The 135033-nt window shown below is 37.8% G+C and overlaps 12 protein-coding genes across 31 annotated transcripts; 4 read left to right on the forward strand and 8 right to left on the reverse strand.

Annotated features, from left to right (window-relative positions):
- Positions 1-3100: 3100 nt before the first annotated feature.
- LOC103715188 (molybdopterin biosynthesis protein CNX1-like) lies at positions 3101-9208 on the reverse strand. Of its 7 annotated transcripts, none has more exons than XM_039128352.1 (4): positions 8835-9193; positions 4884-5026; positions 4683-4789; positions 3101-3589 (listed from the first exon to the last, which is right to left on the reverse strand). In XM_039128352.1, exons 2-4 carry the CDS (start codon positions 4981-4983, stop codon positions 3491-3493), a joined length of 306 nt encoding a protein of 101 aa, XP_038984280.1. In that variant the 5' UTR covers positions 4984-5026; positions 8835-9193; the 3' UTR covers positions 3101-3490. The 7 variants fall into 7 exon arrangements, 3 of the variants coding, with proteins under 3 accessions (XP_038984280.1, XP_038984282.1, XP_038984281.1); XM_039128354.1 differs by having other exon boundaries at positions 3101-3782; positions 8835-9192; XR_005512590.1 differs by having other exon boundaries at positions 3101-4767; positions 8835-9204.
- A 1997-nt stretch (positions 9209-11205) lies between these two features.
- Positions 11206-47474, forward strand: LOC103715187 (mRNA-capping enzyme-like). 3 transcript variants are annotated; one of them, XM_008802734.4, is made up of 18 exons: positions 11209-11422; positions 12858-13035; positions 13413-13554; positions 15706-15857; positions 20759-20842; positions 20948-21010; positions 28180-28311; positions 28410-28613; positions 29898-30014; positions 30876-30925; positions 33410-33572; positions 33684-33806; positions 43042-43170; positions 43284-43382; positions 45387-45476; positions 45617-45701; positions 46729-46859; positions 46933-47474. In XM_008802734.4, exons 2-18 carry the CDS (start codon positions 12907-12909, stop codon positions 47065-47067), a joined length of 2028 nt encoding a protein of 675 aa, XP_008800956.1. In that variant the 5' UTR covers positions 11209-11422; positions 12858-12906; the 3' UTR covers positions 47068-47474. The 3 variants fall into 3 exon arrangements, with proteins under 3 accessions (XP_026663529.1, XP_008800956.1, XP_008800957.1); XM_008802735.4 differs by having other exon boundaries at positions 12884-13035; XM_026807728.2 differs by lacking the exons at positions 43284-43382; positions 45387-45476; positions 45617-45701; positions 46729-46859; positions 46933-47474 and adding an exon at positions 41126-41213 and having other exon boundaries at positions 11206-11422; positions 43042-43128.
- Positions 47475-48715: 1241 nt separating this feature from the next.
- Positions 48716-58838, reverse strand: LOC103715186. Of its 4 annotated transcripts, XR_003387179.2 has the most exons (6): positions 58642-58838; positions 57023-57249; positions 53182-53262; positions 51151-51501; positions 48961-49108; positions 48716-48876 (listed from the first exon to the last, which is right to left on the reverse strand). XR_003387179.2 is itself a non-coding variant. In XM_026807729.2 (5 exons), the coding sequence occupies exons 1-5, from the start codon at positions 58808-58810 to the stop codon at positions 49085-49087; spliced, it is 852 nt and encodes a 283-aa protein (XP_026663530.1). In that variant the 5' UTR covers positions 58811-58838; the 3' UTR covers positions 48716-49084. The 4 variants fall into 4 exon arrangements, 3 of the variants coding, with proteins under 3 accessions (XP_026663530.1, XP_008800955.1, XP_008800954.1); XM_026807729.2 differs by having other exon boundaries at positions 48716-49108; XM_008802733.4 differs by lacking the exons at positions 48716-48876; positions 48961-49108 and adding an exon at positions 49593-49793 and having other exon boundaries at positions 51151-51492.
- A 2177-nt stretch (positions 58839-61015) lies between these two features.
- On the reverse strand, positions 61016-73117 carry LOC103715190 (basic leucine zipper and W2 domain-containing protein 2). The gene is made up of 8 exons (XM_008802740.3): positions 72976-73117; positions 72250-72273; positions 71169-71274; positions 70674-70742; positions 66355-66848; positions 65610-65871; positions 64529-64737; positions 61016-61353 (listed from the first exon to the last, which is right to left on the reverse strand). Exons 1-8 carry the CDS (start codon positions 72978-72980, stop codon positions 61287-61289), a joined length of 1236 nt encoding a protein of 411 aa, XP_008800962.1. The 5' UTR covers positions 72981-73117; the 3' UTR covers positions 61016-61286.
- A 4096-nt stretch (positions 73118-77213) lies between these two features.
- On the forward strand, positions 77214-78609 carry LOC103715191 (uncharacterized protein At1g05835). The gene is made up of 2 exons (XM_008802741.4): positions 77214-78001; positions 78097-78609. Exons 1-2 carry the CDS (start codon positions 77938-77940, stop codon positions 78402-78404), a joined length of 372 nt encoding a protein of 123 aa, XP_008800963.1. The 5' UTR covers positions 77214-77937; the 3' UTR covers positions 78405-78609.
- Positions 78610-80270: 1661 nt separating this feature from the next.
- LOC103715192 (thioredoxin F-type, chloroplastic-like) lies at positions 80271-83512 on the reverse strand. Its single transcript, XM_008802742.3, has 3 exons — positions 83180-83512; positions 80921-81020; positions 80271-80841 (listed from the first exon to the last, which is right to left on the reverse strand). The coding sequence occupies exons 1-3, from the start codon at positions 83344-83346 to the stop codon at positions 80707-80709; spliced, it is 402 nt and encodes a 133-aa protein (XP_008800964.1). The 5' UTR covers positions 83347-83512; the 3' UTR covers positions 80271-80706.
- A 4956-nt stretch (positions 83513-88468) lies between these two features.
- LOC103715193 lies at positions 88469-89984 on the reverse strand. Its single transcript, XM_008802743.4, has 2 exons — positions 89133-89984; positions 88469-89062 (listed from the first exon to the last, which is right to left on the reverse strand). Exons 1-2 carry the CDS (start codon positions 89631-89633, stop codon positions 89000-89002), a joined length of 564 nt encoding a protein of 187 aa, XP_008800965.1. The 5' UTR covers positions 89634-89984; the 3' UTR covers positions 88469-88999.
- Positions 89985-95966: 5982 nt separating this feature from the next.
- LOC103715219 (pentatricopeptide repeat-containing protein At5g66500, mitochondrial) lies at positions 95967-103460 on the reverse strand. Of its 4 annotated transcripts, XM_026807730.2 has the most exons (5): positions 101886-103460; positions 98866-98954; positions 98679-98764; positions 96689-97051; positions 95967-96428 (listed from the first exon to the last, which is right to left on the reverse strand). In XM_026807730.2, exon 1 carries the CDS (start codon positions 103438-103440, stop codon positions 101908-101910), a length of 1533 nt encoding a protein of 510 aa, XP_026663531.2. In that variant the 5' UTR covers positions 103441-103460; the 3' UTR covers positions 95967-96428; positions 96689-97051; positions 98679-98764; positions 98866-98954; positions 101886-101907. The 4 variants fall into 4 exon arrangements, with proteins under 4 accessions (XP_026663531.2, XP_026663532.2, XP_038984283.1 ...); XM_026807731.2 differs by lacking the exon at positions 96689-97051; XM_039128355.1 differs by having other exon boundaries at positions 95967-97051.
- On the forward strand, positions 103446-106170 carry LOC103715194 (glycine-rich RNA-binding protein 4, mitochondrial). Its single transcript, XM_008802744.4, has 4 exons — positions 103446-103740; positions 103822-103890; positions 105623-105729; positions 105835-106170. The coding sequence occupies exons 1-4, from the start codon at positions 103620-103622 to the stop codon at positions 105937-105939; spliced, it is 402 nt and encodes a 133-aa protein (XP_008800966.1). The 5' UTR covers positions 103446-103619; the 3' UTR covers positions 105940-106170.
- A 2422-nt stretch (positions 106171-108592) lies between these two features.
- Positions 108593-114921, reverse strand: LOC103715197 (probable inactive UDP-arabinopyranose mutase 2). The gene is made up of 3 exons (XM_017844734.3): positions 114639-114921; positions 110119-110248; positions 108593-110036 (listed from the first exon to the last, which is right to left on the reverse strand). The coding sequence occupies exon 3, from the start codon at positions 109943-109945 to the stop codon at positions 108893-108895; it is 1053 nt and encodes a 350-aa protein (XP_017700223.1). The 5' UTR covers positions 109946-110036; positions 110119-110248; positions 114639-114921; the 3' UTR covers positions 108593-108892.
- Positions 109566-114921, reverse strand: LOC103715195. Its single transcript, XM_008802745.3, has 3 exons — positions 114639-114921; positions 110119-110248; positions 109566-110036 (listed from the first exon to the last, which is right to left on the reverse strand). Exons 1-3 carry the CDS (start codon positions 114747-114749, stop codon positions 110017-110019), a joined length of 261 nt encoding a protein of 86 aa, XP_008800967.1. The 5' UTR covers positions 114750-114921; the 3' UTR covers positions 109566-110016.
- A 3550-nt stretch (positions 114922-118471) lies between these two features.
- LOC103715198 (uncharacterized aarF domain-containing protein kinase 2) lies at positions 118472-129158 on the forward strand. 6 transcript variants are annotated; one of them, XM_008802748.3, is made up of 7 exons: positions 118483-118964; positions 119179-119271; positions 123283-124615; positions 125196-125465; positions 127532-127687; positions 128304-128420; positions 128784-128896. In XM_008802748.3, the coding sequence occupies exons 2-6, from the start codon at positions 119264-119266 to the stop codon at positions 128328-128330; spliced, it is 1794 nt and encodes a 597-aa protein (XP_008800970.1). In that variant the 5' UTR covers positions 118483-118964; positions 119179-119263; the 3' UTR covers positions 128331-128420; positions 128784-128896. The 6 variants fall into 6 exon arrangements, with proteins under 6 accessions (XP_026663535.2, XP_008800971.1, XP_026663536.1 ...); XM_008802749.4 differs by lacking the exons at positions 128304-128420; positions 128784-128896 and adding an exon at positions 126324-126535 and having other exon boundaries at positions 118476-118964; XM_026807735.2 differs by lacking the exons at positions 128304-128420; positions 128784-128896 and adding an exon at positions 126327-126535 and having other exon boundaries at positions 118476-118964.
- Positions 129159-135033: the final 5875 nt, after the last annotated feature.

A 135033-nucleotide genomic window follows, 5' to 3' on the forward strand; every position in this document is an offset into this window, starting at 1 on the left:
ATCTCTTTATTGTTGTGCCTGACATCCAGGTTTTTGATTCGATTCTGTTATCAGGATGGGAGAGGTTTGTGGTAATGAACTGGGCTATATTTTTACCAACAAATAAAAAACCTATATTCTTTAGCCTGTGGCCTAGGTCATATTCATTCAAAAACAGAAAACATAGCACCTAGTTCAGTTTTGTGGATTAGCTACTTTGTCTCAAAGAAGCTTTATGGTCATTTACAATTTCTTTACAATGATAAATAGATTCTTCTCAGTCGTTGCTTTGTCTTCTGGGTGCTAGCTCTCAGGTCTCACTGAGATCAAGCAGCTTATGAGCTGCAAGCGAGTTCAGTCAGGTCGAATTCCACCGTGACCCAAACCAGTGAAATCTAGCTTTCCACTGGGTTGGATTTAGGTTTCTCCATGTGGCTAGATTAACCTTTTTGAATTAGTTTTTGTTAACTTAAATTGGAGATCTAATGCAGTGAGATTCATATTTGGTCCAATTGGAGTGCAGGTCGTAATTTGTGACCCTATTTCTATGGACTTATAGCTCAAAAGTTCAAGATGTTGGAAAGAGAACCTGTCCGGGCTAATAAACTTATATGGCATCTTTTTTAGTCAACGTGGGATTATGACAATCTCTCCTATCCTACTCAAGAGAGGGGATCGACCTGTGGCTCAACTTCGACTTACCCTTGTATCTCCGGTGAGGGATTTATATAACCAGTAAAGGCTCATAAAAATTGTGACATATAATGGACTAGGTTTTGATATCACTTGTCATGATCTTATAACTCAAAAACTTAAACAGTTAGGATGAGGAATGCCCCAAGCTAATAAACCAATATAGTATCTTTTATCAGTTAATGTGGGGCTATGACACCTGCCACCTTTGCTGCCTCCGTTGCCATCTCTTCATTTTGATTTTTTTTTTCCCTTTTCCACCATCATGCGCATAATATAAGCTCTTTTTGCTTGTCCCCATTAAATAGTCCTGAAGCCAAGTTTTATGCACATAACTTGGATGCCACCTTCTCAAAGAACTAATAGAGCAACCTTCGTGGTTAAATGATGCGATCTCCAGCGGCTGGCCTGATCGATTATGGATTTATGGTACATAGAAATGGGCCTCCTTCGGTCCAGGTCGAACTGGCCCGGAAAGAGACTCCCGATAACGCCACTCGGCAATTTGCACCCACGTTTCACCCAAAGTTTCGGCAGCCGGACCTCATCCGCCGGAAACGACTTCCCCGCTTCTCCCGCCAACCAACCAACCACAAAACAAAAGACAACAAAAAAACATTGCTTCCTATTCCTAAAAACCTAGAGAAAAAATCTCTTCCATCTAGAGTCAAAATAAGGGGGCAAAAAACCATTTTTAATTCCATACACTGCTCTGAGTTCTAATCTCACGGTTATGGCTACTCCTCTCATTCTGGATATCGATGATTTTAAGGTAATCCGATCCACATTTTCTCACTTGCTTCGATTTAATGTGAAATGGACAAATTTTGCATTTCTTCTTCTTCTTTTCTGATTTGTTTTTATGCATGGGGATTTCTCTTTCGATGAGTTGTTTGGGAATTTGTTGAAGGAGCACTTCCCTTCGTTCCAAGAGCAGGATGGGGATTTGCCGGACGCCACGTTGGATGCCGCGACTTGTTTTATTAGAAATCATTTAAGAATCTATGAATTCATATATTGTAGCAATTTCTATGGGTCAAGAGATCAATAAAAAGGAAGATGCTAACTCTAGATGTGAAACTTAGATGTCTGGATCTTCTTAAAATGATCCATCTTCTTGGCTTTTCTCCCTTTTTTTTCATATATACTTATAAAATAGTATGTGAGACACATAGAAATAAAGAAATTAATATTCGTCATAGAAATATCAAGAGGTGTTAAATGAAAACAATTATACAATTTTTTGCACACTACAGGAAAAGGTAGGATTATTCTTTTAATGGCATAAATTACATGGAACCAAGATCAAAAAAATTTTGCCTCATCTTGGTACATTCCTTTTATGTTGGAGAGTCGTGGAATGCTTCCAATTAGGAGACACAATCCCAGTTGGATTACTAGATTAGAAGTTATCATCAAAGAGGCTGCCATGGAGATTAGTCTTATGAGCAGAATGAAATGATTGGCGGCGTGCACGGCCATGTAGTGCACACAGTGCAAAAAATAGTTTATTCACATTTTGGTTTTGCTCGTCTATTAAAGAGAGAGCCCACAAATTTGGTGCTACATGTCAACCAATGGGTGATGCCAATAGATCCCGTATCATGGCTCCCAATCCCTTGTTTGCTTCTCCACGAACCCTTTCACAGCTTAGAATGCCCTTTTTTCTTTCCAGGTCTGAATCTAAGTTGGTTAAACCCGATTGTTGTGAGGTGAGGTTGGTTACAACGCCAAGCCAACACCTTATAATTGTATCCTACATTCGAGTAATAAAACATTTAAGGCATGCTTGGTTCATAATTGCAATCGAAATGGATTGAAATAAAAATCGGAATAGTTATATCCTCCGACACATTTGGTTCATGACCGAAATCATAATACAAATTGAATACTAGAAAGGAATAGATATTGAATTTTGGGGAATTGGGACATTTCCATTCTCCTCTGAATCAGAATGCGAATGGAACCTCCTCCAACCAAATGGCTGGATCGAGAGTCACAATCTTCTCCAACTAAATATCGCCCCCGATGAGTGACATGCATCCGAGTCATATTTTTCCTGTACTTTAGCAACTATATGTCAAAAATTCACAGACCACAAAATCTTGAAAAATAATTCTCTGCAAAGTGATTTCCAGTATGTTAATTTTTTTGGGTACTCTCCGGACCAAATTTTCCCAGATTGGAAAAACATCCTCTCTCCCATGTTGTCTTCCTACTTGCTTCACCCCCCCCCCCCCCACCCCCCCCCCCACCAAAAAAACCAACATATCCATGGAAAAACAGGCCCTAAAAGACCTAGTTATTCCATTATTCAGAAGAGCAAGCAGGAAAGGAGAGGCAACAAAGAAAAAAATGAAAAATGACCGTAAAAATTTGAATAAATTGCCCAGCATACAAGAGATCAAACAACAGGAAAGCCCCCCCGGAAGGGTCAACCAACAAGAAATCATTTTCCATTCCATTAACGACGAGTGGTCCTCCAAAAAATGTCACAAGTACACGTCCTTTGTACATGCCTCTGTGCAAATAGTGATTACAGGGCCTACACATCAACGCTCTGTGCAAATAGTAATTAAGATGGTAGTTGCAATCCATTCCATCAACGTTTTGCTCCAAGTGAACAATCATCCTTGATTTACCTCTTCTACAGCAGCCTTCAACATGAAATGGCAAAATTCTACGCAGTCCATCTGCTTGTAAGTGTCTTTGAGAGCATGAGCATTCTGAACGAGCAGCCGCGATCTTCAAGCTACATTCCCATTGGTCCACTGGCTGTGCTTCAGCATGCGGAAAATGGCGAGGATGCTTCTCTCCTTCATCCCCTTTTTATCTGCCTCAAAGCATGTTTACATGCCGGCATCAAGGCCTCCATGCACTCAGCAACAGTATTTGGATTACCAGGCATGTTGATGATCTGACAATTGCAAAGAAAACTGAGTCTTAAGATGGTAGTTGCAACAGTTAAAAAAAAAACTGGGCCTAGAAAGCGATAGAAGTGGAAAAAAGTGCAAATGGAAGAATAATTATGAGGATCAGATAAATGTCATCACAAATGTCGATCCTCTGATCCCAGTTGCAGCCCGAGAGAGCATTGCAGATGGTGTTACCTGTTCTCACAGAAATCAATGCATTTTCGCTTGGATCAGTGATCAGATTATAAACTTAGCAAAATAAAGGGATGATGCAAAGAATGAAAATATGCATCTTCTATATATTTCTAATCAAGGTTTTACATCCAAACACTGGGTCTCGCATTGGTACCTTGCTGGTACAATACGGCACGATATGGTACGGCACCACTTTTTCATGAAATACCCCATCAAGCCCTTTCACCATACCAGTACAATATGCTATGCCCAGTATGGACAAGTATGGCTTGGTACGTCAAACTTTGACTTTAATCAACAAATTCAAGATTTTTATAGTCAACTACCTATGGTCCTCAACATTCATTCATATAAAAAAAAAAATTATGTGATTGCAGGCAAACAATACAAGAGAAGCATGAATCCTAAAAACTTCTCCAAAGTGAATGTGTACAAAAAGCTGCAATTTAGTTATGTGTTCCATCATCGGCCATACATATTTTTCTATGGTAACCAAGAACATGCGCATTCACCAAGTATGTATGCATGTAAAATATTATATAAAACAGAGTAACAAATTCAGCATAAGAGGTCATGCATCATTTGCAGATATATGTGATTCTGCAAAAATTTGGAACCATTTAGATTACGCAAGCAAATAAAAGGAACAGATTAAATATTCCCAACATTGGAAACGTTTCAATATAATTTGTGAGAGAAAAAAAAAAGAAAATATCACAAAAATCATCATTTGTCAACTGTGACTCTTTTTTTATTAAGTTGAAATTGATTGGGTGAAAAATCAAATGTTTGGGAATAGTAGTAGTATTTTATTATTGGAATTTAGGGAGCATGAATGCATTGCAGAATATGCTCTTTTGAGACTTCCACTGACAAAATTATCATGAAACATGATCATACCTTGAGACTCTCTTGGAGCATCACAAGCACAAGACCAAATGTTCCTGTCTCTATTGGAGCCTTTGTAGCTTCAGCCATAACATCTCTTCGTGAAAAGACAGTTCCACCTGTTAGACAAAAATATAATAAAAGGCAACTATGCAAAATGAAAAGCATGAATAAGGACAGACATTTATTTCAACTTTAGAAGTATTACGTCACCTAAAGTTAGAATGATGTCAACTTTATCAAGATCACTCCATTTTTGTAGCACATCCCTGATTTTATCTACTTCATCAGGAACTACAGCTGTAGCAACCATATGTGCTGAAGAAGAATTCACAATAGAAATCGTTCTTGGACCACTGTAGGGAAGAAAGAGCCAATGTACATGAAACAGCCGCAACCTAATGAGTCTCCAAAAGCAGCATTTACTACCTATAAGTGTATTATTTTGATGGGAGAAGCTTGTTGAGGAACAAAATAAAAGTGGGACTACATTTCCAGTATTGTGTATGTCATAATAATGTTAAACAACCATATATAATTACAACTAGATTGACTCCAGGAGGATACTGTGACAGCACAAGGAAATTTGCAGAGTATTCACTGTTGCTCTGTTGCCATCTTCTGCAAAAGAGCAACAGTAACTCAGCCGTACTCCATTTTGCATCATGTATGTGACCACTTTGCAATAACAATCCAAAGAGGCGTATCTAGATGCATATTTTATACAAGCGAAGAAACTTCTCCCTGAAAATAGGGAAAAAAAGGAAAGAAAAAATACATAATCGGTTACTAAGTATAATAAGATATTATGCCTCAGAATGAACAAAAGCTTCCAATCAAAAAAAGACAACCATGCCAACTATTCCACAGCAATGTAGTCCTCCAGCTCAATGGAATCCGGAGCATTAGAGAAAATGCCAGCAACATCAGTGGTATCTCTTAGTTTTTAAAAGGTCTATGTCAATTTCCAAGGAGATCTGTCACCTTCTTAAATCCCCAAACTTCAATGGCCAGCTTCTTGGATCCAATATTCCTGCATGAGCTTTCAAAATCGAATCTTCCAACATCTTAGAAAAGGAGTACATACTATTAATACTTCTTGTTGCGAAGTCTGAAAACACAACACAAAAGGAAGGAGGAAGGAGCAATGAGGTTAGGGAGAGGGTGAAGAGGAGCTTGCTAAGACTGGCTAGTCATCGTTCTACAGCTCCTACTGAGTAGGGAAACCACTATTTGGGCATCAATTTATCATATTGGCCCCTATGGTGGCTGTTTTTTTTTAGAGAGAGAGAAGATGGCTAATTAATTATAAGGCCTTATTTACTTGGGTCAGACTGTGGGCCCAAATAATGCCCGATAACCAAATTTTCAACTTTGGGCATCTTTATAAATGAGCGAACCACCACAATCAATGATCTGACCATCTCATCATCAACTCTCCATGAAGCAAGCTAGAAGGCCTAGCACGAGCTTTAGAGCTATCCAAATAAAAGTAAACTAAACCTAGAATTTTGAATGTAATTATGAGTTTAAAATCTAAGGCAAAGGTAACTAGAAGCTAAGTAATTAGGAAGGATAACTAGCAGCTTTACTGCCTTGCTACCAAAAGACCTGTGTTGTCGCCAAAGAATCCCTGACTTATACCTTTGAAGTGCTCGCCGATTCTCAAATCTACTAGAGCTCGTGTAGAATTTATTGTGCAAAAGGATATGGACGGCAACCACAAACTAATGTGTACTCAAAAGAAAGTAAATTTTATTAGTAAAACTGAGTACATAATGGGGTATATTGTAGGTTCTAGAGCCCTTGCATGAAGGCAAGGTTTGCAACTTCGGATCGTATAGCCCGATATGGGCGTACCATACCATACCAACAAGATACCAAGACTTGGTATGCCTCTCTTGTCGAGCATTAACAAGGTATATATCGTACTGGCACTTGATACGTGGTGTAATGGTTGGGCACCGGCATAGGGTCTGGTGTCGAGATTGCAAAACATGATTGAGTGTAAGTTGAGGTCCTTCAAAACTCAATTCAAACTCGACTAACTTATGAAGAAAGCCTTCTAGAATAAATCTTGTCTAAAGGGCATCAACTAGGATTCTAACAAATGTTTAGAAAAGAAAGAAACAGGAAAAAATGATTAAAAATATTAGAAAATCATCCTTAAATTAATAAACCATGGAATGGCATTTCTGTAATTATATAGAACTTTGTTGGCAATGTGCCTGCATGATAGGGCTTCAACAAAATAGCCATAACTTTCTCGTTTGAGCTCCGATTAAGGTGATTCGAGATGCATTAGAAAGCTAACTCAATATGATTTGATCTTAGAATTCAATCTATGCTGAATGGGATGAAGTTATTTTTCAGACTGATGTGCATAGGATTGCACCTAACACTGCAACTTGATCTAATTTTACAAAATGTTAAGTCCTTTGGACACTTGTGAGTGAAGTGCCACTTGTATTCTCCTTGTAACTTGTCTAAGGGTGGTCTAGAGGCCACCCGCTAGTCTTGTGACGACGAGGGTGCAGTTTCAACCTACAACATTCCACCACAAGTAAAAACTTAGATACCAAACCAAAGTGTTTCAGTCTCTTGAATAATTTTAAGAACTTCACTGGTCCAAGCAGTGAAAAGGTCAGCCACTTGATTCAAAGATACTATATCACATGCGCAGACTTCTATAATTTCAAAATTATCTCAAGTAAGACAAGGTGTGCATGCTTGCTTCTCCTATGAAACACAAGTTCATAAACCATAGCCCAGTTATCATGAAACAATTCTATTGGTAGTGTGACTTGAAGATGCATATTCAATCAACAAAGCTTTCAACTGCCGTAACTAATGTACTAAAATGAGCCATACTTGGCCAGTCGTTCTACCATGTTATTAGGTAACCTCCAAAACAGTATTAAAGGCACACCTAAGGCACAAGATGCAGCAAGTTATCAACCTTTAGTACAAAAAGCAGGTGTGGATGTGAGTACAAAAAGGGCAAGTACGAGTAAGTGGCTCTCATAAAAAAAAGAAAGAAACACTTGTGAAGTGAGTTAGAACGAGTTTCGAAGGAGTTTTTGACATGGGTGCACCATTCTAAGTAGAAGATTCCTGATACTAAGGGCCAATCTAGCACCTCACAGCCATTAGGGGGAGGCATCTCCAAATAGGCACTCAAACGGTGCATGAGACAAGCAGTAAGAGCCATTTTGTCCAATGTTTTTGCACGGTCATGGCCTCTGACACAATCTATACATGCTATATTTAGAAAATGTCCGTAAGCAGCTAACATTGTTGGATTATCGGGTGAGGAAGGGAGCAATTTTTACCTTTGGACCTCTAGGGCAGCCAAGGAGTGGATTATCCATTAGAAAAGCACCTAGGTATACGAGCTCCACTAAGTGGGCTGGCTTCCTCATGGAGTCTTGGCTAGTCACTTTTGCCTATGGGGCTGCTAATCCATCTGACAAATCTACGTGCCATAATTCTGAAAATTTCATCCATGTAGGTTGTGTTTAGACATCTTAAATTTCGAAATCATGATCTTATCTGTTTCTTTGATTTACAACTTTTCAATTTTGAAACATGATTTATTTTTTAAGTAGAAGCTTGGTTGTTAAAAAGGAGAAAAATTCAAACTTGAAAAGTTCAAAGGCTATAGAGGAACAAATCATGAACTTAGAAAGTATTGCTTAGAGTAGAAATTTCTAATTCCATGATTTGAGAGATTTTATGAAATTTCAGTGTACTACCAAACACCAAATTGTCTCAAATCATAAGCTGTAATTTTAAGAAAAAAATCATAAAATATTATAATTTTTACAGTACACCCACAAATACCATAAGCATCAGCATTCCTTTCAATATGGTTCGAATCCTCCTAAACTTTCATAACTGCATTCAAGGTGCTCGACCACTTGTATCAATCAAAAATAGAACTTTTTCATCGAATGCTCAAAAATCCCGTCGATGTTCTTGTTCATCGCACCCAATCTTCCAATCAGACTAGTTAAAAAGTAAACTGAAACCTACAGTTCCAGCATCAATCCCCAGCAAAGTAATAAAAGCAGTATCCAATCTTTATAATTTAATCCAAGAATTACTGAAACCAGCAAGCCATGAGATTCAAGAATTGAAGAGGAGGGAAGAGGATCGTCAAACCTTGATGGAGGCCCGATAGGGTGGTAAAGGATCGGGAGCGCGGACGTCCTTAGGGCTTCGTGGAGCGGTGATCGACGGCAGGCCTTGGGCTATGCTCGAGACGACGCGGAGCGCCTCCTCAGCCGAGACCATGACGGGGGAGGATGACGGCGACCACGGCGGCGGGCTCATCGCGATGTCGTGGTGGTGGCGACGCTGCCTCCACGGACAAAAGGCTACGCCTTTGCCTTCGCCACGCGCGATGCGGCGGGTCGTCTTGCAACTCCTTTGGTAGCGTTTGGCGACTAAAATGAGATCAGCGGTGATCCACATCTCGGATAACCTAAACCTCAATAATCTAAGAACGTCACGTTTAGTATGCTGCGTTCTCTGATTAAATATTCTTGAAGGATCCTTTATAAAATATAATTTTTACTTATTTATACTAACAAATAGTAACTGCACACTCTATGGATGCTTCCATATCTAGTCTCTACTTCTAGTAGTTTTGATAACTAACGCTAGTTATCATTAACTATGCACGTTCATCAGTAAGATTTCTTTGCAATTTTTAGGCCTATAATCATATCTTTTCATTCTTAGTCAATTTAGACGTCTTACACTGTCATCTTTCTTTACTTCGGTCTATAATATAATCTTCTACATTTTAGGAATATTCTGAAAATCGATTCAATCATCTTAGTATACTCTTGCCAATTATTCATCTTATATGTTGGCTATGTCTTGAGCTTTCAGTTTGCTTATCAATGCCATAATCGAACCTTCTTCCTTCAAACTATGCCTTCTCACTAGGTGCAATTTAGCATAGTTGGAACTCTATCTGGTCCCCCATCTACTTGATTCATATGGTGCTTACTCTCAGCTGCTAGCTAAATTACTAAGATGGCGTATAAATAGATATGATATGATATAATATAAGATGTATTTATGAGGTTTGTTTCTAGGTGTTTGGGTCAATATGAAAATTTTATTAGATAAAAAAACAACTTCTCGACACCCATCAAAAAGTATTTTTGCAAGGAAGTTTCAAAATAGAGCTTCTTCCATACAACCTTTTTAACTTTCTCGTAAAGTCAAAACAATTTTTAGATTTTTCACCAAAGCCCCTGATACTATCCAAAAGTAGTTTTGGACTCGAAAAGCTTTGAAGCTTTGCTCGATAGAGCTTAAAGCCTCAAGACATGGATAGAGCAAGCACTAACTTGTCTTGATAATTCCTTTTTGATGGTTACTAGCAATTTTTTATATAAATAACTTACTTTCGGATAGTTGTTCTCCCAAGTAATTGCCCTATATTTGGATCACTTCCTTTAGGAAATTAGTTTCATCGGCAAGCCACCTATTTATAGCCTCTCATTGATTAATAACAGGCCAAGTACAAGCATAGCAACTGTCATAGCAGAAATAATTAACCAAATCTTAATCGACCTAATTTTTTTGATCATTTAATGTAGTTGGTCAACGGTTAACTAATTTTCGGGTATCAACACAATGTATTTACGAAAAGAAAATACAAATGTTATGTAATAAGAAGATACGATGGTAAGATAGAAAAGAAGATAACTTATATCATATTCTTGTAGATGCTTTAGCTTCGAATACAAATTTTTTCTCAGATGTTGCAACGTTTTTTTTTTTTTTTTATGTTGCAGCATTCTCTAATTTCATGGTAATTCTCTCCTTTTCGTACTGGAGGGTCACCTTAAAAAGGTTAGGATAAAGATTAGAGATTTGGCCTAATCTACTTTAAAAGATCACTTCAACGGATTAAACTTTTCTTATCAAAATACATAAAATTTTATCTCAAGCGATACTATTTTTTTTTTTTTGTTAGGACCCAATAAAATTAGAAAACTAAATATCTTAGAGTGCCTGGAGCAACTTCCTATCCTCAGTCCACAAGGCGCTATCCGTATGATTGACTACATAGGCAACCACCTAATCCGCAGCCCTATTGATTTCACGAAATATATACTTGGCCTGAAAGGCTTCTCCATCCCTCATCATTGTCCAAATGTTTCGAAGCAACGGATGGTTGCCGCCGGCACCCCTCCGATCCAACTAATGACCGTGGCCGAGTCACTCTCCAGGATGTTGAGCTGGCCCTTCGGCTCCGCGCACCTAGGCACAAAGATGTCGAAGAAGGTAACAATGTTTAGTACCATAAGAATTAGAGGACATACATTTCAATTTCAATTACAGTGGATCTTTCGTAGATCCAAGGGACTCGATCTTCCAAAGTTATATTTTTATATTTCCATCGCCGTGCTGCCCGGGCCGTGGACCGGACGTCAGGCCCGCTTCAGGCGCGTCGGGCACGGGGGTAGGTATAAAAGGTGGACCCGGCGCAGGACCCTATATAAGGCGGGTCGGGCGCTGGTTTTTATGATGCCTTCCTCACCCGTGTCCCCAGCCCGGCTTGATCTGTCCGTGTGCCCTAGACCCCAATTCTTGAGAGCGAGGTAAAGCAAGAAGAAGAGAGCGAAGCAGAGGAAAGAAGAGGCCGAGAACACGAGAAAAAGGGGCGAACCGGAGGGCGGTAACACTCGACGGCAGACACAGCCGCCGGCCGCAGCACGCGGTGGCCGGTAGGTCTCGCTAATTCTATTTTTATCATCTTCTCCCCCTATTCCTCTTCTTTGCTTCCCCCTTTCGATCGTTTGCAGCGGATAGTAGGTAACAGCAGGCGGCCGTTGCGGTGGCGGGTGCTGCTGCCTTCTTCCGCTGCTGCCTTTTCCGTATTTGTTTTCCTTTTCGCGCCTTGATCTTTTCTCGAAACGTGCACGCGAACTGCTATCCATGTGCTCCTCTTTAATCGTTAGAGGGAATTGGCGAAAATTTAAAAACAATTCTTGACTCTTCTTTTTGGTAACGTGTGATGGAAGTGGGAATTAAGACGATCTTGTGCAATTCTTCTGGTGTCTTGGATTTTTCTGGGACCTTGATCTCTGGTGCTTCTTTGGATAATAGGTCAGTATGTCATTGGAGTATGTTGCACATTCGTATGGGACCTCTAGAGGGAATCAGCTTGCTGTGTTGAAATTTCAACAGTAATTCGCAGTTCTTCTTCCAGTTCTTGAAAAAATCCTGAACTTTTCAGATTTTTTTGGGACTACCTTCTTCTGTCTACTGTATTCATGGAGAAGTCTTTGCATTGTCACGACCAACTTAACCTATTTGATCTGAGAGTAACTTTCTTCATCTTTAATTCTCCAGTTACTTATACAGTCTTCACTTGCAACACCTTTATTGGCTACTCCAATTTATTAACATATTGTTCTATGTTAGGGATTATCCAAATTTCTGATCCTATATAATTAGGAAACTAATGACAGCTTGAGTTAATATCTCACTGTGGGGTTTAGAATTACATAATGATCGTGCTAGATAAATTATGAGATCTTTGATTCTCCGATTTCATGCAAACTGCATCGTACTTTTCGAAAGTTTCCATTGCCTCATTAGCACATTGTGAGGATAATCTTTTTTTTTTTTAAGTTTGTAATAAGAAGTGCACCATCTGAAAAATGTTTGTGAGAGGGGGAAATCAAAGAGAGTGCGACAATAATACAAGGTAGTGCATGCTTGATCACTTAACTCAGCGATCAGCCTTTTCATCTCTTAAATCGATGTACTATGAATTTGACAATTATCCTAATCACTTGAACTTTTGTGGTCTGGTGCCTTCGCCAACTAATCTCTTGTTTTATATTTAGAACTGATGAAGTTAGTTTTTTTCTTTTTTTTTAATGACAACCTTTTATACTTTGATATTCCACTGCAGACCATCCTTGTTGAGAGTTTTGATGATGCATTTTTGTTGTACTATGGATTTGTAATTACTTCTTTTGCATAAATACCTGTCATTACCTTGCTGGTTTTATGCTGTTGTTTTTTTATTTGTACACTTCTAAATATTAATGATTGTACCATTAGACTTGTATTCAGTATTTCTTTTTGTTAATTCTTAGTTGGTATAATTTGTTTTAAAGTTTTTAGTTGAAATGTATTCTTTATCTTCAGCTGTGAATTCACTAAGGAACCACTAGGTTTATGCGCTGGTGGATGTTGAATGATCCTCTCCATGGACTTGAATGCGTCTCCTTTACCTGAAGAGGATGACGCACCTTATGAAGAACAGGTTGAGGGTGAAATCATACATGAAGAGCATGCGGAGTCTGCTGTTACAACCATGCGCAGGGTATGTAATGCTCGTTATGCACGATAACTGGCCGCATGTTTACATCATCTATAACACGTTATTAAGTCGGCGGCCCTTTTAGAGAAAGGGCTTATTTCTGATACAGTCCTTAATGTCTTTATCGTCAAGCATATATCCTCATGTGTTTTATTAACTCTTGTATTCTTGGGTATATTTTAACTCTTTAGAATATGGTGAACAATTGTTGCCTCATCGTTCCTATGTTCATCTCATTTTACTTTTCTTGTCATTTGTAATTTGTCTTATGATGCTTTTTAGTCATGTTGGTTTTTAGTTGCATTAGTGGTAGACTTCTTATAATACTTACCTAGTTATATGTGTGAATGTACGCATTTCTTTCTGCTTTGTCTTAATAGGAACGAGAAGAAAGGAAGCGTAGGTTGAAAAGAGAAAACCAAGACGAAGGCGCAAAGCGGTTCTCACAACCAATGAGAAATGATTTCATGTCTCAAAATAGAAGTGGTAGATCCTACGGAAGAGTTAAGGAAGTCCCTCAAGGTATGCATTCCATCCTTCTAATTTCTTAAGGTTGGATCTACACTAATATTGCTTACTTTTCTTTTTGCTATCGTCTTGACCTTGAAGGAATTCTTAGGAAATGGTACTCGTAATTATTATAGCTGCTGTTCATTTATTTGATACAAATACAATCAATGGAATGAAGAAGAATGTTTATTATGCATATTCATATTCTTTGTGGTGAATTGGTGATGGTGTAAAAGACAAGTTCTGTTCCTTTCTAGAAGTTAGGGTTAGAAAATCACATTTAGGCAAGTTGTACTCCGAGCAAAATTAATGAATTGGTTCAAGGGGAACAAAATTTGATTCCAATATCAAATCCAATAGTGTTTTCCAGGAAGACAAAATTTGATTCCAATTGTGCGTAAATGAATCGTATGTCTTTGCAAAGACTATAACCATGGAGTAATCTAAAAAGTGCCTTAAAGAAATTTCAATCTAGCCGTCAGCTCAAACATTGTGTGTAACTTAGATGTGGATTGTAGAACCAATGATTCATAAATCTGATGCGAAATTATGTTAATAAACATGATACAAAGAACTGATGCACACTGAGACACTTTAACTATATACTAAACAACCCAACTAGCTAATTTCTTCAAAACGTTGAGACTTATTGCAGAGTTTTTACTCTTAAGGAAAACACAGAATTAAGTGCCTAAAAAAAACCAAAAGCTCAAACCTGGTTGATTGAAACCTGTAAATGCGTAGGAGGTTGCCTCTTGGATCATTGTATATACACATACTTCTGGATGTGTATATGCGGGCAATATTTTCATATATGCATACGGATATGCTTCATGTATTATATACATGGATGCAAATCTAATACATATAGATATGTATTCATATATACACATGGATATGCTTTCATATGTTCTATCATTGCCAATGGATATAGATTTTTTTGTATGCATGCATAACAAGTATTCTTTACATTTTTTAAAATGAGCAGCACATGGGTGCAAGTGAAGAAATATTAGACTGTATAATGAAAAACAACCTGTCTCAAGTTTAGAAAAGATTTTAGGCTATATTAATTGCATGTGTGCTCATACAGTTGTTCAGCATATTTATGTTGGGGTGTTCTAAAATATTATTGTTTTGAAAATAGTACAAAATTTGAATATTATAGAAGATAGATGAATCAAAGGATGATTGAATGGTAGCTGGATGGTAGCTTGCATGATAGGCTTGTCCAATCACTGAAGTTCACTTGAGCTATCTCAAACCATTTGTTTTCCACGTTAAATTTTTTTACTTATTTTTCCTTTTTTTTCTTATTTTATTTTGTTTTCAACATTAAAAATTGACTTTTCAGTTTGATCCTATTTCCACTTGAACAAGTCTGAAACTGAACTAATCATTTAAATATTTTGGCCCAAGGTTGTCCTAAAACATGTTTAAAAACTAAAATTCTAACCTGAAATATTGTGGGTACATGCTTCAGATGTGAATTTTTTTGAAGTCTTCTTTTTAAATCTAAAATACCACTTCTGTATGTAGCTGAACTTCTGTTGAGCAAACTTGTGTAATGAAACATCAAAAAACAACATTACCATGAGATGACTCTCTCCTGCAGTATTGAATGTTGAAAATTTTTTGGCATTGCTTGCCACGGCTTACTATTGATTGCAAAAAGCTTTTGGAACTCATAGGTTATAGAATGTTTGCATTTTTTTGGGCAATAAATTTATGAAACTTGATTTGTTTGTTTTATCTGATGGTTTTTATTAAGATGTTTCTCTTCCTCCTAGCTTCCACTTTTTCTACTTTTTTTTTTAACCGCATATTGTTCCTTTCTAGATTTTGTTAATTGGATGCTTTCTTTCTTTTTGTTGTTTCATTTGAGTCTTGACGCTTATTCACTCTATTTTTTTTTTACATTCCTAGTTTATATCATCCTATCTTGGGAACAGCCTCTTGACACTCGGGGGTAAGGCTGCATATATCCTTCCCAAACCCTGCAATGCTAGGGGCCTCTTGCACCTGGAGGCCCCTTTCTTTTAGTTTATATCATCCAATGCTTCCTTATTGATTAGAAAGTTACTACATTACTCATATGCACCTTTGTGCAGAACCTGTTAGTGCATGCTGTTTGACAAGATTTCATTCATGTTGATATTACAGGTTGGTTGGATTGCCCTGCATATGGTCAGTGCATTGGTTATATTATTCCTTCTAAAGTTCCTCTAGATGAGACATATAACGAGTCTGTGGTGCCTGGCAAAAGATATTCTTCAAGACAAGTGATTAATAAGCAAAGAAGAGGGGGGCGGGAAGTAAGTATACCATATAAGTGAGAAAATGCTGTCTATATAACTTCTATGTTTATCCCGACAATTTTTGGCAACCAGGACGTTTATAAATTGTTTTTGCATCCTCAATTTGTACTTGGGTTTGTTGAGCCTACGCATTTTGACTTTCCACACAAGATCATGATATGAATTGACAATTTAAAATATTGTTTTAATCTGTCATCTCAGAACACAACCTATTTGCTCATCTTGTTAATTATCTTGTAAATCTCTATGTCTGTGTTCATCTTGATAGATGTTTTTCAGAGAGTAGCTTACTTTGTATGATTTGAGAAATAAGTTGGGTTGGATCGGATTAAGAATGAGTAGGTTATTGCCAAATTAGATCCTGGTCTAAATCTTATCTGTAGAGTAGTCTACCATGAATTAGGGTTGCATGAGGTTGTGTGTCTTGTGAACTGAAAGTTGAATGTTGGAGCATTTGGGTTACATTGGCTTGGACTAGATCTAGACAAGATTTGATTTTAATTATTGATTACAGTTTAGGTACTTTGGAGTTGGCTAGAGCCATGTGTGTTAATTATAATAAGGGAGGGATCATACAAGTATATGTCTGTATAAGGCATGTGAGTGTGGATGGGTGGGGATTTTTGAGACACTAGAACTTTGGTTGAAGGTGAAGGAAGTTTGGCTTTGGACTATTAGATGGGAAGGGTTTGAGATCTTTGAATCACTGATGCATAAGATCGAGACATCAAGCATAGTTATAATATTAACTGACAACCCTAATCCTAATTAGGTTATGATGGGGACACTAGATCTTTGGTTGATGATTGCAAATATTTTGATGGGAAGTGTTGGATTATCGACATCACCCATTCATAATATTTAGATATGATGCATATATATTATTACTAGCAAAGAACACGGATCCCAACTATGTTGATTATGGATGTCATTATTCTTTTAATTTAAGATTTATACGATTTTTAATTTTGCAGCAGACTTTTTGAGATCCTTTTTCAAATTCTATATCCATGCCCACTTCTTTATTTTCTTGACCCTCCAGCAATTTGAGCTCCTCTCCCACTAAGGCTTAGATGTTTAATCCACATGCCCATCCTAAATTAGTTCTCTTCCATATTTTCTGCAATTATTGCAATTAACCCAGACGAGTTCGCTCTTCGAGCGATCGTAGTGGGTGGGTGCTTTAATCTTCGTGGGTGTTTGGGTGATTTCGTCAAATAGAAGGTGGGCATTGAACGATGGGTGATCACAAGGCGAGGCCGACGAAGGGGTCCTCATGGTGTAGGGGATCCCCTGGCAACCTGGTTGGACGGGCCGCCGGATTTTAGAGGAGCTTGAGAAGTTCTAGAGGTACTTTATTGATGTTTTGGAGTTGCCGGAGGACCACATGGAAGCGTTGCGACAGGCTTGGGAGAAGACGACAGTCATAACCTGAAGTTTGGGTCGAAGAGTCCTCGCCGAATGGGTCTCCCGGGACCTTAAAACTCGAGGAAAGCTCGATTATGATGTGGAGATGTTTTGGTTGGCGGGGGACCACTATGTCTTCTGATTTAGAAGCGGGGGCGATCGGGATGCGGCCCTGGTCGGCGGTTTGTGGCGGGTGGCCGAACAACTGCTGGCGATGGAACTGTGGGTTTTTCAGACTTCATTCCTGGAGTGGATAGGGTGAAGACGACAGTGGTTTGGGTCCGGCTTCTTTGCCTGCCGCTGGAGTACTGGGAGAGGGTGTCGATCTTGGAGATCACAGCGGCGGTGGGCCAGCCACTGGCTCTAGATGATTTTACTGATCAGCTGCAGAAGCTGGGTTATGCTCGGGTGAAACTGGAGATCAATGCCCTAGACCCTCTCAAACTTGGGATCCTAAGCCAGGGGCGAACTAAGGTGTTTTGGCAGAGCTTTGTCGATGAAAATGTGCTGTCGTTTTACTACCGGTGCGGCAGAGAATCGGCCATAAGGATGAGGAGTGCCGGTTCCCCTTGCCGATGCCATTAGTGGAGGACCATGGGTGAGGTAGGGTGTCCCCGGCTCCCATGGTGGTGGAGATCGACCCAGAGACGACAACTTTGATGGAGGAGGGGCCGGAACCGGCGTGGGGTCCTGTGTTTGGGCCGTGGCTTGTGATGGCCAAGATTCGACAACCTAGAGGCACCAGGAGTGGGGAGTTGAGGAAGACGACCGAGTCAACCCTGGAGCCTACCTCTAGTTTGGGCTCGTCCCAGTGTGGGCCGAGTTCGCCACAAAACAGGCTGAGTTCTCCAGGCTTGTCACCGGATTTTGATGGCTGGCAGAAGCCGACGTAGGTGGCTCGTCGGCGGTCATCGGAGGTGTATCTCGTCCCAGACTCGGCTCAGAATGGTGGGGGAGCGAGTCAACTCGGCTCTGAACTGGAGTCAAGGACTGAGTTGCGGAGGGCGCGGTGGGCTAGGCCAAAGGTAAGGGCGCAGTGGGCCAGGCTAGTGGGCTCGGGTGTGTGGACGTAGCGATGTCGGAGGCTGCCTTTGGCATGAGCCAACTTAAGCGGGCCAGAAGCCCACCTATGGAACGGAGGCTTGTGGATCGAAGGATTGCAAACCCCGGGGTAGCCGGCCCGTCGCAGGCCCAGCCTGAGGCGAGCCCCCAAAAGCTCAAGCCATCGCCCTCTTCCTCGAGGGATCGCACTGAACCACACTGGCATATCTCGTCGCCCTCGGCAACGATGGCCATGGCGGGGCCGCCCCCTGCCCCTAATGGTGGTTGATTTGGAGGTGGAGCAGGTCGTAGGGGCTGAATGGTCTGGATCGGACTGGCCAGGAGGTGCCACCAGCTACTGTCCACATCAGCCAATGAGGCCGACGGTGGATGGCGAGGAGGTCGGGGATACTGGATTGGGAGGGTCAGCAACGGTGGCGAAGGATGTCGATTATGGGCGTGTTGTTTGGAAAATCAAGGCAGCCTTAGTGGGGGAGCCATATGACTTGGGTAACCGTGGGCTGGCCGTGGGAGATGCTGTGGGTGGTGTGGGCCCGGTAGAAGCCAGTGAGGGGACCGAGGGTGCTCGTCCAGGGGACGGTTCAGCTCCATTAAGATGAAGTTGCTAATCTAGAATTGCATCGGGGCTGGGAAGCCCTCCTTTCCTACCACCTTTTGGAGGTTAGTGCATCTAAATGGACCGGATGTTTGTGTTCTACTAGAGATAAGATTGTCAGAAAGGAGTCTATAGCGGGCTAGGTGTCGATTCCCTCCTTGGGGCTTCTTTGCTATTGAATGCTAGGGCTTATCTGGGGGCATTGTGGTGTTGTGGAGGTTGGGCTTTGGCAATTTCGACATATTCAATAGATGCAATCAGCAAGCAATCATGGTGATTACTGAAAGCAATGGTGACCCTTGGTGCTTTTCTGCTGTGTATGCTAGTATGGAGTACAGGGTGTGGCGCGAATTGTGGAGTGAGGTATTTTGCACGATTTAGTAGGGCATCCGCACTCTGGTGGCTGGTGATTTCAATTGCATTGGTGGGCCCCTGGAGAAGCAGGGGGCAAAGTTTTCTCGGGCAAGATAATATTGGGCTGGGTCAAGCTATACTTGGTTGGACCTAGCTTGGTCGCAGGTCTCAAGTATTGCTTTTATTGGTAGGTATTAATGTATTTTTTTCCTTTGTACACCCTAAACTTTTTAAAATTAGGGTGCTAGCAACACTAAAGAGATGACTTCATTTTCTTGAAGTATTTAATAAAAAACACATTGTATTAGGACCCTTTAGATTCTTCTAATATTTTTAAATTTAAATCAACATTTAATATTAGTTTTTTTGTGTAGGATTTATCTTGTGGATCTTGTCTATGTCTACATTAGGTTAGGCAATCTGTCATCCCTTATTATGCTTGAGCTGGCTTATTCATCTTTTTTGTCTTGATATCCATGTATATGTTTGCTGCACGCTCCATGGTTTCTTCATGTGATAAGCATGTGAGAAAGAGAATGCACTCTCTTTTATTGTAGATTTTTAATCCATTTCTTAGAGTCCTAGTGCTAGTTCATCTCTCAACCAATTTCTTTCTTAGAGTCCCAATGCGGAAGCCTGATATTTTAACTTATCTCTTTCTTCAGTTGCCAACACGGAAGTCACTATGTATTCTTAAACCTGCTACTTAAATCTCCCAAATCCTTGCACCAGTTTGGAAGTAGTCAAATCTCAACCCTCTCTCTCTTTTTCTCAGCCTGTTGAACAATCTAAATTTTAAAGGATAAACAAAAAAATAAGTCATGGCCATCCACATGCAGTGCATGCCTCAGCATCCAGTTTTTATTTAATTACAACAATGGATTTTAGAATAGATAGAAGATTAAGGTATAAAATCTAGTTAGCTTGGATGTATCCTGATATTCAGGAAAATGCTTCCTGAAAAATGCTCCCCCTTGCGAAAGAAAAAGGAAAAAGGAAGAAACAACATAACCTCAGGCATGCATAGCTCACATATGCAATGAATTTGTCCCCAAGTTAGGCTCAAAAGTTGAAACTGCTACCAGTCCCGGATCGGTTTCAAAAAATGTTTTGGTTTTAGAATTACACGTAAAAATTAAAAGGTGGAACTACTCAAAGCATTGAAGTTCACAAGACGCTATAGGAAAACATGTTTTTTATACCGGAGAACTTAAATTTCCAACTAGGATGGATCTTTTTTAACTAAATTTGGTAAATGTCCATTCATTTTTAAGCACCATCCATTAAGCTATCCTTGACAATCTTTGGAACACAATTCAATACTTCTGAATATGTGGCAGCATTATGAGTTGCAATTTATGGTTGAATATTATTATGATGCCATCCTGATTGATACCTAATGCTCTCTCGCTCTCTCTCTGTTTTTTTTTTTTAAATCTATGATACTTCTATTTAACTTCATGTCTGGTTCTTTGTTCAGCTTGGGTTGGTGATCGATTTGACAAATACTACTCGCTATTATTCACCATCAGAGTGGACAAAGCAAGGTATAAAGCATGTTAAGGTAAGAAACTTTGTCTTTTTATTATTTTTATTTTTATTGTTGTTGTTTTTGTTGTCTACGTATCTGTCAGGTCTTATACAATTTGATCTCCTCCTACTGTTTTAGATACCATGTAAGGGACGTGATGCTGTGCCAGATAATGAGTCTGTAAACACATTTGTTTATGAGGTAATTTACTGTAATATTCCTTCCTAATTTCTTGGACATGTTTTTATACACCCCACCCCCCAAAAAACATCATGTTATGTTATTATTTAATCTTTGTTATCAATTTAGGTAGAAAAATTGACAACTTGTTCAGATATTCTGTGACAAATGAAATCATCTTTTGTCTTGTATTATGGCTAGATATACGTTTCTTTGTTTTCTATCACTGTCAATTTAAGTAGCAACCAATTATTTGTGAGTTGGTGATCTACTTGGTGCCATAACGCGTGTAAGATGATTATTGGACTATTTAATGACCAAAGTGTTTTGAGGCTTTTATTGATTTCAAAACTGAGAACACAAACTTATGATATAAGTCCATGTAAAAGATTAACTTCTTTTTTCTCTTATTCATGCAATTATCATGATCAGTCATAGTAAGCTGGAAGGTCAAGTGACTCATGATGATAAAGATGGCTACCATCAAGCCCTTAAGATAATGGATATTGCTTTTATTGCTTGTATTCACACATTCATTGCTTCGAAGTCATATGATGGTTGTTTGCTGCTTACTTTCATGGTCTGTGAAATTATAGTGCTGATCTTATTTTGGAAGTATGCTTCCAATTCCTTTTCTTACTATCATTCCCTGTGCCACTCAGAAATTTTGAGCAACATTTTTTTAACATTCTCTTTTTGTGGAATCTCATATCTGGTGCTTGATGTACGTCAAGCTGTTGAAACCAAAACACACTTAAGAAAATTTAGAGGCGTCATGTGTGATATATTGGTTATTTGGTTTAAATTTGCATGGAAACCTAAACCTAGCCAAAAATTGTTATTTATTGAAATAAAAATAATTTATGTGCTTGAAAAAATAAATAAAATTACGTAAAATTTTTAAAATTTTATACATGCCTATGTTCTATAGCACCATAGAAGAAAGGGGCGAGATAGCTGTGAAATTGGGATCTTGGATAAGGAAGAATGGCGGTCAATTTGGAGCAAGGTTCGCTTTAGCGGTACCGGACCCCGTACCGTTGCCACACTGCATAATATTGGTACAGTACGGAGTTTTTTTGGCGTTACTTCGGTACGCCACTAGTATTGGTACCGAACCGGTATGGTACGGTACGTCCGGTATTGTCCGATTTGGTACGGTACGACATACCATGATTTGGAGTAGTCCATAGTATGTAAGATTTTGGAGATATTGGGATGTGGAACTCATGGCAGTAGCAGACTGGAATATGTGAGGAGCAATGGGGCTTGGAGATGGAAAGGTATTTTTTTTTTTAATTTTTAAGATAAGTTATCAAAAATGCATTTGTTGGATAGTGTAAATGCTATAAATTTCAAATAAGGGTAATTTAATATTAAGATATTTGAAAGATAGTTATATTATTGGACTGGAAGTGTAAAAAATCTTGAAAAATTGAGGCTTTTATATAGTGTTGGATTATCAACTATCTATCTACTAGCACATTAAGATAACAATATTTTTTATTTTTTTAACCAGAGTCTGATTTTAATTGCTTTATACATGTCTAGAGATATGTGTAAATGAACATGATTTTAACTATTTCATAGACATCTAAAATCATTTTCCATCTTAGATATTTCTTCAAATTGCTGTTTATTATGTACGATATTCAAGTAATTTGCCATTAAAAAATAATAATATAAAACTCTATTTGAATGTTGACATTGTCTCAACATTCGTGATGTTGAATAATAGGGGGGGGACCTTTGCTGTGATTTAGAATTATGCTTTTAATCATTGTTGTGCTCTACCGTGGATCTGGTCTTCAATTCTTAGTAGAAAAGTCAAGGAAAAAGAAAAGATTAATGCAAAATATTTCCAATCAGTGTCAAGGTGAGAGGCGACCCACCTTGGGATGCCATAGTTTACCAAAGAGGTTGCATGTAGTCGATGAATGACTGTCACCTAAACCACCGATGACTCCATGCCAACCACTTTATGCTACCACATTTGGTTGAGATGTTGTAGACAAACTAGAAGCATGACAACTGGCGAGGGAAGCCTTCGGTGCATTATGTGCTGCTTGCTGGGCATCCGCAAGGCTAGAGCTAGTGGTAGTCGGTTGCGCAATAGTAGTGTCTAGCAGCAGACCACTAGGGTCCTGATCGACTTTAGCCTCGTGACATGGGAGCGGGTGGCAGACATTGCCATTTGCTTCATTAGCAGAGGGCCAGAAGACCTATCAATAAGCACTGGTTGTCCCCCTCAATTATTGGAGTTCTATCTACATGGTTGCTCGGACCCAAAACGAAAGAGACCAGTTGTTGGCATTGGTGCGACCTAGTCAACATTAGCCTTCTCCTTACCCTTGCCATCTATTGATGTGGCATGAGATGGGCCTGCCCCTTTGATTTGGGAATCAGCTATGATAGGTGGGTCAAAACTTGAAGAAGAGCCTCTCGATGCCACTTTTTCTTCCATTTGCTCTTACCTTCTTCGTGGACCCCGCGATGAAAGGACCCATGTTCATGGGCGGAACCCTAGACCAGTCCTTAGAAGGGAGACTCGGGAAACGTGACCTTGAGGCATCAATCATTGATTTTTGCATGGCTATGGGGCTAGCTCTATTGGTGCAGTGTTGAGCAACTTTTTTCGAGTATTGCCACCCATACACCCACCTTCGAACAATTCCTAGTATAGGATGGCACGATATTGCCCCGAGTAGGTGGTTCTGCTGCACGAGTCATCGAGTGACTGGATCCTGAATTTTGTGAAGTTGATTTGGCCTTCAACTTGAAAGCACCCATTTGCACCACCTTCCCTTATGGTCAGGGATGCGATGGGCCACCAACCATGACCCATAGAGTGTCTTCGCTGGGGAGGCCGAAGTAGCCATAGACCTTGCTGAGGAGGCTGCTGCTGACAGTAGACCTTGTTGTCATGGGCAACAACCTTTTTTAGTTGGCACTATGGGAAGGTGCACTCTTTATGGTCGTGCCTGAGGCAACCACAACCGAAGCACAACCCCCACGCTCTCATATACAAACTATTGCCACACTCCCATCTTCAATGTGTCCACCTGGATGCTAGGCACAATCAGACTAGTGATGTCTAGCCGCACCACCACTCGGGTGAAATTCATCAGCATGGTAGGCTCTTTTGGCATCAACTCTATGCATAGATCTATCCTAAAGGGAACATTAGCAGCAAAAGCAATGTTAAGAGTGCTGTTGCTTTGATAGTTGTGGAGATAATGTCGGTTGTTGGGACAAAGTTTGGTCACTAGGCCTTTGCAAGCATACTGCTGGCGAGCAATCAAGGTCCCAATGCTCATACCCTCATCATTCATGCTCTGAAACAAATCGAAAGCCAACTATATCCCCCACAGCAAGTTGCAATTGGACATGGTTGAGGTTCCATTTAGCTTCGCCTTAATCAAGTAAGCTCGGCCACTTTGAAAATAATAGCCTTGTTGAACCTTGCCCCAAACCACTTGGCGTTGTCCGAAGCAAGGGGTTGAGTCTCCCATTATCATCGTTGAGCACCCTTTGCCACTGTAACCACGAATGTGGAACCTTGCCATGCCCTTCCCGCAGCTTCTCAAAGCCTAGTGGAGATGATAGTCATAGTTTGCTTGGGTATCATGTCCCTCCCCCATTCAACCTGTGCTTTGGCTCACTTGCCATTCAAATAGGTTTTAGGACTCAAGCAAATTATTAATCATCATGATATGGTTGCAACCCCACAGAAAAGCTAATCATCATTAAAACCACTATAGGATCTCCATAATTTAAAACCATGAACGAGTAAATGAACACTCATGTACTAATAGAGTCATGGGAAGACAACAATCTTTATTGGTCCAGGAACAAACTGGGTTATTGGCTAGAGATTTTGGCGACTCTTTGTATTACAATAACTAAGGCATACCTTATTGGCCTCCGAAATTTGTTTGTAGCCAATATTCATGCTTCGAAATGTTTCCCAAACATTTCAAGTTCAAATTTGATCTTGCAAAGATGCTTCCTGAAATTGACTGTGTACTATATTTGGTCTATAAACTAGTTTTTCTGAAACTCGAAAATGGCCCCCACTTTGAATCAGTTCAGAGCCAAACTGAGAAGTTCTAGTTTTGGTTTTAGTGTTCTGGTCTATACATTGGATAATGATATGGATATATTTTTAGTTGCCTTTAAGGTGGGTCATCATAGTTTGTTGATTGGTCCTTTTGGCTGGAAAATGGGGATGCAAATTAATTATATTCTGTATTAATTCATGCATGAAAATTTTGTAAATCTCAAGGTCCAGATCAAGAAACCCTGTAATATAAGGCATGTGTGAAAAACCAAAATATGAAAACTACAGCATTCTTGATTTAATAAGTTGATCAGATTAAATATGAACCTTGTAGCACCATGTTGATACCAAAGAAACAAGTCAAATTAAGTATGGACTTTGTTTCATCATGTTTTAACTCAAAGAAACAATCCTGCAATGGGAAGGCCGTTTCTCTCTTCTATGAAGAGCACCTCACTATATCAACTGCCTATCTCTAAAATATCATTTTGAAGACAGGCCTCTTAATGTTTCCATATGAAAATTGCCTTTTCATATACTAAGTGATCAGTGTTCACTATTAGTTATTTTGTTTGACATTTATCTTCCTTTTGTTAGGCAATAAAAATTTCCGTTATTTGGTGCTTTGCAGTCTTCTCTTGGATGGTTCCACTGTAGTGCAATTATCATGTTATTGGTGTTTTGTTCTGTCTGGTAAATGTTGCTTGGTCTGGATTTTCCAAATTCAGTTTATGATTTATCTACCCTTCTCAATTATGCTGTGCATATGTTGTGCATGTAAAAAACAATGACCTCAGCAAAATTTTTCTTAAAGAAACATTAAAACAGCTGATAACGTCTTGAGAATTTGAGATAGACGATCACTAAAATATGTTTAGTGAGTGTTCAATGAAAACTAAATTGATCCCAGCATCTTAGGATGGTAGTAGCAAATGTTCCAACAAATGACATTTCCAATCTAGTTCTTGTTAAGAATAAACAAAAGCAACCAAGCTGCCAAAAAAAAAAAATCTCTAAGTTGCTGCTGTGAATGCTAATGAAACATGACTTCTACAGATATGTCAAGGTTCCAAAGACAAGAGACTTTTTTGTTTTTTTGTTTTAGGGCTTTGACGTTCCCAATGTTCAAATCCTCAGTTGCTGCAGCCACACCATATTCATTTTTGAAGAATGTGTTGCCAACAGTACTGTAGGAAATCTGGAAGTCCTTTCATTCAAAGTTTAGTGAATAAAATTTAGCGTGTGTTGGTGCAATGTACAGTCTTGAGTCTCAAGCATTGGAGGTACTGTATTACGGCAGATTGCAAGAGAAATTCAGACCCTGTTACCATATACTTGATTTTTGTGTCTAATTTGTAGTGTTCTGATGTGCCAATAACAAATACACAAGATTATGAAAGTTTGATGGAAAATCTCAATTGATTACTGAATTTGAATTTTGTTTAGGCTATCTTTGTAATTTTTGCAGAATGGTGTGCAAACTCCCCCAGCCTCCTTGCAACTCCATGTTTTTCCAAACAAGTCCTTACAAACATCTGTTCACGAAAGAGTGATATTACATCAGCTGGATGCTATTTAATAATCATAACAGAGCTTTTAATCCAATCAAACTTCCAATGTAGTTTTTGGTAATTTCACAAACTAAAAGGCCTTGCATTATTTGGGAATAAATTATCCTAAACATAAATAGGTCTAAACTAAAAATCTTAAGATTTGCGCAATGATCAAATGGTTTTGTCTGCTTATGTTTTCAGACAATGAGATCTGTCCATCAAAACCTGCAGCTTACAGCGCAACGTGGGTCATGTGAGATAATTTCCCAAGCAATAGAAGAAAAAGCAAGTATTGGAAGAAAGGAGAATGGCCTGATAGAACTCACTGAGAGATTATATAGTTTGGCTAATAAAGCAAGACATCTGCCCTTAACCAAGATCCATGATGAGGGCCTTGCCTCTCATATATCTTAAAAGAGTGAGGTCGAATAAGCTGGATACCTATTTAACATCTTATGAGGACTGCTTAAACAGCTTTTAATCCAATTAGATAGCCATTGAAATTATCTGGTAGTTTCATGAATTATAAACTTTGCATTTGAGAACTAAATAACACAATGGAAACAGAATAAGTCTACACAATAGAATCATAAAATTTGCAAAAAAAAGGACAAATGGTATGTTTATGTATTCAGATGCTAACTGCTTCCAACAGAACATTAGGAAAATGGAATCAGGTATTGGAAGGAAGAAGAAAGGCCAGACAAACCTAATAACTGACTATAGATTTTGGCTAATACAGCAAGCCATCTCAAGATCTGAAGTGCCCATAACCAAGATCTATGATAATTAATAAGAGATCCACCACCCATATATCTACTGACAGAAGCTTGCAAGCAGAAGTAATGGAGAAAGATCAATTCAGAGGTAGGCAGCAGCTGTTGGTGCCAACGGCAACCTTCAACATCATTATTGGAGAGCCTGGTGCCTTCCTTTGTACCCCAGAAGTCTTGGTTTAATGAAGGGGTTTTCCTTGGAGTTTTTAAATGATCGTTCTTGAATATTACCTGTCTTTAAGATTCTGGGCATGCACACAGGTTTCATGGTTCATTCTAATTGGTTGTTTGACTTGGATGATATAACTAAATTCAACAATTATCAAAGCTTATGAACAGAAGCTGTAATTGTTTATCTAAATTTAGTATGGATGTATGCAAGGTCCGCCGTATTGGTACCGGTCGGCATACCGGTGGCGTCCCGTACCTGTCCCGTACCGGTTCGAACCGGTTCCATACCGGTTCTCCCACAATAAAATACCGGTACCGGATTCCACGCTGATCCGGTACCGGTCCCAGGCCGGACCGGTACGTACCAGCCCGTACGGCCGGTGCGGACCGGTACGGCAGACCATGGATGTATGCTTTTCAGTTCTTGGATGTGCTTTCCAAAGCTGTGTATATCCAAATTGTTGCTCTTTTTGTTATCTTAAGTTTTGTTATTTATTGGATAATAGTATAATTGCTTCTTTTTTGGAGCTTATATATGTTCTCTAATTTGGCTAAATTTTCTCTTGAAGATCTTATCTGGAAGAATTTATTACATGGTTATGTAATTTTTCCATCATGCTTTCGTTTCAGGTTATGCAGTTTCTCTCCCGCCAAAAGCATTCAAAGAAGTATATTCTTGTTCACTGTACTCATGGGCATAATCGTACAGGGTTTATGATTATCCATTTCCTCATGCGCTCACAGCTGTGGCATGTCTCTGATGTATGCTGTGTTCATATATTCCAAACCTTCCTCTTGGTTTACCTCTTGTTAGCTTCTTATTTTTCCTCAACACCATGTTTGATTTTGCTACTGGCCAGGCATTACATAAATTTGCTCAAGCACGTCCTCCAGGGATATATAAGCAGGATTATATTGAGTCACTTTATATGTTTTACCATGAAAGTCCTGAAAATTTGTTCTGCCCTCCCACTCCGGAGTGGAAAAGGTCTTCTGATCTTGATCTGAATGGTGTAGCTGTGCAGGATGATGATGATGATGGCGATACTGCAACTCTTTCACATGTGGGTGTTCCATGGAAAGTTAATTGTCTTATTAAAATTAATTTTTTTCCCTCCTTTTTGCCTGTATTTATTAGCTTGAGCTTCTAAATTTTTGTTGTAGCTCCCTGATTCCTGTGGCACAGGATTGCACCAGATCTCGTGAATCATATCATTTATTGGAAGCAAATTAGCTTTGCTAACCATCTTAAAGTTTGAGATTTTAATAGGGCTAAATTTGTGATGCAATAATAAATCTCTTCATGATTATTTCCTCTTTTCCCTGTTATCTGGTTTGCAGAGAGTTCCTAGACATGATTCCCTGATTCAATAATCTGAAGCTACATACTTTCAAATGATGAACATGTGCCTATGTTGTGAAGGAAATTAGAGATTGCTGAAGTAGAACTGTGACATTGGTTAATGTGCTTAGAACAGCTATTACAATTTGTTAATGTTCTTAGATCAGATATTGCAATTTTGAAGTGAAAGAAAGGCGAGGGAATAGAGTTTAGTAATGTTCGAGCAACTTTTCTGATTACTCATTAGCTTCTTTTATTTGAAGTGTGTGTTCTTTGATGCTATATTTCTTTCGCTTCAGAAAGTAACACTTGGTCTCATTTGTTCTTATCTTCCTTAATTTAGTCCAGAATCTAGAATAAAATGCTGTACCTTATAAAAAATTGATGCCTGCTTTAATATTTTCAGGTTGTGGTAGGATTTGTTTTGCTAATCGTCATGGATTATTTCAGAGTCTTTTGTCTGTCAATATGGGCTGCAATTAGGCACCCAATGTGTGCCAATTTAATTAGTTTTAAGAGTCCTAGTAGGAGCCAAACTTGGGGGAACTAAAACAGCCTGTTGGTCCTCCTAAAATTGAAATGATTTGGCTATCTTCTGTTTTAGGAGTCCTGACTGGGTTCCAAGGGAGGGGTTCAACTAGAATTAGCTGGGTGTGATCATATGTTCTTTTAATTATTTTGGAAGGTGGTCTGGCTATTAAAAGAGACTTGTATGTTGCTGGAAAATCAGTACATGAATTTATTTCGGGATAGAAGTAGCTGCAAGCCTCTTTTTTCTTCTTTTCCTCTTCTTATATTCTGTCCTGTTTAATTCTTCACTCTCTTCGATCTTTCTTGCTTAAAGCACTTCTTAATCAGGTGCGATCCCTAACGTCAATTGTCATGAGCTCCATTTCTTTTATCCTGATTCTCTGACTTGTGTTAACATTTATCTAATTGCAGCTCTAATTATTATTAGTTATCTTGGGTAAGTTGTCTGACTTTGGGAATCCTATGATACTGGCAGGAGCATATGGAAAACAAAATTATAACAAATGATGATGTCTTGGGGGATGCAATACCATACGACCAGCAAGACTCTCTGCGTCTGATTTGTTACCAGTTGCTTGATTTAACTCCTTCAGTATGGAATCTATTACCTCTCTTCTATCTCTCAAATACTACACTTAATTAATTGTCCATTTGAAGTTGCTACATTTGTATATCATGTTCACCATTTAACATACCATAGTGTGATAACTGTCTGAAATCTGAATCTGTGAATAATACTGCAAGTTTTATGAAGTCTTCATTTACAGTTTTCTAGAAAGCATTTCTTTTGGAGTTTTTATTGTTAATTTTTTAGAATAGTTTGAGAGTTTTTGTGAATATATTCTGGGTTTATTCTGAACTTTTTCATTCTTGTCTTTTCCATCAAGAAAGGTTCGCGGTACCGGTGCGTATCATCTCATACCAAGTATAATATATTGTACCGTTTCCAAACCAAGACTTCATATGGGGGGCACACTGAGTCTCAGTATTGCTGAACTAATCCCTATATCCAGCGTATCGACACTTTATCATCACGGTATTGGTATAGGGTCTGATAACGAGATTGCGAACCTTCATCAAGGTGTTTGCAATATTTGTTAAACACCATTTCTCGTATCTCCAATTTCTCCCAAATTGTTTTGTAAATTCTTAAGTTTTGAACTGTTGCAAATGCTAGCTTAATCCTATAGCATGACTTTGACATTATGATACACACATAATATGTTGTTTACCTAAAATAATTGTACTTTACAATTCATTCACTTAGAAGGTAGTGCAATCCATTAAATTTAATGCAATGTTATGCAATATTAAGTATTTTTTACAATATGGTTTAAGTATTTTTATTTCACACTTCTAACCAGTGCATATTAGTTAAATTTTTCTAGGAGTTTGCGTTTTACTATCAATCTTGATGGATTATCTCTTACACTTATATATATTTGGTCTATAGGTAAGGGGAAATGCACGATTTCCAGGATCACACCCTGTTTCTCTCAACAGGTATATTTCTTCTTTCAAATCAAAATCCTCTCACTAATATTGAATACATAGCCAAGAGTAGTTGTGGTTTATGTATTTTTGATGACCATATAATCCTTTTTGTAGTCATTTTAAAATCGATACCTTGTTCTATTCTTGGTTTGTATCTTTGTATTCATGTTTATAATTTTCATGAACTTTACAAACCTTGCTAAAACCAATGTAATAGGTTATCTTCAGAAGGTATCACCTCTGAGACCTTGGGCATCTCCTGATCTTTTCCTCACTTGGATCTTTCCTAGCTTAATGTTTATGCAAGAAGCCATCTTAATTTGCATGTATATGATTCATTGTTGCAGCTATTTTTCTTGACGCCTGTGTATTAAGGTGCCAAGGGCTGCCAAGACCCCTATTTTGAAAATCGGCTGTTTAGGTTTGTAGTCGAAAAAAAAAATTTGCCCGATCATTTGATTTATCAATAAAAGCACAGGCTATGGCAAACTAGTTGATAAATTGAAGATCGTACTTAGTTTTGAAAATTTATAAGAGTGTTATGATTTATCTAAGGACAATAATAAATTCATTAGAATCTAATAGACAATACAAGTAGTAAGCTTTCAGACTAAGATAAGAGAGTATATAAATTGAAATATTGAATATTGTGATAACTATGGTACGCTATACCGGTCGGTACTGGGCTTACCATACTATGCCAGTACTTAGTAGGGAGTGTACCGCATATCAATATGCCGAGCCGGCACATGTATTGGGCATATCAACGCTGTACCAAGATGGTATTGTTACGGGGTCCAGTATTGAGATGGAAAACCTTGGTTATAAGTAATAAAGATATAAAGGATAAATAATTATTGTCTAAGCCAGAGGAGCTGCTCTAATTGGGCATAAACAATGTAGTTTTCTTACACATTTAGTTTTCCCCTGATATATTTTTAAAGACTTTTCTTCTTTTGGAAGCTCCATCTGAATAGCATGTGGTAGCTTTATGTGCCTAGGGTTTGTAGATGGAGTTTTTCAGTTGAATTCTATTAGACTTGGATCAGACATTGACCTGATCTAGGGTTTGGTCAGGTCACCAGGTTTGCAGTTCAACTGTTGGGTCATCCAATCAAATTATGGATGTTAAAATGGAATAAATATGGAGAAATAAATATTATGTTAAAAATAGAAAATCTAATGAAAACGGGGGAGGCTTGCAGAGTATTGGGGGCATGATGATGATGATGGTGCATAGGCTGTAGGCTGGTGGGTGAGGGGAAGTGGCTTAGGACCCTGGATTGTGAATGGTAGAAGGGGAAAGCTGCTGGTGGTGGGGGCTGTTGGAGAGGTCATGGATGCACGGTATAGGCCATCGGGTGGTGAGGGTGTGCATGATGTAGAGTGCTTTGGTGGACAGCAAACTTTGTCGAAATGATTTTAGAAGTGTTTGCCACTTTTAATTCCCTATGGGAAATAGCCTGGGAATCTTTGCTTATGATATTGCAGACATGTGATTTTTAACACTGGATAATTTAAAGCCAATATCTGTTTTTCTGTCTATTTTGCTCAAGAGAAATTAAGAAATGATGTCTTAGTTCAAACACATTTTGCATACTGCACTAGTTACCATCCAGGAAGGTAATATGAGGTATAAAGGCGAGCACAGAAGAGTCATTGCATGGGACTTTTTTTTTTCAAAGAAGGGGTGGGGTGTGTGTGTGTGGAGGGGGACTGTACTTTGAGCAAAACAGAATGTGTTCTGGGGTTGAGTTTAGTTCTGGTTTCCTGTGAAGTAGCATCTACCTGCCAGTCAAATGTTGGTTCATTATATTCCTCTTCAGAAGGTCACAAATCTTCTTAACTCTTGATTAGAGTGTCCAACTTTTTTTTCTCTCTCTCTCTATTTTCTTCTTTAAATTTTGTTTCTGATTTTCTGCTTGCTTTGTGGCTTATTATTGCCTTTGTTACCTTCACTTGGAGCTGATTATCTCTCTCCTTAAGTTTGGATGGTAAGTAAATTTGAATTTGATTTTACTCATCTATAAGAATCACGATTTTACTCATCTATAAGAAACACGATTTTACTCATCTATAAGAAACACGACATGTCATCCCTTATGAATTCTGAATAGATTTTTTGGATTTCTTATATATTTACTTCTGAAAACCCTAAACATTTTCTCACCTAAAACTCATTGCTGCACAGTTGGAAAACTTGGCTTCTAAAATCACCTGTGAAATTTCAAAGGGTGACAACTTCTCAAGACAGATGATTAAGCTGAATTTGCATAAAGTGCTGCAAATTCATGCTGTTCGTCTGAGGTCTTCACTGCATATCAGTCAGTCCAAGAGGCATCTGCATCAGTTAGAACAATGAACGCATTAATATAAAATACTATATATATTAAATTTGGTTGGCTGAATTGATTATTTATTGTGCATTCATTGCTCTATGCTTAATCATGATTTTTATTTTCAGTTCATACTTAATCAACATTATCTTTGCAGGGACAATCTGCAATTATTAAGACAGCGGTATTATTATGCTACGTGGAAAGCTGATGGGACCCGGTATATGATGCTTATTACCACACATGGCTGTTACTTAATTGACCGAAATTTTTGCTTTCGAAGGGTTCAAATGCGTTTTCCTCTGAAGAATGTGAATGAGGTTAGTATGTACAAAATGTCGATTCTAGAATAAGTTATGCCGTACTTTTTAGTAGCATACTTGTTCTGACTTGTTTGCACAATGTAACCTGCTTTTATTATCATGTGCAAGGGTTTTCATAACCTGACTTTGATTGATGGGGAAATGATTATCGACACACTACCTGATACAGGACTGAAGAGAAGATATTTATTATATGATTTGGTGGCACTTAATTCAAATTCTGTTATAAAGGTAAAGATTCAAAACCAGAAATTGAAAGTTGAAACATTCACAATTTAATTTTGTTTTATTTTCCTTCTCTTCAACCAGTCATTTCCTTTTCCAATTTGTATGCCATAACTAGCTAAAAGTTAATACTCTTGTTATTAGAAAGGGTTATTTAGCCTTGGAGATGCTTTCTTTCTAGTTATAAGTTATTTTGGGGTAGGGGTATATGGTTGTAAAATGATTCAGTCCGAGTTTAGCTGAAATTCTTGTCTTGATATGGTGGTATTTTGCTAAGTCACTTTGCCAAAAGCTTAATGTGGGCCTAAAACCTAAATCTCATGAATAATTTATTGTTACCACACATTGCTTTTCTCACATGAGCTGCATGTTTAAGGGTGCGCTAGGTGTTTTTAGTCCTTTGCTTGCTATCTTGCCACCAAGATTTCTCTTGAGATGCAACTTCAGTGGGGGAGTACTGCAAAAAGGTGATTCTGCCCTATCATGCACACCCTAGGTGTGCCAAAGTAGAGAGGCTGTTCTTGAACAGCTTGTGCTTGACTCAGAATTTTGCGAGAATGGCTCACTTGATTAGTAGACAAGCCATGCTTGAGCTTTGCCTACCTTGTTTGCTTGGATTAAGCTCAAATTTTGAATAGACAAATAATTAATATCACATATTATTCAGTTATTATTTATTAAATAATAACATAATTTTAAGAAAGTATGTTCGTGGATTCAAAAATCTTCAGAACTGGATGCTACTATCAGTACATACCGTTCCGATGTGGGATTGGCATTGGTACTGGGGCTGGGATGTTAAACTATATGTATCGGTACCATGCAGACTGTACTGGTCAGTACCAATGGCTTTTCACTCTTTTTAGTGCTGTTAGTTTTTGTATATACCATCAATACTGACACTATACTAATATCATACTGTTCCACTAGGAAAATGGTATAGAGTTCAGTACTAGTATTGAAAACCTTGAGTATGTCTTAATCATGTCCTTGAGATCTAACTGTGGAATAAGCTAAAAGCTTACACATGTGAAGCCTTGTGGGATCTTTTGCTCTTGCAGAATTCTTTAAACAAGATGTTCAGAACAACTCGAGTTTGGCTTGAAAGCAACTTGGTCTCTTGAGCTTTACTTATTTATAGAACGAGCTGAGCTTGACTGTTATCTCAAGCCTGAGTTTTTGCATTCCTAGTTTGTAGAAAAGCACGGTGCTCTTGCTTAAGGCATGTCACTTTGAATCACAATTTAACTAAGTTGGTATTAAATGCTTTTAATCATGTCTCATGGGTTGTATATGAGAGTACCTTGCTCAGGAAACAATTGGAATGCTTTTGGGCTATATATTGCAGCTAGAAAGCATGGATACTTCAAATTCTACATTGTGTCCAAAATAAATACATTTTATATACCAATACTTCATGGATGCATGTTGAATACTTATTTTGAGTATCCTTTTTTAAAATTCAAAGAAGGTTCAGGATGCGACTTGGATACCCCTAGGATACTTCTTGGATATGCCTAAATGATTACCTCAGGGCCTCAAAAGGATGAGGTGGAGGGTTTACTTTTGTTTTTTTCTTTATAAATATTGGCCTTTTAATGATGAACAATTATTTTGATGTTTGTAATGTTCATATTATTATATGGAATATGGATTATAGTTCATTAATTTGAATGATGACTAAATGATAGAGTTTGAGGATGTCAATGCTATCATGTAAAGCATGGACAGTTATTTTAATAATATATATTTATTTATTAGCCCATCTTAACCATATTGTATCATACTTTACAATGATTTGTCTTCTTGGCGAGATCCATATCATGTCGTATCTGTACTTGTATTGTTGTTCGTGGTTTACACTACTGTGGTTGTGCATGTGAATATTGTTTGAGTGAATGCAAAAGGTCCATAGTGGTTGTGCATGTGAACATTGTTTGAGTGAATGCAAATGGGCGCATAGTTTGACTGCACCTGTCCTTGGTTGCATACTTTCTTAGGCTTGAGTTCCTTTTGAATGCAAATGCCCGTAGTGGTTATCCAGCCTTTCTGGTTTTAACCAGATAGTGAAGATTGAAGCAAATGATATTAACTTGTTCCTATATGAGCTCGCTTAAACTTTATCTTCTCATAACTTCTAAGTAAATGAAACTGTCTTTCATCCTTTTGGTGAGTAGTACAACAATAGTTACCATCATCTTTCATCCTTATTGTTCAACACTTAAAAGCTTAATTTCATCTTTGGCTTCTTATTGACCACCAATGATTTTTTTTTTTTTTTAAAAAAAAATAGATTTGGCGGTCTCGAAAGTCTTGATTCTAGTTTCAGCTGTATTATTCCCAACAATTTTTAACTGTCAGAAACTTGTTCAAATTGAGCAAAATGGAACAATAAAACCAGCCAAGAAGATAAACAAATATCATTTTGAACGACCTTTGAAAAGTCAGTTTCGATTTTAGTTTAGAAAAAAATGAGATTTACTTATGTGGTTTTGGCTCCAATTGGTAAATTCAATTGAAGATTAGATAAAATCAAAAAAAAAATAATTTAAATTTGCCAAAAAGGAAATAAAAATAAGTCAAGATATGTGCATTGGATTCGAGCCTTTGGATGTATTTTCATCTGATTTTTCACTAAGACAATCAAAATATTATGTTTCTAAAAAATATAACATTCAAATAGTAATATCTGATGAGTAAAATTTCAATTTACTAATCAATGTCAATTTAACTTTACACAATCTAAATACCTTTCAAACCTAATGTATTGAAATCTAATCTTGCAACTCCAAATCCTGTCAAAACCATAAAATCTACGTTTAATTTGGAGGAAATACTTCCATGTAGAAAGAAATACGTGATGATACAAAATTAGTGTAGATAGTTCACATACATGAAGTTATTAAATGCCCCGGGCGGCTCCAAGGTCTTTTTGTACCTAGGCACAAGGCACAAATCTAGGCAATATGTATGTGATACAGGACAGGAGAAGGAGAGAGGAGAAAACAAAGAAGAAGAGGAGGGAAGGGAAGAGAAGAAGGCAAAGGGAGAGGGCAACTCAATATTTTGTTTTCTCAAATCTCAATAATGCAAATTGTGTTCTCAATTACATATCAATGGGTTTATATAGACCCAAAACCCTAACAAGAGTCTGCATAGAAATAAAAAACTGGAGTCTTTAGAAAATTCTAGTCCTTAGAGTCCATATAAAAATAAAATTTCCTAATTTCCAAATAAAATAAAATTTTCTAATTTCTAATTTGTGCCTACTGAACTGTGTCTAAATTTCTTATTAGATGGTCCTTTGTCAGTATGTATATATGTACATATACATATTTATACACATTATTATAACTTAATATATGTATATATGTATTCATAATTTATCCTTAAGATGACAATAAAATCTTCACATTTCTTCCATGTGAAGATTTCCACATTTCTAAAATAGCTTTATGTAATTATGTTGTTCTAATATTCAGAACTCTAATATATGACACCCTATTCGACCAAAACCTAATGACTCTCAACCTTGAATTTGTTTGTTTATAAATTGGTTTGCTTCAATCATTTTATGACTTAAATAAGTATCTATATCTCTATATATGTATGTATTTTACAATATGAATTTATGATGCTAAACACATTTGACAATAGAAAAAAAAACACCGTACACGAAATCTACATACAAAAATAATCTGTCATGCCCTCAAGTAATCACACAAACATAGATGCACACAAAATACATTTACACAAAATGACAATCATCATGGCTCATGACACACTTGCGGTCATCCACCATGGCATACACACAAACGAGACAAAGTCATCAACGTGTTCCTTTTGATGCCTTGGCGCTCAAATGAGCCATGTCCTTTTTGAGTGCCTCAATGACATGAGGGACCAAGGATGGAATTGGAAGTCCCTTGCACCTTAGGCAGAATGGTACTATACTGTACCAAAACTTGGTATGCCTGTTGGTGTGCTGAAACTGCCAAATTGAGACATAATATCGTGTGTCAGCATGTGATGGTACTTAGGAGTGTATTCATACCAATACCTTGACAGAGTGATTTTATACTTCAATCCATGCTGCATTTACATAATTTAGTTTAAGCTGAAACTGCGTCACTGATCCACCCTAATTTTTGTTTGGCTCTAGGTAAAACTAAGGTTGTCAATTGGTCTGAGAATCTTGAGTTCAGCTTATACTAAGCTTGAATCAAGCTTGGGCCTGGTTCCCAGACTCAAATTGATTTCTAAGCCTGAAATGTACTCAACTGATCAGTCAGCTTGATAAGGCTTGTACATACAGTATAATACAATACAATACAGTATAAGTAATATGATATTTATGTATGTGATTATATATTCTGTGTATCTACTGCTAATATTTCAGCAGCTTCATCCAACTTTTTTACGTTCCTGTTTTGCCCTTAATTTTTCCGCAAATTTCTTTTCCTGTTTAAATGAAATCCATGAGATCTATCAATGAACCTGGTTAGACTTGTAAAAGATGGGAATGGGGAGGAATAGGATAATTTTAGAAGGTTAAAAAAGTCGGTTAGAATACGCTCTCTCTCACACCCTCCTCCTTCGCCCTCCTTATCCCTTCTCCGATCACTGCCCTGCCCCATTGTATCAACAACCTCCTCCAATCTCATCTCGAATCTAATGCCGCTGCCGCCTTTGTTTCTGCCCTTGGCCTCTTGTTTACCTTACCCCTTGGACACCCTTTGGTCTCCGCTATTAACCTCATCCTGTCTGAGGGCTCGTGGCATAGGGTGACGTGGGACTCCCAACTGGGCTTAGATGACGGACTTGAGATAGCGGATGGTGGTACGATGGCCCATTGTGATGCAGTCGCTGTAAGCGAAGGTGACGATGGCCATTCGGATGATGGAGGATCGGGCTTCCCGTCATTCTCTTTGCTTCTTTTTTTTTAGTTCCCTGTAGCAACCTATGACAACTCGCGCTGCTCAATTTAATCTCGCCGGATGCTTCATTGGTCTAGAGGCTGCCTTTTTCCCATTAAGCACCTTGACAACCACACAGCCATTGCATCGCCTTTCTCCTCCACAGCCCTTCAGACACCCTTACTACCCTTTCCCCTTCGCCATCTATGACTGGCATAAATCGGCATGTCCCCCACAGACTACCGATGGTTTAAGGGTTGGTTTGTGTTCTACGCCAGCATAAGGTCTCTTTATCTGTCTTATTAATTTTTAAGAACCACAACATGCCTTGTGACTGTTTGAAGGAATTATTATCCTCTATTTCTATAGATGGTTTGTTTTTGTGATCAAACCTTATGTCCGGTATCTGTACCTGGTTACTTTATTGCCAAAAATTTTAAATACTTATTTGAAGAAATGCATACTCAAAATAGCCTTTTTTTTTCATACGTTTAGATTGCGATCCTTTTTTATTTTTGAAACATTTTTTGGTTACTAAAGTGAATTACATCCTTCTCATAAAGCAGCGCTGTCACCTAATTGGTAGCATTTTTAAAAATATATGAAAACAGAGTTTCACAAGCAGAATAAGCTCTTAAGTACTGGCCTTGTATTTAAGAATATATGCCATTCTCTTTTTATACAAGGTTGTTGGCAAGGATGAATGCTTTTGGATGATGTTTGGCAGGTGGATTCTGTTGGTAGTGCTGCGAAAATGTTTAGTATTGCTTCTTGTTTGTAGAGGTATTAAATGTTATGATAACATTTCAGGGAATTTGTGTCACTTGTTGAATGTTGTAGTTAATAATCCGTACTGTTCCCTGTGATGCAAACAAGATTTAACCTATGAATAATTATCATAAGAGTCTCCTTATCCACCTCCTTTTTTCCTTCTCTGTTCTCTTTCCCTGTATGTGGTTGTTGTGCATTGTCCTCTTATTTTTCTCCTTCCCATCCTTCCCTGCTTTTTTTCCTTCAAGATATCTTGCTCATTGATGTGAAAGTTTCTTTCCCCCATAGTATGGTATTCTAGGACACCAGATTATCATGTAAGATTCTGTATGATTCTCTAGCTCTGAATGTTTGTGAGTTTGAAATGCATGATTTGGTTCCTGCTGCAATAATGCTCTCAGACAATATGTGTCAATTACTTGAGATTAACTGTGTTCTTAATTAATATTTATGATGATGTGCAAACAGCTTGTGGAATTTATAGTCTATAATTTACAATCTATTATGATTAATGAAGAATGATTAGAAACACTTGAAAATGCTAGAAGAATGATAAGCGGTGGAATTTCATATCAAACTTTTGGCATAGATCTTGAATCCGGATCTTTTGATTTTCTGTAACTGATATGGAAATCAACTTCAAATTGGAATGGAGATACTGAGTAAACGGTTAGATGAGGTTTGAATGAATCGAAACAAAATATCTTGAAAGCATCGGTGAAAGTAGTTCATCTTTATTTTAAAGACAAGTCCAAGAGCTTTTCTATATTATGATTAATTTCATTGTTCAATTCTTGCCAGATGCTTAAGAAAGATCAACCAGGAAGTTTGCATGGAGATGCCTTTATTTAAGATTCACTGTGTAGGATATCCAATGGTTGCAATGTCATATGTTGTTGTTTGATTTTTGTTTAGAAGACTAATGTACTTACCAAAACCCAGGAATTATAAATGTCATTTTCTGGCTTTGATATGTGATGAGAATTTATTCCATCAAGGATTCCTTATTTAATGGAATCCATACCCAAAAGATATTGTGACCCGTAACAATATTTGGGGAGGCATTCATATGTGAAGTATTTTTGCATTAGTTTCCTATATACAATATGTTAGATCTTAGATGTGTCTTGGGAATGCTTGTCTAGTGTTTATATTATGAATCTAATGTCCTTGTGAGTTTGGATATAAAATATGCAAATATTGTGGATCAAGAATATAATAAGACACATGCCAAGGTATTTATTATGTACCATGACTTCTTATAGAAAAATTATGTGTTTTTTCCTCCTTATTCTGTTGCATTTTCACAATTTTAGTAAATCAACTTGTAACACTAAAGTTTTCCTGCTATCCTGAATTCCAGCAATGCATGTGCAGCATATGTCAGAAAAGTAGTATAAATATATACACTATCATACAAAAATTGCCATTGATGGCTTAGTTACAAAATACTATGTTTTATGGCATGATAATATATTTCATAACATATTTAATAATTTTCTAAATTTAAGTTTTGTGATAAAATGTTATTTGTCTTCTAAGCTTGATTCTTTGAGTCAATTAAATGTTAGTTCAAGCTGGAGAAAGCTTCAATTCAAGTTTGAACCGACCTTGATTCCACGCTTGAATTACTTTCAGCGTGATTGGCTTGTGAGTCAGGATATAAAATATGTCAATATTGGGATCGAGAATAAAATAACACGCATGCCAAAAACACTATGACAAGGTATTCATTTATGTAATGGCTTCTTATAGAAAAATCATGTTTCTTTCTCTCCTTGCTCTTTATTGCATTTTCACAATTATAGTAAATTTAACTTACAACAATTACTGTTTTCTGCTATCCTCAGTTCCAGTAATGCATGTGCAAAAAAATTTTAATTGATGCTTAGTTACAAAATTATCATGTTTTATGTCATGATAATTTATTTCATAATATATTCAATAATTTTCTAGCTTCACGTTTTGCTATAAAATGTTAATTGTCTTCTAACCTTGATTATTTGAGTCAGTTAAATGTTAGTTCAAGCTGGAGAAAGCTTCAATTCAAGTTTGAACCGAGCTTGATTCTAAGCTTGAATTAGTTTCAGGTTGATTGTAACTATCAAGCTCATCGGCTAGGCTTGTATTTAGCTCCATTCAAGAATAAACTCAAATTAGGCTCAATAAATAGTAAACTAATGATGCTCGATCCTAAAATTCAGGCTTGAAAATAGGATCAATGCTGACTTGATCAGATCTAGACTCAATAAATATAAGCTCAGTTGCAGCCCAAGGTGAAACTCAAAGGTTTTGGTTTCAATTTCAAAGTTTTGGGCAAAACGTTGAAACCATAAAACTTGTTACTGGTTAGGGCATTCGACTGCATTGTTTTCAGCAATTTTTCATGCTGAAATGATCTAAATAATAATTTTTATTTAAATTGAAGAAAATGCCGATTGTGTTTCATGCTATGTTAGAGTATAATATTCTGTTCTTTTTTTTAGTGACAATCTGATGCATCGCTATCTGAATATCTATGTTGCTGTAGGGTAGGAAAATATGGAAACAAATGTATTTCTATAGGCTTCTCTTAAATCTAAATTCAAGATGGTTCCAAAAATCTTCTGTTGCAAATCTTTTGCTTAATTTTGACATGATGCTTAATAGATCTCAAAGAAATGAGAAAATGATAAAGTAGTTTTACAAGATGCCATATATGTAATCGCTGCTACTGTTGGTCCTATCTTTGGATGAAGAAGGTGGAGGGTTAATGTTATATTAGCAAGCAAGATGTAAAACAAAGGTCCGCAGTTTCAGTATCGTGTATCTTGCTAGTACATCACCAGTTCGATATGGTATGTTCGGTATGGTACAGTATGCATCTTGTACCGAGATAGCTCTCAGACCTTTTTTTCTCATTTTTTATCATGATATGGCTTGAAATCGGGTGGTATGGGTTGATAACGGGCGAACCAAACCGGTATGGACTGGTTCCCTTATCAAACTTGTGCAAAACTTGGTTTTGCTTGGTTCAGACCTGGTTCTGTACTGGGTGAACTGGGTGAGCGGTTTGGGTTGTTGGAGTCCTTGTGTTAAACTCAATAAAAATAAAGGACATGTTTTAAAGTTCTTCTTGAAAGAACATCAAAGAAAGGCTTGAATAGGAATGCTTGGCAAATAAGGATCCCATGCCAGATAGTTGGGACAAGAATTTGATGGTTTAGTTGCATATATCTCTATAACGAAAATGACATTTATTTCCCAAATTCATGGGCCTTCTTCATTCAAAATTCTGAAGTCAACCTCTGTTTTGGTTTGGGGTTTCTGCTGAGACTGTGAAAACCATGTTTTTCTCAGTATAGTTGTATTAATATTACTATTTAGTCATCACTTTTGTGCGGTAAAATTTTTGACTACATGAATGCATTCTTGATTTTGGTTGCCAGTTGAAGAATTATTATTTTGTATTTTTCTTCTTTAGAATTATTATTTTATTTTTTTTCTGTTTCCTAACTGTTATAAAATTGTTGCATAACCAAATCATGATGCTATATCATCATTTCATGGTGCAGTTGCCCTTTGCTGAAAGGTGGAAGTTACTTGAGGAGGAAGTGGTTCGGCCTCGGAATTATGAGAGAAAACAGTTCGAGTGTGAAGGCAAATGTAACCCAATTTACAGATATGACATGGAACCGTTTAGCGTAAGTAGATCTAAAATGATGCAATTATTTTGTAATTTCTTTCAGTATCTGTATATAACTGCATGTCTTGTTCATATTTTTGACATTTATTATTATTTTTAAAAAATAACCAGGTTAGAAGGAAGGACTTTTGGTTGTTATCTACAGTTGTTAAGCTTCTAAAGGAGTTCATTCCAAAGCTTTCACATGCAGCTGATGGCCTTGTATTTCAGGTGCTTGGTCATAAAAGTTTGTTTTCAAATTTTTAGTTTCTTGAAGAAGTCAAACCATGCTGTCTCACCAAATGCTTTGCCTTTACTACTACAGTCCTACATTTCATGCAACCCTAATGTAATGGGGACGTCAGCTAGCATTTTCAAGGTCCTTTAAAAGCTTAAGTGTGTTCTATGAAAAATCTTGATTACTGTCGTGAATATCTGGCCATGGAAATATATGATTTTTGATGAAGAACAGCTACTTAAAAGAGTTTAGGAATGTGAAAGCCGTGAAAAATGTTTTTGAACTTACTCTTATTTGCTAAAAAAGATCTAATATGCATGCAATAACTAAAATTCATAGGCAATCTCAAAATTGATGTGGACAGAATTAGAAGAAATGTGAATGCATAAGAAAGCTTGTAAAGAAACTGATATAAATATGAGCGATAATAAAAAATTCAGTCAAAGTTGTAGAAAAAAGATTGAAGCAGGTAAATAGATTTCTAGCAATTAAATTACCCATGATAAAAATAAATAAATTGGGCGATCCTGTCTAGAGAAAGATTAATGAGAGGAGTTGGGCAGAGGAGCGGGTGTATCCCGAGGAAGAAAACGGCCATTTTCTTTATTCAACTTTTTTTTGGTAACCAATGTCTTTATTCAATTTTCAAAATAAAGGACTTTACATCTCATGGGCTCCCATAAATAAAACCCTAAAGCAACCATTTTGAAAGGTGGTGGTCGCTTTTAACAGAAGAGAAGAGGAGCGTGCAGTGCTGGCATACATATACCTAAACTGAAGAGTCAGATGCTTTTTCCATTTACTCTTTTCTTTTGGCTATTCTAGTATCCTCATACCCATATCTTGGTGTCCCTCACCTTGAACATATCCCCTCTCTTATTTATTGTCTCTAGAACATAATCAAGTACACTTTTATGTAACCATCCCTTCATTTTAGAATACCACCAGTTTAGTGAAGAGATGTCTTTAAGTGTTTTGTCTCGTCAAAAGCAAATGCATCCTTCGTTGCCAATGTTACCTTGTCATCAGGTTGAACTAAACTCTATGACAGCCGAAAAATAGCAGAATCAAAAGGTAGAACTGAAAAATAACCTTTAGCAATGCTAACTATATTCCTGATCACTTTCATGCAAAAAATTCCAAAAATACTCGCTTTGTGAGTTCTCAAAAATCTGGAAAGTCGAGTGAAGTTGAGTAGTCATGATCTTTCAATAGCCAAGTATGGTCTGCAACTTCTGTCACAAACTTGTTTATGTAAAAGAAGGAAAACTTATGAAAATCTTGAAAAATATATTACGTACTGCTTATTTAATAATTCAAAGTGGTAAAAGTTCAGGAAGTCTTGGTAACCTCATCAAGTATGTTTTTCCCTTGAAGGATCTCGGAAGCAATCAGGTTGAACTGTGAGTGGAATGTCTCAGTTGTTTCAATATGCTAAGATATCTTGCTTCTTACTCAAATTTTAGTGAAGACAATAAGAAAAAGTAACGTGTAACTTGACTTTATATGTTTGGCAAACTAATGTGCTTTGCTGAAAATTGCAGTGTCAGTTACAAATAAAATGTTGGGCTCAAGAATAAACATAAAAAATGTTAAACTGTTGTAAAGCTTGTGTAGGTGTTTATATCTTGTATCACAACAGTAATCCAACATGCAGTTGCGTCAGTGGAGTTTTGTCTCCAATAACGTTTTAATGCAACATGTGTGCAAGATATTAGTCACAATGTCTTGGGGAGAACTCTCATTTCCGTGCAAGTAGTTGTTCGATATCGTTTTGTTTCATCATTATTGTGGTCCTTTTTTTTGAGAAATCAATATGATGCAAGTACACTGTATATGCCAATATTATCCTTCACAGTGCGTATTTCAAAAGCTCTCCATTTGATCTCTAAAAAGCTTGATGCTTTTTTTTTGTTGGACAAACTTTTATGATGACGTAATTGTACTGAACATATAATGTAATGACTTCTGTTGGTTATTTCATTTTCTTATGCTAGGGTTGGGATGATCCTTATGTGCCTCGTACGCATGAAGGTCTTCTAAAGTGGAAGTATCCAGAGATGAACTCAGTCGACTTTTTGTTTGAGGTTTGTTCATGACCTCATCTATGAAATATGGATATTATGATTTTATCTTAGGTTTAAATCTTAGATTGATGGCAGACTAGTCTCCTAAATTCATGTTTGTGCATAGTAGAGAACTTAATATATTTGTTTCATGTCTGCAGGTGGGAAGTGAGAGTCGCGAGTTGCTTTTTCTTTTTGAGAGAGGTAAAAAGAAACTCATGGATGGGGTACGGGTTATATTTAGAGGTGGGTAATTATTTTGGTTATTCACCTTTTTCTCTTGTACGATAGTTTCTATGATGTTCACTTATCTTTGTTCCATTTTCTCCCCACTGTGTCCAATTGCTTGATGTTGATTTAGGTTCTTAACTATTCTATTAGTGTATCTAATATACTGTTCAATGTTACTTATATAGATACTGTTTTGTGATGAATCTGTGGTTCTGATTGTTTAATGGAATGCTTGAGAGCTGTTTATCTAGATCAAGAATCAATAAGAAACATATCTAAGCTTGTTCCATTCACCCCTATTCACTACTATATTTACATTAGGAGCTTGTATGGTGGACGATAACTTCTGGTACCCTGGACTGAGCCATAAGTGACATTTTTTTTTAGTACTGGCAATAAAATTGATCCTCCAACAGTGAGTTAATTTGAATAGAGACATCTACGTGGAAAGCACTTTCTAAATCCTTGCTAGGATCTCATGTTGGAAATGATGATCACCAATTTGGGCCCCATGCTCGGAACCTAGTGAACCTCTGAAGGCAGTTTGTAGTTGTTCTATATTCGTGAGCATACGAAGAACAAGAATTTAACATTTCATTGCATAGAATTTTTTGAAGGCAAGCTAAGATCTTTGCGGGCAGTTAATTCATAGTTTGAGGTGGCAGTGATCTATTATTGGTATCTTGAAAATCTTTGTTTGGATGCCAGTGGGGAAATGGAAATGTAGTTTTAGATATGGGCTGTCCAGGCATAATTATCTCTTAATCTAACTGTTAGTACCTCATTTTCTTGTTTCCATTTACCTTGATCTTGCTGCATCCAGTTGGATCCCTGAAGAAAAGCTCCTCCATCAGCCTGGCTGGAGTAGCGTACTGGTTTATATTATTTGGGCTTTGAATCATCCACTGCTGATATACCTTTTTATAAGTTTTTTGTCGTTAATGTTGTCCCCATCTCGTTTGACTCTCATTGTCATTGACAAATTAGCAGAGTTTAGACATTGTAATTTCTTTAAATTCCAATGAGATCTTTATCTGTGTAGGCGAAGTGGATGTCTCATCCCTTTCAGGAAAGATCGTTGAGTGCTCGTGGGATCCTGACGGAGGCTGTTGGGTGTGCATGCGAATGAGAGCAGATAAAACAACACCAAATGATATTAACACTTACCTGAAGGTACTCACCTTGGCCTGGCTTTGCTGCACGAGTCTTGTAGCAGGGTCTTGTAATACTTCTGGTTTCTTAACAGGTGATGCGGAGTATTAATGACAATATCACCGAAGAAGTGCTCCTAGATGAGATTTCGGAGATTGTTCGCCTCCCAATGTATGCAGATAGAATAGCACGAGCGCATCAACATCAGCATCAGCATCGACGAAGGTGAGAATGATTCTATGGTGGTTTAGGACCTGATGATACTTCAGCCTTCTTATGAAGTGGTATTATTGCCCGAGCCTTGCTAGTGTCTGGTTTCCAGTAGTTCATGTGTAATTATTAGTGGTAGATAGGATTCTGTGAGGCTCGGACGGTGCTAATTGTTGGTGTCCAGTCAAACCTTGTACAAGAGCCTCTTCCCCGTATAAAATTTTAGGCTTCATGTAAATCAGTTTCTTGTATTTTTTCATTCATGGTTAGTCAAGAACAAAGAAGAGCATCAACAAGGCATAAGGGGAAGATAACCAGCAGGAGCATGGGTTTACCGTGCCGTGCCCATCCAACCTTAGCATTTCATTTATTGTTAATATGTGCAGAAATAATTAATAGTAGATGTTTGTGTTGGTTTATTGTCTATGCTTCTGTGTCCATCTTCTCGTGCCTCCGGCGAAGCGGATCGATGTTGGAGCCAGGTTTTCCGAGAGTTACCATTCCCTTGGTTATCATGGGTGGTTTTCCCAGCCACTATACGTCTAATTAGTGGCTGCAAATACCATTAATTTTATGTGAAATGAATGAGCTGTCAGTGAGCAGCTTCTGTTCAGCTTTGATTAGACGTAATTTTTTTTTAAAAAACAAAACATTATTAAATTTATGTGAACAATATTATACATTTATAAAATTGATATTTAGTTGATATTTATGCAACTTGGGTGAATTGGCTGCTCGTGACGCCTTTCACTCGTCCTCTGTTTGCCATGTATGCGGTCTGCATGGACGTAACGTTTCATGTCCATGGGGAAAATGTCATGGTTTGCAACGACTTGGTAGTCGCCAGGCTGAGTGAGATGGAAGGCCTCTTCTAAGTTGCAGTCTGATGTGGATCACTTGCCAGATGGTGGTGCAATTCATAAATAAGATATCGTTTGGCAGCAAAGAAGGTGGGAGAATGGTTTACCGTAGAAAGAAGTTCGATCACATTGGCCATTAAATCAGGGATCCACTGTTGATGTGAGCCATCTTCACCGATTTCCGCAAAGATCTGTGAAGAAAGCAATCTACGCCTCACCAATTGCGAGGCAAAAAAGACTCCGGGACCTGATGGATTTCCCAGTCTCTTCTTCAAATCCTTCTGGAACGCTATCAGGCGGCAAGGACGTCAGGATCTTCTCTGAACTGCAAAGCGACAGAACAAGAAAGACCTCCTTCGCATTCTAGACCGTCATTCCCTAGAAGGAAGATTCGAAGCATGCCTCTGCTTTTGACGCCTATTATAATGCCATTTCTTCAACTGATTGGCCAAGGAAAATTAGATACACCTAATAAAATCTTGGAGTGCTCTAAGCAACTCTGCCTCTCCAGCCCACATAGTACCTCCAAAATGACAGGCCACATAAGAAACCATTCAGTCCACAGTCTCATTAGTCTCTCTAAACATATACTTAGCTTAAAAGGTCACACCGCTGCTCACCATCGTCCAAATATTTCGAAGCAGGCGGTTTGACAGTTGGCTTCAATACAGTCTTTTCTTTTGCCCTTCCAATATTCGGGGTAGCAAGTCAAGCAAGTAGGGGTTCCCCGTTCCGTCACCCACGCTTTAGCTTCTCTTGAATTGACTCGGTTTAGCGGCTCTGAAATGGCACCTTTTTTAGTACTCCTTGAGCTAATCCCTCATTGTTTTCGTGCATTAAGCTCAGGAATACGTTTATTTGCTAATATGATGGCCGGTCATAGTTCAGTAAAGATTTTAATGCTCCCTCTCCACCGCCGCTCAGCACAAGTAACCTTCATCAAGGGACTACGCATTCTGGATTGCTATCTGCGTGTGCGTGTGATCATTTCATAGTGCCATAGAGCGAAGAAAGAAAGCATCATCACATGTAAGCTGGACTCTGAAAAATACCTTGACAGGATTAGCCGGGATCTTCTCCAGTTCCAAAACGAGGTTTCGGCACTAAAGTGGATTGGGTGGACCTATCTATTGCTCTCTTTTGCCAAGAAATAATACAAGGACGCGTGCATGAATATTAAAAGCCATGTTGTGGAATGACCTGTTACGAAACAACGCCGTCAAATGTGCCTCTCTTGCAAAGAAATGCTTTGCCTAACAAGCTTTCAGTGGTTTTCAGCAAAAAAATAAAATAAAAAAAAAGCTTTCAGTGGAAACCTGTGCTCCACTATGCTACACCAAAAGAAAGGCATGCCATGCAAAAAAGAGAGAATTTTGCTGAGCAAACAAGGTGGACCCTGACCACAGGAGAGCCCCAGAAGTTCCTAAAGATCTGTTGCAGTACCCCTTGTTCCAGTGAAGTCAGTATATGAAGCAAACCATGATTCGTATTTTACATTTTCCCTTCAGCGCATCTTCTGTTTAAGGTTGGGAAACATATTTATGAATTGAAGGTTCAAAAGTACCTCAGGTTCTTCTGCGTTCTGACTTCTGTTTGAAGGAAAAAATGAACAAATCTCTTCCCAAGAAATTCCTTGGAGAATTAAAAAATGTCCTTGGCAGATTATGCAGCATGAATAAATTAATGAATTCAATATGGAAGGGGGTTTAGAATATTAGATCAAATATACAATATGGACAATGAGATATAAAAGTTTGAAATGCTGTGGTTTGAAGTTATACATTCATAGGGTTGTTCTCAAAAACTGTACAACAAAATAGATTACAGCCAAGAAAAGTGCAATCTGATAGACGTCTCTCTGTAAGCTGTCGTCTCTTTGGAAAAACTGAATCAGAAAAACCAGAAAATCATGTTATTTGCAGCATCTTTTTTTTTTGTTGTTGTTGCTAGTGAACATTACAATAGTTATTTACAGGCTAAACAATAAAACTGAGTATTAGCTGTTTCAAAATACAAAGGCCAAAACAAGACATTGCCTTTGAAAATCTAGGTCATCCGATTACTTTAATGTAAAAGTTCTAAATTTTGAAGAATATCAAGCTAAATGACTGGAAATGGAAAGCAATTTGCATACTCTGCTTTCTGAAGTGAAATTATGGATCACATATTCTGCTAGATCCTTAGAACACAGTTTCCATGATCTGCAATGTACAAGGATCTAAAATAATTTAGACCTCTTCCTTTTCAATTCAACAATTTTCTAACCTGTAAACCGCCATCCAGGATTGCATCCAGAATAATTTGTTCTTTGTATAGCTTCCATGGATTTTTCTTGTCCGACATGTCTAGATAGACATGTTAGGGTGTTTCTGAGGACAGTTGAGGCTATGGAAAGTCAAATCAGCAATACAGAAGAGCTAAGGGTGCAGGCACTGCACTTGCAGGTAGTCTAGGATCAACTGTACTTTGATCCTTAAAGTATTGGTCCTGCTTAATTTTCTATTGATGCACTCTAGATAGTATTGGTTTTTGTTGTATCCAAAAGTCTTCATTTATCACCTATTTTGTTAATTAATAAAATCACAATTGTGTTACACAAAATCTCCTATAACTGAACAGAAGCAGACCTGCAAAACATTTGATAAGTCACCTCTCTGGAATACATCCTCTATGCACTGAAGATGGAGTCCCAAACCTCAGAACATTAGCAGATGTGCCATAAAACTAAAACATAAATTTTTTCATTACTAATTATTATGCATCACGTCAACAATACTACGACAAGGCTTGATTGTTATGTTTATGGTTAAGCATCAGGCGTGCAATCCTAAATAATTTAATACGGAATTTAATAACTTTTAACCAAATGCCTGCTTTGGCAAGAAAAGCACCGAGAGTTGATATATGACTTATTTCTACATAGATACCCTTTTGCGGCGTTTGTGTATGCGGACATTGTCAGGAAAGATCGGTTAGTGCGAGTTTCTCACAAGCTAGGTTTTGTATTTCTATTTATTACCAAACCACAATTCGTTTGTTTCTAGTTCTACCCTTCACAAGCAAAACTCTTGTCATAGAGAGTAGTAACTTCAGTCAAGTCAGTAGTTGATATAAAGCATGCCACCATGCTCGTCTCCAGATATCTCCAGCTTTATTATTGCATAGTTAAAAACCAATTACTTGCTAGGTTACCATCATAGTTCTGATAACACCAAGGAATATATTGCAGCAAAGAAATTTACCTTTGTAGGATCCCCAGAAGGGTCTGGATAGATCTCCAAGTTCTCCTTTTCTTTTGAGAAACGAGAAGGAGTGTTCTTAATGGAATCAATTGTATCTTTGCCAGCCTCAATGGCAGAGAAAAGCGTCCTTGAAACCCAGAAATACCCCCGAGCAATTGCAGACGATGCAGACAAATCCCATGATTCCTCATGTTCAGTCACTTGGCCACTTATTTGGTTTAATGTGAATCGGGAGTTCACACGAAGTATCAAGTCTCCTCCTATGCTTGCGAACAGACTTTTAGGTTTCCCTCTTAGCGTCCATTTGATGTTCAGTATACTGGTTGACAGCATTGCCATCTCCTGCACTGTCTGGCACGTGTCACAGTCTTTAATCAGTAGGATATGCAAATGCCAGAATTTACAATGATAGCTGCAAATCAGGTTGACATATAGAATTGAATACTACAATTATTAAAATTTGAATTACAAAGATGGCAGTAGCTTGAGCCAACTATGGAGAAGGAAGTAATTTGAGACCATGTCAAGTTGATATTAATCTCATAAGACAAACCAAAGCATAATAATAATTCTGTTTGCATAATGTCTGATTTTACAAGATCTGGGCATTATAAAAATTTTAATTTACAGAATTCTATCATGGATGAACCATATTGAATGATAACTCATTTTTAAGGGAAAGGGAGGGAGATCTACCCACACTATAACTACTCAAGTCCCAATACTTAGGGATGCACCACCTAAGATTCGAACCTAGAACCTCTGGCTGCTAAGAAGAGGGGTCCACCACAAGGGCAAGGCTCAATTCACAGAATGATAATTGACAAATAACCAAGACCCAATATCAGTGTTCAAATGCCACTAAGGGGATCCACTTAAAAGGGCATTTTTGATACTTTAATTACTTGTCACAACCCTCGGAGATGTGAATCTTAGATCTATCAAATTTTGGGGAACAGATTTAAAAAGATGCAAGAGAAAACTTTATCATCGAATAATTTATGTAATATTTCAATGAAAATTGTAAGGAATGCAGTTGTTTTCAGAGGCTTCACCTTTGTTTTTTTTCTTGTATCTTTCACATTGTCCGCTACAAGAACCTATTTCTCCAAAAGAATTCATCAAACTCCATTTTTAATCTCACTATATTTTGCCTTCTTCCATAGAAATTATTGTTTAATTAATAATTATGCATCAAAATATATACCCTTTCCATTCCAAATCTCTACTTGGATTGTTTTCAATATCATAAGCTTGTTCATGTGACAAACAGAAGGAAAATGCATAATCTTTTTATACTTAGGAAATGCGTCATGGATTAGACAAGTCAAAATAAAATACCAAAGTTCTTATCCACCATATTACAAGACAAAGCCTGATCAAAATCAGTCCTATAAAGGGTGGAATTTTGTACTTGGTGTCTGCTTGTCAAGCTGGTAAAATCTTGGCAGTTGTATTAGAGATCTAGGTTCAACTCCTGCAATTCCCACCTTCAAGGTTTGGGGGGTCAGGCGTATTTTAGGAAGGGCCATCCCTTGTTGTGTAGACCTTTGCCTATGGGCCTCTTCCATGTGTGGATGCACATGCATGCAAGCACGCATACGCATAAAGAAGATAGAGAGAGAGAGAGAGAGAGAGAGAGAGAGAGAGAGAGAGAAAAAGGAAAAGGGCGTAATAATTCTTGCTTTCAAGTTTTGTAAACATTACTTTTTCTATTTGCATCTCATAAGAGTTTTTACAGCAGATACATTTTAGCTTATGAGCTATGAATCCTCGTAAATTAGCCACTTAATCATATCTGGGATTTTCTGTTTTTCTTTCCTTTCTTTCTCAACTTTAAAATTGACATATGTCAACCTTTGCTTAGAAATGCAGTTCTCATTGCTTGTCAGCAAGCAGTTCTTTGCTATGCAAACATTGTAACTTCAAAATTCCACAATTTTTCGCAATAAAAGCAGGATTGCAGACCAGGAGAGAATATGATGCAAAATACCAGAAAAGTAATAAAGAAAAGGCAGTGTTGACTCTCACCACTGAGGGTTTGTCCAATGCATCAGTTGCCCATAGAGGTCTCCTGTATTTTTCACGTCCAACAAAGGTCCTAACTGGATCCTGCAATTAACAAGAACTCTACACTACATTATTTAAGCATTTATTTTATTTGAAAAATGAAAAAAACAAATTTCTCTGCAGAAATCAACAACTAAGCAGACAATCAAACAGCAATAGGATAGAATAACTTTCATAAACAAAGAATCATTTTATTTAGGCTTCTGTACTTATCTATTTGTTCATAGAGGAATGACCTGAGCAGTTCTGAACAAGATCATTTGTTTCTACTATATAGTTGATGAATTGCAATCATTAGAAATGTGCCACCCTGAATGTTACTTGTAAACAGTCAAGCAAATTTATCATGGCTAAATCTCAGAGATAAAATTACTTTAGTCCACTTCTTCACATATATATATTTCAAAATATAGTTCAAAAATTACACTATTAGAATATAATTCAGAAGATGTTGGAGTAATAGGAAAGTTCATTCGTCAACCAGCATAACATACAACAAACAGACAAGAATAATATATTCATGCATCAGAAGAGCAACCTACTACAGTGAGTGAAAGCCATGCATGGCAGAATGTAGGCTATCAAATTTCACTCATCCTGGGACCAAAAGATTATTCCTAAGTTTACAGATTTCACTTATATGTTTTATTCGACCAAAAGATTATTCCTAAGTTTCCAGATTTCAGTTATATGTTTTCTCGAATAAAACAGGTTTCAGTTATACACATCCGTATTGCATTGTCAATCTACAGAACAGAGTCAAAGTTTGCATCACTTAATTGTACTGCAATGGGCAAGAAGTACCAGAATTTCTAGAAGCAGACTGGTGTAATAACATGCATAGTTATGCACATCAACCTTGAATTATTGCTTTGTAATTGTTTAGAGAGAATATTTTCCAAACTAAACTTCAGTTAAGCACACAGAGAGAGAGAGGTCAACTCCTCTTCTTCTTATAACTATGTCATTGGAAACAGTGTTAAGTGCTGAGGGTACAAGATTCTAAATGGCCAAATTAACAGTCAAGACAAGTCTAAGTGGGATTAATCGTGGACTAGACAGGTCTTGGCAGTTGCAGCAGTCAGGGCCAATCTGAATTGAAGGTCAAACTGAAGCAACAAACCAAAACAAAAAGTGTAGTTGAAACTTGAAACAAATATCCAAAATAATTGATGGGCAGACTAGCTGCAAAACTGTCACTGTGGCAAATCACGTTGGCTTCTACTAAGTTGAGAATGGTGGACTTGATTACACTGATTAGTTATGAACTGGTAACTTACTAAAAAGCTCATGGAAAAAGCTCAGGAAACTAACTGAAATGCACATGTTAATGAAACTAATATCCAAATAAATGAGAGACAGACTAGCTGCAGAACTAAAGTAGTAGTAAAACAGGTTGACCTCTAAGAAACAATAAAATGAGCTTGATTGCGTTAACTAGCTATGCAAAGACTTGGCCACGTACAGGTTCAGGAAGTGATCTTTTTGTCATATCATTCTCTACGGACTAGTATTTGGCGTGGGTTGCACGTGAGAGGAATGAATAATGCCTGTGATACATATTAGGAAAGAGAAAGTTGTTCAGTTGCCAATTTTTTGGGATTGGGACTTGAGATCCAGTGTAGAAAATTTCTCAAGATTTCCACAGGTAAACATTAATGTAGAAAGAGACGGTTTTAAGAAGCCAATTTTTGGGGATTTAAGAGTCCCAGTTCTCGGGGAATGATTTATTTAAGATTTTCTATCCCAAGAAACCAAGAGATATTCATCAAGAAACCAGAGTCCGCTTCAACTCTTCTCCATGGTTTTCTTTTTTACGTGAATCATGCATGATATAGTGCATTCATTGTCCGATGGACATGTGGAGTTCTCTTTATATATTAATATAGATAATGTGTTGCGCCATTATTTGACCTCTGATTGAATTTATGCTTATTTCTATTGGCAGTGGATCAGTCCTATTGTTAAGTTCGTGTATCAACTGGATCCTCTTATTATATTTTTACAAGTTGGATATATGCTCTTTCAGTCTTACATAGACCCATTATCTAACATTTAGCTGGTAAAATGGGAAGTTGTCAACTTGCCTGCTTCTGTGAGAAGTCTGGTGTCAACCATCATAAACTCTAGAATGCATGTCATTGTCATTAAAACAAAGTAAAAGACCCTTTTTTCTACAAAAGTAAGAAAGCTTTAAAGCAGTCCTTGCTAAGTTAAGAACTAAGATTCTTTCCTCGGGGGCAGGAAGGATGCTGCAGACCACATTGCAAGAGGATCACATGGAGATTGTTAACTATAACAGGTAAGGTACTTGCTGCTTTCAACTTAAAACTTACATATTGAAAGGGCTTCTCAAGGAAAACAAAGTATATAATTTGCAAAGTTCTCTTCTTAAATGCTATTTACAAATGGAAGCAGCACCAGATTTGTTGAAATAGCAGCAGTTTGCATACGAAGCTCTTCTGTTTTCTCCAAGTTGACAATCCAACAGGAAGCTCCTTGCATAAATATATGCATTATGCATGCATGCATGTCTATATGTATATCACGAGGGGAGGGGCTCAGAGTGCAGGATGAGGGCATAGAGAGGGGGAGAGGGGGAGAGAGAGAGAGAGAGAGAGAGAGAGAGAGAGATGAGATGGCAAATGATTTCCTGATTACAAGACAAAAGGAGAAATTTAGGGTGTGGAATAAGATTACAGTATCAGCATGTATAGCACCATTTATTGTGATACATACCATGCTGGCAGGTTATTGGCATTACAGACGGATATACATCTTGTATGGATGTTCACAATAGTATGTTTTTTATAGTCTATTGACAAGTTGTCGTTTTTTTTTGTAAATAAAGACAAGCACCCTTTCTTAGGATATAGCATGCCAAAATTTTGAGAGAATCATACAAAAATTTGTTTAGTCTTCCAAAATTTACTATCTTTAATAAATTAATATGTCCTTCCAACTCAAAAATAGAGTTTCATCACCAAGAATAAGAGTTTGTCCAAATCTCAGCAACATGTGATTACTGTGATTTTTGGATAGGAAAGCACTAGGAAATCTTAATATTCCCAAAAGAACAAAATCAAATCTCTCTTTATAATTTCGAGTTTTCGACAAATTAGATAGAACCTTAAAAAATATTATAATTCACAGCAGGAATCTTAGTTGGGACCTCAATAATCTCAAATGGAACTTTAAAGAAAACAAAGAAAACGGATGAAGCTGACTTCCACTGCAAGTCTTATTGGAATTTTTATTCTCTTTCAGATGTTATATTCCAGTTTATGCCACATATATAACCTTTTTTTCAAACAAATCATTTAGCATGTTTTCAATTTCAACAGGCACACTAAGGTATGGGCTTTTTTTTGCCTATTTTGAACTTTTCAACAGGCACACTAAAAGATTCATGTTTCTGAAACATGTCATGTTATATATGATACTTAATAGTTTACTTGCAAATCCTGAAGTAATTAGGTTGCTATCCACATCCATGCAAATTACACATGAAAAGGTTCTAATCATTTACTTTTTATTGTCGAAGAAGATTATAAAAAACCGCCAGTCATTCATCAACTTACAACATGTGTCTCCTGGGAAAATATGATGAGAATGTTATATCTATAAAGACTGAAAATTAAGAAAAGAAGAAATCTTTCTAATTATTAAATTACAAAATGAGAATAAAAACAAAAGAAATAGACAGATTTCGGCATCTTCCATTAGCAACCAGTGTAATCAAATTTAATCTTCAACTAGCAAAATAGAGAAATCTAAGAAGTCAAAGGAAAAGGATAATTACTTTATATTTGACAGAAATTGAATAAGATCCTAATGCACGATTTCCATCTCGCAACTCTAAAATATCCCGTGCAAGTTGTCTTGCCGTTGATTCCACAAAGGGGCTACTGATACATTCAAAGTCATTGCAAAGTTCACCAAAATCCATACTGTCAACTAACTTATCAGATTCAGATCTTTCATTTGAACGATCAGGAGATGTCTCTGTCTCTTTGGAGTCATCCACAACTGCACAGGCATGCGTGAGTTCACTAAAATATGGATTCCTAATGAAACAAAAGCAACCTAAAAGGAAATGATGCAGTGAGGCATAAATTCATGTACTAGCTACTTGGAGAAAACTGAGGGATGTTGAACATAAAGCATGCAATTGTCTTCCACCCAGAGAAACAGTGCATTTTACATACATGCATATGATGCGAGGCATGAGCACTTAGGTAGTGAGCATACTATAAAGCTACAAAAAGAATAGTTTATTATCAAGCAAATATTAGGTATGATATTCATGTTTTGATGCCCCCCCTCAATTACATTAAGTCATTTATTGAGGAAGGAGAGACTTTCAGTAGTATGAGACTTTATTTAGAGGTTAGCAAGCTAGTGTGTGGAAGAAACATGAGGCATGGAGTGCGCCCAGCAGAGTAACTATAATGAATGATATGGCAGTCAGTCTTAATATGCTTGCTATACCGATGGAATATCAAACTGCCGGCAATTGGAATGATACTTTATTGTCATACTGAAGGTAGACAGGTGCATTTAGGAAGCAAAGCATTAAATGTTGCATGCTGATAATCATACCAGCATGCATGAACATGATATTACCAGCATGCACAAACATGATATGCATTGTGTCATGCCAGTGCTTGCACACAATCAGACACATGCCACAGCATGCCAGTCGTTGTCGACCAGCACAACCATGTCAGGAATAAGGCACCAAAACCAGACAGAAGTATATTCTGATTTAACAATCAAGAAAGAAAAATGAGATGTTTTTTTGGCCCTCTAGAAGGTATACCTCCAAGGAAGACAGACAAATAGTAACAAAACAGCCATTGGTCACATCATCAGCTCAATTGGCATCGAATTCAAAACAGTTTTGGAAGCAGGGAAGACAGAAAAGGGTAGTCACATGATGTTGGTCCAAGTATGACAAAGAATTTGAAGGAAAACAGTATCTTAATTAAGTAACCCACGGCACAGAACTAATTGATGGCATGAATAATAGGCGTTTTCAGTTGAAAGATAGCCAATAGATGAGGCTCCTAACCATTCCGTTGGTTTGGTTGAGATCATGACATTACTGGACTCATCAAATATTAACACCTAGGTGTCATGTCACGTAGGGAAGAAAACCCTCGACCTCCGTACCAGGCAAGCCAACAAACTCGATCTTGGATACACAATTTTATTCCTTGCTCAATAGAATGCAAATCTAGAATCACCATCAATAAGCACAAACTTCCCATCAGTTCAACTCATACGAAACTCCCAACCATCCATGTTATGTGTTCATCTATATTCCCCAGACATCCAGGGTCACGCTGGAAAGGCGAAGGAGCATCCATCCAAACAAGAGAACGGAAAGGAAGGGAAGGGAGGGGCAGGGAAGAATACCGCGCAACGGGAGGAAGCACCGACGACCGGAGCTGCTGGAGGAGCTAAAGACGCGACAGCAGCAACGGTGGTGGTGGCGGCGGCGGCGGCGGAGGGGGAGGGGGCCGCCGGGAGGGGCCCGCCGGGCGAAGGCGGAGGGGGGCCAGGCGACAGCAGTGCTCATGGTCATCGCCCATCCTGCCGAGAGCGCAGGATAAGTGGGGCCCCCTTTTAAGCGGGCGGCGGGTGGGTGTGAGCCAGGCGTTTCGAACGATTCGGATAAGGCGACCCCCAAATGGGGGTCGGCTGGGTACGGTCTTCCCGGTCCCAATTACGGACTTAATTGGCTGAGTTTGTCTAATTAACTAATTAGACTCGAGTAGAATCAAATATTACTACCGCCAAGGACACGTTTGATTGCAGGGGAAAATATATTAAAAAAATTAATTATTTATTTATTTTAAATCTACTTTTTTCCCCTTAATTTGTTTTATTAAGATGATTATTATTATTATTATTATTATTATTATTATTATTATTATTTGCTTTTTTATGGATTTTCTTAGAATCAAATATATCCTAAGCAAAGTGTATTTCATTTTCAAGCATCTTTTCTTCTCCTCCAACTTCTTCGTTAGAGAAAATTCTATATCACCTCCTACCTTTTGATTTAGTATATTTGAATTGCTTTTTTAATGCTCACCATCTATCAGCCGTCATCCTAAAGTAATTGTAAATTTTTGCAACATGATTTGGGTTGTACTTTTCGCACGCGAAAGAATAACTGATCTTCTTTCATGATGACAAACATTGGATAGCATTTCATACAAATCTCAAAGTACTTTCAAGCTCTTCCATTTATCAATCTGTAGAGATCTTAAGATGGTAGATGGACGATCCAATGGTGGATTCGTGCAAAGAAAGATGAATGCTTCTTTTGCCCTAAAGACACAAAATTATATGCTTTAGCCCTTTTAAAGTAAAAACATATTCTATAACATTTCTTTAAAAAAATTATGTAAAAAAATCATTGTTTTTGGTACAATGTAAAATATTCACATTCATTCTTGTCTTCTGTTCCGCCTTTCTTCTCCATCAACTAAACCAATTGCAAATAATTTTTTTTCTTGCTGCCAGTACCATGCATGGCTTTTCTCTCATTCCTATGACATTAATCCAACTTTTCATCATCCATGACTTTTTTCCTTGATCGTGAAAACCAATTGGAAAAGACCAAGAGAAACCATGTCTTGAATTTAAAAAAAAAAAAGGATTGATCTCAATTTTCCGTTCTTGGTCATGAGTCCAAAAGCATGGGAAGGACATTAAAGGTACCAAATGTTGACACTGTTCTGAATTATGGCATTGAGCCGACACTAGATTGACCTAAACTAGAGAAGCATGATAATATGCCCCTGCTTTTAGGGTGAGCCTTCATAGACTTGCGCATGGTTCTTTTAGGATTATACAATGACAGACTTTTTTAGACAGCAATTTGATATTCATTTGAAAATATACTATTAATTTTATTAATAAGCAAATAGTTTCACAAAATTCTATGTTTTTGATTTTTCAGAGACTACCTGCTGGGGAATCGTTAATAATCCATTCTCCAATTATATAAATTTATATGATCTTTCGCTTGCATATTGAGAAACTTATTTGAAGGCATGGAGCATGGGCAGATGACTCCTTTCGTTCCTTTACTTTCCCATTCTTCTCTCCCTCTATAAAATCCATCATAGTGCTAGGGTAATCATATCTGTTTGAATTTGTTTTCACATCTGAATCTACTCACATATGGATAGATACTTAAATATATAATCTGCATCAGCATCCATCAAACAAAAATAGCTTACCACCTGAAACATGATGGTGCTCAAAGTCCCCATCACATTATAAATTCACATCATTCATGTTAACAAAAGAAATATTTAGTATTTCACACTTCCATCATTGCTCCTATTGAATCATTTTTTTAAAAAAAAAAATAAAGTAACCACGTCAGTCCAAAAGGTGATGATGTATTTTTCATGTAGCAATAAGGCTGAAAATATGACATTATTATTTCATTAGTTTCCATTAAAATGGATGCCACTGGTTGTTGTGACATCCGTTGTGTTCTCTTCATTTAATTTACAAAAAAAAAGAAAAAAAGCTTGGAGAAGAAAAATGCGTCAGATCTTGGGAACCCTGACTCGAAAAATGCAGAAAAATGCATCAGATCTTCGAATTGACAAAATTCTGGTTGTTGCAGGAAACAAGCACAAGTTCACAAGGATTAAATGAATCAAGTAATTGATCAGTTGAAAGAATGGAAACTAATGACTCGAATTAGCTTTCTCATTCTGAATGGGTGTAAGCAGCAAAATAAACACGGATGTCGGCATGATCATGTCTCAAAAGTCAGACTGTAAACATTATCATTTCACACCAAAAGTCTCATAGAACTTGATACTGCTGCTCTAATGCAAGCAACAACGTGTGCGTGTCCAAGAACAGAAACAGGTACCAGCATATAACATAAGAATTGTGATAACAACTTATGATTTTTGACACGGATTACGCATTAATATTTTTTACTTGACACATGGAACCCACGGGAAATAAATGGCAGTAGACAAATTACTAGTCCCCTCTGGAAGTCAGCTTTAGCCTTCTCTCAATCAGTCTTCCTCTTCAGCTTCCTCAAGCCATTTAACAAATGGCTCCAGCGCTTTTACAAAAGTTTGCCTAAAGCAATATCACATGATTATTAGAAAACTAAGAGAGAAAACACAAGTAATAAATCAGCCACCATATAGTAGACCCAATTACAATAGACCGATTCAATTTATGTTTTTTTTTTGTAAATATCTCATCATCAGCAAAGCAATTTAAAAATATTTAGTCAGATCACAAACAGAAACCAAGCCTTCAATCCATATAAATGAGCATGAGAATAGCTTAAACCGATTACCTGGAATGAGTAGTGGCTGAGGCATTCCACTGAATAACAATCAGATAGATGACATGGGAATGTACTTCTAGTATGTTGTGCGATAAATGACTGAATAACAAAAGCGGATATATAACAACAGAATGTATTTCTAGTATGCTGTGTGATTGTTGGATGCTGTCTCATCAACTATCACTATGACTTGAGCAACAAAAATTTCCATGAGCATTTACCAGTGTCACTACGTATGTCAACAAAGAGCACAGTAAAGTCCCTAGATGCGTTTTCAGCTTGGAGGAGTTGTTTCCTTAGTGGTTGTCATCTTCTTGAATCGTACAATGATCACAATAATTTGTTCTACAAGTTGAATTAGACTTGTGGTTTTTTTTTTTTATTTTCCCCACGATGTGATAAGGGTTTCTGCAATGCAAGCGACATCTTAATATGCTAATATTCATTAAAATATGCTACTATGTTTCTCTAGCCCTCGATATTTTAATGAACACTTTGTCCTGGTTTATCCGAGAAAAACAATTTTCTAATTTGATTAGTTTAACCAAACGACCACTGTTGTTTGATAGCCAGATATTTAACTTTTAGAATCATAATGGGATTTATATATCTACAACTAGATGTGGGTAATTAAGTGTCATTTTGAGTTAGTAAAACTAAGATTTCTGTGATGGATTGGGATGAAAATTTGAAGCTTTCGTGTTGCCATACTTCTTTAAATCTATTCCTTTGTTATCATACTGAATTTTCTATATGACATTTATATTACAAAAATTCCAGTTGAACCTTTCAAGTTAAGCCCAATAGTTTGGGCTACTCATAGATCTGGGTTGTAAAGAAATTGTTTGTAAGCAATAAATATTGCTGATAAAGTAATCATGTGATGTTAATAAATATGTTATAGAGGTGGCCTGCTAGTTCCTTTTTTTTCCAATCTCTGAAACAACTACAGTTTTGTTGAAAGAACAAAATTTTGAAGTGGGGTTACTAAAAGCTTACCTTCATAACCATAACGAAGGATTCATGCTTCCGTCTTTTTATTCCTTCCATGCTTGTTCTGTAATAATTGTTATTCTTTCTATGTTTCAAAATTAGGTACATAAGCCAACATTTCATTCCTTAATCTTATATATTAATTTATTATTTTCTTTTTCTCATGAGATATATTTGGCTTATTCATAACCATTTTCTTACAATTCTAAATTTTGGTAAGTTGGCTCCATAGCAAGATAAATATAAAATATACCACATCTACAATTTCCACGCACAAATTTATCCAATTTACTAGAAATAGTTTTCTCATTCACTTTGATGCACTATAAACTTTCCCACGCATCATGTTGGTCCTTTTGTTTGTGATTTACACCACAATTTACTCTCTCAATACACATAGGAAGACTGTTTAACATCTGTGACGATAAAGTCAAAATGATTAGCATTGATTGCATACAACAATCACATGATACATCAAAACATCCTTTCTTCATAGTTACTGTTATTATTTAATTTGGAAATGCCCATATCCTTTCCTTTGCAGCAAGTAGGGATGTAAGGGTGTCGCATTGGATGAGGAATATTTTATTGTTCCATCATGTTTTTCAGGTCAAATTGGTTCAAGGACAACCCAGAACCCACAAGAACCGTGCACAAACTGGTTAATCATATTCTAAATATATTAGACAAGAAAACAACAATTAAACAATACGTGGACACAATCAGAACTCATTCCACATAATATTGACTAATAGCCACATAGAAATTAACATAAAGAACACAAATTAATGATTAACTCATAAAGGTTAAAGAAAATCAGTTTCTTTAAGTAAGGTTCTGAAAACTATAGCTTATTAAGTTGGGGTTGGTTCAGGCATGCGTTAGGTCCACTGATGATCCATATTTGAAACAGATCCTATTTTCCAATAATCAAATGCAAGCCTCATTTAAAAAACTTCAGTTAGGACTAGACTCTTGTTCAAGATCAGAAACATGTCAATCCAATCTACTGGCAGACCTAGCTGCAAGCTTGGTTTAGATTGTCTTCTTCCTCATCAATTGTAATTGCAGCATGAGTTCTTCCTCTCAACACACATACATATACACATCTACATGCATTGTACTCATGAATGTATGAGTTTGAGTTTGTAAGGACCTTTTCTTACCAAGGAAAAGAATCGTTAAATGCTCCATACACATAATAATCTCATTTCATGTTTCTCTATAGACAGTAACTATTCTAAATTTTAATAAATATACCCCTCAAACTTTTTTTTGTTTCTCAATGCAAGGAAGACATATAAGAGAACTAAAGGTGGGATTGAATTTGTCATCCAAATAAGAAAAAGAAGGGGGATGACTACAGCCAAACCTATTCTAGAATTGAAAAACCCTAAATCCAACCCTTCTATTCCCTTTATTGGTCCACCTCCTTTCCTGTCTTCACCTTTCCTTCAGATACCTCTCCTTCCCCTGTTATGTAACCCTTTCCTTACACCCTTTCCACGCACCAAGCCTCAACTCCTCTCCTTCTGTCCTCCACTGACTTGCAACTTTTTGTTGGATATTTAACCTCCGCATTTTGAATTATAACTTTTTTTTAATAAATGTCTCCTTAGATATATTAGCTTAGCTTTTTGAATTTATTTTTGCCTCCCCCCCCCCCCCCAAAAAAAAAAAAAAAAACTTCCCACGTTTCTTTGAGTTGAGCCCCCTGGCCAGCCACAGACTGCATACAGTCTTTTAAATAATTGACAGAGTTACCCAACCCTACCCGATCCACTGCCGCATGTACTCCATACAAATTGGCTAGACAAAGGGACATCTGTTTCCATTTTCTTTTCCTTTATCTTTGCTAATTTAGAATTTCATAGAAAAACTGTCAGAAATATCAACATAAGTATTAACTTTAGTCCAACAATAACAAAATTGTAAAGAAGGATTAAAAGAAGAAGAATATCATACCTGCCCTTCGGGTTAGCACCTTTACGGAACCAGTGAAGAATGGTATCCTCGGCAAGTACATCTAGATCATAAAGAGACCTAATTATTTCAGGAAATAACTTCATCAGCTTGGCATCCTCGTAGCATTGGATCTGGACTTTGTACACGAGTTCAAGTTCCAACTTCCCATTTGTACAAAAAGCATTCAAAAGTTTGGCCCATGTTTTCACCTGCACAAATAACACAAGTAGGAAATCATGAGAGCTCAAAATTCAATAACAACATCCATTTGCAAATTCATACAAATAATATGAAGATCAATTGAATGATGGCAAGCAGAACACCACCCCCAACCTCCAAAAAAAAACCAAAAAAAGGGTTCCGCGCCATGGAGATGGATTGCTCGTGCTGTAGATTGTAGACTTATGGACAAGAAGGAAAAATTGCAAGAAAGGTATGAAGCACCATAGAGATAAGACTTATTATGCTTTGGAACATAGATTTATGGATGAAAAAGGAGGAAAGCCAGAGAGATAGAATAACAAGTTAGCGTCCAATTTAAGAATTTTTATTCAGCGAGTAAGGTGCTAATTTTGCAAGAAGTGACAGGCTGAAGCTAAATTGTGCATTGCCATACAGATTAAAGCAGCATCACAAACACAAGAATGAACTTAGTAAATCAGTCAAAATGATATGGTGCAATTATAACATTGTAAATCTAGCACATGGCACTACATAACTTGACGCTAAAATTGCTGCAAATTGAAGCAACATGAGAAAATAAAGCAAAATGAGTATATTATTCCCATTGAGATCCAGATCATGCAACCACAAAATTCCTGAGCAAATATAGAACGAAATACCTAGCACTAGCAATAGGAAGTAATGACTTTAGGGGTCAACTTCTAACAAAGCAAGCATTGCAAATATATAGATATACACACAGATGTAAGTGTGTGTGTATATATATATATATATATATACAGGCATACACAAATAAATATTATGCAGTGTCATCAAAAAATTATTATATGTCACGAGATAACAGGTCTCTACTGAATTTTCACTCAAAGAAAATTACAAGTGAGGGGAAACCAATAACCTGGCGGAGAGCAGCATTTGCATTTTGCTGCTGATTTTTCCCAGACCATTGAACAGCATCCATTAATACATCCCACAAAATGCGTACAACCTCAATATCAGGCAACTTAGCATCTTTAACCTGCTGTTTTACAGTCTCTATAACTTCAGATATATCAGTCTCTTCTGCAATCTGGGTAGTCAATGCCGATTTCATTTCCTTTAGTTTCACTTCAAACATTTTCTTCTCATTGTATTCAACAAGAGATAATAATCCTTCTTTGCTGGAAACACAAAACAGCAAGATTACGATGTAAATGGCACAACAATCATTAGAAATAACTGAAAGTGGAACTCATTGAAAGTATCATTAAGTTAAATCCTTCCTCCATTCTCACCTCATCACTTCTCAAATTTGAAATGTCCTAAATACCATTAGAATTTTTGAAGGCAATTAATAATTACTTGCAGAACACTTAATCTGGTATTGACAATGTATGCCTGAGTTGTAAAGCATATTAAAACATGACTATATAACAAACAAGATGAAGAGGAAGGCTTCTATATGTATACAAAATGAAGGGCATCTTAACAACTTACTGTCACATGTTAAGAGGTTTATATAGTGCCAATAAACCTCAGCATTATCTATTTAAGAGTAGCTTGCACATACCAAGATTTTCAATAGGTAATTAAGAAGTATGCATTGACTGAACTTTTTAAAGATAAAGAAAGAGAATAATATCTGATGGAGATGGAACACCTACGTGAAATGCTCAGAAAAGCCTTCAGTAGAGCGTTTTGCAGTTGGAAAGAAATCAAGGAGATTATCCTCCACTTTAGCTCGTTTCAAAAGCAATATAAGATCATCTAGATTATTTTCAATCAGATAAACCTTGAAGAAATCTGTAATGAATGAAAGAACTAGCCCTTTGGCCACAAGATTGTCCTTGAGCAGCGGCTGGACGACACTCTCAGGCGGAAGCCCTGATAGCTTCTGAGAGAATGTAAGGGCAGTGAAAATAGCAAGCTTCTTTCTCTCATTCTCCTCAAAAAGCTCCAAAGACTGCAAGAATCTTCGCATAACATTTTCAAGGCTCTTTATCAGAAAGGGCCTCCGGCGCAAGATTTTCTGGATGTAGAGAACAAACGGCAAGATAGCTTCGCGTTTAGGCTCACAATCTAGAACAGAATAGAGGTGTCTTTCTCCTTCATCAGGCTTTATTGTGCCAGGTTGGGTACGGCCTCCAGTGAAGACCACCTGAAGTCAAAAACAGAAAATTACAATCCGATGTTGTTGATATGAAAAAGGTATGTGACAAAATTTTGGATCGGCATCAACTTGAGCAAATTCAAAATAATACAAATATTTTAACTGTTGTACTAAAGTCTGATAAAGACACATGGCAGGAGATATTGCTTGATTAATGCGAAAAAATTGATATCTAAGCAAAAGAGAGTACAAATTACTCAAAATATTATTTGGCAAAAGAAAATTACACAAAACATTATTTGGCAATAGATCAGAGAAGCATATAGCAAAATAACAAATTCCAGCTAAATTCGAGAACAAGTTTTCAATTATTTAAAGATATTATGATTAAGGTATGCCGTCTCGGTACCAGGCTCCGCAGTAGTACCATGCTATCAATATATTGGTACAGTACGTGCCAATTTGGCATACCAAGTGTCAGTACACTCTCCGTACTGTTACCGGTACCAAACCGATATAGTATGGTATGCCCCATATTATCCGGCTCGGTACGGTACAGCATACCATGATTATGATTGTACTGATGCTTGGAACTTTATACCAACTGTGCCCGTATAATGGTTATGATTGTACTAATGCTTGGAACTTTATACCACCTGTGGCATATGATATTTTACATAGTCAGTTTAAACAGTACATAGCGTACTTCTAATGGTAAAGTGTCATGTAGCTTGTTACAAACTAACAACCATAACCAATGCCCAATGTAGCATTAATCAGGCACCTGAATTCATGAAAATGCATGAATTAGCACTAGTATTTGATGCATTTATTTTGTTTTGCAGACCTTGTTACCAGTGATTACCAAACCAACCCGAACCGAGCAGTTCGACTCGTACCAAACTGAATCGGCACCAAGTCAGGATAGTTTGGCAAGGTAGGTCAATTCGGTTATAAAACCCCTCCCCCTTCTCTAGGTTCGATGCTTCAGGAAACCTTGAGAGCTCTCTCACTCTCATTCATGCTCTCTCCACTAGAGGCTTGCTAGCTCCCCCCTCTTCCAACGTTACGACACTATCACCGATAAGCATCCCCTCTCTCTTTCTATCCATCAGATGCTCGCTCGCTCCCCCCCCCCCCCGACATAGTAACGCCATCGTCGATAAGCCTCCCCCTCTCTCTCCCACTCGCTCGTTCCCTCCTCTTCGATGCCACGACGTTGTTGCTCAATAAACTTCCCCCCTCTCTCTCTTCCCCCTCCCTCTTCCCTCTTCCCTCTTCCCTCCTCACATTCTCCCTCCCCATGTTTAGATACGCCATGGCATGGTATGGTATGGCACATACCCATATCGAACCAGTCATCGGCTAGTAAAAGCCCTAGTACCAGTCTGCAAGCCTTGCTTGCTACCGTATTAGATGATCTTAGTCAATGTCAATCAACTTCCCAATTGTTATATTATGAAAATTTGTAGTTGGGCAAGTTTACATGCAAAGACATCCCCTTTTGCTTTTGTCTCAAACTGCTGCACAATTACACAAAATTGTTTAAGATGCAGCCAGCTATCCCTTAGTGGTATTTTAATTAGATATAACTAGGGGAACACCATCTGGTTTATTTAATAAAAAGAGAAGAAACCATGGGCATGCAAAGCCTTCCTCTTTTGCTTTTGTCCCAAATTGCTGCACAATTACATGAAATTGTTGAAGCTGCAGCCAGCTATCCCTTAGTGGTATTTTAATTAGATATAACTAGGGGAACACCAAGTTTATTTAATCAAAAGAGAAGAAACCATGGGTATGCTTTGAGTCATGTGCCTCCTCTCATCTGATGCTGGAGCATTCTCTCTGTTCATTTCCATGTCATGAGGCTGTCATCAGACATGATTTGTTGGACAGCTCATCAATAATATTCCACTATTAAAAGTCCTTTTAACATTTCATCAATATTTTGAGGCCCCATTTGGCAGAGCTTTTGGAGGGCAAAAAGCACTTTCTGGCCCTCCAAAATCACTTTTAAATAGAATAGGAGTGTTTGGTAAAAAAATCGAAAAGTTGTTTTAGTTTTGCCAGAAACCTAAAACAGCCTTTTGGAATAAGCTCCAATTTGGAGCTTTTCCGGAAAAGCACTTTTAGGCCCCATCGAAAAGTTGTTTTGAGTTATAAAAATTTTTCTTTTGGACCAAAATACCCATAATAAAATATAATAATTATAGAAAATGATAATATTAATATATAATGATAATAATTATAATATTTTTATATCGTTATTATTGTATTATACAATAAATATAATATTATATTACATTATATCATAATATATTGATATATTATGTTATATAATATCAAATTATGTTATATTATTATGCTATAGTATACAATATTATATTATTATATTATAATAATAATATATTAAAATACAGTACTATTATACTATATTATATATTTATGTATTAATATATATTATATTTTATTATGCTCTATTGTATAATACTATGCAATGTCCTTTATGGTCATTTTGTCATACTAAAAGTACTTTCTTAGTTTGTTTACCAAACACATATTAAAGTCTCACAGCACTTTAGAAATATAGTTATCAAATACTTTTTTATAAAAACTCTACTTCCGAAAGCTTTACTTCCGAAAGCTCTACTGCCAATAGCTCTGCCAAAAAGGGCTTGAATCATAGAGAGTTCTATTTTGAAAGTAGACCTCTTTTCTCTTATGGGTCACTCTTCATGGTATTTTTCATGCTGCAATAATGTGAACAGTGACCAGCACAAAAACCTTCCTCATTTGTTTCTTTTAAAATTCCAAATCGAATAATCCCCCCCCCCCGGCAGCCGCTTTCCCCCTGATTTCTCATTTGGGGCAACTTATTTGACCCAAAAATCTCAAGAATCCCATACCCAACATCCACCAAAACCGTTGGGCAGTTTTTGCAGGCCCCTCACTTATCTTTTCTTCAATATGATTACTGCTATCCCCTACACAAATTCAGGACAGCAAGCAATCAATAAATCTAATCCCAACTTAATCCTTTCACTGGGTCCTTCAATGTATTGTATCCCCCAATTGATCCATCATCCTCATCCCTTCTCTGTTCTCTCTCACTTCACTTCCCTTCCTAATTTTTTATTAACGTTTCCTCTTTCCTGGGATATTTCTTAATCTTATAGCTTTAAACCTGAGATACTCATTTCCAATCAAAATTAGGCTTGAATGCTGCAACATACTTATCTGGGGTTCCAGATCTTTCCAAAATTAGAACCACCTAAGATGAAGATGAGTTAATAAAAAATCTGGGTGAATTAATATTGTTATGACCATTAACTCCCAATCTTGATCTTTACTGAGATCAACCAGCAAAAATGCGGGAGAGGAAAGGTTTTCTGGTTGATGTGATGGTGATATAGCATAAATCAAGCTATATTCTTCAATGCATGAATATATGATTTTATTTGAGTTAAGTGAATATGCCAAACTTTTTTTTAGTGATGTTGATATGCCTTCAGTATTCAACTGGACAGTTCAGCTTTTAACCTTATTTTTTTAGACTAATGTTTGCAACAACTTGTAGACCATTTCTTAAAGAATTTATTTCTTCATAACATCAGTATCTCGCTCATAAGAAATTCACAAAGTAACTACTTAGAAAATATCCAGTCATAATGATTGAAGAGGACCAAGCTTCTTAGAGACAATTCATCAAGGAATGATGCTTGAAGTTCCCACAATAGAATAAAAGATATCGCAGTTACTAAAATATCAGTTTGTGTGCATTTACATGTATGCACAAAAACATGCAAGCAAGCACAAGAGATAACAAAAGAATTTATGATGCATGGTCACAAATAAAAGAAAATTTTGAATTACCTCAAAAAAGGTGTCACCATATCGCGAGAAGTTAAGATCTGAAGATTCGATGCTTTTGGCCACAAGTTCCTGTCAACAAGAAGAGCTAAGTGAAAATCAGGAACTGCTTACCAACTATTAAATGAGAAAGTCCTAGTCTTACATGAGTTTGGATTGGAACTAATTTACATTCAGTACACTAATAAGTCAATCTGCTCCAGCAGCAGGGTTGCCAAAGCAAGCCCACAAGAATTATCTAAACCAAAGCACATGCATAACTAGTAGAGCAAAACCTAGTAGAGCAATAAAGTAAATAGCAATGAGTGAATCTCAATGGATCATTCCAGGAATTTCCCCCCTGCCCACTCACAAACTTCTATAAACAGAAAATTAAAAGAAGTTTGCAACTTTAAAAGCTTAGGAACAACATAATTAGTTTTCTCCATTCTACATCCTATTTGTGCTATATTATCATATTAAGAAATCGAAAAATACTTCAAAGATAGAAAGCTTTACCAGATCACCAGCATTATCCAGATATATCTGGACCACTGCATCTGCAAAAGCAGAAGGGTCCAAAGGAGCAGTTATATTCCTTTTGCGGGTCTTGATCCGCGTGCCACTGCATTAGTATTACAATTAACTTTCGATAATGTATTACTAGCATACTGGCTAATATTATAAAATAAGAAAACAAAAGACAGCATAAAACCCAGAGCATCTGACATGGCCACAGGTCCATTTCACAAAAGATGCAACAAAAAGAAACATATAAATAGCAAATAATAGTAACTAACTCCCTCCATTACAAAAGGATGACAACGGAATCGTCACTAGTATCATGGGCATATGGACATTAATTAAAAAAGATATACATAAAACTTCTGTCATCAAATCGGGAAAAGAACTCGGTGATTAAAAAGATTTCGATAAGCGTGAAACTCAGCCAACCCCAAATAGCTGCGAAAAGGCTGGATAACCCTTTAAGGTTGTTGAAGAATTCTTATGTGTAGAACTTCTCTAAAGATGTATGGAAGGCCTGGAAAACATCGATAACAAATGAATGTAGGTTTTAACTATAAGGGGACAAAGGGGAAAATAATATCAATTATCGTAGCAAACTTTTTGTAAGACACCAATACAGTGACGCGTAAATTTAATCAATTCATTTCTATGCACAAGCATATATATAATATTTTGCTTTCAATTAATTAACTAATGTTAGGTATTTAAAAAGTCAGACTGACATGATTCAGGATGATAATATAATAGGCACAAATTTTCTGTGGAATGGGCACAAATGAGATGCCTTTTGCCTGCAAACTAATCTGTTTGGATGCTTCAGACACTATCTCCTGGGGCTATTGGATTGATATGCCTTTTTTTTGGTGAAAATTGGATTGATATGCATTAATGTCCATCAATTGTACCCACCACAATATGAATCAGAAATCACAGGCACAGATGAATTCACAAACATAATAATCATAGAACAAAAAGCTTCTCCGATCCCATACATGCAGCATGAATCATCAAGTTAATCTATTTAAAAAGTAATATGTGTGATATATATAAAGATTTAAAAAATCCAGCGTACCCGAGGGTTGGCTTCTCCTTCGAGCTGCATAAAGAACCAAAAGAAAATTAATTTGTCAAGACTCAGTCTAAATAAAGAAAGAAAGAAAAAAAGTTAGTTTTTGAAGTCGTTAAATCGACAAGCATAAAAAGTTCAAACAAATCAATTAAAATCTGAACCCATAAAAAGATGTATCGAGAAAAATTCTTTCTACCTACAAATTCTCACACCCGTAAGGAATCAAGAAATAATCACGAAATTAGATGTCCTCGGTAAACATAGAAAACAAATCCGAGTTCTAAATCACAGATACAGGTTCATTTGTCAACATGCAGTCAAAATAAATAAAAAAAATAAATAAAGTTTTTAGTATTTCAAACTAATCAATTAAAACCCAATCAAGAAAAAAAAAGATACAGAAAATCCCTTCTACCCACAAAATCTCACACCCGTAAGGAATCAAGAAATCATCACGCAATCAGAAATCCTCGATAACAAATCCGAGTCCTCGGAGGCGCTAAATCCACCAAGATCGGATCTTTCCCACGGGAAAACAACTTCCCAAATCCAATCAAGAACATGGATCCACACGGATAATCGAAGCAGGAGAAACAAGAATCAACAAAACAAAATAGAACCCCTAAAAATCCAAAAAAAAACAGACAGCAAAGGAAAATTCAACACCAACATCGACTCAACTGTGCCATATCAAAGACCAAACAAATAGAAATTTTCATCTGATGTCACCTCATAAACCAAGACCGAGAGGGCTCAAGGCGAGTTCCGGCGGCGACGGGGAAAGGAGGCGACGAGACGAAGATTGCTTGCTCCTCTAGGGCTCGAATGGAAGATAACGACAATTGACAGGCGGCTATGTAGTCATAAGAAATTATTATTATAATGCTCGGCAGAAAGCGGGGTGAGAGATTTGGGAATCTGGAAAAGTTGGCGAGCCTTGAGAGCCAAGTTGGGCCAGCCCAAGCCCTCCTCGAAGAAATTTACCATAAAAAAACATTATATTTTCAAAGCAATATATATCACATAACCATATACCATATATTAATACATATAATATTTTAAAATTTATATATTAATTTATTTAAAGATATATATTAAGTTGCTAGATTAAAATATGTATCAAGAATCCGCTGAGTGTGTATCACTTATAAATTACTATATACTAAAGAGTATTATATTTGAAAACTATATATTAATTTGCTTAGATGTGAGTACGAGTCGTTGGATGACTAATTTGCTATATGTATTTATCCGACCATGTATTGTGTACTAGTGAGCTAAATCCATAGTTGTGGAAAGAAAGAGACTCCATATTGCGGAGGAGAACCTCGTGGATGGATGAAGAAGAAAAGACAGCTTGACAAGAAAGGACGATGCTTTATATATATGTATATATTTTACTTTTAACGAACAAACACGGCTAGTAAAACGAGTTTTGTCTCAACCTCACTCTCCAATTTTTACTTTAAATAAATGTGACAGGATATGTTGGAAAAAAAAAATATAGCTCCATGCCAAATTTTTTTATAATACATCGGCATCTCATACTAAACGTAAATGAGTACAGTCAAGAAAATCAGACAAAAGAAGTTGACCAAGCAGTCCATTTCCAGAGTACGCGCATAAGGATTTTTGTGACCATTCTCGTATTAACCAAGGCATTAATGAGACTAGTCTTATTTCCTTCATGGCCCCACCATCGGCTTAGGCGGCTTATTATGGCATCGTATGATATGAATTTGCAAGAAGATGCTTGTCCTTTTTCTTACTTGGTAGTGCTCAATTCTTGGAAGCATGCTATGACTGGCCACCCATATTTCAGGGAAGCAAATTCGACTGGCCAGCATCAGTTCCGGGTGCGGAAAGCTAATAATAAGCTGGTGGGCCGGAAGCTTGATTCCCCATCTATCTCTTAGAGTTGTGCTTGCTAATTCTTTTCTTGCTTCTTTAATTCTATTCCCAACTATTGGGAATAGAAGCAAGAAAAGCTTGATTCCCTATTTATCTCATAGAGTTGTGGTTGCTAATTTTTTTCTTGATTCTATTCCTGACACCATGGCAAAGATTGAGCACTTCTTTATGTGGCCGGACCTGGACCTCGGATCAAAACTCTATTTATTTTTATTCGGACTTCAGATTGGGCCTATTTAAAGTTTAATTTTTTCTATGTCCAAGTCCAGCCTATGATCAGCTCTAGCCCAAGCGGCATGCCAGAGAATTACATATATTAGGGATCCCAAAATTGCTAAATATGCTTTTCCTTTAAGCATATCCTTGCTTTATTGCAGAATCGTAGTAAGCCGCAGGCTCGGCAGAGATTGCCCTTGGGCAACGGGGTACAATATGTTTGAATTTTTTTTCTAACTGTGTGCGCCCTGATTGAATTTTTCTATTGCAAGAAAAAAAAGGGGTTCGAAGTTAGATCGATAAAGCCCAGTACAACTTAATGCAATCCATACCTTCTTGGTAATTCCCTTTAGCGTAGTACAAATGGTGTAGGGCTTGTTTTAAAGACAGAGCTACCTGATGAGAGAATCCAAAATAAAATTAACCCTAAAGCTAGATCTCTTACCTGATGAGCTACTTGTAGTTGTTTGTCTTGCCAAGAGCCACCGTATAGAAATTGGAGAGGTAGAGAAAATTCCTAGCTTTGACGTCCTAATTATCGTTCAGTCTCTTTTCTTGTCCATAGTTGCAGGCTATCTTCAAGATTTTATCAGTGGTGGCAATGAATAGCATGTTCTTCTACATATTTGTATGATTTTCTAGTATTCCATTTCGCGTTATTGCTATTATGAATTTTTTTTACAAAATACGATCCATTAATATCAATGTTGTTACTCCAAATGTGTGTTTGTTAACCAGATTTTGATGCAGACCTTGGAGCAAGTTATGGTCGAATATTTTTGGAACATTGTTAGCAAGATATGCTGTACTAGCCCTAATCGGATGGTACAGATATATCATATCGTATCAATTCGATATTGGTATCCAGTACGGAAGATGTATCAACACTCAGTATGTTAAAAAAAAATTATACCATACGGTACTAATATTATACTAATATGGCACCGGTGTAGAGTCCGGAGACAACGAACCTTGATTGTTTATGTTCCTTGTATCGGAAATGCTCCAAATCTTTGGGTTTGGAAGCATGACACAGTGGGCATGGGTGCATCAGGCTTGGCTTACTAGTTTCCATTGCAACCCAGGACTTTGACTTAGCACTCCTCTATTCCGTGGAAGCAGGGAACCTTCAAAACAAAACCCCGTCTCGCTCGAGGGCAGATGTTTTGCATGGAGAGCCTTGCGGAGAAGGTTACCAACTAAAGTATCTTCATACTCCTGGCTCGCTCCAATCGGATTTGAGGGCAGGCATGCTACTTGGCTCTTGTGGGAAAGCCTGAATGGGACATGACAGCAACGGATTCGAGCTATGTCTTTCGTATGAAAGAATAATTGATCGTCTTTTACAACATCAACAACGTAATAGCATCGGGCATAGATCTTAAAGCACTCCAAATTTTTCTTCAATTTACCTGCAAAGATCGCCATTGCGTGATCCAATGGCGGATATTATGAAAGAAAGTGAATCATTCTTTCGCACAAAAGATACAAGCCAAACCTGATAGAAACACTCTAGATTGAGCTCTTATGACCTCACGACAGTGTCTTTTTTCTCCTTGTCTGCTTCACAAAGAGTCAACACTTTGTTAGGCTAGTATAATTATTACTGTAAATGCTTCCACCTTACATGGTTCGAGGTTTGTTGCTCAGACTCGGCCAATCTTGGAAGAACATACTGATGCAATGTGGATTGATCCTCTAAGTTTCCAACTAAGATACAACTTCTGATATTAATTTCCTAGATGCCAGAAGCACTTCGATCCAACAATGGCAAAGCTCCATCACAATGAAAGAATTAGCCCTTGGGGGATGCCTGCTTCGTGGAACTTATTTATAGAGGTGGTAATTTATGATCCAACCTGCCAACCCAATCCGTATTAAGCAAATTTAGATTTAGCATAAGTGGGTCTAGGTCATAAATGGCTTCACTTGTCCTGGTTTAAACTTCTGACCTTTTTAATCCATTGGCTTGTTTAATAATTAATTAAGTCAAGTTGATCCATCTAAGAACTGCTTAACTCGTTTAAAATTTATTTAACCCATATAGGATCTACTCAACCTACATAACTCCTTCGAACCTATTTATTAAACAAGTTACGTGGGCCGGGCTAGGTTACATGTTTAACAAAAAGATTATATTTTGATCTACATTTTTTATCCATTTAATTAAAAAGCCGGGTTCGGGTTTACAGAATTTTGACCCAACCGGCACTCAATCAACCTATATTTGACCCGACCTGACTCAAATGCCACTCTTAGCAACATGGATTGATATGGATGCGGAGAAAAAAAGTGTGTTATACACATGACTTGCTTGCACCCTGAAATCAAATTTTCGCCCTAACCCAGTTGACAGAAACGTTCACATCTAGGTCAAGGGAGACAATATCAACAGTCCACAAGGGCTTCATTGCAACAACCTCTCAGCAAATTGATATTCCAGTTGCCCAAAGGGTATGGAAAACCCTTGACGTTCTTAAGAGACGAACTATTCATGACTTAATATATAGTTAGACATTATCATTCATGGTTTTATATATAGTTATACATTATAATTATTATTGTTACTGTTGCTGTTATTACTATTGTTATTATTATTAGTTAAGGATGGAAGTTTCGAAGTACCTGGGTTAGTCTGAGGTGCGAACTCAGGATATGCACGAGGGAAATCCCAGGGCTAAATTACTCGAGTTGAAATCTTTGAAGTACAGCATCACTCAAAATTCTGTACAAGGCAAGGACCCAGGGCCCTCTGTCTTGATCCCCATAAGCCCCTTCCTTCGGCCTGTACACAAAAATTTAATCAACATGGAGAAAATCTCCAAATTCTCTTGCCCCCAACTTCCAAAGCAGGAGGAGAGGTAAAAACAGGTAACTTTAGGTCATGCTAGAACTAGATGGCAGTTCAAATCACCTATAGAAATTAATCTAATGACATAGCATCAGCCAAGGGAGGGATGGATAATCTTGCTGCTGAGAAGTGACAAAAGCCATGGATTTACAGCTCGGTCCCAGATGCCTAACACTGGGCCACTGAAAGCCAGCAGAACAAACAATAGTAACATCTAAGAGATTGAATCTTAGGTTGTGTCCCAGTGCTCAATGATCTGATTTGATGGTTTAGAAGAAAGAGCAAGTAGAAGTTGGAGTGGAATTACCTGATTGGCAAAGTAAATAATTCTGCTTCACCAAATAGAAAAGATGTGGCAGTGAACAAGCCAGCCATAAGTCTAAAGAAAAGAAAGCAGGAAAACCCCAATAAAGATGCATCCACTTACATGGTACAGTAATGCTATCATATTTATCTCTGCTAAAGCAATTCATTAGTCTCTCAGACTGCAGAGGTATCTTTGCAGGCTCCGCAAAGAGCCTTCCCTCCATGTGAATCAAGATGTTTGGAAGGGAAAAGCTCTCCCCCTCCACATCTTCTCATGAGGTCCTTTAACTTTCCTCACATGTGACTCTCTTTCCCTCTGTCATCTTATATAATGAGGTGCACTGCATGGGGTTGTGGGAACCCATCATCTCTCCAAACACCAACTGCCAGTGTTCACAGAAAAGAAGATGCTCTCCAAGCTCCTCTCTTGGGCTTCTATCCTTGTAGCTCTCTTCCTGATACTCCACCATGGTCTGAAAAGCTAATCCTCACCCAGTTCTTCTGAAAACAAGTTTTGGCAATGCTGGTAGCTCAATTTACTGAAGTCTAATGTTTTTTTTTTGCAGGGTGGGCAGCACGCTGCGAAGCAAACATCCCAATAGTACAGCAGATCCAGGTGGGCTTCAGCAAGCCTCCAAAGTTCATGGTGGTGGTCCAGAACAGCTGCCCGATGTGTCCTGCCATTGATGTGCACTTACAGTGTGCAGCATTCCCTCAGTCCCTTGCGGATCCAAGAGTGTTCAGAGTGGTTGGTTATGATGACTGCGTTGTCGATGGAGGTTTGCCTCTGGCTCCACTGCAGAAGATCTCCTTCAACTACACCCATGAGAGGTTTAGCATGTCCCTCAAGTCCTGGTCCTTCCAGTGCGAGTGACAATGCCCACATGCTCTTCTTCCACTGATCCATCATTGGTTTCGATACACAACACTGGAAAATGTCTTCAGACAGCAGTTGTCTCGTTCTTTAAACTCTGATACTTTCACCAGAACGTAGAATATGGTCCTCAAACATGCCAAGTTGTCCAAAGGCAGTGTGTATTGGAATGATAATGACTATATATTGATAGAGAAATTTCCTTTCTTAAAGGTACATTTGCAAAATAGAACAGAAGATACAAAGTTCTGATATCAAAAAACTGCATGAACAAGGAAGGCAGAAGACACAAATTTTCAGAATTTATATAAGATCCAAGGTGTCAAGAAACAATAAGGTAATCATGTTGCTGATTTGTTAAAAATCCTCTTTTCTCGGTATGAATTTGGGATCTGACAATATTGTAAATATTCTCTTCCCTTTTTCCTTGAATATAGAGGCTTTCATCTGCATAGCCATACCAATATCGATCTTGGAAATGCAACAGTGATAAAACAACCAACTGATTAAGACAGCAAGAAGGTTGTTGGGTAATCATAACCATAATTCATAACAAAAATCTTTTCAAGTTTTTATTCTGCATGCCTTCACTGTTCCATGTAATAGTTGTATGCTACAAAAAAGTAAACAGCTTCCAAGCTGATACCAGGATTAAGGTTCAGGCTGTGCTACCAGATTCAGCAATTTGAGTAAATAATAACACTGCATCCATAACTGAATTGCTGACCTCCTAATACGCACAGTCCAGATGATTAACTTAAGAACTTGCAGGCGTCAAGTAGGCATTTTCATGCAGGCTTTGGCACCCAAACCTGCTAATGATCCTGATTGGGGTTTGGTGCATACAAGTTAATGATTGTTGGGGGAAAACCAAAGTCGTAGTATTGGGGGAAAAAGCCAAGTCATGCCAACCAGGAAGGCGCCCGACCAGAAAGGCGCCCGACCAGAAAGACGCCCAATCAGGGAGGCGCTCGACCAAGGCGCTCGACCAGAAAAGCGCCGACCAAGAAGGCGCCCGACCAGACAGGCGCCCGACCTCACAACACTCAAGCTGGAGGCACCCCGCTGAGCAACTGGCTCGGCTCGGCACCCGTGCCGAGCCCATGCCTTAACCAAATATCCGACCCCCGCCTAATCCTCTAAAGGATCTGACAGTTAGATACCTGACTCCACCGTACTCTGTTACCGTCATCAAGCCATTAAGGCACGTGACTTCTGCAGGCCTTCGGCACGCCCTATCATTAATGCGTGTGACCCCTGCGGGCCTCCAATGCACTCAACCATTAAATGAACACGGCTCAAGATGATCTCCGGATCACTGGACTATCAAAGCGTATGGCTCTCCCTGATCACCGGTTCACTCAGCAATCAATGCACTTGCTATCTACGAACCCCAGGCCCACCACGGCCGGCGGTTCAACCACTCCAACAGGTCTGATCAACCATGACAGTTCGCTGACTCCGGTCTGATCCGGTCTTATTCTCCACAACGCCATTAATGAGCGTGATCGTGCCCAATTATCACGAAAAAGACAATTTACCCTGTCACCTCTCAGGTAACATAATATCCTTCTATAAAAGGGAACCTGGGGGGAAAGGAAAGGGAGAGATACAAGAATAAACATTCTCCTCTTTTACTCCACTCATACACTAGCCCCCCTCTGACTTAAGCATCGGAGGGCCGGTGCCGGAAATCCCGGCCACCGGCTTTCTTGCAGGATTCTCCAGGAGGACGCCACTAGCTGACGCACCGCCACCTACTGTTCCAGCAGCGGAGCTCCTCCCCTCTCGGCTCACGGTCGCCCCCGGATCCAATTTCCAGCAACAATGATCATTTATTTGAAAACAAGCAAATGAAAAGAGGTATTGTTGATTTAAATTATGAAACAAGACCAAATTCTCAATATTGGCTTCCGCTGGCCATTCTGATGATTCATGATAACAGTATGAATTTCCGGGGTCAATGACCTATGATAACAGTATGCTGCAAAATCATGTAAGGAACCTTTCCTTGATTGCTAATCTGGTATTTTGTAGCAACTCAAAAGACAATCTGTTTCACCTTTGATGCCCTGCACAGGTGCTCGTGCATCATACTCTTAATCTGAACATAAATGTAAAATGAGCACATTCTAGTTTAATCAATATCCTTATTATTTGAAGTTTCATTTCCAATTCTTTACAGCCAAGGAACACCCGGTCCAGATGATCCAAGCAATTTTATAGAATTAACTTGATAAAGATTCTTCCAATGCGTACTCATATTTGATTATCTGGAGGGGCCAATTTGAATAAGAAAATGTCAGCTTGACTTCACTGTCTCTGTTGCAGCAACTAAGTCATCAAATTTGGCCCCTCTTACTTCTTTTACAACCTTGCTATCCTTGATAATCTTAAAGGTCGGGACGACCCGTATGTCCAACTCTTTTGCAAGGGCCTGCAAGCAACATAACAAGGATCAAAATGGGGAAGTAAGATAGGAAGCAAAAAAACATTGAAGAGGATTATCGGAATACCTTATTTTCTTGCTTGCAGTCAAGCTTAAGAAATACAACATCAAGGTGCTTCTCAGACAATTCTTGACACTTAGCAGCCATCACCTCACAAGGACCACGCCTTCAACAGAAAGTTTTAATAACCGTAAAACTTAGGAGTCTATAAAAATGTCACCAACTCAAGACTATAAAAATGTCTACAATTCTGCTGAATGCCAGGATGAAATTCAACAGACCATTTATAGACAAATTAAACCAAAAATCAAGACATGCATACAAAAATGGAAAGCAATTACAAAGTGACAATCAATAATTGATTACTGTCACATTGACATTTCCAAATATCAATGCACTCTATGATTGGATGATTTTAGACATTAAAGATCTGCTGTAGCAGACCTGGATGCAGTCAAGTAAGTACACACTGTTAGGACTTGTGATGCCGTATCACCTGATTGATTCAAATTAAAATGAGATGAAGCTGAAAGTCCATTAGTTGTTTAAAGTAAATGCCCTTATAGGCAAATGCAAGTGATTGGTTATTGTCGTAGACTCATATATGTGATTGGAAGATGTTGGTATGAGTATGCAAGAAGAGATTCTTTAAAATTAAAAGGATCCAACATCTAGAGGCATACTGGTCCCTGAACCTCGTACCCAAATCCGTGTAACAAAGACTTGTCATCAAGGAAAGAAAATCATTTGCTACTGCTTTGTTCATAATTTTACTACCTATTCATCTCAATGTTATCATCTTTTCTATGATCATTTTTTGCACTTGAATTCCTTAAGTACTGAATGGTTTTGAACCTTCTCATATTATAGGCCTCACATTATCTTATAAATTTCCTAATTTCTCAAAGGCAAGTGTAGATCACAAGCCACAAGAAAGTTGAAACTACTATCTACTTGGCCTGTGGAAGAGCTCACCTACATCCATCTAGCTATGAGATCCTTGTAGAGCTCACCTATATCAGTGTAGCCAAGAGATCACGACCTATGGGAGTCAGGGTAATCCCTAGAACACTCCTAAAAACCAAGATATGTGCATATGACCATTGAAGCACAAAATTGAATGATCTATACCTTGTAGCCTTGTATAGTGCATTTGATTAGATAAATCCTGCACTTGAAGGTTCCAAGTTCAAGACAAAAGTCACCTAGAAACTATGCGGATGGGAAATTGTCAATGTTGGGTGTAGGTTCAAGTCCGGAAGGTATTTATCATCAAACAGGGCATATAATGCCATCCTATTATTTGCTTTGGCCAAATTCTAAAACAAGAGGGGGATCATTAAAACTTGTTTTAAGACTTTTCTTATTAAACAAGTTTTATTTCTTTTAAATTCCTTTTATTTTTATTATTTATTTTTATTATTTATTTTTATTCTTTATTTTTATCATGTTTACTTATTTTGGCTCGGTCTTTTATCATTCTGAGAGATTTTATCGTGAGCCTAATGTGCTCATATCGACCTCCTGATGCGATGCCAAGTGTGTTTTGGAGTGTTATAGTTGGGGTCTATATAGGTATCTCAACTCTCTCCTTCAGGAGTGTCAAAGAAAAAGGTTTCCCAACCAAAAGACTTTTCTATCTATTGTATACTATCAACAATGTGTTTGTTTGGGTGATTGCTACGCCCACCATTTGGATTGACTTCCTCACTACAGTACACTGTTCAAGGGAGATAGATCATTATATCTTGGGGTAACCACCAGTATCCTGTGCACCTCGAGGGAATGTAATGTTATCAAGGGAAAGTATTTCTAGACGTGAACCAAAGCTTCCCAAGTTTTTCCTTTATTTCTTTCCTACAACTAACATTGTTTAATTTAATTTCCTGTTTAGTTTTATAACAGTAACCACATCCACTCCAGAATATAGCACGACTCGGTTCAACGATCTAAGTCATCCTCATATGGTCATGATGCTTGCCAAGATCAACTAATTGATTCAGAGATCCTCAAAATACAGGAATGGATGACTGATGTTGGTAATTTGTGGCATTTTCTATATGGCATTGCAATTTGCGAAGGATAGATTGTTCATCTTAAATTGTTCTTTCATATACTCATGTAACCAAATCTTTAATCTTGTACACATGCAAGTCACTAGTTCATCTCTTCTCAATATCCTGGAAAATGTAAGATAACTTACTTGCCTAGCAAAATTCTAACTACTAAGCTAAAATGAAACCAAAACAGTACTTTCCACCAAACCGATGGAAAAAAAAAAGTCGAAATCAGAAACGACAGAGGGGAAGAAGCGAGGGATCCTACCATTGGGTATACATGTCAAGAATGACGATCTCGGAGCTGGAGGCATTCACGAGGGGGTAGAAGGTGTCCTTGTTCACCTCCGTCACCTGCCCGACGACCGGAGCCGCCATCTCCAGGCTTGACGAGCTCACCACCACCGCCCTGCCCCCTCGCTGGGTGGCGTCCATCGAAAACCACGAGGCGGGCAACCCCGTAGCCCTCCGATTGGCCCCATGGAAGGCCGGATTCAGACAAAGAGACGAAGTAGATGGAGGAGGAGAGGATCGAAGAGAGAGATCCGGAGAGCCACGAGCGCACAAGAAAGAACCATGGATGGGGGCAAAAGCAAGAGTAGAAGGGGAAATGAAATAACGGAATTACCAGCATGGGAAGGAGGGGGGGTGTTTTGGTAATTTAGACGGTAGAGAAGACGTGACAGAAGCATAATCCACTCAGATGAAATCCTTAGAATAATGAACTGCATAGGAGGCCACTCAATCTGCTGCCTTATTATCTTCTCTATAGATCTGAAAGACCCGATGAAAGATGCATTTATATAGCAGATCGTGAATGTCGTAGAGCAGTCGCAGTCTCCATCAACGCCTTTGGTTTTTTGGATCCCCTTGGATCAAGGTAATACATTCAGAAAAGTATTGTTACTGTAATTCAAATCTCTCCAATCCAGATGGCAAATAAGCAAGAAACTGATGCGACCACCACCAACTTAATATCTGGATTAGATTGATTCTAATCGGCTAAATTTCTCAATAAAACTTTCCCCAATTTCTAAAGACATGAGAATTAAATCATTCTATTTTATTAAACTCTTAATTTCTTCTTATTGTTCTTCTGATCAGATCTTGAAATAGATTTTGTTTTTTGATTTTATTGGGTACATCCATACTCGTCTAGTATGATCTACCCATCTTAGCAAGTATTACAAATGCCCTGTTTAGTGGGAAAAAATGCGCACTTTGTTATGCACTGTTATTGAATATGGGCCTTGCACTTTATTAAAGCATAATTAGTGGAGCGATGTTGGGAAAAATGAAGGCCCTGTTTGGATATCAGGACACAATCTCCCATGGTAGTAGGCATGTTGATAGAAATAAAATAGGAAAAAAAAGGAGATTTGATGTCTAAAATTTAGGGATACAATAAGTTACTTTTTTAGTTGAATGTAGCATCCAACAAGAGCAGTGCTATAAAAAGTCTGTTATGTTTCATGGCCAATCATACAGGATCGATATTATAGAACTCTACGACAAATCTTTATCTATTATCAAATATTTTGTTTGCTGATTCCGACAAATATATATACACTCTGATTTACAAAAAAAAAAAAAAGAGTTTGTTATGTGGAACAGTAGGGTTGGTATTTGTGCAGAGGTTTATCAATCAAACGAAGTGGATTGGTTAGGCATAGGCTATGCATAATTTTAAGGGTTAAGGGGTTAAAATTAAGGCTCCCGAGCTAATTCCCAGCTAATGCCTTTTATCAGCTATTGGGCCTTATTTGGTCTACCAGCCTCTAATTTCTTGGAGCACTTTGGAAGTGTTTATAGTACCACATATGCCATATATCTTACCTAATATTTATGGTAGATGTTTTACATGATAAGAAACAAATAGTAGTGGTTCGCTTGGTGGGTAAACAGTTACTTAATAGCTGCTTGCAATCATGCACCATTTGAAGTTTTTATTTTGTTTGGTGGGGCGCCAGTTTGAAGCTCAAAGCTTATTTTTTTGGTACAGGAATTTTTTTCCTGAACATAAAAAGCTATGTCAACTCTAAGATCCAGTTTGGTTGGTGGATAGTAGAAATAAAGATGACTTGGAGTTATCCATGGTGGGTGCAGATCAGGAAGGATAAGTGACAACAGCATGAAATTGTCAATTGGGACAAAGATTGTTATCCCCAGTAATGATCGCACGGAAGCAGTGACATCTGGGCTATGGTCAACTGGGACCATCTACTGCTCCATGACATCTGGGCTATAGTGAGGGAGGAGGGGCCTTCTAGACTAAGCATGTTTTTTGAGAAGCCAATGGAGCTGCGGATTGGATGGCTGCTTACGTGGTCAGTCACTCCGGAAGTACCCTATAGGCTAGTGTTGGTAAGGTGCCCCAGGCACTTTAAGGCATTTTGTTTTCTGACTCTATTGGGTGTATTCATACTCGTCAGGTATGAATCCACCTGCTCTAGCAAGAAAAAAAAAACCGCACGGAAGCTAAAGTTGCCTTTTGGATCTTTTGCGAGGATTGGGATAGAAAGAGGATGTTTCTTTATTAAATTGGATAAGTTTGTCCTTCCAGTTCTCATTGGAATAGAGAAATGTTCGGGGATGAGTGGGGATAAGGTGTTATTGGAAGGAAACATTTTGGCTCATCAATGGATGCAGAACGCTGAGGAGATAATCTAACCTTTGTGAGGGTATCCAGCCATATCTTCTCAAGTGGTTACATGCACAGAGGTGTTACTATCTTACTTGAAGCAGCGGCACCATACAAAGCATGCCTACATGCATTATTTGCACAACTATCTAGCTAAGAATGAGGGTGTAGTTGCAGGTTGGTAGCTTTCATATGGTTAAATGTCACGGATTTAAAGCAAGATGACATCGGTTCCCTAGTTGTAGGTACTTTTTGATCTTTTGGTAATTCTAGTTTATTTTAGAAAAAATTATTTGAACACCCTTTCAATTTAAAACCGATTTTATTCAGTACTTCTCGAGTTTAAAAAATTTCAAAATTATCCACAAAGTTAGTTAAGTGATTTCATATGATTCTACCGTTCATCTTCATCTATATGGACCTACAGAATTCTATCATATGATGGTCTCATGAAACTTTTATACCTAAAGTACTTTTGTGATGAGAGGAGGGATCGAGATGAGGGATGAGGACGGTGGTAGGATTTATACAGGAGGAGGAGGAGGAGGAGGTATTAAAAGAGAAAGAGATGGTGGGAGTAGATGGAGCTCGAGAAGGATCGGGTTAGATAGAGAGAAGTGATGGACATGAGAAATAAGGACGGCCGCGAGATTTGGAGAGGAGAAAAAGGTGATAGTGAGGGAGTGAGGAGAGATGAGATGAGGAGAAAAGAGGGCATTATTTGATAAATAAGTCATTTCAGTAAGAGCAAATTATTATCCTTTAAGATAGCAGCTTAATAGCGTTGGGTACTAAATGAAGCTCGGAATCATATTAAACCACTTAACTAACTTTAAAGACTACTTTGAAACTTTTTAAATTCAAAAGGTGCTAGATAAAACTAGCTCTAAATTGAGGGAGTATCTAAGTAAAAAAAAATTTAATTTTAAGAGGCACCTTTTAGTATTGTTCCACCCTGATTTAGCTCTGGTTTTGTCTTAAGCATCTTTTTTTTAATCTTTTCAGGCCTTGCACATCAATTGTTGTACTGTTTCTCCATTGCACTTTTATTCTCTTAAGTTAGGGTGCGGCAAAAAATGCCCTCATGAATATCAGCATCATGAACCAGAATTTATATTAGCTGCCTGTCGGTGCACATCTTAAAATCAACATCCCTCCTAGCTTCCAACACATGCACAAGAGAAAGGTAAAAATGTGATGTGTACCATCTACAAGAAAGCATTCTTCTTCACAAGCCTTAAAAGTATACCTTGGATTTTTACAATCCATTAAATGAAATGGTCCCCCTCTCTAACCTGACCATCCAATCCCTGTTGCATTCGCCTTCATCAAGCTATGTTCAGTATCCATGGATTACATCCATTAATTGGTCGCAACAATTTGCCCTCTTTGCCATGGTCTCTAACTCAATACAAATTCTAGAAAACCTGCTCTCACTGCAATAACCTTCTTGCACATCAAATAACTGCAAAACATGCCGTAGTCCATGCTTGACAGATTTGAGACCTTCAATCTGACAATTTTACTCCACAAGAGTCAGCTTCCTCAGAAGAATAGGTCATGTGCACTAAGACATTTTCATATAAAATGAATCAAAATTTAATTGCCAAATATTCTAGTCTCCACCAATCCACACTGATGACCAGAGAGAAGGCAGCTTTAAAAGCCTAGTCATCAAAGAGCCAACACACACCGCATAAACCTAACAGCAGAACAAACATCTACTTATTTAACTGCACAAGTTTTTGGATTTTTTTTTTTGAAATATTAAATCCACTTCTACCATATTAGATGTTCTGCTTGAAGCTTTGGATGATCAAGTTGCTTGCTCCCTGGTGAAGACCATGCAATGAAACATCAGTGTCTCACTTAGGAACTCACTGTCAGAGAATTGACTGAAGCAATCTACACCACAGGTGCCCATTTCTGCTGCCCACAAAAAAAATTCTAGCATCCATCGTAGTTCCACCGATCTTCTAAGCTGTATTCTGAAGCAAACATCCAAACATCAATTGAAGTCAGAACTGCTGCAAGATAACTTCCAGATAGCTACAATGCCACAAGAATTCAGGTACAGCAGCAAGACTTTATCTCTCCACCCAAAGCATAGTAATATTTGCCAACCTTTTGTCCTTGCAACTGTTGCCTCCATGATCATCAGATCTCAGTACAGAAAACGTACGCTTGCATGCATTCCGTTCTAATACGGCCATCCATACACTAAAAATTTGAGACAAGCTCAAATCTAAGAACATACCTACATGATTTCCAGCAAGACTTTATCTCTCCACCCAAAGCATAGTAATATCTGCTAACCTTCTGTCCTTGCAACTGTTGCCTCCATGATCATCAATTCTCAGTACAGAAAACGTACGCTTGCATGCATTCTGTTCTAATACGGCCATCCATACACTAAAAAATTGAGACAAGCTCCAATCTAAGAACATACCTACATGATTTCCAGCCATGCGACACCAGTGTTGAAGTATATCTCATGTATACTGGTGCTTATCATGTCGTAGCCATGAATCCAAATTATTAGGAGAATTTAACTAGAAAAATTTACAAGCCTTTGCTCAGCTATGTGAGCATCTCATGTAGGTAATTCAAATAACTGAATCCCTAATTTAGATAAACCAAGAAGGGAAATAGAAGCAAAACACAGTGCAAGTAACTCCAAGAGGTAGTGCTTCACCTTTGCAAACAAGAGATATGTTCTAGCTGTTTTGCAGTATCTACCTACATTCCTATTTGATCCCTTCAGACTGAAAATATTTTTTTTCCTTCTTCCATCTCCATAGATCGCTCATCTAGATGACCAATATAATAAGCAAAACCTAAATCCAATTGAATCAAAAAGAAAGAAAATAAATAGAAGCAAAACATAGTTTAAGCGACTCCAAAAGATAGCAATTCATCATGCAAACAAGAGATACATATTAGCTGCATCCAATCTAACAAGTGTTTAGAGAATATATAAAGAGATATGATTCCGGCATATACACAGAGACTTGAAGCATTGCTCACTCATAACACAACAAACACAACATAGCAGGGAAGAACAAGGTCCGTCCCAACTCCCCTACTACATATATGTAGCCTTTTTAACAGGATCATGATAGTGGGTAACAAAAATCAAAACTTGCAACCTATATATAACATTCATTACCAGATTTTTTTTTTGCTTTTTTGTTTTTGTTTTGGATGGAATGGAACTCCCTCAACTCCTTTTACTACATCCTCTCGAATATCTACCGCAATTTTTCTCACAGTGGCGACGACTCAATCCTTCACTCAGTCAAAATTTCCTCTGTTGCTAGGATAGAGCAAATCCAAGGGAATTTCTACACTGCAATCACACACATTGTAGAAGCCAAGCCGAGCCAAGCCTAAGCCACAAGACTTGTCTGAAACCAAGGGGTAATTCTCTCGGCCATGGTGTTCGATTCACAGAACAACCCCTCGAGCACCCTTTTGATCGAGGTTGTAACGCAGCTCCCCCAACTGACTCTGGAATCCAAATCAACCAGAACTGTTAGATCTGACCGATGAATCAATGAACCAACAAGGAAGAGCATACCTTGGAGACGAGACGGGCGATGCGGGAGCCCTCGCCGAGGGCTTCCGAGAAGGAGGAAAGAGGGATGCAATCGGGCGGGGTCTCGAAGAGGGAGAGGGAGAAGCGCTTGTAGATGACGCCGACGTCGAAGTAGATGAGGCCGGAGCTGGGGATGTCTACGCGGATGCCGCGGACGGGGAACCAGAGGAAGAGTTCCTGGGCGGCGACGCCAGAGAGTGGAGCGATCTGTCCGTAGGACAGCGTGCCGGAGACGGTGGAGTTGAACCGGACCTCGCTCTGGCTCTCGAACCTGGCCGTGCACGCCGCCTCGAGCCGGACCTCGAACCGCCCCTCGCCGTCCACCCGGAAGTCTTGTATCCCTTTCGGCAGCAGCCCCATCGGCAATCCGTGCGATTTCAGCACCTCGTAGGCGCTCATCGCACCCCCCGCCGCCGGCTCCGACGCCGAAGCCGATGAAAGCAACGAAGACAGAGAGAGGCAGAGGAATAAAACGATCGGCATGCTGCTCCTTCGCACTCTCCTTATTTTCTTCCGGAATTGGAATTGGAAGGTGATAGAGATAGGACAAAGAGAAGAAGGGAAGAGAGAGTTTAAGAGGTGGAATGATAAAAGCGCAAGGAAGGGAAGGAAAAGAACAAGAGAGGGGTCGAAGGGGTGGGATGGAGAACAGGGAGCAATAATTGAAGGGCGGATGGGACCCACCGTCCAAACCCTCCGCCCCTCTTTCTCTGCCGTTGCTTGCCGGCGTCGGTTGTTGTGATTCTTCTTGGGGTTTTCCCTCTCTCTTTCGTTGTCTCTCCTTCTCCTTGGCTGTCACGGCGGTCTCCAATGCGTGAGCTGGAAGGCTGGGGTTGGAGGAGGCGGGGAGGAGGAGGCGGGGAGGTGAGCCGTCAGCGTGTATTGTAATAATATTATATTATATCACAATAATATTATTTTATATTATATATTTATGTATTAATATATCCGGTTTTTTATTCATAAACAACCCCTTAAATATCGAATTTATACGAATATTTTTTTAAAATTAATATTTATATATATACCCTCGTATAATGCTTGTTTTGCTTTTTTTTAATAAACTAATTATTTTAAATTAAAATATTAAAATATTCTTAATGGTAGGTACACAAAAAAATATATATATGTAAAAAAATCAACTTTATTTATGTAATTTAGCATATTTAAAAAAATATATATGTAAAAAAATTACAATGAATGAAAAAAAATTAGACACATTAATTAATATGATAATTTTTAAAATTTTATATTTATTAGTTAACATCATTGTCTTTATAATTTATTGCTTCTCAGATACAATTAAAAAAAACTTGCCAAAATGATGCAACTAGGCCACTAAAAGCAGCTTCACTCTGCTGGCCAGCAAATTACACGACCTGCGGGCAACCGCATGCATTTCCTATAAGTTTATTAAATATATATTAAAATTCTACGACTTTTTTAAAAAATAGTACTAAACAGTAAATATTTTTTTATAAAAACTCTATTTTCGAAATTTCCACCGTCAATGGCTTTAGCAGACAGGACTTTCTCCGTCGTCATTGCCGCGGCTTTGCTGTGATTCTCCTCCTGGCTATCACGGCGGTCTTTAATGCGTGAGGTGGAAGGCTGGGATTGGTGGAGGAGGGGGCGTGTTATTCCTCTGCCACGTACTCCTTCCGAGGGCGCACAAGATACGCACGTGGGGTGTTGGACAGGAAAAGGGTATTAAAATGAAGGCAGGATACCGCACGTAGTTTGGCTAACGAGGGGGAGTCATCAAGTTTAAGGTTGAGATGGATGTGTGAATAGCTTATACTAGGAGTCAATCAATGTATATTAAACTATTGATTGAAAGATTTGAGGTAGGTTGTGGGATCTTGTCCTACCAAATATCTAATATTAACATGTCAAGGTTAGGTTAAGTTTGGAGCAATGTTGTGATGATGGAATGCATGTGATGTTCCAGATCAAACATGGCAAGAGAGTATTGATAAATTTATAAATGCCTATGACTAGACTGGTAGCTACTTGTGTAGGTTTGGAAGTTTATATATGTGAAATAGTAAGTTCTAGCATGTTGGAAAAAGTTGGCTTAAAAGGAGCAGCCATTGGCCTCCCTTAAATTAAAAAAAAAAAGGAAAGAGAAAAAAAAATTCTAAATAAAGGTGGAATGCAATCCAATTTTTTAATTTTTCATTTGAAACTCAAGATTGTTTTGAGTTTTTTTGGACCATTTTGGCTCATCCGACCCTATAAAAGGGTCTAAAGAACGTATAAATTTATATCAATTGTTCAATCTATATTTAGATAGCAATTGGACTAATATACACACTTTTCGACTCCATTAACATGCAATGACAAGTTATGACTATTCTATATTTAATCTAATATTGCAAGCAAATAAAGCGTAGGTTGCGACCCAACGTTGTATGTAAATTAGCTGGAATCTCAACCAATTTGGCATTTTCGAATTGGTACAATTATATAATCTAAAACCTAAATTGTATATTGTGAGTGTGAAGTTGCTGCATGCACGAAGTCATGCAATATGTATGATAATTGCATGCCTCGAAAGGAAATGACTTGTGGTTGATTATCAAACTCGCATGAAGGATTGACTCGCTCTTGTGCTTGGATAGTTGTTCATTTTGGGTTGCATTATTTTTTACATCCTTATAGCTAGCATATTTATCGAGAACTTACTAGAATAACTTAATCCTTTGTTGAGTATTAGGAGGTTGAGATCTTATATTATTAAATACAATTGGATACATATAATATTTAAGTGTTTGATAATTTGTATATTTATATCAAAAGCCGTATTACAATTTTGATCCATATCCACACGATTAGATTAGTCTCTAACCTCGAGAAAATGGTTTCTTTGACTTGTTGTAGTTACTTCACGCAAAAGTTACGTTATAGATTAAATATCTTATGGTATCTATTAGCACCCAAGTAGCTACTTAATGTCATAGTTCATGTCGGTGTCATTTATATGTCGACTTAGCACACTCTTATAAGTAAAAGTAACTTCTGCTACCTCTATATTTTATTAGAGAAGTCATGTTTTACTTTTTCAATAATTGTATTAGCCTCTGTGGAAATCTTCCATTTCGCACTAGGATTGACCAAGTAAAAGAAGAGCATGAAGAACCAAACTTGCTCATTTGAGCCAAATTAGACTAGAAATTAGTGGTAGTCATATTTAAAAGGAATTCTTGGCTATTGAGATGAATATAATTATCAAGCTAAGAAAAGTGCAACATTCATGGATGCGATTATGACATAATGCACATGACATTGATGCTTGTAGAGCTAGTGTCTATCTTTTAGAGAAAGTAAAAGTCATCTAGCATTTGATAGGAAAGTGAGATCCAAGCCTCCATCACCATCTTCAATCATCAATATACATGACCAACATCTTATTTGAGCCCTGCATTTAGCTCCTAATATCCTAGATTAAAGATGAATAGGCCCTGTCTTTGTGGCATATGGTAAATTGTAATGTTGTGTGGTTATCTATTGATCTTTCTGGTACTGGTATAACTCAACAGGCAACCAACTCCCATTAGATAAAATCCTAATGGGAAAGCAGGATAAAGGAGATACAGGAACAATATAAAAGCCAGAGATTGTCCTCTAATGGTGTATATTAGTCCTCTCTCATGTACCTTTAGTCAATATCTCACCTTTTGGTGGGTCTACTGATGTAGGATTATGTTAATTAGCAGGCTTTCTTGAGTTGATTGGAAGGGAGGAATCTATCCTGCTGCTATAGTATCTATCTGTGAAGGGGAGGTTAGATTTGGGGGATAGAGGAGAGGAGACCAAAGTCATTGGCAAATTTGGGGAAGATTTTCACTGAAGATGGATCCAGGGACTAAGTGAATTATTTTAAAGAATTCAATATATGTCCTCACCAGACATTTTAATTGTGGATGGACCCCTCAATTCATAAATATAGAAGTTTGTTTACATTTTACAAGCAAATGAAGTGGGGTGAAAAAATATTGCATACGTACACCAACTCTCTCTCTCTCTCTCTCTCTCTCTCTCTCTAAATGGAGAAAGTTTAATGCAACTATTATAATAAAAAATAAGACAAGCATAGCCATCGGTCCCCCTATAAACAATAATATTATCAAAATATTCATGATAGAAGCCATTAATTAGAGTATGGTAAGTGGTGAGATTTTCAAAAGTTGATGATTTTTTTTTTTTAATAGCTATTGAGTATTGGCAGATCCTCCATTGGTTGGCCATAGCCTGCAAAACAGTGACAGTCATAGATTTTAAGCAAATTAGCTAGATTCATCAGACGGTTGAATTAAAACTTATAGAATATGGAATTTGTTTATACCCTGGTCAAAGTTTGGAAATGAATGATAATATTTAAAGAAAGAAGGCTAGAAGAGGCCGGAATGCAATGGATGTTTGAGAGAGAGAGAGAGGTGGGTTGGTTGATAATAATGGCTTCGTATTTGGTGTAATACTAGTGAATGAGGCCCACCTCTAACGCATGCACTCAAATCATCTTAAGGAGAAAAAAAAAAACCATGCACTCGATGTGATATGATGAGAGAAAAAAAATAATTTTTTTTAGAAAACCCAGAAAAAAGAAAAAAAAACTGGAAATCCAATGGTCGTTATTTGAGATCTTCAAAAAAAAAAAAAAAAAAGGAGCATTCCCACCATTTACAGATAACCAGGATTGGAGTTGGTATTTCATGCAGGAATAGTTTTAGACCACCATAGATGGCATCACAACTATTAGTTTAATAAGAGGTTGCTGGGATCATATCGTACGGTCCTCCTTTGCTGCATAAGCAAGGAATGAGCAATTGGGATATAATAACCTAAAATAATTTCTTACAAGCGGACTATATTTTTTATCTTGTTTGTTTTAAATTTTCATTCTACAGCCAGATGGCAAGTGATAGCCAAGATCTACTTATAAAATAGAATTGAACATATGTCCGACTATATTCCCCAACGATTGATCATATGACTGATCGATACTTAACATAAGGATGCTTAACCACAAACGAGAGTCGAGAAAGTTCTAAGTTCGATTGTTATCTTGCGGTAATCAAATATAAGAGAACGAGGTGATATTCGATGCGGGGATCATGAACATCTCAATACAACTACCTTATATCCACATTGGATTTTCCATTAAAGCTCTTTGTATCCTTAGTGCTCCGGTGTGACCAAGCATTCTGCCTAGAACCTTGTTTGTACTCAATTACTTTCCTACTATAATCAATTCTATTGGAGGTTTCTCACATCTGAAAGTTATTACATCTCCTTATTACTTTCCTTTGTATAATTCTTGTTCTACTAGAAATTGTAGAAGTCCTCTTACTAAGGCAAGACCGAACCTGTCTCTTGATCTAATCAAGCTCCGTAGTCGATTTGCTCGATCAGGCATGCTAGCAACCCAATTGAGCCATAGTTTAGTTTCTCTTTAAACACATCTAGACCAAGATCTCAGTCAAAAACATCGGTTTCAATCAGCTATCCTCATTATCTCGCCAATGCAAACCGATATATCCAGAACAGCATGAATAAACAGCCAAAATTTGATAACCAATTCCTTATTGTATTAAATCTGCCTTTTAATTACCAATGTTAAAACCATCACATTAAGTGATAGTTAATCTTGTTTCTACCATGTCAATCAATATTCACCTCAGCCAATGTATAGTAGAATAGTAATGTTATGCAGCTCTCATGCACACAAAAAATTCCTTCTGCTGCAGGGTAGGAGGGGATTTGATGCAATATGCAGCTAGTTAATAGTTTTGCAGTTGCCAATCCAGCATCAAACTGGCTTGGAGATCTTTCTATGTACACTAAAAGCATTTTCCATCGGCTGAGATCTTGGATTAAAGCCTCGATAAATTAATATCTCGAATCATCTCAGCATGGATCAACTTGCAGAACCAAGGGCCAATTGGAGTTTTGAGAACTCCAAATATATTTCCCAAAGCCAAGGCCAAGATGTATGCAGCTCTTGGGATCATGGCCTCTCACAGGGTCTCCTTGAACCATGGGTATCATCACCTTATGATCAGAGAGCCATGTTCTCCTTTTTCACACACACACACACACACACACACACCCAAAAAAAAAAAAAGCCTATCACAAAGCTTTTGACTGACATTGGACCAAAGTTATCTAGGAGACAGACCGAATTTTTTCTGAAGCAAGTTGCATTGATAAAGGCCTAGTTGCTGTCAATACTTGGAATTGGAGTGCTGACAGTTCCCTTCCATCAAGTATGTCTCGCTTATGGACAAAGTTCAGCTTGAACTCAGCTTAAAGGTTCATACCCCCTTATCTGTCATGCAGGCCTGCTTGGCCTCGTTAGTTCAGTTGCATGCTTGTATTATATTGTTCTGGTCCCAGTAGCTGCTAATATGAGTAGGGACATCTCTGGCCATTGTTCTTGTTGATGCTATTATTGTTTTATTTAGGTAATGGTGATGACTCCATGAATGCACAAGCCATGCTCTTTTCATTTGGAGTTTTGAGACCTCTCACCAAATCAGAAAGCTGGCTCCTCATGGTGTCCCATCTGGTATTGGGCCTCCTCAACCACATTTTTTTATTGATTGGTTCTTCAGATGTAGGAGAAAAATGAAGTGAAAAAATTATAGATTTGCAATGTATTCAGATAAGCTAACAAGTCGATGATGTTAGAGGGTGTGACCTGAAATCCATCAGAAGCAATGAACATTTAATCATGGAGTAATCATTTTGTGTGAAGACGGAAATTGGTCAGTGGATTGTGCGAAAACAGCTTTTAATTGGAGACTTTGTAGATAGCCAGCAAATACTTTGGATTGCAAATGAGAAACTTTGTCTTGCTTTCATATAAAAATATTATCATGAGTCATTAAGAAGCTCCAGTGCATTATAAATAGCCAGCGAATAACAGCATGGGGTTGCTTAAGGTTAAAAACATCATTGGTACACTTTTACACTGAATCATATGCATCAACAGTCAACTTCCTCGTCCAACCTGCTTCACCTTCAACTCCAAGAATCAAGGCTTGTCCCAAGACGGACCAGTCCAAGGTGTCGAACAGGGCTTTGAACTTTGATCCAATAATACCTGCAAATGTGGCAGCACTGCAGCTTTAATCCTGCCAACTGGAGCATGATTCTTTACAATTCCAGTGAACTCATCCAATTGGGAGTCAAAATGTCATCTTAAATGCCACATACAGAATCACGGAGTCTCTGCAGATTCCAAAAGGATTTAAGTTTCGATTTTTCAGATGCCTGCAATATCACATAATTTGTCGCTGTGAGTCAGACCATGGAGAAGCCAATCTCTAACAAAATGAAAAATTTGCCATCTTTGGAAGAAATCATACAATTGAAAAACTACAAAAGAATGCCATCCCAATACAGAAAACTTGCCCTTCACAAAAAGGTAAAGACAATCGGCCGAAATTTCACATATGGTCAACCATCATTTAAATAAATTCAACGACAAATTTCTCTTTTATCATTGCCTATGCTAGAGAGCAGTATCACACATAAATACATCCTGGATCTCTTCTTCATTCTTCAAGGAAATGTAGACTGTCGGAATCAAAATCAGGTTAACTTTCATCAGGCATGGATTGTCTGAATCAATATCAAGCTGACTTTCATCACGAGGAAAAACCATTCACCATTTATCCACCATCACAGCACAAGGCAATTCTTTTTTCTGATATATTCATTCATTTAAGATAAAGTAAGCTTCTGGATGGGCCGGTTAAGTAATTCAGTGTCCGAGGGCCTGGATCAGCGTGGCAATCTTGAGTTCTCGACTTGCCATTTTATTAAGACAACTCCCCTGGCAATTTCATTAAACATCTTGGTAGACCAAAGAGAGTCACATGTCCATCTCCATCCTATGGACAAGAGTTGGTGAATTAGATATATCTACCATTAAATGCGAATAAAGAACTAACCAGTATGCATTTATTGGAGAAAAAAATGAAAAGAAAAACCGGAGCAAATACATCTAAAGCCATAGTTAGCAGCTAGATTAAAGGAAAATTTTATAGCAAATGATCTGAGTTTTTTTCTCTTTTTTTGTTTTTTTTGGTTGGAGGGGGGGAGGGGAAAATTGGATGCCTGAGTTGAACAAAGTTTTTTCCATAACAGATGATCAATCCATGATGACTGATTCCAGTGGAAATGAGCATTTCTGTTATGCCTATTCAATATTGAAAGATTAGTGTTAAATTATAGTTTGGCTTTTGTCCAATAGTATCGCAACAATATCACCAATCCACATAATTATATATGCTCGAGACTGGTATTGAAAGCTTTCATAAAAGATTTCGGTAAGGTGTAAAAGAAAGACCAAATAAGATCAGAGGTGAAGATGGTTAAAAAGGATCCAACCAGAAATTAAAGAAATTGAAATACTATTCATATTGTTAAACCCATGACATCATCATATCTTGATCTTCAAATCCTCAGCCCGTCATGCTGTAAGACATTTTTATTTTCATATGGTTAAAATTCTGCTGTTACTTTCCTAATTAAGATGAGCGATAATGTCCAAACATATCTAGTGACTAATATCATCTTTTTAAAAACAACTTAAAAATACAATAGCAATAGAAGCGCCACTCCACATTTGTACTGAATCTTTCATAAGATGAAAGCATTGATATGCTTTCCCTATCTCATTCCTTACTGCACTAATTACGAATCACATGTTATTATATCTTATATGCATGATTACTTCATTTGGATGCAAAACTCTTGCGAAAATGATATGCCGAAAATTAAACACCGGGCAGATGCAATTTGATACATCTCAATATTGAATAATATCTCTCAATCTTGTATTTCGTAACCACTAAATGAATAGGTACAAAACGTCCAAAACATGAAATATTAATATCATAAGCCATGCTAAATTGTGTTGAATTCTAATTTTAGATGACTTATTATGTCTTTTTAATTGACAGAATTTGGGCTCAAATCCTTCCCGCAACATTATATGTCAAATTGTCAACCCTGTGAATATTCATGTACACACATAAATAATTACATGCATACATACACAAAAATGTATGTAGTTACACCCTTAGAGTTTTAAGACATTATACTCAAAAGATATCCCTGTTTGAGACTAACAAACCTTCAGCTACGTTGCTTACAAAATGATCAATTTTCTAAAAAGAAGACAATTATAGATCACATAGTCAGAACATTAAATTGCAAACCATAGTTATCAAAAAAAAAAACCCATTTACACTGTCCATTTTCAAAAGGGTGAAAAATATGACCATACAGAAATTTGTCTACACTATCTAAGCATGTATGTTTCCAGAAGAAAAAAAAAACAGTCATGCATGTTGTGCATGTGTGAGTTCATGATCAACTTATTCAAACTTGATGAAGCATGAAATAAAATTATCATCAGTATAAACTTTATTGAAAGCATACAGGATAGAAGTTGAAGTATCAATTATTGCTAAAGCTGAATCCTGTCGATTCCATGCAGAGATTGGTACTTACAAACGTATGTGTTGCTTCGAAGTTCCCATTCAATTCTGATGTCCTGACATTAACAACTGCCACCTGCACCCGTCCAGAGGTATTACCTGAATGCTAACACTATTAATGTCATAATAATACCAAATTAAGCTTAATCTTTTGCCATTTGCAAACATTGATAGACTATTTGAAAATATAAATATCTTACACCATATTTTGCAGCTTCTGAAATGTTCTGATGTTGTGAAGAGAAATTCTTCCCTTTCGAATTTGTGAGATTCTCTTTAAACTTAGAAACTGCACACAAACCACAAGTATTAAGTTCTTTTGGCATCTCAAGTTTCATAAATGCTAGATACATGTGGTTTAACTTACCTCTTTCTACATGAAAAAATACAAATCATTCAAGCATAGATGATAGTTGGGTGCATGCAGCATACGTGACCATTCTTTGGCTTCCCGAGTGCATGCATGGCATAGTACATTCATGGTCAGATGCAAATTGCAACAAACTAAGATTTATAAAGGTCCTTATAAAATTTCATTCTTTATTATGTGTACCACCCTCTGATGAAATCTCTAACCTATCTCTACATTTCCACTTATACTAGTCTGCTTATCTTAGTCCCATCTCACACTCTCACGCCACTTCACCTTCCCCAGATTTGATAGGCTTTTTCATCACTGGCAAGGACAAATTTAGTTTCTTGGTTCCAAGACAATGCAATTATTACTTCATCCATAGCAATGATGTTCAAGAACATATCATTCTTATCCCTAATTACCAAGCATGTGCTGTTAGCCAGTCCAAAGAGCAATAATTTATGCCTATATGCTCTCCACCAGCATCTTATTGTTTTTTAGATATGTGACCATTGTTTGCACCTTCTCAAACTCATCTCAAAGCAAATGACCAAATGAAATATTTCACCTGCCAACGGCAATTCTCCAACTCTATTTCACCAAGGTTGTCACATGAGGCCACCTAGGAGCCTATGTGGTCCTGCCTAGGTGGCTGGAAAATCCAATTACCTTGGCACTTGGACAATCCAACCACCTAGGCACCTAATAGGCTAATACTTTCATGGCCTTCACGCAATGCAGACATCCAAGCACATAAGTTGATGCCTGGCTGCCTAGAAGGCAGCCTTTATCTCAGAAGATACCTTGTTTGTTGGTATATGGGGCATTAAATTCTTAATTAATTCCCTCTTTAAGTAAATAAGTAGTTACTTGAAGAGGGAAAGACATTAAGTCCATCTATCCATTAGATATTAATTGATGTTTGAACATGTCATGGTTGAAACTTTAAATGACTTAATAAAAAAAGATTAAGTAATCTAAAGTAATTAAATCAAAGTTTTCATTATTATGTAAATTAAGCAATTGACAACCATATTGTTTATAAATAGGGTATTCTTTCATGAACTCTTTATGAACTATATATGACTCTATATATGAAAAAAGACCAATTTTATAAACTTCTAGGATCTTTTCTAGTCAAGTGCTTTCCATGTCACCTAGGCATTTTGGCTAGGCCCTTAAAAGGGTCAATGCCAAAGACTACAAGGCAACTTGGCAACCTTTTGGTGCACATGGTATCATGTTAGACCCAAAGGCATCCTTAAGCTTTCTCCTGGTGCCATTGCCCTATATGCCATGAAGCATGGATTGAGGTACTGTGTGCTGGTGTTGCAGCCTTGGCACTGGCAAGCTAAATACTATGACATGTTGTATCATGCCAGCACTTGGCATGCATTAGTTTGATGCTGTGTCAAGCACAAGCATGTAACAAGTTTCTTGCCAAAGCCATGTGCAGCGTACCAGCACTTGGCATGCACTAGCCCCATGATGTGTCAAGAACTTGCACATAGTAACATACATACCATGTCATAATGACCATGACAACTGGCACTTTAATTCATGCCACAAAATACTTTAAGATCCTAACCTTTTATCTTTAAATCTCTATAGTTAAGGAAAGTGGCAATGTGCTCCTACAATTATGGAGCTCTTTGCTCGGATACTAGGCATGGGCCCTTGATGTGTCCATTGCAACATGAACATCTCTTGTTCAAGATTCCAAAACATGTCTCCACACTCCTCTTGATTGGCTTTTATCATGACAAATCATTAAGTCGTACTTTATAATTGTCCATGACCACCTACACTAATGAAGTTCCACAACTGTTCATGCTCGCACAGTTGGCCCAACAAAAACTATCTCTGTAATGCATAAACAATGTTTTCTACTTTTGCATTACTTAGCCACTAGCTAGAGGGTACCTTTGTCATCTATACCAACTATAAGAGATTAACCCTTCTGATGCTGATTAGTATAAAAACCTTAAGTGAATTTGACATTTGTTCCAAATGAAAAAATGTGCCATGTTTATAATATGTACAAAATTTCTCCAAAATCTTCTAGGTTTTATAAAAATCCTTCCAGCTCTCGAAACCTCAACCCTTGAGTGCTACTGAATTTTCCAGGTTTCTCTAGTGCTCTATACTGAATTTTCAGCATCAGAAGGGGTTAATCTCTTATAGTTGGTATAGATGATGAAGACACCCTCTAGCTAGTGGCTAAGTTATGCAAAAGCAAAAAAACATTGTACTAATCATTCAAAGGTAATTTTTGCGGGACCAAGCGTGCGAGCATGAATAGTTGTGGAGCTTTATTAGTGTAGGGGGTCATGGACAATTTATGAAGTCAAACTTAATGATTTGTCATGATAAAATTCAATCATCAGGAGTGTGGACACAGCTCTTGAGTTTTCATGCATAGTTTGTTTTATAGTAACTATTACTCATCGAGTACAACTAGGTAGAAAGGTTCGCCGTACCGGTACCGGCCGGCGTATCGGTGGCGGCCCGGACCGGTACGTACCGGTCCCGTACCGGTTCCGCACCAGTTCCGTACCGGTTCTTCAATAATAAACTACCGGTACCGGATTCCACGCTATTCCGGTACAGATCTCAGGCCGGGCCGGTACGTACCGGCCTATACCGGCCGATATGGACCGTTACGGCAGACCATGCTAGGTAGGATGTTGAGTCTTCAATAAGCCATTAGTTTAAGTATAGTTGTTTAAGAGATATCTATCTAAACAAAACAAAAATAAGCTGCATGACTGCTAGTTTTGATGCTAAAGGAAATATGCATTTTATAATAATAATATCAGAATGTCAACAATTTCTCAAAAGAGCTTCTCAGAAAAAAAAACTAACCTAGCCAGTCGAACACGGTATCTCAGTTGCAACCTTTGACGGCAATCTGGCTGCTACCTACCTCCTTTTTCAGCCCTCTGCCCGTCATCTGCTTTCTCAAGTCCTCTGCCCCTTCCCACCTTCCAACAGCCGCATAAAAGTTTGAAACCAAGACATAACTTCCAGGGTTATCACGGTCCAGATGCAGAAGATGCTTTGCGACGTGATCCCCTTTCACCAAATCCGTACTAGTTCGGCAAGCATTCAGCATAGCTACACAAACTGCAGGTGTCAGCTTACCAGCATTTTCACTTAGCCCACAATAAAGATCCCATGCTTCATCTATTCTCCCTGCCCGGCCCAGCAGGTCAATAAAACAGGCATAATGCTCTGGACCTGGATCAATGCCATACTTATCTCTCATCAAAAAGAAGCAGTCCCGTCCCTCGTCCACCATACCTGAATGAGCACAAGCTGTAAGTATTGCAAGGAAAGTCACAGCATTTGGTGTAACTTCTTGACATTTTCCTTCTTCCATCATCCTGAACAACATTAAAGCTTCAGTCCCATGTCCATAACTCCCATAGGCATCAATTATACAAGTCCAAGAAACCACATTCTTCTCGGCGATCAAATTAAAGACCAAGCGAGCAGCTGTTATTTCTCCACACTTTGCATACAAGTCCATAAGGGCATTACACAAGATAACATCTGAATCAAAGCCACGGCGTATCACCACACAGTGTATTTGCTTCCCGTAGGACAAATTCAGCAACTCTGAGCAAGCAGAGAGAGCAGAGGTAAGGGTGATACCATTTGGCCTCACTTCTCTAAGCACTGTAAATGCCTCTTTGTACTGCCGGTTTTGGATGCACCCACCAACTAAAGCATTATAAACCGCAACATCCCTCGGGCAATTCAATCTGGTAAAGACCTCCATAGCATCCTGGATCATCCCAAAACTAGAATAGAAATCAATCAGTGCAGTACCCATGACCACGGAATTATAACCATTGCTGACTACCCAAGCATGGATCTGCTTCCCCTGCCGAAGGGCACGCAAGGAGGCACAAGCTTTCAGTACAGAGCACAAAGTGTGCCCGGTGAATGCGATTCCGTCATCAACCATCGAGTGGAAGGCCGCAATTGCATGGGAGGCGATGCCGTGGCGGACAAGGCAGGAGATGAGGGCGTTCCAGGCAACGGCATCCCTCACGGGCATTTCATCGAAGACTAAAAGGGCGTCGTCGACACGGCCGCATCCGGAGTGCATACTAAGAAGGGCAGTGGCGGGAATGGGTTGGGAATGGACGGCGGTCTTGAGCATGAGAGCGTGGACTTGACGTCCTAGGTTGTGGAAGGAGGAGCACGCGGCCAGGACGGGAGGGAAGTCATGGGGTCGAAGAGGTGTGCCGCAGCGGAGCGCGAGGAGAAGGGTGGAGATGGGGTTGTCGGCGTTGAGATAAGAGGAAAAATCCTTTGGGGGCGTTCCGCCGAACGGGTGGTGGGCGGAGAGGCTTTTCCCAGACGGACGGATGGAACGCCAACGGGAGAGGATGGAACGAGGAGACTTCATTTATTATAGAGCACGAGAGGCGGGAATCGGGGGGCATCCATATCATCGGGCATTAGGAGTCGGACCGGACCGGGTCGGGCCGGACTCCACCGGCGGTTCGCTAGCAACTGAACCCATGGGTATATATAAAGATATCTCTCTCGAGAAATCTAAGATCCGACTCGGGAAACCGAGCCGGGATGCATTTGGCGAGCAGGCTGAGACTGTCGCAGCCTCCTCCGCCACTTCTTCAGCTACTGCGCTTCCACTGCGCTTTCCCTCCTTCTCCTCCTCCATCCAAGTCCAAGCTATTCGTTGCAGGTTGGACTCTCGCTCTTCTCTCTCTCTCTCTCTCTAAAATTATTACTTCTTGATGATTCTTATTTGCTGTGAATGGGGAAGGTCTTTCATGGTCGGTGGATGAGAAGTCGTTAAAAGATGCTTTCTCTTCTTTTGGTGAGGTCGCTGAAGGTACATCATCAGCATTCCCTTTCCTCTTGCTTCTTTTGCTCTGTTTCACTTCTTTCATGGTCTTAAACCAATTTAGTAATTGTTGTCAAGTTTAACCACTTTCATTGTCTTAAACCAACCTGTTCATATTGTTAGTTCAGTTTGATTGTCTTGATGTTCGGTTTATGTATGGTAGTATTACTGAATCGTGTATCTAATTGCATCCATGTTAGTATATAGGTTGTATGATCTTTGAATCGGGAAGCTTAATGATGTTGGTTGTATTCTTTTCCTTCTCAAGTGTGCTGCATCTTTCTGTCTGCTGAGTGTAGCTTTGTTGTTTGCATTTAAGGGTTCTCATCATTTGGTTTGAATTCTAGTGTCTTATGTGATTAAGTCTGTGCATGTGAAAAGGGCAGCGAAGGTGTTCGAGAAATTGTTGCATAGATACTTGATGCACATGAAGTTTTTCTTTTTGGTTGATAAATTAGCACTGAAGCTAGTAAAAGTCTAATAACACTCCATTGATATAGAGCTGATGAGGTCAAATCGCATACTATACTCTCCTTTTTTTGGAGAGAGAGAGAGAGAGAGAGACTATACTCCTATTGGAGATGTGATTCTGCACTCTAGTTTGGTGTGCCAACTACTAACATCAGTTCCTATAATCTAACTGCAATAGCGTAGAAACATCCTCTGGTAGTCTTCTTGGCCATTCAATTTCCCATTCAGAAGCACCACGACAATTTTGGCAAGGATGCTTAGGCAATTTTTGGAAGCTCGTTTGCTGGCCTAAATCAATCAATCCATTCTTGATCGCTATCAGATCCAATACAACAATGTCTTCTATAATGGATGGTTCAGCCTCTACATAGAGTGGTCTACCCAGCATGTCTCTGTGAGTTTAATATCTGCAAACTCCCAAGATCTGTTGGGTGAAGCAGCAGTCTTGGTGATTTTTTTTAACTTAACCTTGATGCAAGTTCAGCACATATCTACTCAACTAGACCCAGATATCAAGTTGGTTTGGGTTTGTATCGGGTGTTGTACCCTTGCTCCTCATGAGTGGTAAAAGAACTAACCTTTGGTGGAATCCAAAAGGAAAAAAAAAAGAATAATAAATGACAAGTACATACAGGGAAGATGCAAAGGTTGTCTCAAAAGAATGGGAGGAGGAAAAGGAGATTGGCGCCCAGTTCAACATGTCTGGCCATGAGCCTCTTTCTTTTGTAGTAATGATTAAGGAAATTACACTTAAGGTGTGACCATGAGCTCTTCGCCCCTAAAGCATTAGTTAAGATTGTGTTACTTTAGGAGCATTAAAGCTTCAACAACAATATGGTCTGTGATCAATCAACTGTCAAATCTTCAATAGTCTTATCATGTGAGTGAGCCCACCTCTCTTTGCATCTTCTCCATCGTGCTTTAGTTTCATTTGCAACCTCCGATGAGGTCCCACTTTATCATTTTATATGTCCCTTTTCCTAAGTAAAATTTGCTCCCAGATGTCATCTCCATTGGCAAGCAAGAAATTGATGATAAGAATAAAAAAGCTTCGATAATGTGCACATGCAAAGGACTTGTAAAGTGCTCGTAAATAGAAACTGAACAGATTAACTGGGCTTTCTCTGTTTCCGGTATTGAACTTTCATGATTTGTTTTCATTGGACTCTGATGCATGATAAACTGCACATACTTGAAAATCATTCATATTTTAAGTTAAAAGTGACACAAATTATCCTCTTTTTCTCAGTTAGGATAATGTATGACAAGAACACTGGAAGGGCAAGAGGCTTTGGGTTTGTCCATTTTTCCACAGAACATGAAGCTAAATGTGCCAAAGATGCTATGGATGGAAAGGTAAAATATGTGTGCCCTGTAGCTGAGTGGGTTGACTTTGTTAAAGAGACCTATTGTATATATAAACAGATCAATTGATGTGATGGTCATGGTTCTATTTTGCAGGTATTATTAGGCCGACCTTTGAGGATAAGCTTTGCTCTCGAAAAGGTTCGTGGTGGACCATTAGTGGTTCCTCGGGTTTCCATGGTAAACGAGTCCAGTGATTAGAAAGTGCTGACTCTACAATCAGCGTAACAACTTTGCCGCTTTGGCATTCTCCTCATAAGGAGGAATATCAAGTCAAGCAACTGTTTGGACTGCAAATATCACTGCAATGGTTGTAAAATTCTTATCCATTACAATGAAAGACATTTCTGAGTGACTCTTAATCATAAAAGAGAAATATGTCTTGATATCTGCATTTCTATTTTCAACGTATATCATTAGTTGTTTTTCAACAAATTCTCTGGGCATGATTCAACCTAGATTTTGTTGTGTACTGGAGGCTTTCTACATGGTACTGGTATAGAAATGCTGCAGTAGCCAAAGATTATTTTCTCCATACAGATGTATCTTTTTTTCTTTTTTTTTTACTGATATTCTTTTATGGAATATTGTAATGTATATATGGTGCATTCATCCCATATGTATAGCTCATTAGAGTGCTATTTTTGTACATCTCAAAGAATTTGTCCTAAATATATTACACATCCACTACCTTTGGTGCATGCTGTAAATGGGCTCGGGTGGGCTTGAGGCCCATCGGGCCAGACGAACTTCGGACCGGGCTTCGGGCTAGGCCCAAAAGAGTTTAGACCGGGTTTGGCCTTAAGTGTAGAGCCATTTATTTTTTGGGCAAGGTTCGGATATGTCATTGGCCTCGCTCGAGCTCGAGCCCGACTAAGGCCCGAAATGAAGCCCAAATTCAAGACCAAATCAATTTATTTTTGTATGTTGTTATTTAGAGAGAATAATGGGGAAGTAAATGACAAATTAAAATGAGTTTAGCTGAGAATAATATATCATGTATCATTTACTTGCATTGTAGGAGGGAGCCCAATTTTTAGCTACCTCATTTACTTGTGAAGCAATATTATAAAATATTAAACTTGAATCGGGTTCAGGCCAGACCTATTTTTGGCCCTAACCGATAATTCAAGCTGGGCCAGGCTGGCCCAATCGGGTTATAGTCGGGCTCGGGCCTGAGTCAGGGTCAAGCTTGGCTCTGGATTATCCAAAAATTTTCAGGCCGAAGCCCAAAAAAAAATCGGGCTGGATTTGGATAGAGGCATGGCCCGGCCCATCCTGGCCAACTTCCAACCTAACATGCATTTGATCCGCATAAGGCATTAGCAGCCTTTATTATGATTTTCTTGTCAGAATGAAATCTTATTTGGTCTAATGTTTTCTCACCTAAACTTGGCGAAACTTTCCTATGACCAGCTTCTCCTTGGACCTAGATTTATAGCTCTTCCATCGCCTTAAATAATTGTAATTTACTGTTGCATTACACATTGAACCCCTGATTCCCTGCATAATGTATGTTAGTAGATTGCGTTAAAGCTTTAGTTGCTCATTGTATCACCTTCGCCACAAACACCTCTGCATCGTTTTAGTAACTTCCACTTTTTTCTAACCAATGCTTCAACTGCTACCCTACCATATAGACCATACTTGTACCCCGAAGATTTATTCTTTTACAGATAGCAAGCCCTTGTAACGGTAGTAATGAGCACACACAGGAAAATAAATCAGATTCACCACTCCCATTGTATCACCTTCACCACGCATGGTAGTAGTAATCCACTCTACTGACATTAATGCTGTTGTCTAGCCAGCTTGTCCGACCGCCGTCGCCGCTGCTGGTGGCTTTCTTGACAACACTCACTAAGAATTTGCTCAAATAGTTAGTCCCAGCCAGGCTACAGAAGAAGAGAACCTGCCAAGGCTTGCATGTGTTCAGGGAATTATTACCTGTTGTAGATCTCAACTTGTCCTACTGCTTTGAAGGGTTCTGCAATGCCCATTAAAATTAGCTGTAGCTCAAGCCAAGGCCGACATTGGCGTCACCCCTCCTGCGAATTTGTTCTCTCATTTTCATGTTATGAATCATAACACCCTGGTAGTCTTGAGATAGATTGTGCGCTCCAGAGTAACAAATGAAACCGAGAGCAGGGTCATGGATTCCTGGAACCAACTCATGCATCCCTGACATTTAACCAAGTTTACACTTACCTGAATACCACACCTGCGAGTTTGATGCATGGTCCCATGGTGAAAGGTGAACTCCAACCGCAAATGGATACCGCAGAATTAAGATCCAAGCTGAGGTGACCTGCTCAGACAAATATTAGTATGAAAGTTCAAGCATCGCTCTTTCAGATCGCACCTGATCCACAACCAACCTAATCCAACTCGGTATGCCGCCTCGAGATAATATGTCGGCCCCAGGCCCCCAAGTCATGTTGGATTTAAGCGAATTCGTTTGCACCATGAAGCTGGAGACAACATGAGATAGCCTTTGCGCCAGAATTTGTGCTTCAGCTGGAAAGCATTCCCTGAATAGCATATTCAAGATAGAGCTGTGTGCCTTCTTACCTCTTACTGATGACCATCTAGTTAGTGTGTAATCCATGCATTTGGGATTCAAGATGAAGGTAGTAGGGGATCCATGTCATGAATCCAATACTCACAAGCAGACCATTGTCAAATAAACTGAACAGCTGCATCTTTATTTTATCTACTAAATAAGTGTTTGGTGGATCTGTCAGGATGACTGTACAGCAGTGATACATGCAACATGGACAAAAAGAATACAATACTCATCAGAAGTTATCCGTACATGTGAGTAGAGTCATCAGAGGATTAGCACAACACGATAGAAAGAAAACAATAGAAAGCATTGAAAAAAAGCAAGAGTAACCATCTTTGACATGTTTGTGATAAAGTTGCCTGCAGATGGTTTAACAAGCAATGAAATGTTTATTACATAAACTAATGAACGATCTCATAATCCAGCAGCAGTTATCCAGAAGATAATGTTTCTTTGGCTTCAGTATCCATGCTTTTAACAAGCACGTAAAAAAATTTATTTATCAGCCACAGAAATATTATAAGCATAAAGCTTCAAAGGTTAAATGGGAAAGAGTGAAATGGACCCTAAAAATAAATCCGATCCAACTTATGCTCCCTGAGATCCTGCAGCCTTCCAGAGCTTGACCCACTCCAACATGGCATCTGCAGCACCTGCAAACACCGGATTCAGTGGCCCCAGCTGTTCTTTCACCATCGCTGCCATCTCAATTACACAATCCTCTGCGGTAACTGCAGTCCTTGGCAACCTCACCGACTGGAAGAAGGGCGCAACCTCCTCCATCAATTTCACGCCTTCCCATTCCCTCTTCAAGCTCTCCATGGCACCCTTCACATCAACCCCATCGCCCCTCCAAACATACGGCAGCCCGCTCTTCACCCCAAGACCCAAGTGGTCGCACACCACCTTGGCACACATCCCACACCATATATCCTCCATTGTCTCCCATCTTTGCTTGCCCTCTCCTGCCAAACGTAACCCTGGAAGCAATGCAGGACCAAGCAACTCCCTGTTGAACCCAATATTGATTCCACTCATAGGCATCATCGCCCTAACTGGAACTGTCATCACAGCATCCACATATCGAACGTTTCTCTCATTTGGTTTTACAACCTGAGTGGGAGCATCATAGTCAGCAATGTTGAGCCATAGGCCACAAGACAGTGCGCATTCAACTCCATTTCGCAGACTGAATGGATAGCCTCGGACAAAGTCTGCACCTTTGCAAAATGGATCATAGAGTGTGTTGAAGAAGAATGGTGTGGCAGGTGTCTTAAGATTCACTATGTGCTGTGCTACAGCATCGACTAAGGTGCCAGTATTGTCCCTTGCAGGAAGACAGTCATCATCGATGGAGATAATGTATTTCTTGCGTGAGATGAGATAACCAAAGTACCGGCATGAATGACCGGAGAAGTTGATGGAAGTGGCTCCCAGAATCTGAGCCATATCAGATTTTGTGAACACCTGATGATCAAAGCCTGGGGGTATTTGTAGGTCCTCTTCCATGTCAGGATCTTTGATGATTATGAGGTGGAAGCGGGAAAAAAATGGTCGCCATTTCTCCATGAAAGCAGTGAGATCAGATCGGAGTGCCGCAATCACGATATCAACCTCATTGTCCTTAATGTTCAAAGACATCTTGCTGGAACCAAAAAGCTCAACTTGAAAAGGATAGTCTTCAACTAAAGGAACTGATTTCAACTGCAGCTCTAAAATTTTTCGGAGCACCCTGCAATGTGCAACTTAGAAGGTGAAAATTCTATATTCTTACATTATATATTTATATTGAAAGCTAAAGGGAAGTTACTTACTGGTAGGAAGAATTGGGGTAAGGATCTGTTTGATGTTGAGGGACTGTACAAAGAAAAGGATCTCCTCGTTACCAGTTGCCGTGAATAACTTCAGAATCTTCTCTGTCAGCTTTCCTGCATGTAAGGTTTTCTGTACATTTAAAGTACATGGGAGGTTAATGAAGGTAACATTAGCAGGCAAAAGAAGCATGACCTACCCACCAGCATATAATTCAAAGTAAAATAACGAACGGGTAAAAGAGAATGTTGTTAGTTATGAACATAATGTGCTTTCCTGGAGCAAAAGTAACATACTTTTGCAAAACTCCCCATGGATGATCCATAATAATACTTATAAAGAAACATAAATGACCTCCAGAGGAGTCTTCTTGTAAACTACATGGCCCTGCCCCTGGACCTGATACTTAATATATACCAGTAATGATTGCTGCATATATTCAAATGCACATGCACAAGGTCAGAGGTCAACATGAGATTTGGTTCGATGACCTTGTGATTAACTTGAAGAGTGAAGGACAACACTCATGGAAAGACCCATTGAATAGTTGTAGAAGCAACGCTACCAAATTCACCAGGATAACACTGGTGAAAACACTCCAAGGCTCCATCAACCATGGAAAGCTCATTTAATAAGATTAGCTTAGCATGCAATTCCAAAAAAGGACTGAATGGCATGGTACAATCAAAACAATGATGTAACATGATTAAGTTTGATGATATCCCAATTCCCAACCCCTAAATATAAGCATGAGAAACCTATTTTGGCGCATCAAATATTCATAAGTAAAATGCACAGGAATTTTCTTTGCTAAAAATAGTAAAGAACTTTGGTCAGTCCTTTCAGCAATAATGACCCATTGTCACAACTAAGACTCAAAAAATGTTTGCTCTTGGCAAGACATATTAGTAAGTTGTGTTGCTTCCATGCCTTCCACAGTTGTCCAAATAGATCTAAGGGTAATTACTTACGAAGAAATCAGAATACCTACATCCTCTGCTATCTCCAGTTCCCAAGAAAATGGTTTATATCTGATTGAGATACGTTCTTTTTTGCTATACAACAGCAGCGTGCATAAAATTAGAGCATAAGAATCAAGAAAAGGGAAGAGAAAAGATAAGATAAGAGAGAGGAAAGAAGGGATACATTCCTCCCTCCTTCACTTCACAAACTATCAAATGACAACTACCATTTCAGCAGGCCACTCCCATTTTAGATAGTCTTAACAGGTTACTATTCACTACTAATTTGAGTCCTATGAGGATCTTGACAAAACAGAAATAAAAATATTACATTGAATAATAATTAAATCCCTAAGATCTAGGAAATAATAATAAACTGAATCTTATGTGACCCGCCACTCCTTAAAGCCCTGATCAAGTCCAGATTTTCTATATCTGGTCAAATTGCTAAGTAGATGCTAAGTCTTGAAGCCAAAATAATGGTTAGGCCAGCCTTCTTTGACTAGGCTTTGGCTGGATCTACCAAGGGCATGATTTTATAGGCTAGACCAGGCTGATTCTTGATTCAATATGCTGGGAAAAGAGACATCTTTGGGTTCTTGCCATGCAGCATCCCACTATAGTGTACTTAGTTTAGATCACCACTCAGTTCGCATCTCATGCTGCTTCTACTTCACACATTGGTTCTGGCTTTCTAGAGAGCAAGCTTAAAAACTTGTTTTGTGATTTCAGCCGGCCCAACCAAGTTTCGGCTTCGCCAATTTCAGTCGTTTCGACCTAGTTTCAGAGCTTTGGCCAAATTTGATGAAAAACTTAGAGAATAATAAAATAAATTTAAACCAGACAAGGAAATAAAAGTTACAGAATTTTGAGGCATATTGTTTGTAATGTTTGGATTTATGGTTTTGGTGTTTTCAGGCTAAAAGTTTGAAAGGATGTAAAAATATAAAAATCTTTTAGGATGAGAATGTTACCTTATTGAGGAGGCTTGAGCTTGATATAATGCATAAACCATTTTTTTCTTATTTCTCTTAAAAAATCATCTTAAAGATCCAGAAAGTTATCTTATACCTAGGAAAAGCTACCTTCTCTTAAATTTCTCAAAGCCAAGCATCCAAAAGCTTTGATTTCTATAAGATATTCCAAAAGCATAAGGTTAATCTTGAGAAAGTGCTTCTCACTTCCCATAAGTAAATTTTTCATGAAAGGTATCTCTACTTTTGACTTTAAGAAAAAATAAAAAAAGAAAAAGTTGACCCAAAATTGACATTATTAAGCCAAATTTAATTTAGAAATGCAGAAATACCCTGAAATGATGATAAATGTTAAATTAAATGAAAAAATGACACCATGACGAAACTAGGTATCAATATTATGAATAAAAATAGCACAAAATCAGTTTCTGCCAAAACTGGACCGAAATCGGTCAGCTTTGGGTTTCTGGCTGAAATGGACGCTTTCAGCTGAAACGTCAGACTTGATAGTGCATTTTTATTAATGAAGGCGATGGTAATTTCACATAGGCGTAAATCAAGTCTGCCGAGAGGAAGCTATAAGAGCAGCGTCCGATATTGCTACAGCACGTCATTTCTTTTAGAAATTTTTCCCTTGGCTAGTTGAAGATACTAGTGCAAGCCACTAAGTTTGATTCAGCCACAACTCCCATTACCTAAAATATGCACACTGCATTAAGTATGCATATACTTGGATAATTGGATTTCAGACTCAAGTGTACCTAGCAATATCATACTTCTTGCATGTATTTTACCTCATGCATAACAATTCCATTGTAATCTTAGAGAAGTGCTTACCTCTTTTCTTTGAAAAATTTTAATCCGGGCATTCTTGCCTCAGATTTTAATACTTTTGGCCACTATGTTGTTCCACATTCTTCAAATTAACCACTTGTTGGTCATGAGCATATATCCTAACACTCAGCATATCAACCATTATCAAAGTCTGATCTCACTCTTCATCTTCGACTGTGTCAGAAACTTAGAATGTCATAAAAAGAAGGTTGCTGGGGTGTATCATGGTCTTGGCGATCTCTCTCATAGGGAGTTCTAGCATTTCCCTGTTAGTTCTGCATTTATAGGAATCTTCTCTAGTTCTTCACCATCTTTTGATTTATGAAATCATAAATGAAGTCATTTTTGTTAGTCTCTTCGTATCATTTGATTCTCACAATAAGCGTAATTAATCACATCTTCTTAAAATGAAGTAGGATCACAGTGATAACGAAACATTGTCCATGAGACAGGCATCACTGCCATCATTGTTTTTGGTTTAGGGCTATTTTATGCCTAAGAACTTCAGCATCAATATTTGCAATAATATTTGAATGTTTTTTTCCCTGAACTACATTTCAAGCAGACAGTGGTAATTTGAATCGTAGATACTTAATTCACCAATGGGTGAAACAGTTCACAATATGGTTTATTCTAATGAAATGATTATATTAAGAATTCTCCATAGATGTTACCTCCCCTCATTCCCCCCTCAAGTTGTCCCCTAAATTGCTAGTACTATTAATCCCAGTTTCCCATATTTCCTGGTGATTTGAGACCATGTTATGAATAGATTATCTATATATATATATATATATATATATATATATATATATATATATATATAAAATCAAGTGTATGAACCAATAAAAAATTAAAACCTCATCTTAATGCAGGCAGACAAAGCTCATTGAAAAGAGGGAATCGGGAAGAATGAACCCAAACCCAGAACAAATAAACCAACAAATTAGGTAACTTTGCATAACACCCCTAAAAATGGCTTCTCTGCGGTGGTGTGGTCATTCATAATCTCTTGAAATGCATACTTTTATCAGTGCAAGGCATCCTAACTAAAAGCCAATTATCACCAATCTTGCCTGCTCTTACAATCTTGAAAAGATGACTAAATCTCAATCAACTGATGTGCTCAGAGCTTGAGACTCGTCAACCATAAAGCATACTTCTGGCTCAATGTGGCCAGAAATTACTGATGGCGGAAAGGTACTGCATTTTCATTTCAGACACATGCAATACGTCGAATTACTATGACTCCAATGTCACACTGACCTCTTCTAATTCGAACTTTCTATATGCATTACAGTCCAAAAGGGGCAAGATATCTTGGTAGCTCCTTCTAAAAGAATCTCATAACTATTCATCTGAAAACCTAGGGCATCATCCGATCCTCGCAAATATATCGCTCAGCAGCAAGAAAACCATACCGACAATCCTCCTAGTTCAGCAGATGAAAACTTAATAGCCAATAGCAAGAAAACAGTATTAATTGCAATTGCAATTTCGCCTAATTCAACCCAAAATCTCTTTCACGTAATTCCACCTCCTTTCTTTCAAAATCCAGCATCACTAACAAATAAATAATTAATCAATCAAAAGGCATCAGCAATCAGGTTGAGGGAAAGAATAGAATCATGAATCTAATTACAAATTCGAAAGAGCAAAGAAAGAGATCACCTCATCCAACAGCACTAATACCCCAAAAGAAACCAAAACAAAGAAAGAAAGAAAGAAAAGAGCAGAGGAAGTGTGGGGTACCAGGAAGAGCTCGACGAGGATGGGGTCGGGGATCGCCGAGAGATCGGTGATGTGGGCGATGTGGAGGAGAGCCGAGTCAACGGTGAGAGAAACTAGCGATGGGGGTTGCATCCACAACTGTACCAAACCAACGCCGCTCCTAATAATTCCTTCGTGGGAAACTGGCTATTCTCACTATTATAATAATTACCCGCAAAAATCGCCCCTTTTTTCTCTGTTTCTTTGCTCTCTCTCCGCCGCGGCGAGCGATCCGCCTTCTTCGCACGGAAGCGCGTTAGCCGATCTCCAGCCACACGAGAGCTAGTTTTTTTATGTTTTTATATAATTTTTTCCTTATTAGGATTCCTTGTCAAGTCCGGAGAATAAGATTTTTTTATAAATTATTTGGGAATTACTCATTTTAGAATGCTGAATAGCCCAGATATGTTTTATAATCTCTGGATGGAGGACTGAACACATGCTTGCATGGGTTTTTCTTACATACTCCCATATTTAAGCTATGTATCTCTCTTAATTCACGTACGCCATGAGTCTAATCTGCTCTGATACCATTTATAGAAATATAGAATCTTATCCAAAATAGCTAGTTGTAAAGTATTTTTTTGAGTTTTTTAGTCCTGTATAAATATCAAGATCTTCCTAACGAATAACAGATATAGGATACATCGATCGATGGATTATGTTGGACAGCTCTCAAAGCACTCTGAACCCTTTCTTCCATCTGCTTGTATAGATCTTGAAGTGATTATTGCATGATCTAATGGTGGATTCGTATGAAAGAATGATTCCTTCTTTCGTGCGAAAGATGCAACCTGTGCCTGTTAACCAATGGCTGGTTTTATTTTCTTTTTCATTTTTTTCTGCCTTTTAATCTCCTGGAAGGGCCTGGGATACGTTATGTTGGCTCACCAATATGTGTACCCAGTAGAATTAGACTTACGAGTTATGCCTTAGTTAGGGCCAAGAGCCATGGTATCTATCTAAATCAAATCAAAAAATTTTGGAGTTAGAGAGCATGCTTGCTAAAAAGACATTCCTAATTTTCTTTTTAAGTTTTTGGATAAAAATCTTTTTGATATGTTTGGATTTTTTTCGAGCGATATATTAGACAACTATTTATTGTGGATAGACTTATCGTATTTTAAACCAGATTTTTTTTAAAAAAATAGAAATTTTTTACCTTGATGCTCCTAGCAATCAAAGCTGAGATATATTTAATAGATCCGAAACACAAAAAATTTAAAATAGCTTATAAATATCTCAATGGTATGAGATATTATACAAATTTGAATTGTTTGAGTCTGATTAGATGAATCAATTTGTATGAAAAATATATATAATATATGAACTGGTAGAGGACACGAGTTTTTTTTTTTTCCCTTCAATACAAGGGGGACAAACCAGGAATTAAGATCTATAATATGTGGTGGAGGACTAGAGCCTAATATACAAAACATAAAAGGAGATGCATGTTATATTAGTGCATAAAATACATGTACATGGATGGCCAAGGCGTTTAGGTGTCATGCACTTAATGCCTTGGTGGCTTTAGTGGCTTTTGCATACGCTTATACTGGTTTAGCTACAAGAAACAAAATATGACAATGAATTTACATGGCGATAGATAGGCAAGTAGATAGAATAAAAGGTCTAGCTACCACATTATAAAATGATGCATGAATGGGTAGTAATAAATAAGAATATGAAAAGGTCTAAACATGGCATTTCAATAGTTCTCATGAAAATTTTTATATAAAACTCTTTACATATAGATTGTAAGTCAAAACTATAGTTCCATGATTGATCATGGCAATAAATTGGATGATAAAAGTTTGAAGCATACTTGTTGATGCCGAATTCTTTACTGAACAACAACTAAGCCGGTCTCATCTCTAATAGCTTTTGAATTTTGTAGCTATAAGAAGAGAGGGATCTGAATCCAATATATATAAACTTCTTTTTAGTTTTTACAAGTCCCACATGTCACGCAAGAACTGTATTTCTAGTTATATGCTAGGATTAAATTCCCATATGGGCTACCCAAGTTTACGAGTCTTAATAAAGACTTTCTTTCCCAATAAAATAGTATAATCTGCTGTGCCTTATGACTGAAATCTACAATGCAGGTTTTCTAAAAGCATTCATTATATATTCAGAAAAATTTAGTCATGATATGAAAAACTAATTAGAAGTATTAAAAAAAACTTGTTGATATGGATTTGTATTACTATAGCTGTTGACAAAAAAACATGATCAATTCCAATTGAACCTTTAACATACAAATAAATAGCTCGATAGCCAATCCACAAACCTAAATATGGCAAATGGATGAAAGATAAAAGGTTTAGGAAATTTAAATTCATAGCTTTTTAGGTTGAGTTGCATAGATTTGGGAAAATGTTCCATTGAAAATCAGCTGGTATAAAAGTTGAGTGACTTAAGTCTAAAGACCATATCAAGCAAGAAGTATATGATCGAGGCCAAGCTTAATTTTCTCAACTGAGTCATAGTATCAAAAATCAGATCAAACTTTCCTTGACTGAAATGAGACCAAATATGAATAATGATTGACCTGATCTGTTGGAGGTTCTAATTATTATTAGCAACTAGTCATCAAAGTTGATCCTACAAAGGATGATGAAGTGCAATGGAGGAAGGTTGAGGTGGACAAGGGAAGGTGATGGAGTATGTGAAGAAGATTAATAACTACTTCAATTGGTCTCTGTAAAACAATGAATCAACTTGTGGTTTTTCCAAAGGAATTTTATATAAAAGGCAAAACAACTATTTTTATTTCGTTCTATGGAAACAATTAGTTTTCATTTTTTTTTTAGTTTCTTGACTGAATTGACCTTGACTTAATCAACATTACTCAAACTTCATACTCTAGAATATGTGTGTTGGTTAATAAAGAAGTATGCATCCTTAATCCATATTTTGTCTATGTATTGATGAATGTATATACATCGATTGGTCTCAATGTGCGGATTACCCTTAAAAAACATCCTTTTATCTACAAATATGTATCATAGATATCTATATATTTATGTATTTGTACTAATTAGTTCACATATGCACCGATTAGGTATTTTACATGCGAAAGTATTCTTAGACAGAATGTGTGTATTGTATATGCAAATACATAATATGTATACATGTTAATTTCAATCTTGCATTACATAAAAATAAGATCAGGATAATTCGATTAGATATTAATTGAAAAGAAACTATTGCTATAAAAAAATAAAGTTAATATTTCTACAAATCTGTAAATTTAATTTAAATCTGTAGGTCTATTACTTTACTCCAAGAACTCGTTTCCTTCGTTGGAAGCGGACGAGGGAAAGTATAGTCAATAGAAAAATGAAGAAAAATTTCATGTTTGGTTGAAGTTTTCGAAAGAAGAGAGATAAAAAAGTAACTTTTTTATGAAAATAAGATTTTCACGATCCATAACCCATAGGAAAGAAAAATCCATATAGAATGTGGAAAAGTTCAAATCCCCACTGAGAATTAGTGTAATTTTTTTCGAAATGTACTTTTAAATTTTTAGATAGAACCGACATAACAAGTATTTTATATATTGTTTTTGGAAAAATATCTGCTTAATAAAATATAAACTATTTTAAAATATATTATTTTTTAATAACTAACTAAATATATAATTTTTTTTCTGATATTATATATCTAAAAAAAAATATTACAGTAAAAAATATTTTTTCTGAAACCAAAGTCTTAGCATAGTACTAAAAAGTTGAACACGAAGGTGGTAGGCTAATTTTTAACTCCAACCTCATTGGCCTCCTGGCATCCGGCTCGCTCGCTCGTTCGCTCGTTTTGACCGGCCTTCGCCGCTCCACGGGGAGTGGAGATATCATATCCTCGCGTGCGCCCGTGAACTTACGGCGCCCGGATAATTTCCACCTCTCTCTCTCTCTCTCTCTCTCCCACCTTACCTCCTGCATTGTTCCCGCGCATCGCGCGGGGTTCCTTATACGATCAGCTCCTCCCTTCCCTCCAATCCCTCTCTGCCTCCTTCTCGGAACCCTAACCCTAACCCTAATTCTCGATCCCTTCTCTGCCCGTCGCTCTTGGCTCGCCCTTTCGTTTCCCCTATTCGGAGGGAGGAATCCGATCGCCATCCTCCTCTCCGTCTTTCCTACCTTTCAGACGCGCACAGGCGTCATTCTGAGATCTTCTATGTCGCCCGAGACCTCGTTGATGGAGTTCTGATGGCTTCCCGAGGCGTCCGATTCTGGAACCGCCCGCTCCGCCGTTGAGGAGGTCGCTGTAGCCGGTCCTAGATCGTTGATTAGGAAAGCAAAGGTTCGTTGTGATTTCCGACATAAAAATTTCTGCTTTTCGTCATTTGATGAGCGAAAGAGCCCTGCAGAGAAGGAGAGAACAAAGTGAAATCCCTACTCCTTTCCTGCAGGCGATATCTATATGGACATCACGGAAGAAACTTTTATATCGTGATTTGGTTTTGTATTAAATACTGGAAATCTTTTTCAATAAGATACGTTGCATCTTATTTCAGCTCTTCCCATTACATCGGAGGCTTAAGGTGACAGTTGAAGGGAATTTAGTGGGTGAATCGGAGGTTGTTTCTAGAGAAGAACTTGATGGCAAGGTCAGTTCCAAATTTCTGTTTATAAGATGGAATTATCCGGCTGGTTTTCGCATCCTGTTATTTTGGGATAGATATAAGAATAGTGCGAAATTAAGAATCATAAGCAAGTTGGTTGCTATTCCATCGCGTGGAATCAAATATGGGTTTTAAAAACTAGCTTGTTTATGTTGAAAGTGGTAGCTGGCCAGACATTTTTGCAGTTATGTTGAAGACAAGCAGTTCTCTATGCCAATCATGGTTACTTGCGAAGTCTGTGGAAATAGATATATTAGTATTTTATGGAAAGAACACCTAAACTCTGAAGTGAGAGGAAGATGAAATAATGAACAGTGTCATATGCTCAAAGAACAATTTGTCTCTTGTTTGAGTGTGAAGTCACCATTGTCAAGATTTTAAACATTTATGATTTTGTTTTATATACTGGCGCCATTTGCCTTTATATGGTTCTGTCAATTGATAGTTGATGGTGCCATTGTATGCCAGTGTTCATTTGTTTTAGGTGTTATCTTTGTTGATTTTTATTTTTATATACAATCTCTGGTTTGATTATTTTGAGCCTACGCCTGAACATGAAGGAGCTTTTTGAATGATGGAAGGAATTGTCCGTTGATATCTCTCAACCAGTGGGGGCACCTACTTAGAAAGACAATTGAAGAAGGAGATCATGTTTCTCTTGATTATGGTTCGCCGTATCGGTTGAACCGGGTAGTATAGGGCGTACTGTACTGGTTCAGTACTGGTACCCGATACGGAAGGCATATTGACACTCGATATGCCAAAAACAAATTTATACCATACCGTATCGACACAATGCTAGTGTAGCACCAATATGGGGTCCCGTACTGAGACGACGATCCTTGCTCTTGATTCTGCAATTTTTGTTTTTCTAGAATACCTTGAATCACTATAGAAATGATTCATCTTATCCCATAAATTAGGATGAGAGAAACCACAAGCTCGACCTATCATAATGATTTCTCCCATCATTATCATCCACAAATTGTCCATTCCACCTTCCAAATAGGGCAAAAGGCATGTATGTCACTTCTGCTGTTCTCAAATTTATTCTCAACCACTTTCCTTGAAGTTTTTTTTTTCCTTTTTTTCCCCTTAAGCAGTTCTTCATATCCACTAAACAGTTGGATGGCATTCAGATTTGCTTTTTGTCCACTTGTTGCTGATTTTGAATAAAAAGTTAGTCAACCTGCACGTCATATTTGAAAACCAAGAAGGTGTTGCCCTTGATTTTTTAAAGCTTCAACATGTCTTCTAGGATTTATGATTTCAGCAAGTTGCTTTCCTGAACTTTGTGGAAGGAGATTAGAAGATTGTTTTCTTTGTCGGATAATTCAACACCCTATCTTCTTATGAAATAGGAGAATGTTTCAGTTTCATCTTGCTTTAGAGTCTAGACACTTCAAAAATCCCATCACATCATAGGTACTGGGTTTCTCTCCGGACCATCGATCCAATCCTGTATCTAATTTCTCCAAATTTTGCATGGATACCGCCAATAGATTGTTGGATTTCTTCAATCTGAATTTCTATACAAAGTTTGCACCTTTTTTTCTGGGATCTTCTTTTAGCTAGCCAGTATAAAAGGTCTCAAAACCGATCTGAGATCTGATTGACAGCAAGAATCTAATTTAGCATGGGAATGCAGAGAATAACTGCAAAGAAGTCAATAATAATCTCTATAACAGCCGGCGACCAAGACTTTTGATATGTTAAAATTATTAGTGACCCTAACCAACCGGGATTCACAAACTAAGAAATAAAAGTCATGTGATTGACTCTCAATAGGATTCCTAAAATAAGAAATAATTTCTAGCCAAAGGACTCTTAAAATAAGAAATAAACCATACTCATCTCAATGTCTGCTCCATTATTTTCTTCAACTTGTGCTATTTATGTAGTTGCATATTGTTCTCTTGGATCATTTTTATTGCTGAAAATAAAGACAAACATTTTAATAATTGGAGCATCACAAAATTATCCAAGATCAGTTTATCTGTTGCCTGGGGTATGTTTCTTATTTTATGAGTCCTGTTGGTACTCAATTAAGTGGCTGTTTTACTTCTTAATTTGGGAACTCTAATCGAGGCATGACTGATAACTAGCAAAAGCTATTTAAAGGTCTTGAGACTCTGAGTAACTCTCTCTTTTAGATATTATTATTGACCAGTGCATAGTTTTATGTTGGAGTGATTTTTCCTGACCCAGGCCTTCTCATTTCTTATTCTCTTGTTTTTCCCTTTTTTTTCTTCTCATTCTATCTTCTCAGCATTTCTGTGCCAAATTACCACCATTGGTTCATAGATTCTTGCAGATGTTTAAATTTGACAGCAGTTCTGACTATTGAGACTGTTCTATACTAGCAGATGAAAGGAGCCCCCCAAAAGTGCATGAAATTCAGATAAATATTTGAGTCTAAAATGTTGATTCATGACTAGTCCCTAACATCCATTCAAGTAATTTTTATTCTTTACCACCACTCTGCATCGCAGCCATAAGCCATTCCACATCGTTAACCAGCCAGATACCATTCTGCAAAGATCATCCGAACACCAACATGTTGTATAATTTTCTTTCATGCCAACTCATCCATTCGGTTTTTCTATGATCCTGTATGCTACCAAACACATAATACACTACATCTAGCCTCAACATTATCTGAAAGTTATACATTACATATTTTTAGAACTAGTTCTTGGTAATAAAAAGTGAAATCACCCCTTGATTTTGGTCCTAACTGATGTTTATTCTGAATTATATTGGAGAATGCTCCTAAGTTTGTAGTGAATCTCTTCAATTTTGGATGAAGACATGAAGTTAAGAAGTAGCCTATACCCTACTTCATATAGCAGCTCAACTTCATAAAAGTTAAACAAGACCATGTGCACCACAGGGTCCATTTGATTAAAGTAGCTTCTTGCCCCTTAACTACAGAGTAAGTTTCAGGTTTTCTTGACTGAAGGAAGTCGATATTTGAGGTAAAGTTTGTTTGAGTTTCTAGTTTGACCCGTGGAGTCAAAATTGCTTGTTATGTTGGTTCTTAACAACTTCATCTTAAGTTCCAATTTCATTACACTCTTGTTCTTCGATCATGTGAACTTAATTAATCCACTATTAGTGATTTAAGAAATAAAATTTTGACACAACTTCTGATAAATAAATACAAACACTTCGTCTGGCACCATTATCTGTAAGTTTCTGCGAAATTGATCTTTGTGTAGGTGCCAAGTATTCTTCTTTGGGTTCTGACTGCTAAACCTTTGTCCTTAAAGTACTGATTTAGACTACTACTTTTCAAAGAAAAATGATACAACTTCCACTTTTATGCCTTTTAACTAGTCTAACTGATTAGATTGAGGTGGCATCAGGAAGACCAGATCCTACCAATCTAATAATGATAATTCAATCTCCATACATCATGGTTCAGATCTCTAATTCTAGCAAAGCGTATCCTGGATAGAAACCTGTTGCACATCTCTGTTCTTCCCATTAGCCACATGTAACTTTGCCAAGATTAGTCAGGCACAGTGACCAGTCCAATAGGCGGTAATTATGGTTAAATTTGGTGTTTATTTCTATCATCACTACCAACCAGTGCACAATCAAATTTGATTTTCATACATTTAATCATGGTCTACAGCATTCAAATTGCTTTAAAACATATAATTTTGTGTTTAATAGATGTTTTTATGCATGATTGAAAACAGAATGGACTGTATCTTCATCAAAAAAAAGAAAAGAAAACAGAATGGACTGTACAAAATGTATGGTTTAGACATATGAGTTGAGAACACATTCTGACTCTTTCGATCACTATCAACACATCTTGTGTTATTTTTTTATTTATTGGGATGTTAACAAAGTATGATAACATAATGAATAAATCATGTTACTTATATGCTACTTACTGTATTTTTCTGGTGCAAAATAGGTAGTTATATTCACAATTTCTTAAAGTTCTATAATATAGTGCTAATATCCTTTCTATAATTGCAGGTTTTTGGCATTTGGAATGATCAAAAAAATTGGCTATTCTTTTCGAGTGGATCGAGTACCCTGCTATTCTACAATTCGCAGTCATAGATCACCTTTTATAGATGGTTTATCTGTCTCATGCAGAGCCTTTTCACGGTACAAGTTTCCTAGTAGACAAAACACTTCATTTACACTCTGTAAAGCTAAAGAAAACCTAAACGAGATCAACCATGTGAAGAAGCTAGCAGTCCTTTCAGCCAGCAGTTCAGTGAGACATCATGCCCAAGTTGCTTGGAAAAGGCTTTCCATGATATGCTTTTATAGAGGAATTGCCTCTCCGTCGGTCTATAGGATTTCTTGTGCCATGAGCTTGGCTGTTTGTAGATCTCATTTAATTCCCAGTATCCTTGCATTTATTGCGGGAAAGATGGCAATGAGTAAGACAGCATGGGCAGATGGGGAGTACATTCCATCTAGGAATTCCCTTTACACGCGGGCACAAGATGGCCATGTTTATCTCACTTCTTTAATTTTTTCAATTTTTGAGTGTTTTATTTTATTTCTAAGAGCAGTCTATTTGGCAATTCTATTCTCGCCTATGATAGTAATGGCTCCATTTGCAGACAGTTTTGGCATGCAGTATAGGAAAACATGGCTCCGTCTTGTCCATCGTACTTTAGAAAGTGCAGGTCCTGCATTTATAAAATGGGGTCAGTGGGCAGCTACACGCCCAGATCTCTTCCCTAGTGATCTTTGTGCCGAGTTGACAAAGCTCCACAGCAAAGCACCTGCACATAGCTTTTCCTACACCAAAAAAACCATTGAAAAAGCATTCAGTCGTAAGCTCAATGATGTTTTTGAGAATTTTGAGGAGGAACCTGTGGCATCAGGAAGTGTTGCTCAGGTACATAGAGCTTCTTTGAGATTTCGATATCCTGGTCAAAAGGTCAAGAATGTTGTAGTTGCTGTAAAAGTTAGACATCCTGGTGTTGGCGAGTCAATTAGGAGGGATTTCATGATCATTAATATAGTGGCCAAGATCTCCACATTCGTTCCTGCGTTGAAGTGGTTGCGCCTGGATGAAAGTGTGCAACAGTTTGCCGTTTTCATGATGTCTCAAGTTGATCTTGCAAGGGAAGCTGCCCATTTGAGCCGTTTCATTTACAACTTCCGCAGGTGGAAGGATGTTTCTTTCCCAAAGCCTCTTTATCCACTAGTGCATCCTGCTGTTTTGGTGGAGACATATGAGCATGGAGAAAGCGTTTCTCATTTTGTTGATGAGCTTGAAGGACATAATCGACTTAAAAGTGCCCTTGCTCACATCGGGACCCATGCACTCCTGAAGATGCTTCTGGTATATTTTTATTTTCTTTTATTAAGATTTTTCTTATATCTTTTCAATTGGAAAGTGAAGTCACCGATTTAACTGGAGATATATACATATCATGCTTTGTATAAATAGTTCTGGGAAAACCTTTTTGGTGCTTTTTGGTTTAAAATTGTGCTTCATAGCTGATCCATCCTAATGGTATAAGGCCTAGTTTCTGCCTTTCCTTCTGTATAAATAAGTTTACCTATCAAAGAGCAATTCAGCTTGAAAGCTTCTTATACCTGTCACATTATTTATGAAATTTAAAATTGAAACTGTGAAGTGCTTGCCTTGTAAGCATGTCATAGGAAAAGCTTAGGAAAAGTATAAGACATGCAATCTCATTTTAACACATTAGCCATAGGATTATTACCTTTAACTATATTTCTGTCAATCTTTCAGCATGCTTCCCTTTCAACTTAACTCTTTGCATATTTGTACTTTTGAAGTTTTCTGCACTAGTGACAACAATTTTTTTATGCTGAACCCCCTTTCTGATTTGATGGATATCGTAAAATGGGGGTATGTGTTATTGCAAATTTCTGAATTGCCTTTTTTTTTTCAGGTGGACAATTTTATACATGCAGATATGCATCCTGGCAATATCCTCGTTCGAGTATCTCAACCCCAGCGGACAAATAAAGGGCTCTTTAAGTCAAGGCCTCATGTTGTTTTCCTTGATGTAGGCATGACTGCTGAGCTTTCCAGCAATGATCGTGTAAATTTGCTGGAGTTCTTCAAGGCTGTTGCTCTTAGGGATGGCCGTACTGCAGCAGAGTGCACCCTGAGGTTATCAAAACAACAAAATTGTCCAAATCCAAAGGCTTTTATAGAGGTACTTGTTGATTATAACCTAGCGACATGAGGAGCCTGAAATTCATCTCCTGTAAAAATGCTCTATATACCATTCTTTTAGCAGTTTGATACTGGCCGTGTATGTTCTTTGGCTCTTTTTGTCCTATTAAATTTTCATGAACCTGTAGAAACACGGTATTTGTTTGATTATTGAAATTCATCTGAAAAATATTAAACGTAAACTGGAGTCAATTTGCATGTCAATAAAGAAAATATGTGGGACCATGCAGTTACCATTAGAGAGTACATTGAACATATGAAATGATATTATATTGTCTAAGGCATGTTGTGAATAAATATGAGATATTATCATTTGAATTCTTGCTCAGTATAATCTGCCATTTCCTAAGGCCTAAAGAATCTGAACTATTATCACTTGACGAGCGCATAAATAACAAAATTTGATTCAAAGAAAGTTATCTGCAAAAGAATCCTGGTCACACTGACTCTAATGTTGTAGTAGTTTGTCTTCAACCACCCAACCTGTAATAGCTTTTCATTTCAAAGCATCTTGTTGTAGTTATCGTAAAAAATAGACTGCACTGATTACCTTATCTTTCGGAACCTTTTGGTTCAACTCACCCTACTCTAGCAACCAATCATCTGAACTTCAAGATGGAGACATTTTCTCTTTTCAAGATACCAACTTTATGAGGTCCATCCATCTTAAGATACTACTATAGATGCATTATTTTAATGATACGATATAATAGTATTAATATAGTATATGTCATATATCATTGCTATATAATGTATATGACTTAGTGTTTCTGTATGATATTAATGTCGTGATCTATTGTCATACTAATATATTAACATAGAGTTATTATACTAATAGAAGGGATGTGCGTTTGAAGAGGACGAGATAGGTGGGAAGTCAGAATAACCAGAGAGGCTGCGAGTGCAATTGCAACCATGTTTGCAGCAAAAGGGACAAAAGTTGCAAGTCAGTTGCTTGCAGTCGAAGTGGCTTACAAGCAACCAAAAGTTTGCAAGCGCCCGCTGGCAAGCCACTTGAAGCAAATTGACGTGCAACTTGCCTAGTTGCAGGTCAGAAAACGTCTGCTAAGTTTCACTTACATGTAACAATAACAAAACCCTTTAGAAAACATATTCCTATTTCATCCATCTATGGTACACAATACACCCAACCTTTTGATCAGAGTTTGTTTGTCCTAATTTTACAACTCGTCTACTTTAACAGTGTCCTCCATGCAATGCTCGTATTCTGTCTTCGCACTCTATATAATCACATATCAACGTTCATTGCCTTAAAAAGATTTCCTCTTAAATTCTACCATTAACCATTGATTACTTTACTGCTTAGAGAAGATGCTTTCTTTATTGTTGATTTTGTTTCCTTCACCTTCTCATCTCTTTGCAATTTTGTTTTTTCAGGGGAGGGGGGATGTTGGTGTAGGGATTTGAAACTTATACTAGGAACCCATTCTTTCTAATAAAATTGCATTTCCTATTCGTTGTTTAATTTAATTAATTCTGAGGCCGTTATCCTCGCTCGATGCATAAATTTGTTTCGGACCAGGATTTCAAGTGCTGGCATGTGCCATGCTATTTTTGGCACTCAGTACTGGGTCAGTACCAAGTACCAGACATGTCGCTTGGTATTGAGCAGAGATGGCTTGTATTGACTTGTGCTGGTTGGATGCATGTTGACACAGCTCGGTGTCACATAGTACCAAGTCAAAAAGGAATCCTGATGCCTTTTTTTTCCCTTTTAGTGTTTTGGAATGGCATGATGTGTGTGAGCGCAACATGGTTATGTGCATGCCATGCTGATCAATAGGTGGCATGTTTCATGCCAGTAGCACTTTTAAATTCGTTATTTAGATAGCATCCTTGTTCTTTGTCATTAACCAATACTACAGTCTGCAGATTAAATGCTAAAGAGCTTTGATATATACTCCTTTTTCTTTGTATGAGTTATCTTCTTAGGCATATCACTTTCTTACTGTGCATATGTGTGCATGCATGTGTGTGTGAAATGAGTCCTGTTTTGAGATTTATCTTCAGTTTTGCTGTTAGCAGGAAGTGGAGAAGTCACTAACTTTTTGGGGAACTGCCGAAGGTGACTCTGTTCACCCAGCTGAGTGCATGCATCAATTGCTTGAGCAAGTCCGACGCCATAAAGTCAACATCGACGGCAATGTTTGCACTGTAATGGTCACAACTTTGGTTCTTGAGGTAATCTCTTTTGTTAAGGTCATTTGCATCATTGTTTGTTCATGTCCATCTGTGTTAGTCTTTCTATCTAGCATATCGGGTATTTGTGAATTTCAATTTCTGAAAAAAATGATGCAATAGCCAAATAATTCCAACATCAACTCATCTGTATGTAACCTTCTTTAACATGACCATTTCCTAACTTCTGAATTAATTACATTAGGTAGATTTTGTTTTAAGTGAGCTTTTTTGATTATCAGAATTCAAATGTATCCTTTCAGAATTTGTAATAAGATCTTGTTTCAGGTGAGCTTTTTAATTACAGTGTTCAAAATGTCTCTTTTACAGAATTTGTAAGAGCACCTTCAATTCTGTGTTTGTGCCTTCACGCATATTGGGAAGTTGAGATGACCTAGCTAACACCTTGCATGTAATAGTTTTGTGGTTCATACAATTCTAGTAGTACAATACCCATAAATCATTAGTTTTATTGAGTTTTACTATGTATGGTCATGTCTTACATACAACTAGTTACATACCACGAGATGCTACGCAAGTGAGCCCTATGTTGGCATTTCAATTTTTATCTGAAAACGACTTCTAAAACATATTTGATATAAATTTGTTTCTCTTATAGGAGCAGATCTTGGTTAAATGGTTCTGAGTTATCCAACCAGATTTCATTGTTGATACCAATTGGCACCAGCTCTTTGTTGTCATGCAAAGAGGGTGAAAACGGTTAGGTTGCTCCACTGTGAGTTCGAGGTCATGGAAATAGCTTCTTTGCACGTGGGGATGGGGATGTGTATTATCTGACCCTCCCTATACCCCATAATAGTGGGAGCCTCATGCATTGGGCTGCCCTTTTTTTCTTTTCTGTCATGCGTATAGATAAAATGAATGTAATTTTGGCTCTTAAACCTTGGATATGTGAATGCTTTGGTTTCTTATCTAGGTTCAGGCATTGGGTTCTTCTTCATATATTCAAGGCATAAGAAGACATGTTCAATGGATTTGATATTTCTATGACCAATGAACTGGAAGTTTGTTAGTTGTTCTCACAATTAGAAATTTTCCAAGGACAGATTTAATTAAATTGAGGTCCATTTTTCTGTAGGGCTGGCAGCGTAAGCTGGATCCGGATTATGATGTGATGCAGACACTACAGACGTTATTATTCAGGTCTGACTGGGCGGAGTCTCTTTTATATACAATTGAAGGACTAATGGCCCCTTAAAACAAAAAGGCTCCCTTGCAGTCTGTTTCTTTACCTCCAAAAAATTTTGACAGCATAAAGCCAATGTACAAGTTTATTTTGATACGAATTTGTGGAAATTTTGTTTGTGGCAAATTTTTTCCCATGTATTTTTTCGTAGTTGCTTCCCCCAATTTATTCCTCTTTGCTGTGCTTGAAACTGTATATGGCAAAATCACTATGAGTGGGAGAGTAAAATGGAAATAAAGTATACCAAAGCCCAATTTCTTCTTATCATGCACTTCTTTTAAGGTATATAGTTTTTCATCAACAGTTATCCTCATATAGTTTCTTTACTAGTTGGCTTTCCAACTTTTACTATTGTAAGCTTGTATGATTTTAGGATCAAATTGTCTCAAGGATTGCAGTATCTTTTGATGTGTTGCATAGCCTATTTTGCTTTCCTTGTATTTTTTGATTCTTCACTTAGGAGTATGGTCACAAGTTATTTTCTTTCTCCAAAACAGAACAAGAAAAAGAAAAAATTACATTTTTTTTTTCTTAGTTTGCTTTTCCTTTGCCAAGGATCATCTCGCAGAGCCTGTTTGTCGTTGAGAACTTGTTCTTCTCCTAGCTTCATGTATATGGTAGCTTTGTCAACATGCCTTTGTTGAACTAGATGATTTAGCAGCTACAATCATTTTCGCATGTGAATTTCTTGAACTCATGCTGCTTATCATCATCTTGTAAGTTGCTGTTCAGTTCATTTTTATCTGCTGGACTGACATCCTTCTGCAGGGCTTCAGATAGGCTGGTCAGGTCGGTGAACGGGTCCTGTTTCTAATTCTAGGATGGATTGTAAATCATATTCTTGTTTGGTTTGTTACTTTTGTTTTCTTTTGTTTCCTTTGTCTGTTCATATGTCCTAAATCATGCCTTTTGAACTATAGGCTTATATTCAGTTTTATTTCTTCGTGCCTTCTATGTTGTATACTCAATTTTATGTTTACCATAGTGTACTCGGTTTTCTTCCCCATCTCATGCTTATACTTCGATTAACGAGTAAGATTCGCCCCCTAAGCTCTTGTCAATTCTCTGCCAATCTCTTGTTGGATGACCTCTTTTTATTTTGCGATTCTCCTTGCATCTATTTTTTTGAAGGGCTCATGTGGTAAAGTAGCGGACCTTTAATGTGTAATTTCCTACATTTTCTCAGGTGTTCTTAGAATATATGTAATGTCTCTTTGGTTGTTGAAGTTCTATAGTTTATTGCTGGATTTGAGCTAGATGGTGTGGCTGCAATTTAAGTGTCATCTGCAATCACCTGATGCAAACCCAACTCCCATCACTTCTTGCAAATGTCATAAAACTAGGGAATGGAGCGAAGCCTCCAAATTGTGCTTTTGATTGAAGTTTGTTGATGTAATAATCAACAGTGGCCAGAGGAGTCTATTGACCTAATTCCCGGCGAGTAGGAATTGCTAAAAATTAAATTGATGGCTGATGAGAGCACACGCAGCATTTCCTCCAATCCTAGTCACTGGACCTTGGGTCCAAAAAAGTGTAGCTTTGAGCTTTAACCGGGACCAAAAAAAAGAGTGATTCATGTAGAGGAGTTTGTAAATCAATTTCCCAAAACCTTTGCAACTTCAGTAGAAAATGCAAATTCGGAGAGCCGAAGTATTTGGGCTAATCCTACCTCTAATGGTTCTTGAAGTTAAAAGTTTTATTTGGGTTGAAACAATTAAGATTAGGTTGGAGAGCCAAGTATTTGTCTAAATCATTTCAGAAAGGATTTCCTGCTCCTGGGTCCAACACTTTTCGCTGTAGTATATGTTTTAATTATCTTCCTGAATGGAGAGCACTCAAGGTAATATAGCGTCAACGCCATTTACTCAGCAGTGCCATATCCACTTCATATTTTTTTTGACTCCTAGACCCCCTTTCTCTTTAGATTTACATATTATTTTTTATGCTGTTAGGCAAGACAGGCCATGTCTGAACCTCTCCAGAGAAAGTGCTCGGTGAATATTGACACCCAATTTGGTGGTCTATAAATCGACATATAGTAAATTGGGGAGATTGAAGAGAACATCAATCAAAGTAAAAAGACCAGCAATAGATTAAAAAGTACCTTTCCAACCATCCAGCCTCTTCTCAAATTCTATCAATAGGGGATCTCCAATCCTCCTTCCTAACCACGTAGTACGCAGAGGAAGACCTAAGTACTTGATATGCATTCCTTCCGGTTCACAATCTAAGGCAGCTGCATGTTGCAGCTAATCCTCCTCTCCAACCCACACATATGACAAAGGTCTTGTTACAATTAATCTTAGGCTGGATGTATGAGCAGCAAAAGAGACAAGTACTAAGAACAATTATAATATAAGTATACAACCATGTACAAGATAAAAAGGGCGACCAGATGCACGAGGCTCTTACTATTTAAGGTTTAACAAGGGTTAGATGTACATAGTCTTACCCCCATATATAAGAAAAAGTAACTGGTAATTAGATAACCAAGCAACACAAGTACTAGCATTAAGGAGAGATCGCCCTCTATTGCTTACCAACTTGGGAGGCACCATGGAAAGAGCTTGGAAATCTGTTTCACTTTGATTTTCTTCAACTACCTCTCCGCTTCCATCTCCTTCCCTCGACAAAGAACACGTGGCATGTTCTCCCCAGTTCAATCAACACCCCAGTGCCAAGTGAGTTAATAATATAATAACTATAGTTTTCTACAATTCCATCAGTTAAGATTTGTTTATATTATGTTTTGAGATTACATGCCTATGATGTCCACAGTTAATGATAACAGTAAGGCTCTCCTAAGTATGAACATGTTGTTAGTGTCATACCAAAATATCATACTAGAAAGAGCCTCATTAGGTCAAGAGATATCTACATGTCTGTCAGGTATGCTTGACACACACTATTAGGTTGTGGAGTTATGATGGATAAATCAATTTCCTCATGCAAAATAGATATCCACAATTAATCATGAAAAGTAAGTTTAAGCTCCTTTGTTTAGCTAGATAAGGAAAAGACAAGACAATCGGCTAGAAAGGTCTTCCTTAGCTCTGCAAATCCTAGTATGATAGTAAAAATGCCAGTTACCTGTGATGATTGAATCCTTGGCTTTTATATTTTGCATGAGCAACAATGGTACATAAGAAATTGAACTTGGTGTCATGGCCTCCAAATATCTAGAAGTTAAAAAACTTTGTGCTTCCATAATATATCATCATGCTCGAGATATTGGTACTCCAATCCAGCTTTACTAAGATTTTTTTTTGGAGTCTTGTGGTCATCAAATTGATTTTCTTGCCACTGCAACCTTTCATAGGGGGACACCTTGATGAAGGTATCCCTAACAAAGTTCATTAATAGGGTATTGTTTGAAGACATGAAAAGAAAGATGCATTTTGTTTTGGTTGACCCTAATTGAAGAAAAAGACTACCAAGATTGCACCTAATTAACACCTCATGGAAGAATTATATTGTGCTTGTAAGTAAAGGTGGTGGGTACTCATTCATTGAACTCTTTCCTCAAAAATAAGAAAAATTATTCATTAAACCTGCATTGATCTTTTGGAAAATGATTATTCCCCATGTATTGAATCAATAGCAACAAGAAAAGGATATGCTTCAGCCGATACAGAACTAAAACAAATTTCCAAGATCGTTCAGCATGATAATCTCATTAAAGCATCATTATGTTACATCCAGAAATGCATCTGATTCTGTATGAAGTGAACAAACAAAGGGCTATCCAATAGGCCAATTTGGTTGAATCCATGTTCATGACTTCAGTGAAGGAAATTAGGTTGATCGAGTAAGAGGTATTTTGAGGGATCGACGAACCTAAGGTTGTCAACCCACAGGATCTAGTGCAGTTTTCATGACATTGAAGATGACCCTCCTGCTTTGCCTATTACACTAATGATCCTTCATCCTTGCCATTCACTAAGCCAAAACAGTTGTTTACATGACCAACCGGGTGGCAGGATGCATGCCATGTTGAAATGATGGTCCATGCTTTACCATACATCCAAATACTGATCCACTACCATGGGTATATCATATGCTCCAATCCATCTCCCCAGAGCAATAAAAATTCAGAGGAACCTTCCACTTCGTGGTGGTCCAGTATTATGAGTGCTCTAAACTGGAAGAGAAAAAGAAAAAAAAAAATCAGGATAAAAGGTGCTTGAAAGAAATCTAACCTACTTGCCACTTGATTGTCTTATGCAAGAGGCCTTTAAAGGTCCAATAAAACAAATAATGAGAAGAGCCATTCCTTCCTGATCTCGCCTGGATAAATAAGCTGCTCTTGGTAGCAACCCAAAAACGAAAAGAAGAGAACATGAACATATATTGTAAGCGTTGTGATAAACAGTTGCAAATAATTGCAATATGGATTAAAGCTCATCAAAGCTAGTGAGACCAAAAAACAGAGCATCAGCTTGCTTGTTTCATTTATATTCATGCAAGAGTAAAGAGATAGATATCTAATGAAAGAAAATTAAGAACAACAATGCCATGCAATACTGACATATTGCCTTCATCAAAAGCAAAGAGAAGAAGAGAGAGGGTGCAGCTCTCCATCACCCCACTATCATGAGAGTGAGGCTGTACTCTCTCTCTTCTCCCATTGACCTTGATGATCTCTCCTTCACCTGGATGCCCCTTGCCTAAGTGACCCCTTGCCTCCTATATGTAGATAGGAAGGCCAGGAGATACAGGTAAAAGAAAACCCAGCAAACAGGCAACATAAATAATTCGCTAGTGCATTTGGACCTTCTCAAGGGTCCAACCCCACCTCTCCTTCTTCTAGTCTACATGATGTGATGTAAGAGACCAAACCATCTGCTTCCCTGGCCACTGCTTTCAGAGCTTAAGCATATTCTTCTGGCGACCAGCATTCTGGTGAGAGGGTCTTGCCAGTGTAGAACTATAACTAAATAGAAATGAGGGGATGGAACCTAGCCACAAGGACGGAAGAATTCCAAGTGTGGGGAAGGGATAGGGAGTGCATGGACCTTTAACCCAAATCCACTTTCTGGACTTCAACATTGCATCCACTGCGCTGCTTTTGGGCTCCATTTGACCTTTACCCAGATCCAGTCCCTGGTCTTGGTGCGGATGGCTGTGGGTTCAGAAGATGGTGGCCTCGTGCAATGGAATCCAACAGGGCAGACAGTGATGCCGCCCAAGAACTTATCCAGAACTGCTGCAGTGTTCCTTGAAATTTGTTTTAGCTAACTTGTTGAACCTTGACATTCATGTAATAAGACTCAGATTTCTGCAGGTTTTGTGAGTGTATCTATGTAATACCCAGCCCGATAAGGAACTCGGCCCAGTCCGTTTGACCCGCCCAGATGCAAGAGTTGGCACAGAGGGAAAAGAAAAAAAAAATGGGCATACGTGCGTGGCACGTGCAAGGAGGGAAGAGGACTCTCGATGGAAGTCTTCTTACTCCCGATTTCACCAGATGGATTCCGGCCACGACCGAGCTCTATTTAAAGCTCCTCCTATCTTTCTGTCCACCCCACTGAAGTAATCAGACCCTAATGAGTGAAATAGTTTGCTTATAGCTTTCTGTGTTTAGTCCTTTAACCGTCATCGTTCTTTCCATCTTTTCTTATCTACATTTCATATAAGAAACAAGACATTGTTCCACTTTTTCCTGGGGAAAAAAAGAAACTCTGCCATGATTCATGTTCTAAAATTTCCACTTCATTGATAATGATTTTGAAGAGATCATGGACTAGAATGTGGACTAGTTATAGTAGGAAATTGCTTTCTATATCAATATGGACTTAATTTTGGGAGGAAGTTGCTATGTAAAATGATACATGCCAAAAATTTGGTACTTTTGGACTGTACAGCACTTTTCACCCAAAAGCATGAATTGTGATCCTTGGTGTCTGTGTGTGTGTGAGAGAGGGTCACTCTACCTAGCTGAAGACAAAAATCACACAAAATTTCTTATGGAACAAAAGTTTTTAGACCAAGCAGGGCTGCAGCGGCTATTGACCAAACAAGTGGTCTAGTAGTTCACTGCCACTCAGAAGAGCCCCAAAAAGTTTTTTCAGTCCCATGAAATGCTACCACCATTGTGAGTGATTAGCTTCTGAGCTTGTTATAGCACTCAATAAACTCTCTT

Source organism: Phoenix dactylifera, chromosome 7 (assembly GCF_009389715.1).
Source record: "Phoenix dactylifera cultivar Barhee BC4 chromosome 7, palm_55x_up_171113_PBpolish2nd_filt_p, whole genome shotgun sequence".
Lineage (NCBI taxonomy): Eukaryota > Viridiplantae > Streptophyta > Magnoliopsida > Arecales > Arecaceae > Phoenix > Phoenix dactylifera.

Coding starts and splice junctions, on each gene's coding strand:
- LOC103715188 (XM_039128352.1), bottom strand. CDS start 4,983: ATGGTTGCTACAGCTGTAGTTCCTGATGAAGTAGATAAAATCAGGGAT. Junction 4,790..4,883: donor TGACATCATTCTAACTTTAG/GTGACGTAATAC, acceptor TTTGTCTAACAG/GTGGAACTGTCTTTTCACGA. Junction 3,590..4,682: donor TGCTCCAAGAGAGTCTCAAG/GTATGATCATGT, acceptor TGCAATTGTCAG/ATCATCAACATGCCTGGTAA.
- LOC103715187 (XM_008802734.4), top strand. CDS start 12,907: ATGATCCTCTCCATGGACTTGAATGCGTCTCCTTTACCTGAAGAGGAT. Junction 28,614..29,897: donor ATACTGCAACTCTTTCACAT/GTGGGTGTTCCA, acceptor TGATACTGGCAG/GAGCATATGGAAAACAAAAT. Junction 46,860..46,932: donor ATATTAACACTTACCTGAAG/GTACTCACCTTG, acceptor GTTTCTTAACAG/GTGATGCGGAGTATTAATGA.
- LOC103715186 (XM_008802732.4), bottom strand. CDS start 58,810: ATGACCATGAGCACTGCTGTCGCCTGGCCCCCCTCCGCCTTCGCCCGG. Junction 57,250..58,641: donor GTGCTTCCTCCCGTTGCGCG/GTATTCTTCCCT, acceptor ATGCCTGTGCAG/TTGTGGATGACTCCAAAGAG. Junction 53,263..57,022: donor CAATTTCTGTCAAATATAAA/GTAATTATCCTT, acceptor TGTTAATTGCAG/GATCCAGTTAGGACCTTTGT.
- LOC103715190 (XM_008802740.3), bottom strand. Junction 71,275..72,249: donor AAGGAGAAGCCAACCCTCGG/GTACGCTGGATT, acceptor ATACTAATGCAG/TGGCACGCGGATCAAGACCC. Junction 66,849..70,673: donor ATGGTGACACCTTTTTTGAG/GTAATTCAAAAT, acceptor TTTTGACTTCAG/GTGGTCTTCACTGGAGGCCG.
- LOC103715191 (XM_008802741.4), top strand. CDS start 77,938: ATGCTCTCCAAGCTCCTCTCTTGGGCTTCTATCCTTGTAGCTCTCTTC. Junction 78,002..78,096: donor CTTCCTGATACTCCACCATG/GTCTGAAAAGCT, acceptor TTTTTTTTGCAG/GGTGGGCAGCACGCTGCGAA.
- LOC103715192 (XM_008802742.3), bottom strand. CDS start 83,346: ATGGACGCCACCCAGCGAGGGGGCAGGGCGGTGGTGGTGAGCTCGTCA. Junction 81,021..83,179: donor CTTGACATGTATACCCAATG/GTAGGATCCCTC, acceptor TTTCTGTTGAAG/GCGTGGTCCTTGTGAGGTGA. Junction 80,842..80,920: donor ACTGCAAGCAAGAAAATAAG/GTATTCCGATAA, acceptor TGTTGCTTGCAG/GCCCTTGCAAAAGAGTTGGA.
- LOC103715193 (XM_008802743.4), bottom strand. CDS start 89,633: ATGCCGATCGTTTTATTCCTCTGCCTCTCTCTGTCTTCGTTGCTTTCA. Junction 89,063..89,132: donor TCGCCCGTCTCGTCTCCAAG/GTATGCTCTTCC, acceptor TTTGGATTCCAG/AGTCAGTTGGGGGAGCTGCG.
- LOC103715219 (XM_026807731.2), bottom strand. CDS start 103,440: ATGAAGTCTCCTCGTTCCATCCTCTCCCGTTGGCGTTCCATCCGTCCG.
- LOC103715194 (XM_008802744.4), top strand. CDS start 103,620: ATGCATTTGGCGAGCAGGCTGAGACTGTCGCAGCCTCCTCCGCCACTT. Junction 103,891..105,622: donor TTTTGGTGAGGTCGCTGAAG/GTACATCATCAG, acceptor TCTTTTTCTCAG/TTAGGATAATGTATGACAAG. Junction 105,730..105,834: donor AAGATGCTATGGATGGAAAG/GTAAAATATGTG, acceptor TCTATTTTGCAG/GTATTATTAGGCCGACCTTT.
- LOC103715197 (XM_017844734.3), bottom strand. CDS start 109,945: ATGTCTTTGAACATTAAGGACAATGAGGTTGATATCGTGATTGCGGCA.
- LOC103715195 (XM_008802745.3), bottom strand. CDS start 114,749: ATGCAACCCCCATCGCTAGTTTCTCTCACCGTTGACTCGGCTCTCCTC. Junction 110,249..114,638: donor TCCTCGTCGAGCTCTTCCTG/GTACCCCACACT, acceptor TTAAATGTACAG/AAAACCTTACATGCAGGAAA. Junction 110,037..110,118: donor TACCCCAATTCTTCCTACCA/GTAAGTAACTTC, acceptor TGCACATTGCAG/GGTGCTCCGAAAAATTTTAG.
- LOC103715198 (XM_008802747.2), top strand. Junction 124,616..125,195: donor CACTCCTGAAGATGCTTCTG/GTATATTTTTAT, acceptor TTTTTTTTTCAG/GTGGACAATTTTATACATGC. Junction 127,688..128,783: donor TCACAACTTTGGTTCTTGAG/GTAATCTCTTTT, acceptor ATTTTTCTGTAG/GGCTGGCAGCGTAAGCTGGA.